This window comes from Sorex fumeus, unplaced genomic scaffold (genome assembly GCF_029834395.1).
Source record: "Sorex fumeus unplaced genomic scaffold, SorFum_2.1 ptg000020l, whole genome shotgun sequence".
Lineage (NCBI taxonomy): Eukaryota > Metazoa > Chordata > Mammalia > Eulipotyphla > Soricidae > Sorex > Sorex fumeus.
The window spans coordinates 14,079,230-14,220,793 of record NW_026606077.1 but is presented as its reverse complement, the minus strand read 5'-3'; the positions used below and the strand labels follow the sequence as shown (position 1 = coordinate 14,220,793).

At 55.1% G+C, this 141,564-nt stretch overlaps 2 protein-coding genes and 1 non-coding gene across 3 annotated transcripts; 1 reads left to right on the top strand and 2 right to left on the bottom strand.

Moving 5' to 3' along the window:
* Positions 1-7,829: 7,829 nt before the first annotated feature.
* Positions 7,830-7,933, bottom strand: LOC130022779 (small nucleolar RNA U13). The gene has a single exon (XR_008792313.1). It is a non-coding gene; the product is annotated as a small nucleolar RNA U13 (small nucleolar RNA).
* A 62,294-nt stretch (positions 7,934-70,227) lies between these two features.
* ZCCHC24 (zinc finger CCHC-type containing 24) lies at positions 70,228-117,998 on the top strand. The gene is made up of 4 exons (XM_056113448.1): positions 70,228-70,602; positions 83,511-83,711; positions 111,367-111,531; positions 117,544-117,998. Exons 1-4 carry the CDS (start codon positions 70,366-70,368, stop codon positions 117,655-117,657), a joined length of 717 nt encoding a protein of 238 aa, XP_055969423.1. The 5' UTR covers positions 70,228-70,365; the 3' UTR covers positions 117,658-117,998.
* Positions 117,999-137,227: 19,229 nt separating this feature from the next.
* PPIF (peptidylprolyl isomerase F) lies at positions 137,228-140,823 on the bottom strand. Its single transcript, XM_056113457.1, has 6 exons — positions 140,579-140,823; positions 140,275-140,305; positions 140,055-140,143; positions 139,165-139,261; positions 138,820-138,895; positions 137,228-137,898 (listed from the first exon to the last, which is right to left on the bottom strand). The coding sequence occupies exons 1-6, from the start codon at positions 140,723-140,725 to the stop codon at positions 137,763-137,765; spliced, it is 576 nt and encodes a 191-aa protein (XP_055969432.1). The 5' UTR covers positions 140,726-140,823; the 3' UTR covers positions 137,228-137,762.
* Between the last annotated feature and the right edge of the window lie 741 nt (positions 140,824-141,564).

The following is a 141,564-nucleotide window of genomic DNA, read 5'->3' as shown; positions in this document are numbered from 1 at the left end:
TCTCTTTTCCTCAGTCCAATAAACTATCAACTATTTCTGAGGTTATGCAGGAAGGACAGAACAGTGTTATCCTACATGGGAGTACTGCTATTTGTTCAGCCATTGATTAAGCTGATTAAATTGGGCATGAGCTCCACATTACTTTTTAATTTTATTGTATCACCATGAGATAGAGTTACAAAGCTTTCATGAGACTCAGCCATACAGTGACGGAACACCCATCCCTCCAGTGCGCATCCTCCACCACTGATGCTCCCAGCATCCCCGCCCCCATCCTAGTCCTCACCTTGCCTCTATGGCAGACAACCCCCAAAACTCCCTCTCTAATTTTGGGCATTATGTTTTGCTCAAATTTTCCCACCACCATTCAAACCTACCTGCTAAGGGCAGACGCTAGATAATTTATTTTCCATTGCTCATTTTAATGTTAGTGGGCCCCACGGGTGACTTATGTGAAGCAGGGAGGAGAGAGACGGTCACTTTCTCCCCAACTGCCTCTGCCACCCGGGACCCAGGGTTACTGGCCATTGGGATTCCATCTGAAGTAGGCAGAGAGACTGCACCTGCTCCATCTGGGTACCCTGGTGAAATCGGCTAGGTATGGGGCCCAGAGAGATCTCTGGCGCTATGGTATCTTCTGGGATGTGCCTCTGTGTCTCTGGGCCAGGGCTATTGGTGTGCTAAGATCCACACTGCAACATTTTCAGCAGATTATATCATGGTGAGGTCCATCCTGAGACAGTGGAGTCAGGCTGGTGGTATGGTGGCGATTTTGGATTGTGGAAACAAGTTGTTGCTGGGGACTCTATTTGGGGGGAGGCACAGGCCAACACTCTCCCCTCCAGTTTACTCCAGTCTGCTCAGCCATGCATGAGTCTGAGCTTAACTGTGGCTTTGGCTTTTGATCTCTTTCGAGATTTATTTAGGGGTTTCTGAAGCAAGCTCTGTAGTAGAGCTTACAGGGTGGGGCTGGAGTTGGTTGTGGGGGTGACTGCCAGTGCTTCCATGTGTATTGGCAGGTGGGGGGAGGTAGCCCATCCCAACCCTGAGAAAGCCTGGACATTTCCATCACAAAACCCACATACCAGAATTTTCAGCAGATTATATCTTGGTGAGGTCCATCCTGAGATGGTGAAGTCAGGCCAGAGGTATGGCGGTGTTTTTGGTTTATGCAAGCAAGAGGCTGCTGGGGGCTCTGCTTGGGCAGGCCATCAGGCCAACCTGCCTCCCTCTGATTTACCCCAGTCTGTTCAGCCATGCACGGGTCCAAGATTTATCTATGGGTCTCTGAAATAAAGCAAATAAATGAGCTTGCATAGCTGAGCCAGAGGTGGTTTGTGGGTGTGGCTCCCACATACCTAACTTTTGGCCGTTTAATTTCTTGGTAAACTTGGTCCCAAGTTGTTGGGTTCTGGCCAAAGGCACAGCGGCAGTTTTGGGGTATCAGGAAGCCTGAAGGCACCATCAGGTTGCTGATGCACTCACCCCGCAGGTACATTGGCCACACCATGCCCCCTAAGGTTCTCTCTTTAGGAGGTTCCAGGAACACCTGGCAGTGCTCAGGGTTTACTACTGACAGTGTTTGGGGGTCCCTATGGGGTGCCTTGGATCGAACCCTGTAGGTAACATGCAAGGCAAGCGCCCTACCCTCTGTACTACCGCTCCAGGCCCTCAAGGTTATTTCTTATCTCTCCATTGCCATCCCCCACTCCTAATTTTACCTCAAGGTCATAGAAACATAGAATTTCCACACTAAAATCACAGCGCCACCTACAGGAAAACCAAAGAAACCCAATCGAGTAAGCAGAAAAATTCTACAGACAATTGTGAAAGTTTTAAGGACAAAGCCTTTTCCTTGAAATTCCTCAAGTGACAAATCTCCATGGGTCAAACTTAAGGATGCAAAATTAGAGGAAGTTCCAGAGAAAGAGTGAGAAAAGCCATGATGATGAACGTAAAGAACCTCAACGGAACACAAAACAAAGCCCTGAGGGGCTACAGAGCACAAGAAGGTCTTGAAGTGGTTAAGGAAGATTTTCAAACAGTGTTAGGACCAACGTAGACAGAGAACTGCCATGACAGGCTTTGTGGCCTTCTGAATGACCTAGGCTTCTTCCAGGAACAAGAAAAGCAGAAAAAAAAAGATGCTTTTGTCAAAGATTACATCTCCGGAATAAGACTAGGCCTCGGGAATGTAACTGTCAGGGCCGGATATTGCAGTTCAAAACAACAACAAAATACAACAAAATGTTGTATAGGTAATAGAAAATTGCTGAGTAATGCTTACTTGCCAAAATGAAAGTATAAGAACTTGCTGAACCTGGTGCTTGGGGTCCTTGTTGAAACCTTCTGCGTTGGGCGGATACTTGGACCCCAGCTAGCTGGAACAAGAAACCTCTCTATGTGTTTTGCATTATTGGCTCTATTTTCTGTCCTTGGGAGGTGGTCGACTCCACACTCTAACAACGGGATTGGAGATAAAATCTCTTTGGGGTCTAGAGAGATAGAAACGTGGATAGGCACTTGCCTGGCATATGGATAGCTAGGGTTTGATTCCTGGAACCCCAGATGGTCCGCCCAAGCACCACCAGGAGTAATCTCTAAGTGTAAAGCAGAGTAAGCAAGGCATAGTCTGGTATGGACCAAAAATCAAAAACAAACAGACAATAAAATCTTTTTTAAAAAATAACTTCAGTGATTCAAGTGGAAGAGGAGAAATCAGAGCTGGAAAAATGACTGAAAACTAAAAGAGAAATATGAAAGTCGTTTTGGCAGGAAAACACCAGAAAGTGAAAACTGAGAGATACCGCAATCAAAGAAACAGTGCTGATCACTTCCAAAGCCTGTGCGAGAGAGACTAGAGCAATGGTAGAGTGAATAGAGCACTTGCCTTGCATGCTGCTGGCCCGGGGTTAATCCCAACACCCCATGCTGAAGTCAGTGACTTAGGAGAGGCAGGGAGGAGAGAGACAGTCACTTTCTCCCAATCCGCTTCTGCCACTCAGGACTAACTGGGAAGCCTAGGACTTAGAAAGTCTGTGTTGAGCCCCTGCATTGCACAGGCCAGAGCCCTGCCAGCCCTACCGGGTGGCCATCCTGACGTCTGCTTGGTCTTCTAGGTACGGACTTGATCCCCACCACCTGATTACTCAGGGGCCACAGACTCAGGTTGGAGCGAGGATTTGCTCTTTGCAGGAAAGGAAAGTCAGTCCCAGGCCTCACCCTGGGTTTCGGGGTTCTTGTCTCACCTCACAGAAAAGAGTTTCAGGACTAGATGAGCAGTGAAGTAAAATAGATTTTATTTGTTTAGGATGGGGAACGAGGGACTGAAAGTAGTGCACTCAAGAGAGAACGTGGGCTTCTCCACAGGTGGAGACAGCCCCTACACATTTCCCAGCATTAGATATGAAGGCATGAAAGTACATCTCTCCATAGGTGCTTGGATAGCACATGTGCTTGGCCACGTGGGCACAAGCAGCACGTGGACTTGGGCAGCATATGTGCCCTTCCTTTGTGCATATATATATGGATATATATTAGATATATATATATATGCACACAAGCCTCAAACATGTTACAAACCTCTTATACAAGGGCTTAATGGTTCCAGAGTAAAATACAACAATCTTCACACACTTTCCTCTAAGGAAAACCTTTGGACCATTTTTGGAGGATTATTCATAACAAGCAATACAAAATTAATTACTCTGGTTCTGTTTTGGGGATATGATTTGGGATTTGGGGGAAAACATTCGAAATATGGTGGTGGGAAGTTGCGATGGTGGTGGGATTGGTGTTCAAATATTAAATGTAATGAATTCTTGTTAACAGCTTTATAAAAATAAAATAAATTTTTTTAAAAAGAAAGGAAGATCATTAAATATAGAGCAAAAAAAAGAAATTGTGATACAGTAACAAACATGACCAAGTTATAGGAGAGCGATAGTTATAAAAGACAAAAGACAAAAGAGGAGGAAGAAAAGAACAAACTTGCCACAGTCAAATGAAGATGAATTGGTATCAGCACAGACACAAAAAGACTAAAGAAAGTGTGATACTTGGGGGCTGGAGCTATAGTACAGTGGGTAGGGCATTTGCCTTGCATGCAGCTGACCTGGGTTCGATCCCCAGCATCCCATATGGTCCCCTGAGCACCGCCAGGAGTATTTCTGAATGCAAAGCCAAGAGTAACACCTGTGCATCACGAGGTGTGACCCAAAAAGCCAAAAATAAAATAAAAAAATGCAACTGTCACTATATCACCATATCACTGTCATCCTGTTGTTCATCGATTTACTCAAGCGGGTGCCAGTAACGTCTCCATTCATCCCAGATCTGAGATTTTAGCAGCCTCTCCTTACTCATCTTTCCCAACGCTGCCGTGTTGGAGGCTCTTTGAGGGTCAGTAGAATGAGACCTGTTATTGTTACTGTTTTTGACATATCGAGTATGCCATGAGTAGCTATGCCACGGGCAGCTTGCTAGGCTCTATCAGAAAAAAAACAAAAGAAAGAAAGAGAGAGAAAGAGAAAGAAAGTGTTATACCAACTCCCTGTAATAAACAAAAACGTGAAGCAGACACAGAAGGTAAAAAGGACAGAAATAGAATCACCAGGAACCAGAGTTATAGAACAGCAGGTAGAGGGCATTTTCATTGCACGTGGCTGACCTGGGTTCTATCCCCATCACCCCATATGGTCCCCAGAGCCTGCCGAGAGTGACACCTAAGCACAGAGCCAAGAGTCACCCTTGAGCACCACCAGGTGTGCCCCCGCCCCTGCCAAAAAAATCACCAGAAAAAACCAGTCACATGAAAAAACAAATGGGATTGAGGGAGACCAGAAATATTTTTTAAAATACAGAAAACAAAGGTTTAGGAGGGATAGTATAATGGTCAGGGACTTGCATGGTTCATGGCCAACCCAAGTTTCATCTCTGGATCTACATACAGTAGAGTAGTAGGGTCTACCTCCAGGATAGATTCCTGAGCACAGAGACAGGAGTAAGATCTGAGCATCAGAACTTAAAAAGAAAGAAGGAAAGAAAGGAAGGAAGGAAGGAAGGAAGGAAGGAAGGAAGGAAGAAAATGTGACTGCAAATTGTTTTAAAACCCCACAGAAAACAAAAGAAAAAATAGTAATGAATAAGCCCCATAGATCAGTAACTACCCTGAACATGAATGGTCTTTACAAGTCGGGACATAGGGTGGAGTTAGGGATGTGTCATACCTGCAAAGCACATGGCCTATAGTGTGAGGCCCGGGGTTCAAGCCCCAACTCCATATGACTGCCTCATCACAGCAGAAAGTGGCCCCACAAAATAAAAATAGATAAATGTCTCACAGATTTGCAGTTTTAAATTTCTACTTTAAAAATTGGGGGAGGGTGGCTGGAGCAATTTTACAGTGGGTAGGGCATTTGCCTTGCAAGTGGCCAACCTGGGTTCGATCCCCAGCACCCCATATGGTCCCCCAAGCACCACCAGGAGTAATTCCTGAGTGCAGAGCCAGGAGTAACCCCTGAGCATCACTGGGTGTGCCCCAAAAAGCAAAAAATTATTAGGGGCGGTAGTTCAAAGGGAGCTGGGTTTATAGTCTCTGGGTCTTGGCCATTGATGGGATTACACAGCGCCGGGGGCAGTTGGTGAGTGTAACACCTATATACTGGAAGATGGGGGATCTGGGTGGAGGAGGCCCAGTCCCAATCCGAGCAGGCTTGGAGATCTACACCTCGGGTCCCGCACACCTGGGTTCCTCTGCTGGTTCCTTCATGCGTGAGGCTCGTCCGAACGTGTGGAAGGTGATCTTAAGCATGGCTGTGGCTGGAACCAGAGGTCTTTAGCTGCTGGGGCTCTGCTCAGGTTGAAACTCAACCCACCCTCCTCCAAGGGGCCCCAGAGAGGACAGCCAGGCACGGAGACTATCTAATTCTTACTCTGGAGAACCTGGCAGGCTACCAAAAGTATCCTGCCCACACAGCAGAGTCTGGCAAACTTCCTGTGTCATATTCAATATACCAAAAACCAGTAACAATGATGGGTCTCATTCTCCTGACCCTGAAAGAGCTTCGAATGTGGCACTTTCTAAAATCTCAGGGCTAGTGAGATAAATACCAGGAGGTTTACTCCATGGCTTGGAGGCCAGCCACACACTCTAGGGGTAAAGACAGCTCAGATAGAGAACAGAGCACCAAATAAAGGGTATTGGGAAGATCCACCCAGGATGGGAAATGCATGCTGAAAGTAGACGATAGACTGAACATGATTGCCACTCAATTCCTCTTTTACAGGTCACATCACGCCGTTTTTGACACTGGAGAACTGTTCCTTGGAACATGGGACAAAAGAGGTGTCGTTGGCGTTGGTGTCCTTGTCAATACAAACTTGGCCATAAACATTGATTCATTAGAATCCCTAACAACCCAAATCAGACTATTACACTTGAATAGATGTGGCTTACTGCCGGCAGTTTCTATCTTCGTTGTCTACGTACCAACATCCAATTATGATGAAGGAGAAATTGAGAAGTTCTACATGAAGCTGGAGAAGTTCAATAAAGACCACATCTTCTACGAGATCATTTTTGCTGATTTTAATGCCAAGATAGGATCGAGAAGATCAGTCGAAGAACTCCACATCAGGACCCATGGCCTAGAATGGAACGAACAGGGTGAGAAAGTGTCTGAGTTCACCATGTTGACCAAGACCATCCATGGTAACTCACAGTTGCAGAAGTCCAAATCTAAATGTTGGACATGGGAGTCTTCCAGTGAACAGTTCCACAATGAAATTGACTACATCATATTCAATTGACAGTTTTGCCTGATTGATGTTGCTGTTGTCCCAAAATTCCAAAGGGATCGACCACTCTCTCCTTCATGCAAAATTCTACTTCACAGAGCAGGGAGAAAGGGCTGCAAAGTTTAAGAAGAGAACTCCCAGAACCACCACCAACTGGGAGCTCTTTGGCACTATTGTGGCAACATGGGAAGATGCCGTCATTGACAACATTGACAAGGAATACGATCCACTGGTTCAGCACCTCCATGACTGTGCGAAGAACGCTGAGAGAGATAGCCACAAAAAGACACCTGTCTTCGAAAACTCTCGAGCCCACTTTCATCAATGGGCAAATAATCTAGACAAAATATTAATAAGGAAAGAATAAACTAATGAAGTAATCAAGGAGATGGACTTAACAGCTATTTAGAGAAACTTCCACCTCCAAGGAAATAAATGCACACATTCTTCTCAAGCATACATGGAATGTTATCAAGGGCAGATCATCTGTTGGAATGCAAAAGAAGTCTCATCATTTCATGAAGATCTACATCATATCAAGCATTGTTCCCAGTTACACAAGAATATGGGACTAGAAACCAACAATAAAAAGACAGGAAAATCCAAATATATGAGAATACACCGTATACTACTCAATAACTCTAGCACAATGAAGAACTTAAAGAAGAGGGAAAAATTTACCTGAAAAACAACAAAAACAAGGAGGGGAGCAGAGGCTGTCCACTGCCATGGGGGGTCTCACCATAAGCAAGAAAAGTCTAAAATAAATACTCTAGTCTTGTGCATGAAAGAACTAGAAAAGGAGAGACAAGAGGGAAAAGGAAGGACATCATCATCATCGTCATCATCATCAAACTTAAATAAGCCAAAAAGAAACACAGAATATCAATGAAGCCAAGAGTCAGTTCTTTACCACGAAACTGACAAACTCCTTGCTGGCTCACTGAGAAAGTGGCTCTCAATGGTACAGAAATAGAACAATACAAAAAGATCAATCAAACACAGAATCCTTTTTTTTCTATTTCTTTTCCCATCACATGGGTGTTGTGTCAAATTTGTAACAAGATTTAAGAGGGGCACATGTCACAGAAGTGTGTGAATACCCGATCATAATACTTAAGAACTGGAAGAGGATCCAGAACCATTTTTTAATAGTAAATAAAATCAATAAACCCTTAGAATAATAAAGGAAACCTCCTCCCTGAAAACTCTCAACAAAACGCATTAGTAATGGAAAGGGACAAATCGTAGCAGATACATCATAAATACAAACCATCACAAGAGATGAGTAGGAGAAAAAGTTCAACCCAAAACTGGACAGTTGAGAAGAGTCGGGTGAAGTTGATCAATCACAAAATATCCTAAGACCGAATAAGAAGAAGTTAGAAAACTTATACAAAACAATTACTAGTAAGAAAACAGTAATAAACAATTTTCCCCCAAATAAAGCCCCAGGAATGGTAGATTGCCACAGTTAGGCCAAGTGGACTGACAGTTTTGACCTCCGCCCAGTGGAGCCAGTCACAAAGGAGACAGACTGGGGGCCCATCCAGGTCACAAGCCTCCAACTGCCCCAGAGGCTCCTCGGCCTGTCACTGGGTTCGACATCCACTTTTCTCCACCCTCTCACGACGGGCACCACTTGCTGTGCGTTATACGTGCACAGAACAAAGGGCAAACTTAGGTCAGCGGGGGTGGCGATGTGGCAGGCAGACATTCACCTTGGAACTGGGGTTTCTCACTCTCCTGGACGGGCCTCTCCCTGCAGGGCTGCCTGGATTATGCCCCATAAGTCTGCTGAAGCCTGTGCTCTCCCCACAGGATGTGTCCTGCATGGACCACACTTTCCCTCTCAGGATGTGTCCTGCTGAGGCCTGTCCCTTAGCACGTTCCCTGCTAAACCTGTGCTGTCCTGACCAGGATGTTTTCTGCTTGGGTGTTTTCTCTTAAGTTTACTTAACCCGGGATACTTGCCCCTATCTTAGGGCCTGCGTTTACAGGACGATTGCCTCACCAGGTCCAAAAGTTCTACTGACTCTTGAACAAGGACCTAGTACCGAGCTGCTCTTTTCAAACTCTCTCAGAGACTCAGAAAAACAGCAATTCTTTGTAATAGCATCTAGAGGTCAACTTCCATTCAGAAACATTCAGACCAATGTTGCTGGGGAACACAGAGGCAAAACTGAACTCAACAGTGCACAGAAAGGGCTCTCCACCCCGTCTAGTAAGAGTCATGCTTCCTGGGTTCTAATAAGGACATCAGAATGAGGCACATAGTGCAGGGGTAGAGTGCAAGCCTGCTCCCGACACCCCATACGGTCCCTGAGCACTGCTGGGAGTGAGCCCTGAGCAGGAGGCTCACCAAATCCTCACTAAAGCTTGTTGCATTTAGTATTTGTATCAGCCACCCTGGAGATTCAGGCACACAGATCATTTCATTTCATAGCAGTAAATGCCCACAGAGCTCGACACAGCTCTCTGCTCTGGGCCTTGACCTCCCGACAGCATAGAACACCCACCAAATAACAGTTAATGGACTTATTGGTTCAAACCTTTAGTAAATGCAAACAAAGGGATGAAGCAGCAACCCAAAGCACCTCTCATGCCCTTTGCTCTCCTGTTACCATCTTCCCATCAAGCCTCACCCACAAGTCTTTTCCATACTGGTTTATTCCAGAATCAGCAGCTTCAGAGAGTGGGAGATGGTTGGGTTGGTTCCTTTGGCAGTGAATCAGGAAACCATAAAACCTAGAAGTATGCAGAGGGACAAGATAATCTCTAAAACGAAGGCATCCTTGAGCTGACGCAGCCAGCTGAAGACAAGGCCGAGCCCCCGCCAGAGATAACTGGGAAGACGGAAAGAATGAAGAGAACAGGGGGCCATAAGACCCTTCTACTTGACAAAGGCCAAGCAAAGATAATTCTCTGCACAGGAGCCCAGGCTGAAGCAACTTTCCAACATTTCCAAAGCAAGTCAGGGCATCCATTTGGAGCTCCCGACAGGCCTCTCCTGCTCTGGGCTCTGCTCTCCCTGGAGAAGCCCGCATTCTCCCTGGGACATGTACAGGCCTGGGGCCGGAGTGATGGTACGGTGGGTCGATGCTTGCCTTGCACAGTGCTGAATCTGGTTCAATCCACAGCATCCTATATGATCTCCCAAGCATCTCCAGGAGCGATCTCTGAGTGCCGCGCCAGAAGCCCTTAGCAACAACCAGAAGGTGTGACCCCTCTTCCGTAAAAAACACCCTGCGTATCAGCCCTTAGTAAAACCCTTGCTTCACTGTTTGTCTTCTCCTGAAATTCTTTTCTGCCACAAAAGACAAGGACCTGGACATCCAATGGAGACTCTCCTTTCCTCACCTGGGCCTGAGAACCTGGGTCCCAGGGATGAATTCATAGGCTGGGCAGTGCAGGTGGAGTGGGTCTTGGGTGCTGTATCATGCAAGAATCACACAAATTTCCCTAGTCCTGATCTCCCCGGACTCACATCAGGAGGCAAGAGCCTCGGCTTTGGAAGCAGATAGCTTTGGGTGCCTGACATTGCACCTATGAGAGTCTTACTTCTGTTCCTTAGTTTTGTTTATTTGTGAGCTATATTGTCAATGGAAGTGCGGGTGTGTAAGGGCTGAGTGTGTCTGGAACATAGTAAGGATACAACAGACCGTAGCGTCTATGGAGCAAGGTAAGAAGAGCAAATAGTGTTCACCTCATGTCCTGTTGGCTGACAGAGCATTTGCTGAAATGCATGATGGGAGCTGAGCTCAGGCAGAGCTCAGAGAACAGGGGTCAACATAGCCCTGGCATATGAGGTCCCTCAGACTCACCGGGAGTGATCCCTGAGCTCATAGCATGGAGCAGACCCTGAGTACAGTCGGGTGTACAAGAAAATGCCTGTGATTTGTTAATAATGTCTGCCAGGGCATGCAAGGAAATGCAGGACAAAGGAGAGTGGCAGGGGAGGCTGCATGCTGGCCCCCTGATCCAGACCCCCCCCCGCCACACACACACACACACACACACACACACACACCTGCTTCTTTGCTTAGTTTGCTTGTTTAAGGCTCCTCTCTTCCCAGAGAGGCTTTTCTGACCTCAGAGTCCTTGTATGGTCCCTCCCTGGTGTCAGGGGCAGCGCGGGGGTTGGAGCACATGCTTTGCCTGTGGGAGCCCAGGGCAGTCCCAGAGCTACTACACCCCAGTCTGGTTCAAAGACACACAAACAGAAGGTGCTTTTTTCCTCCTCTGATCCCTAACATGGTTTTCTCTGTCATTCCTTTATTGCTCAGAATAGAAAAAAATTTGTAACTTTCAAATCTGTCTGCCTGGCTAGGTGAAAATGCATCCAAGGTGGATCTTTGCCTTTCGGAACTAATGCAGTGAAATTAACGTGACAGTGGGGCCCGCAGAGAGGACATTTACCTTACATGCATCCAGCTGGATTCCCTCCCCAGCATAACATACAGTTGCCTGATCCCCTCCAGGATTGATCCCTGAGTGCAGGGCCAGGTCTAAGCCTTGAGAACCACTTGGTGTGCTCCCATCCCCAAACAAAACAGAACAAAAACAAGTAACACGATGCAATGTGTTAGCAGTAAAATAATTTGATCTTGCTGTGTGACTGTGAGCACACCATTTTGCCTCTCTGAGCCTCAGCCACCCCAAGTGAACGCGGGAGTCTCGCTTCCACTGTAGCACAAACCGAAAAGCCAGAATTTTGTGTGTGGAGAGAAAGTTTCAATATTTTGTTGCATGAACCTAATACCCAATACCATGTTAAAAGTGGCAGCTTCTAAAGACATCCAGAATGGTTCTGTTTGTTCATTTGTGTTTTCAGCAAAGGATGAGGATGAGTGCGCATGTGGCAATGGCATTCAGGACACGGTGGCAGAATGTGGAAAAAGGGAAAAATAAACCAGCTTTTTGAGTCATTCATAGAGGCAGGCTGATGGGTGGGAAACAGGGGACACCGGTGGAGGGATTGGTGTGAGAATATTGTATGACCGAGACTCAGCAGTAAATGACTTTGTTATCCACAGTGACTAAATAAAATTAAGGGGAAAAAAAAGCAAAAAAACAACTTTTCTCCCCGCAAACCAACTAAATTAGAAATTAGGGCAACTAAATGCTGCCCTCTGCTGGTTAGTGTACGCACACACGTGTGTGTGTGTGTGTGTGTGTGTGTGTGTGTGTGTGTCTGTGTCTGTGTGTGTCTGTGTATGTATGTGTGAGTATGCACGTGTGTAGGCAGAATCCAAACATTATTTCACAGCTAAGGACATGGAGAGGCCTTAGCAGCAGTGGGCACTCTCTGATTGAAGGAGACTGCCTCTAAGGGAGCTGTGAGTGGGCGCGGATGATTAGACACTCGCCCATCGATCTGTGCCAACCAGAGCTCACGACTCCAGAGGCCACGGTTCCCTCTCCATGGCGACAGCCTCCACATTCTTCCACCTCTCTGAACTGCAGTTTCATCTGGGGACGAACTAGGATGACCCTTGAGAGGGGGGTGTTGCTGGGGGCCATGAGGGAAGAGGGAGGCTGCGGCCAAGGCGGGCAGGGAGGGAAGGTCCACGAGAAGCTCCCACATGCATCCCCTGGTGCCCAAGGCTGGGCTCTGGCTCTCCAGGCGTCTGCCCTCTTCTGGGTCTGCTCATGGTGAACACATGAAGGAAGAATGAAGGCAGCTTTGGGGAGTAGGTCCGGGCGGAGGGCAGCAAGGAGCTGGAAGCTTTCCCCTGTGGGCAGTGCTCCTGGTGCGGTCCACCACTGCGGGCCCAGCACTGCCATGCGCCCCTCGGTCCACAAGACACTGGGTCCACACAGCCCCCCTGGGCCCACACAGTCCCCCTGGGTCCACACAGCATCCCTGGGTGCATTACAGCCTTGGGCCCATATGGCACCCCCTGGTCCACACAACACCCCTGGGTCCACACAGCACCCCTGGGTCTACACAGCACCCCTGGGTCCACACAGCACCCCTGGGTCTACACAGTTCCCCTGCACCTACACAGACCCCTGGGCCCACACAGGCCCCTGGTCCACACAGCACCCTGGGTCCACACAGCACTGTCTCATCAGGCCCTTAGCATCCACACAGGCAGGTTGAGTACTGGTAGGAGGGGTCCTCAGACTCCCTGAGTATTTGGGAGCCCCCAAAGAAGTAAAAGCTATGAATTGTTTCATTATTATTACTGTTACTTCTGGTCTGGGGGCAATATCTGGCAGTGCTCAGGGGTTACTCATGTCTCTGCACTCAGGAATACCTGGTGGTATTCGAGGAACTGGAAATTGAACCTAGGTCAGTCGCTTCGAAGGCAAGTGCCCTCCCCGCTGTACTATTACTCAGGCCCTGCTATTTTATTATCAAATATAATTTATTTACACATTCTATTTTTGACACTTGAATGTTTCCCATTTTGCCTGACTTGGACACCCAAGAATACAGGTTTCTGTCGAGAATTATCCCAGGGCTGAAATTGGACTGTAAACCATGTGCATTGTCAACTTCCAATTTAATTGTAATGTATGTAATACTGTTAGCACTGTTCTCCCATTGTTCATCAATTTGCTCGAGTGGGTACCAGTAACGTCTCCATTGCGAGACTTGCTGTAACTGTTTTTGGCGTATCGAATACACCACAGGAAGCTTGCGAGACTCTGCCATGCAGGCGAGATACTCTCGGTAGCTTGCCGGCCCTCCGAGAGGGACGGAGGAATTGAACCTGGGTTGGCCGCATGCAAGGCAAACGCCTTACCTGCTGTGCTACCGGCTGGAGTGATTGCACAGCTGGTAGGGCAGTTGCCTTGCATGTGGCTGACCCGGCCAACCCAAGTTCGATTCCTCTGCCCCTCTTGGAGAGACCGGCAAGCTGCCGAGAGTATCTCGCCTGCACGGCAAAGCCTGGCAAGCTACCTGTGTTCAATATGCCAAACACAGTAACAACAAGTCTTACAATGCTACTGGGCCTGTTCAAGCAAACGGATGGACAACGGGAGGACAGTGCTACAGTACATGTAAATGCATTGTAATCGTCACATCACGAGGAGACATCCCTGGCATCAGTGCCTGTGTGGTCTCAGCGTACCATTACCAGGTGTGAACCCAGCCCCCACAGCAGCCCAGGGAAGGTGCAGTGTACACTCTGGACATGGACCCTGTGTCGCTGGTGCGTGTGGACCCCAGGACGCCGCCTGCTGCCGCCACGTCTGCACAGTCGGGACGTCTCAGAACAGCCGTCATGAGGAGCTTGTTTTCCTGTGCAGATGAGTTACCTCGACAGTATACTGCAATCTAGTACATGTATGGTCACATGGGTCCTTAAAATGTCACTGTGCGATCTAGTACATGTATGTCACATAGGTCCTTAAAATGTCACTGTCACTGTCACTGTTCTCCCGTTGTTCATCGATTTGCTCGAGCGGGCCCAGTAACGTCTCCGTCATGAGACTTGTTGTTACTGTGTTTGGCATATCAAATACGTCACGGGGAGCTTGCCAGGCTTTGCGGTGCAGGCGAGATACTCTCGGTAGCTTGCCGGGCTCTCCAAGAGGGACGGAGGAATCGAACTCGGGTCGGTCATGTTGGCTGTGTGCAAGGCTAACGCCCTACCCTCTGTGTTATCGCTCCAGTCCCCTTAAAATGTACATATTTAAAATTAAAATATCATTGAAAAGTGCAAAGAATCATCTTGTTTGACTTTGGATTGCCGCAGCTTTTGCTTTGAAAAAAAAAAAAAAGGTGGTTGGAGCCATAGGACAGCAGGTTGGGCGCTGGCCTCGAATGTGATTGACCCAGGTCGGATTCCCCGCACCTTGTATGGTTCCCCAAACCTGCCAGAGTGATCCCGGCTATGCGCACAGCTGAGTGTGCCCCCGAGACAAACAAAACAAAAACATAGAGGCAGGACTGATAGGACAGTGGGTAGGTAGGGCATTTGCTGAGCCAGGTTTGATCCCCCGTATTCCATATGGTCCCTTCGAGCTCCGCCAGGAGTGATCCCTGAGTGCAGAGCCAGAAGTAACCCCTGAGCACAGCTGGGTGTGGCCCCCAAACTAAAACATACATAAATAAATCATGGTATGAGGTAAAGGACTTGCCCTGCACATGGTTGAGTACATCCAATCCCTGGCACAGTAAAGGAGTGAGCCCTGAGCACAGAGCCAAGAGTGGGCCCTGAGCACAGGCCCAGGAGTGATCCCAGAGCACAGAGCTGGTAGTAAGCTCTGAGCCCAGCTGGATGTGGCATAAAACGAAACAAAATTGAAAAATAAAGGAAAAAATAAAGGCTTATAAAGCCCAGCACAATCAAATAAAGTGCCCATATCTTGTAAAGCTTTTGATCTTCTGTAGCTGCCCTTCCACTTTCTTGGGGTCTTTTCTCGGGGAGGGGCCACACTCAGTTGCGCTCAGGACCTGCTCTTGGTCTCTGCTTGGGGGTCACTCCTGACGATGCTAGGGGTCAGACACATGCAAGGAAAGCGCCTTGCCCACTGCTGTCTCACAGTCCCCTCAGACGGAGTCTTTTGAAAGCGGAAACACTAATTCCATGCAGAATTTTCTTGGGTGCCTCTCAGATGCCTCTGGGCCTGTGAGAAAGACCTGAGTGTGGTCGGTGGCCGGTCACTTGGTTACAGCTCGTGCCAAAGAAGTTTCCACATGACTGCACTGGCTCGCTCACTCAGCAACATTACCCAGCGGGGACTGAAGAAGTCACAGGAACTCTTCAGGGCTCGACTAGAAATCAGGGACAGACTGGGAGAGCCAAAGTACAAGAAAGTTGGCAGGCCTCGGGGCCAGGACACTTCCCTGCACGCGCCTGATGGGGTTCCATCTCCAGCACCTCATATGGTCCCCCGAGCACTGCCAGGAGTAAGTCCTGAGCATCACCAGGTGTGGCCCCGGTGCAGACTCTAGCTCGAACCTCTTTTGTGCACCGTCTCTATGTCCTTGGGCTGCTTCTCTGTGTCCTTATTTGCCAACTAGATAAGGGGGAAAATGAAAGGCGGTTAAGGAGAAAATTAGGTGAGCTTCTGGACCAGGAGGCTAGGGAGGCTAGGAGCAGAGGGGCAGTGAGCTGGGGGCTGGAGTTGGCTCTAGTGGCTCAGCACCTGCCTGAGTTGGGGCTCTGGCTCTGCACGGCCTCCTGAGCACTGCTGGGCCTGAGCACTGCTGGACACTCTGAGAGCGAGTGAGCAAGTGAACATGATGGTACGCAGTCAGGGCATTTGTCTTTATGTGGACAGCCTGGGTTCTGCTTTGGCACCCAGATGGTGCCCTGAGCAGTCAAGAGAGACCCTTGGAGCCTTGCAGAGGGGAGGTGGCATTTACAAACCCGCAGAGATGGGCGCTGAACCCGTGGAATTCCACAATATTTTAGGCTGAGGACAAATCACTGATAAATATTCCAAATTTATAAAAAGAAAGAGAGAGACACCGTTGGCGCATTGGTGCCGGTTACTGATCTGTGGCAGGCTGTTAACCCATTTGTCCTCTCTCAACAGTTTCCTCTTAGGGAAAGAACCATCAGTTTTAAATTCTTTTTCTATGTTCATGAAACGTTTTAGTTCTAAGATTATTTTAAAAGGTAAAGGTAAAGGCCCTCCCGTTGATCGTCGATTTGCTCGAGCGGGCCCAGTAACGTCTCCATTGGAGACTTTGTTGTTACTGTGTCTGGCATATCCAATACTCTCGGTAGCTTGCCGGGCTCTCCGAGAGGGGCGGAGGAATCGAACTCGGGTCGGCCATGTTGGCCGCTTGTAAGGCGAACACCCTACCCGCTGTGCTATCGCTCCAGCCCTAAGATTATTTTATTCTTTTTAATTCTTTGAAATGAATTCTTTTCAAAGAATTAAATAATCTTAGAATCTGTTTAGATTCTTTTAAAAATGTCAACTGTAGATTTAACCTAATTTGTCTTTTAGTGCTCAATTTTAGAACTAGAAATTTTTGAGCTACTATATTATCATGAAGATAATAATTAATAGTGATTCCTATTAGACTTCTGGGTAACTGCTCAAATAAAATATGCTGAGTGGATATAACAAAAATTAGAAAGGAGTGATCCTTGGACACAGAGCCAGGAGTAAGTCCTGAGCACCAATGGGTGTGTCCCCCATTAAAAGAGAGAGCGACAGAGACAGAGATAAAGGAGAGAGAGAGAAAGGAGAGAGAAAGGAGAGAAAGGAAAGAGAGAAAGGAGAGAAAGGAAAGAGAGAAAGGAGAGAAAGAGAAAGGAGAGAGAAAGGAGAGAGTTTTGCAAACCACAGCACCCAAAAGGAGAGAGAGAACAAAAGGGAATGCCCTGCCACGGGGTGGGGCGGGATGGGGGGTGGGGGGTGGGAGGGATGCTGGGAGCATTGGGGGTGGGGAATGGGCACTGGTGGAGGGAGGGGTACTCGATCATTGTGTAACTGAAATCCAAGCACAAAAATTTGTAAGGCTACAACTGTACCTCATGGTGTTTCACTAATAAAAATTAGAGAGAGAGAGAGAGAGAGAAAGAGAGAGAGAGAGAGAGAGAGAGAGAGAGAGAGAGAGAGAGAGAGAGCTTCGCACACAACAAACGTGTGTGCCCTCTCAAGAGCTCCTCTGCAAGAGGGCCCTGCACCTGCAGAGGAGTTCGTGTGCACATGCCAGACCTTGGCGCCGCAGAGAAGGTATCCCGGGCTCAGCATCCTGGGAGGCAGCTGGAGAAGCATTTAGGGGTGAACCCAGCAGAGGCTGAGAGGTGACTTGGGAAGCCGAGGAACAAAGGGGTGGGCAGGGCGGATGCGACCCCACACTTCAAAGCTGGGGCCCGGGTTTCTGGCCAAAGGAAGCAAGAGCAGCAGGAGTTGCGACTCCTTGCTGCCCGCGAGGGGCCTCGCGCCCCGCTCCCTGCCACTTCAGAGGCCGGTCGGCTGTGGGAGCCTTCTGGCCTCTGGCCAGGCCTGGGGGGAGGAGAGCTGGCGGTGGGGAGGGAGGAAGCCACGCAGCTGTTCCTGAACCCGCTCAGAAATCTGAGCCGGCGGCCGCCAGGCAGGAGGGGCCTGAACTGCACTTGGAGGCGCTGGCCCAGCCCAGCAGCCGGATTAGCCCACCGCCTTCCCTGGGCTCTGAACATCTGCAGCCTGCAGTCCCCGGCCCTCCCCCACCCCCGGGGCAGCCCCCGGGGATGGGGGCCGGGGGAGCAGACAGCTGCAACCTGAAGGGGGCTGGGAGGGTTGGTGGGGACGGGCCCCGACAGGCCTCGGACTCGGAATCAGACACAGCAGCAGAGACGCCTCATTCCAGAAATGCCTTCGTCCCCCCTCGCCCGTCGGGTGGGCCACAGGGAGGGGAGACTTGAAGGCGAGAAATCCCATCTGCGAGGTCCACGACCCCGGGGCACGCTCCCGGGCCTGCTGGCACGCCTTGTCTGGGCAACCGGGCCCAGGAGTGGCTGCTCCCAACCAGGTCCAAGCCATGCGCGCTCCTGACTGCCAGCCCTAAGCTGGGCGAGGTGGAGCGGCGGCTCCCACGCCAAGCGGAGCCCCAGCAGCACTGAGACCTGCCTGCGACCCCAGCCCCACCAGGTCGGAGGGCTCCGGTTCGGTCAGCAGATGGACGTGTGCCCTGGGGAGACCACCAACAAGAGGGAGGGCATGCCCGGTGTGCACCCCGGTGTGTGTGGATACCCCTGGGTCATCAGAAGCGAGGGGAAAGGTACAGGTGGACCAGGGGGAAGCTAGCCACGGAGAGAGACTTGTGGGAGCACTGGACTCAGAGCACTGGGAGGCACCAACAGATCTAGTTGCCAGAAGCAGGTGGAGTACTTGCCAGGCAGCGTCCGCTGGAGCGGCTGAGAAGCTGGGTGGTGGGTGCGCGTGCGCGTGCGCGTGACCAACCTGCGTTCAATTCCCAGTACCACACAGGGTTTCCCAAGTTCTCCCCAGAAGTGAGCACAGAGCCGGGAGTAAGCCCTGAGCACTGCTGGATGTGGCAGCCAAACCAAGAACCAAACAAAATGGAGCCAGAGCTATGGAGCCTGAAGAAGCTGATTTGGTTTTGCTTGGGGACGACACCGGGCAGTGCTCAGGGACTTCTCCCAGCTTGGTGCTCAGGAGCCACTTGTGATGGTGTTGGGGCTGGGACTGGGCCTCCTTTATGCCAAGTCCAGGCTCAGCCTGTCAGCTGTCCTTGGCTTAACAAGACTTCAGTCCATGGAAGCAGTTAGGTACAGAGATGGGGGTGGGCACTGCAGGAAGTCCCATGGGCCCTAGAACTAGGGGGTCCCTCCCCTGCTTTTTCCCATTGTTCTGGTTTGGGGCCACACCGGGTGCTCAGGGAGAACTACTGGCTTAGCACTCAGGGATCACGCCTCACGGTGCTTCTGGGGACTCTGGGTCGGCCGTGTGCAAGGCAAGCGCCCTGCCCACTGTACTATCTCACCGGCCCTTCGTGGTCCATCCTACTAACACTGTCCTTCATGCCTACCCCCTCCCTCAGGGCCACAGTGACTCAGCGGTCTAAGTGGACGAGCCTGAGGCCATCCTGGCTGCCCACGGGAAGTTCTGATTCCGCCTCCCCATGAGCCTGGGGCCCGGCCCAATCCTCAGCAGCACCCGCCCTGGCTGCTTGCCCCCCCCCTGCCCCCCCGGCATTAGTCAGCAACGGGGCAGAGCTGGGGGAGCTCTGGGCACTCGCCAGGCTGAGCCGGCCTGCCACGGCCACTGGTCTGTGGACGGAGAGTGTCCTCTCTGCTCCCCAATACGTTCCCCCTCCCCCCACCCCGCCTGACCAGTCTCTTCAGCTCAGTCCAGATGTCCCCTGGAAGCCACCAGTGTCATTTATTTATGTCTCGTGATTTTGACTTTTCCACGCAGTCACCAAAGTGGACCCTGTGGAGTGTAGCCTTTCTACTGTCTGTTGGTTTTATTTCTCATTTTCTTTGTCCGGGCCACAGCCAGCTGGCAGGGTATGGGGGACCATCTAAGGGGCTGGGGTCCAACCCAGCCTGCCCTGTGCAGGGCAGATGTGCTATCGCTACCCCGTCTCTTCTGCCGGGGCTGCTGGAGTGAAGCTTGACCAGATGAGAGAGGACATTTATTTCTTACTATTTTTAGTTTTTGGTCTTGGGGCCACACCCAGGGATGCTCAAGGCTTACTCATGACTCTGAACTCAGGAACCACCCTGGAGGCTCAGGGACCATACGGGGTGCTGGGGATAAGCCTGGGTCGGCCTCAGGCAAGAGCCGACCACTGTGCTGTAGCTCCGGCCCCTAATCAGACGTTCCCTATGTCCCAGCCCCTGGGTCACCAGGGCCCGGCTGCATTCGTGTAAGTCTTGGATATTCTAGTTTCTTCAGTAGCAGGCAGAATACCTGGCTCTGCTCGCTGATACTCCCCTGGCCTGCAGTGACATAGGAAAGAGGGTGGCAAGGGGGTGTCAGAAAAGAGAGCTGCAGGGGGCTGGAGAGGAGTCCAGCGGGCAGGGTGCTTGCCTTGCATGCGGCTGACCCAGGTTGGATTCCCGGTACCCCATACTGTCCCCTGAGCTTGCCTGAGTGCAGTCAAGAGTAAGCCCTGAGCATTCTAGGGTGTGGCCCACTAACGACAACAGAGAGCTGCAGGGCGCAGAGTGGAGGGCACAGAGCGGAGGTTGCCTTAGAAGAGAATCTGAGCCATCCAGCCGGGGTCCGGTTCCACCTGCCTTGGGGTCCTGGGGTCCAGATGTGCGCCCGACCTGCAGTACCTATTCCAGACACCAGGGGGAAGACGAGAGGCTCAGCGCTGCCAGTGCCGGGAGGAGCCGGCTCACGGCTCGGCCCCCGCGGTGTGGCCCAGACGCTGGGCCCAGCCGGACACAGCCTTTGTGGTCTGGGGGTCTGCCCTCCTGTTTCTCACCCGCTGGGCCCGTCCGCGCCCCCAGGCGGGGGCCAGCCCAGACCTGTCCGTGTTCCTTACATCGAGCAAACGGGACCCAGGCCCAAGCTTCCCGACTTACCCCGCCAGACCCTTGCCCAAGGGGCCCCTATTTCCCCGTAGCAGTTTCTGGCTGTTTCCAGCCTGGGGGAAACTCCGCGTATTTAAATCCAATTCCTGCAGGTTCCTACCTCGTTGCTCCAAACCCTGTCACAAAACCTTTGCTAGCGTCCCCCCTATTAACAGGGACCCCTTTCCCATGTCGATCACCTATTCAGATGGGGCAGAGTTGGACCACCCCACCTGTGTTCCGGCCTGGCCCCACGGTCTGCCAGGGAGTCTATCAACATGATACCCTGGCCACCCCACAACTCACACAGACAGCTGCAACGGAGCCCCCAAATCCCTACGCGACCCTAATCACACAGAGTTCTGAAACCTGTGTGGGCACCCTAGGGCCGGCTCTGGCCGCAAGGGCAGGGTGACTCCGGTGGGATCACGGAGCAGCTGGGGGCCTCTCTGCAGAAAGGGAACCCCCCTTCTTTTGGGGGGGAGACAACTAGGTGTGCTCAGGACTTACTCCTGGCTCTCTGCTCAGGGCTCTCTCCTGGAGGGATTGGGGGACCATATGGGGAGTGGGGAGTGGAACTACATCTGTGGGCATGGCAAGTGCCTTCCCTGCTGGACTAGTGTTCCCCCAAAAGGACCCAACTTTTAAAAATATTTTAGATTTCTTTCTCCCCCCGCTCCACTTTATTTAAACACCATGGTTTACAGAGTTATTCTGATGATTTTTATTGCAGGAATCCAATATTCCACAACAACCCACACTGCCTCCCTCTTCTCAACCACCGCTCACGCCTGTCCACATTGAAGGCCTATAATACTTTCTATGTTGCTTGTTACTACTAGATGGCTAGTGGAATGGGAAAAAAATACTTCAAAGAAAGAAAATAGGTGAAAGTTGTCTCTCGCCATGGGGATGGACACGAAGCCTTTGTCTGAGGGTTTATAAGCTGCGGTTGCCCGTGAAGCCTTCTGTGTCGATGCTTTCATTAGTGAAGATTAGTCACTTCTACATTACATTCTCACCCAGTCTGGTGTGCTTTTACTGGGGTGTTAGTATTGTAGAATTTGAAGACGTGACTCCAGAAAATACAGAATATTTGACTGGGCAGTCCTTCCGGAGGCAAGATGGCAGCTGTTGGGGTGTGAGTGTGACTGTGGGACTTTGGTAGGGTGGGAACACGGCTCCCCCCAAGATGCCCTGGAGGCCTCCGCCAGGAACAGGTATCCAAGACAGGTTTGCAGCTAGCTGATCTCTTTTGAGGTTGAATTATGAGTCTCTGGAGCAAGATCAGCAGGTGAGTTTACAGCGGGTGGAGGTGGGAAGGGTGAGCCCAGCCTTCGATGCCAGCCCCTGGCCTGCAAATCAGGCCCAGGGAGCAACGAACTGCTGGGCCTCTAAGGAGAAGAGATAAGCCCAATGTCAAGAAATGACACAGGGAGTTTCTGCTTTTACTGGTTACCTGTAAACATGGTCCAAGTTCACAGATGTGACTTAGCTTTTTCGAGGTGAGTTTTCTTCAAAAGGAGTATCAAGTCCATGATGGGGTCACAGCAGTAGTTCAATTCCCTTTCTGTTGGAGTCTGGGGGACACAGCTGAGGTGGCATTTACTCTGGAGAGAAGAGCCCAGCTAGACACTTTGCATTGACGTTGATGAAAACTTCAAACCCTTGAAGCCCACTGTACTGCTGGGCTGGAACCTTGGAAAGGGCTCCTCCCCCGGCTGGACTCAGCCCTGCGCCTGGCCCTGAGATCTAAGCATTGTGTGAGAGCCCTGCTAGGAAGCTGCACCAGGCTGGGACTCCAGCGACATTTCACCTCATAGCTCAAGAGAGCAAACACAATACACAAAACGAGTTGTGGTAGCAAGAATTAAATCACGGCTGGAATGGTAGCAGGGCCAGAGATACTGAAGGCCTTCCTGGAACCAGTAAATGAAAATCTGAACAAGTAGTTTGTAATAACAAATTTGATCTATGGAGCTTCAACAAGGAGGAAAGAGAGCAACATCCAGCTGGGTCCCGCAGAGAGCTCATAGGTGCCGGGATGGTGAAGCGAAAAGACCCACGTCGGACTGCAGAAGCCACATATGGAAGCAACGCACCATGCCTGGTGAGTGAAAATGGTAGCCTGAAGACTGAAGCAGAACAAACAGCTACCTAAACTCTCTCACAAGGACTTTAGAGAGGAAACATTGAGGATGTTTAATGAGTCAAAGAACAATGGAATGAGCAGCCAATAAAACACAAGAGAACACGAGACCAGAAATGCAGGAACGACAGGCGGAAGGAACCAAAGAATTTGGTAGATGAGATGACAAACTCCCTGGAAGGCTTCAGCAGAAGAGTAACAGTAGCCGAGGACAAAAATCAGTGAGCCCCAAGATGAGATACAGACAACCTCCAGGCAACAGCAAAAGATGGGGAAAAGACTCAGGATAAATGAAGAGCCAACAAGAGAACTGTGGGGTGGATTTAAGAGGGACAGAGCAAGCATCGGCAGGCTCCCAGAGGCTTAGCAAGGCAATTTCAATGAAGAAGCCAGAGAAATCATCGCTGAGAAGTTTCCAGAGTTGAAGAGATCCAAGAGACCTCAAAAGGTACCAGTTAATGGGGCTGGAGCGATAGCACAGCGGGGAGGGCGTTTACCTTGCACGCAGCCTACCCAGGTTCGGTTCCCAGCATCCCATATGGTCCCCTGGAACCGCCAGGAGTAATTACTGAGTGAAGAGCCAGGAGTAACCCCTGTGCATCGCTGGGTGTAACCCAAAAAGCAAAAAAAAAAGTACCAGTTAAAAGTGACCCCCCAAAAAACCACCCCAAGACACATTCTAATCAGAATGATGAAAGCCAAAGATAGATACAGAGAACTGAAAGCAGCGAAATCAATGATAGAAATTATACTCAAAGGAGGGTTCTCAAGATTTACAGCATATTTCTCAAATGACACCCTACAGGCCTGAATGAAGACAATAGATAAAACTAAACTAAACTAAACTAAAGACTTCAGTGAATAACTGAAGAATACCTCACTAAGAATACCTTACCCAGTTCAACTTTCATTCAATTTGAAGGAACCATAAAGAACTTAGTGGGTAAACAACAATTCAGGATCTTCATAGACTTGAAATCAACTTTACAAAAAGAACTGAAGGTGCTAATTTAAGACAAGAAAAATCTCAAACTTCTACAGAAAGATGGCACAAAACTCCATGATAATAATCTCACTCAATACAAGTAGCCTAAAAGCACCAATTAAGAGACACAGAGTTGCGGGATGAATTAGAAAATTGAATCCAGCCTTCTGCTGCCTATAAGAAACACATTTGCACAGTCAGGGCAAACACAGACTCAGAGTCAAAGGTTGAAAGACAATATTCCAAGCAAACAGCTGCTCAACCCTAGGGAGGCATACTCATCTCAGAGAACCCTGATTTCAGGTTCAAAAATTTTGTAAGAGACAGAAAGGGTCATTTCTTAGTGATTAAGGGATCTCACACTCCAAAATGTAGATGCACCTAACAAAGGGACCAGCAAAATACATGAAACAACTCCTATGACTTGAAGTAAGACATAGATAGCAACATTGAAGGTAATAATTGGAGAATTCAATGCTACCTTATCGCCTTTTGATAGAGTAATTAGAATAAAAATCACCAAGGAAATACTAGCTTTGAAGGAAGAAATGGAACAGAGGGGCATATATATATATATGCATGTATATATATGTATATATGGTTTTTCATCCCCAAACGGCCAAATACATGTTCTCAATACACATGCTGGGCCACAAAATATACCTGTGTTTGCCCTGACTGTGCAAATGAATCTCAGGTGTTCTCTCTCTGCCTGCCCCAAATGAACCCTGGCAGCCCCAAACCTCCAGAACCCAATCGCCACCACCCTCGCAGCCAATCTTCACAGGCTCATCCTGGGCCCCACATGCAATCTGCTGAAAAACCCAGGTATGTGGGACCAGTGACTGAAAACACCAGGTCTCAAGGAGTCAGGACTGGGCTGCCCCTTCCCATTTCCCTGCCCTTCCAGGGCCCTGGCTGTCACACCAATGAAATGATTCTGGTTGCGATTTAAGCACATTAACGGCCATGATCCAGAGACTCACAAATGAATCTCGGAACTAGGCAGGGATGGCTCCGGACTTCAGTTATTTAAATTTTAGAATTCCAGGAGCAGCTATGCAATATCTCATGCTATTTTTTCTTTTTTTGTTGAATCACTGTGAAATAGACCCTTACAGACATCTTTTACTATTCATAGCAAGCAATACAAAATAAATTATCTTTTGGGGCAGGCTTGAGTGGTGGTGGGAAACTTCAAAATAATGGTGGTGGGAAGATGTAATGGTGGTGGGATTGGTGTTGAAATATTGGATGTAATCAATTGTTGTGAACAACTTTATGAAACTAAAATTAAAAAATTAAAAAATATACATAATACTGGAAGTACTTGCCATAGCAATTAGGCAAGAAAAAGATGTTAAGGGCATCCAGATAGGAAAGGAAGAAGTCAAGCTTTCACTATTTGTGGATGAGAAACTACGTTTAGAAAACTCTAAAAACTTTACAATAAACCTCCTACAAACAACTATATTTGTACAGTCAAGTGATGAAATACAAATTAACATGCAAAGGTTCATTGTTTTCCTATCTGCAAACAATAAAATACAAAATCATTTTTAAAACATTCCATTCACAACTAACTGTGCCTCAGAAAATCAAGTAGCTAGGAATTGGCTTAACTAAAAAGGTGAAATACCTACACAAAGAAAACTACGAAACACACTTAATGAAAGAGAACACAAGAAAATGGGAAAACATTTCTTGCTCATAGATTGAAAAGGCTAACATCATCAAAATGGAAATATTCCCCAAAACATTACAAAGATTTAATACAGTCACTATAAGAATACCCTAGACTTTAAAAAAACATAGATCACATTCCTGAAACTCACATGGAGCAATTATACCCTCCTTCCTCCCCCCTCTCCCACTGGAATAGCCAAACAATCCTCAGGGAAAAAGAATATGGGAAGCATCCCTTTCCTCATCTTCATTTATTTATTTATTTTTTCCTTTTGGGGTCACACCCAGCAATACTCCTGGCAGTGCTCAGGGGACCATATGGGATGCTGGGGATCGAACCCGGGTTGGCCACGTGCAAGGTAAATGCCCTACCTGCTGTGCTATTGCTCCGGCCCCCCTTTCCTCATCTTCAAACTGTACTACAAAGAGGTAGAAATCCACGCAGTGTGGTACTGGAATAAAGATCTAAGACCAAGGAAATAGAACTGAAAATCCAGAGACAGATATATATAATACATATATCTGTCAGATATATATATGCATATATATATCTGACAGATATATGTATTATATATATAATTAAAAAGAACAACAACCAGTGTTGGCATGGATGCAGGACAAAGGGACCCTCATTCACTGCTGGTGGGAACGTCAACTGGGAAGGCAATATGGACATTCCTTTAAAAACTAGGACTTGAGCTTCCATACAACCCAGAAATTCCACTCCTGCGAAATATACCCCAAGAGCCCAGAACACACAGCAGAAATGCCATCAGCACACCTATGGTCACTGCTGCACTATTCACAACAGCTAAAATCTGGTAACAAGCCAAGTGTCCAAGAACGATGGCTGGATAAAGAGGGTATGGTACATCTCCACATGGAATCTTACTCAGCTATTTGAAAAGATGAAACCGTGAAATTTGCTGGTACATGCATGGATCGGAGAGTCTCAGGCTGAGTAGGAGGGAGAGGGACAGATACCGACACAGAATGACCTCTCATATGAGCCATATAAAGAAACTTTGTAGGGGAATAGCAATGTCCTGAGGCAGCAAAAACTGAGAGCTGGTCTCCGTGGAAGCTAACGTGGAAGGGATGGGATGGGGACCGGGACAATGGCGGAAGGGAGTGGGCACTGGGTGAGGGTGTGGTGCAGGGTAGTTTTCTGTTTGTTTTGTTTGGGGGCCACAGCCAGTGATGTTCAAGGGACTAGGATTATTTTATACAAAAAAAAAATCCTACCATTGACAGTATTGTAAACTATGGTGCCTTAAAAAAGAACATTTTAAAAGTTAAACGGGGGGCTGGAGCAATAGCACTGCGGGGAGGCATTTGCCTTGCACACGGCCGACTCAGGTTCGATTCCCAGCGTCCCATATGGTCCCAAGAACAGCCAGGGGTAATTCCTGAGTGCAGAGCAGGGAGTGACCCCTGAGCATGGCCAGGTGTGACCCAAAGAGAAAAAAAAAGTTAAATAGGGGCTGAAGAGATAGTACTGAAGAAGGGCACTTGCCTTACCTCTGACTCTTCCCGGGTTTGGTTCCCGGAGCCACAGATGATGCGGTGAGCCCTGCCAGGAGAGATCCCTGAGTGTACAGCCAGAAGTCAGGGCCCTCAGCATCACTGGGTGTGGTCTCAAGTCAAACAAACAAAATTAAATAAAAATCACTATAACTTTGTGGGGGGGGTGCTTTTTTTGCTCTTTTTTTCTTGTTTGTTTTGGCCTATTTGGGGGCACACTGAGCTGAGGCTCTGTGCTCAGGAATCATTCCCGGTGGAAACAGGGGATCCTCTGAGGTGCCAGGAGTAGAAGCCAGGCCGGCCGTATGGAGGGTAAACGCCCTCCTCACTGTTATTTCCAGCCCCAGAAATTACAGCCATACTTTGACACAGAGGAATGGATGGAGCTTAGAAGACCAGCCTTCTCAACATACGGTCATGGCTCAACTCTCTCGGGCAGCTGTAATATCTGGCGATTCTGCAGATGATGGGTAACCATGCACAACCAAGACTGTGCAAGCACTGCATCAAAGGTGTGCGTCTTTGAACACACAACGGAAACCAGATGGTCAGGAGGGACCACCACAGTGAGTCTGGGGAGCATCACAGCTACACACGGGGGAACCAGCACAGGGCCCATTGCACCCAGTTACCACCACAGCACTGAGAAGGGGAGGGCAGGCAATACATGAATGAGAGGAAAGGCTGGGCCGGAGCCATAGCACAGCGGGGAGGCACTGATCTTGCACACAGCCAACTCAGGTTCGATCCCCGGCCTCCCGTATGGTCCCCTCCCGTATGGTCCCGTATGGTCCCATATGGTCCCCGTATGGTACTGAGCACCACCAGGAGTGATCCCTGAGTGCAGAGCCAGGAGTTAGTCCTGAAATTTTCCAGGTGCTCCACCCCCACACCCTCTGAAAAAAAAAAGGAAAAAAAAAGTAAAGAAAAGACTCAAAGAGTGCCAGAGAGATGGTGGTTAAGGCGCGTGCCTTGAATGTGGAAGCTCCTTGCAGCAGCTTGAGTCATTCTTGAGCACTGAACCAGGAGTAACTCCTGAATACTGCCTGGTGTGGCCTTCCAAGAAGGTTGTGAAATGTGAAATGAAAGATGCCCCTCAAAGAAAATGTTCTTAGTTTATTTTACTTGATACTTAATTGATTGTTTGGATACCAGGAAGTTTTCAAAGAATTTTGAGGCCAGAGAGCTGGAACAGAAGTTAGGATACTTGCCTTGCAAGTGGCCAGTCCTGGTTTGATCTCCAACACTGCATACCATTCCCTGAGCCCCGCTAGGAGAGACCCCCTGAGCACAGAGCCAGGAGTCAGCCCTGAGCACCAGCCGGTCGTGGCCCTAAACCACTGCAATAAAATCATTAAAATAGTACAATCGGTACTATTTAGAACAATCGGTAAAAGTTGCTTTGTCCTGTTTTGAGGGGGCAGTGCTGAGAATGAACCCAGATGGCACCCCACATGGGGTCTATCCCTCAGCCCATCCTGGGCTCCAGAACAAAAGTATTCTCACTTCAAAATGGCACACTGGGAGCACATAACAGTGAACAAGACAGCTCCAAACAAATAGCGTTGCAGAGCTCACGCTTTAGAAATTGAAAATAATGTAGACATACTATGCTTGAGACACTGAAGGGTAAGGGTAAGGTCAAGCGAAACGCTAAAGAAGGCAAATGCCATCGTGGCGAGCCACCCACTCCCCGGCAGGCAGGGCTCAGCATGGTGCTATAAACTCGCTTTTATTGTTTAAAACAACCCACACAGATAAAATGTCAGTGTTAACAATCTCAACAACAGAAAAATAGAGAGTCAATGGAATACTCGACTTGGGGGACGTGGCGGATAAGTAAAACGCAATTCACGGCAGTGAACTGGGGTCCCCTTGACCAGGCCAACCCCAAAACAACTTTATTCTTTGCGAGATCTCAGTCTCATTGGTGTGAGGTGAAATCTCCTTGTTGGTTTGGTTTGTATTTCCCCGATGGTTAGTGACAGGGAGCAGTTTTCCACACACTTACTGGCCATCCGTATGTTTTCTTTGAGGAAGTTTCTGTTCATCTGCTTTTCGGTGGGACTCATTGCTCTTAAGTTTTACAAGCGCTGTATATATACCCTGGATATTAACTCTACATCAATGGAGAGGCAGCACATACTCTCTCCCAGTCTTTTTATTCTGGTAACTGTTTCTTGTATGGTACAGAAGTGTTTTAGTTTGTTGCAGTCCTGTGTGTTTATCTTGATTTCTCATTATCTGGCCAATGGCACTGAATCACTAACGATACCTCTAGATTCAAACTCCTGAGCATTACTAGGTTTGACCCCCCCCCAAAGTAAACTAACAAAAAAAGTATGCTCCCCAAAACAGAATGCAAGAACTGAGCTTCCTGTGGCAGTGAGGTGGAGAGGGGGTGTGAGGGGTTTGGGGATCGACAGGAAGGGAACCCTGAGACAATATTGGGTGAAGGGAAGTGGACCCTTCACCTCTGGGGGAGGCCAGATGCTGGAACATCGGATGCAGAAAACCCCATCATGGACAATGTCGTGAAATTGTCCACCACGGCGACTAATGTTAAGTGTATCAATAAATAAAGAATACACGGTGAGGAAAGAGGAGGGCTTCGGGGCCCAATTCTCATACAGGGTGGGTTTCGAGGGTGCTAAATAGGGCTGATAAAAGTGTAAGTGTGTTGCTTAAATGTTCAAACGTATGAAGTAGAAGGAAGAAATAGATGATAGTTAATGGGTACAGTGATAGGTGGATGACAGAAAGAGACAGAAACAGATAGATAGATAGATAGATTGATACAATAGAGAGGAAGATCAAAAGGAAGGTGTTTATGTCTACTAAATTGCCATGTTTTTTTACAGTATGGAGTCAATAGATTAGCTAAAGTCAGTAAATCTGCCCATGGGTCCCTAAGCATTTTATTTCAAGCTGTAGTGTCTCATGATCCAAAGGAACAAATATGCAAGTGGTTAAAAGAGATTGCTTCAGGGAAATGAGTCAGTCCAGGACCAACAGGACAAAGAGACTTGTTTTTCAACACACACATATATTACATTTCTTTCCTTTTAAAAAAAAAAACAGGCACACAATATATATATATTATTTTCATCATGCCCCAGTACGTAGATGGAGAAATTGAGGCACAGAAAAGTGATGTGACCTGAACACTAGGAAGGGGAGTGGGCAGAAAGGGAGCTGGGTTTGCAGGCTCCTCTGGGTGGTTCCAGAACCTTCTGCCACCTCCCTGGGTCTTGGCAGCCGCGTCCACTGTTCTGAGTCCTGTGTCTCCTCTGCCAGGTCCCTGTTCATGCTCCTCCTGGCTTTTCCCTGTTCATGCTCCCGCCCTGTAACCGGTTCTTCCTGACTGGCCCTCTCTGTCCAGCCCTGTCCCCTGTCCCTGTCTCTCTGTGGCTTGACAATCCCCTGGGCTCATGGAAAACAGCTTCTCCGCTGATCTGCCCATCTTTCTCTCTGCTGCGGGGAGACTTCCTCTCTCTCCGTCTCTGCGAGACTGGGAGTCCTTTCAGGCAGGGGGTGACCCTTCCAGCCCTGCACCCTGCTTCCTGTCCCCACAGTGCTGAGAGATTGGTGAGCGGCTGGAGCTTGCTCTGACCCAAGACTCGGCCCGAGCCCAGACCCAGACCTGGCCACAGGCCTGACAGCTGAGGAGCCCGCTGGTCCCTGGGCGACCCGTTACCTTGCCTGTCTGCCCAGCCCGCCAGGCTCCTTTCTCGCTCTCCTTGCAGCCCGGGGCTTATCTGCGGCTCTCAGCAACACCCCCCCACCACCACCACCACACACACAAACACACACACACACACACACACACACACACACACACACACACACGCCTGATGTAGGAGCCCTGGAGAGGCCATCTGGATGGAATTAAAGCCTGACAGAGTTATGTCCCCGAGGGCACAGCCCTGAGCAGGCGCTGAGGAAGTCTTTGGGGGAAGGGACCAGACCTTTTCTTCTAAGAAACAAACTCAGAAGAAAAAAATCCGGTGCTGGCCAGGCCTGCCCCAAATGGGGGGAGCGGGGAGCTGGAGGGGGCCTCGGGGCCACGGGGCGGTCCTCCCCGGCCTGTTTGCTCAGCTGGATGGGGGGGAGAGTGCAGGGTCCCTGGGGGGGACATTAGTGGGACGAGTAGGACGGAAGGGCCTGGAGGCCACTCAGCCCTGGCTCTGGGCCCTGCGCAGTCCCTGGGGGGCTGTCCTGCCTCTCCCCCGGCCCCTCCCCGCCTCACTCTCACCTTCCCCCACAACCAGCGACTCTCAACTCTTCTGGACACCTGATGAATAGTATTTCCACGTTCTAAACTCGTCGCAGGTATTGATACTTTTTGGCTTTTCAATTTTTTTCCTTTTACTTTCTCTGTCCATGTTGCAGTTGCTGGGACCGTTCACACACACTTGGCTGTGGTGCTCCCGTGCTTGGCTCTGGTGCTCCCCGGGGCCGCAGCCCTCAGCCGCTGAGGGGGGGTCACACTCCTGGCGCAAGTGCATGAACATCTTAGTGGTCGTGGTGCTCCACCCCCCCCTCCACGGCCCCTTTGGTCAGGGAGCTGCGCACATGAGGCTGGGTTTGGTGTGGCTGGAACTGCATGTGGGGTGAGCGAGCACAGACAACAGAGCTGAGGGAGCACTGGGCATGGAGCTCCAGGCACTGGATCCCAGCGAGGAGCCGACCCTGGCCAGGATTTCTTCTTCCGGCTTTCTCGTTAGCTTCCTTCCATGGCAGCTGAGCTCGCCTGTGCCCACCGCACAGACGCCCGGAGACCTCAAGCCCACCCTCTCTTCTTACCTCTCTCCCCCTCTTAACCCTTACCCCCCTCCCACCCTCCCTCTCTCCCTCTCCCCCCTCATCCCCTCATCATCTCTCTTCCCCCTCTTTCTCTCACTGGCCCTCTCTACCTCTTCCCCATCACCTGTCCCCTGTGCTGGCCCCATCCCCCCTACGGTAAGCATAAACTTTGGTATTTATTAAATTTGGCGTATTCTTAGAGCCATTTTCAGGATTCACACTTAAAGATTCTATAAACACCAACCCAGCAAAAGAAGCTCTAGTATGGTTTTTTTTTCCTCTTCTAAACAGTGCGTTTCCCTCGGGATCATTTTGTTTGATTCGTTTGAAAATTACTCCATAGCATTTTGATTTATTTTGTTTTTGGGGTCCTACCTACAGTGCTCAGGGCATACTCCTGGCTCAGTGCTCAGGGGCTACCCTGGGTGGGGCTTAGGGGGGGCCATACAGGATACCAGGGCTCAACCCCAATCAGCCACACATAAAGCAAGTGCTTCAGTACTGTCACTGCATTCCTGGCCTCTGCTCCTCGAGGGTCTCTCAGTATATGTTTCTTTCAACTGAGTTATTTTCTTTTTCAGAAAAAAATGGCACTAAAAAAAAAGAAAGAGAATAAATGAGCTATCCACCAATAATGAAGCAGACTTTTATGAAAACTGAAAAAGGGAACAGAAGGAAGGGAGAAAGGTGAAGATTAGAAGGGCCTGAGCACTCTGTGGTTCTGCCCCAGCAGGCCAGAGACCGTCACAAGATGTTTACCTATAGGGCTCTGAGTCTTCAGGGCTGTTCCCTGGGCCCCGCGGGGCATTTCAAGGACTCAGCTTGAGCTCTGAATTTTAGGAAACCCTCCAGCAGGAACATTAATCTCATAACACATTTTTCAATAAAGCTTTTATTTAATAGACTGTATTTGGAGATTGGGCTGGAGTGATAGCACAGCGGGTAGGACATTGGCCTTGCACACAACCAACCTGGGTTCAATTCCTCCATTCCTCTCAGAGAGCCTGGCAAGCTTCTGAGAGTATCCCACCCATATGGCAGAGCCTGGAAAGCTCCCCTTGGCATATTCGATACGCCAAAAACAGTAACAACAAGTCTCACAATGGAGATGTTACTGGTGCCCGCTCGAGCAAATCAGTGAAAACGGGACAGGACGACAGTGCTACAGTGGGGGAAGAAATTCATAGAAAATTTGAGCAGATGCTACCAAGAGTCTCCCTGGAACCGGCCCCTGTCTCCTACATAAAGTTCTTAAACATTAATCAAACTAAAATTTAAAAATGATAAGAGCCTGGCAAGCTCCCCATGACGTATTCGATATGCCAGACACAGTAACGACAAAGTCTCCAATGGAGACGTTACTGGGCCCGCTCGAGCAATCTACCTTGATAATGTAGATGAGAAGTAACATAAGGACTAAGGGAGGGCCTAGACCACACTGGCCGTGTGGTGCGGGGGAGCTGTCCTGACAGTAACTACCCCTCAGCAGTTCAGGGACACAGAGGCTTAGAAGGAAGATGGAGACAGAGGGGACAGGGCGGGGAGGGACCCTTGGGGTGGGAGGAGGCATCCAGCAACTTTGCACATCAAGACTATAAACTTCAATGTCAGTGTCACCTTATTACCCAAGCTATAACTTTAAGATATAAAGGGACGTGGCACAAATCGCAATGAAGTGGAAACAGGAAACTGCTGTTCACAGCACCATGGCGGGACACGGCGTATCTCACTACAGGGAATGAGTCTCAGAGAAAGAGGTAGAGCCTTCCTCTCCGTATTTGCAGGATAAAGGACCAAAACGATTTAATAATGAAAAATCTCTTAAGCTATAAGGCCAAAGTAGTAATTATTATCGGGCCGGGAGGGATGGTACAGTGGAGAGGGCCCTTGCTTTGCATGCAGCCAAACCAGGTCTGATCCCTGGCACCCCATAAGGCCCCTGAGCACTGAGAGGACTGGGTGTGACCCCAGACCTTAAAAAAATAAACAAAAATAGTGAGTAGCAGAAGGAAGGATGGTGGGGTAATGGACGAAAGGAATCAATCATGTGGTGGTGCGTGGAAACTGGAATTGACAAATGCATCATCACATATACAGATGTTGATTTATGAGGTACTATACATACCTCATGGGGATGGAGCGATAGCACAGCGGGTAGGGTGTTCGCCTTACAAGCGGCCAACATGGCCGACCCGAGTTCGATTCCTCCGCCCCTCTCGGAGAGCCCGGCAAGCTACCGAGAGTATTCGATATGCCAGACACAGTAACAACAAAGTCTCCAATGGAGACGTTACTGGGCCCGCTCGAGCAAATCGACGATCAACGGGAGGGCCTTTACCTTTATACATACCTCATGGGGATGGAGCGATAGCACAATGGTAGGGCGTTTGCCTTGCACGCAGCCAACATGGCCGACCCGAGTTCGATTCCTCTGCCCCTCTCAGAGAGCCCAGCAAGCTACCGAGAGTATCTCGCCCGCACGGCAGAGCCTGGCAAGCCACCCGTGACGTATTCGATATGCCAAACACAGTAACAACAAAGTCTCCAATGGAGACATTACTGGGCCCGCTCGAGCAAATCGATGAACAACGGGAGTACAGGAATTACAGGAATACATACCTCATATGTAGCACTGCAGCACTGCCTTCCCATTGCTCATCAATTTGCTCTAGTGGGCACCAGAAATGTCTCACAACAAATTGTGAGACTTGTTGTTACTGTTTTTTGGCATATGGAATACATCACGGGTAGCTTGCCAGGCTTTGCCATGTGGACGAGATCATCTCGGTAGCTTACTGGGCTCTCCGAGAGGGCAAGCCTATGTAAATGATAAAATAATATCATTTCAATTTAATAACTATCCAGGAACCAGAGAGATAATTGAGTGTGTTTGGGGTAATTCCTGTTTTAAAAATTAGAACTAAAATTTTGTTCTTTATTTACGTATTTGGGGGTTTTATATACCCGTATTATGGTGTACGTGTGAAAGTGAAAGGGGTTGGGGTACAAGACCCTCCCCCCATCTATCTATGGCCCCTGCTCCGTGGGAAGAAGACAGCTGAGATCAAGTAGTTTCTTTTGCCTTGACTGTTGGAGATTATGCTCATTTCTTTTCTGGGTTTTTGGCCACACCCGGTGATGCTCAGAGCTTGTTCCTGGCTCTGAACTTGGAGATCACTCCTGCTGAGATTCAGGAGACCAGATTGAACCCTGGGCAGCCACACGCCAGCCTGGCGCCCTTCCTGCTGTGTCCACACAGCCCTGCCCAGCGTTATTGCTCTGGCCCCAGACTTTGTCATTTCTAAAGTCATTTTGAGCGATACCTTTTCTCCATCCTTTCAGACTCATTCACACGTTTGTCATGCAGTTAGATTGTTTTGTCATTCTCTGTCACGCATCCCAAGATGGTTGAGAAATTGGCTCCTCCTAAATGACTTAACAAGATATTTTTTGCATGTTTCAGACGGTTGGAAGGCATGCTTTGTGTGTGGGATCTCAGGATGGTACAAAATAGTTCAGAGTCCTTGAAAAACATCCATGTTATACACAGTTATAAAACTTTCATGATCAGGTTTCAGTCACACAACACTTACCTAAAATTCACAACATTAATATCAGATAGGTATAGTCGCCTACAAAAAAGTTTTGTAATAGTGTCAAAAGTTGGTTTTCAAAATGTGATTCCTTCTTAAGCATAATAAAGCTGTATATTCTAGGGGGGTCAATTTCACTGTGGACTTGGTCAACATGATAAACTCAGTCTCTCATCCTGTTCGTTCCATTCTAGGCTGTGGGTCCCGATATGGAGTTCTTTGGGTGACCTTCTTGGTCCTATCTTGGTGTTAAAATTACTGACAATGACCTTGTAGAGACCCATCATTGTTACTAGGGTAGGACGAAGGAGACGTTACTGGGGCCTGCTCGAGGCAATCAACCTTGTAGAAGGTGTGATCTTCTTTATAGAACTACTCCAGCTCCATGTAGAACTTCTCAATTTCTTCTTTGTCATAGTTGGATGTTGCTTTATAGACTACGAAGACAGAAACTTCCAGCAATTAACCACATCTATTCAAACGTAAGCGTTCGATTCGGGTTGTTAGGCATTCGAACGAATCAATGCTTATGGCCAAGTTTGTGTTGACGAGGACACCAACACCACTGATGCCTCTACTGTCGTATGTTCCGAAGAACAGTTCTTCTCCAGTGTCAAAAACCATATGATGTGATCGATGCCTTCTCATCTTGGTCAATTCAATGACATCCTACTTGATCTTCTGTGCTTACACCATCAGGTCCTCAATAGATGCTTCTGATGCCAGTGTACGTGCATTAAAAGTGCAGACAGTCATTTTAGTCCATCTTCATTTTGTCAGCCTAGTTCAGCCCTGAGATTTTAGCAGCTTCTCCTTGCTTGTCCTTCTCAATGCTGTCATAGTGGGGTTCTTCCAGGGTCAGGGGAATGAGGCCCGTTTTTGTTACTGTTTTTGGTATATCAAATATGCCACAGGTAGCTTGCCAGGCTCTGCCATGCGGGTGGCATGTTGTAATGATCAGCACACTGACAAACATACCACACAACCTTGTGCATGGATGTGCTGCTCACGTACAGAAAGTACTGGCCGGATCGACACAGTCAATACCAGGAGTCCAGCACTGCACCTGCATGCATCTCTCGGCAGCACCTGTTGGTTCACTCTTTGCCAGTTGGTACCATTGCCACCCCCTCTCCACGATAAGGTGATGAACCATCAAGGTCGGTGAACCTTCCTACTCCTCACTTATCTATACATCATATTCAATGGATGGTTTTACCTGACTGATGGGCTGGAGCGATAGCACAGTGGTAGGGCGTTTGCCTTGCATGCAGCCAATATGGCCGACCTGAGTTCGATTCTTGCGCCCCTCTTGGAGAGCCCGGCAAGCTACCGAGAGTATCTCGCCCGCACAGCAAAGCCCGGCAAGCTACCCATGACGTACTCTATATGCCAAAAAGAGTAACAACAAGTCTTACAATTTGTTGTGATATGTTACTAGTGCCTGCTCGAGCAAATCGATGAACAACGGGACGATGGTGCTACCTGACCGATGTCACTGTTGTTCCAAAATTCCAAGCAGGATCAGACCACCATCTCCTTCATGCAAAATTCTACTTCACAGAGCAGGGAGAAAGGGCTGCAAAGTTTAAGAAGAGAACTCCCAGAACGACCACCAACTGGGAGCTCTTTGGCACTATTGTGGCAATATGGGAAGATGCCATCGTTGACAACATCGATGAGAAATATGATCAACTGGTTCAGCACCTCCATGATTATGGGAAGGATGCCAAGAGTGAGTAAGCCACAAAAAGACGCCTGTCTTCGGAAACTCTCGAGCTCATTCGCCAATGTGGTTTGGTGGGAGCCTTAGGCAATCACAAGCTAATATCCAAACTCGCAAAACTGTGCAGAGAAGCAACAAAGGAAGAACTCAAAGAGAAAAGAGTAGCAGTATTGGCTGATGTGGCCAGGAAAAGTATTCGCAACGTTCACCTGTCCTTTGCCAACTACAAGATGACTGCCCTCTGACGTCCTGATGGATCTATCACATCTTCCAAAAGGGGAATGGGAAAGGTTATCCACAACTTCTACTCGGATCTCTTCGATAGCCACATCCACCTGCCCACTTACCGAATTCCACAGGATCGATATGTCGTTCTCAGCATTCTCCCTTCTGAAATCAGACATGCCATTTCATTGGTAAAGAAGCAAACAGCACCTGGTCCAGAGAAGGTCAGACCCAAACACCTGAAGAATCTGCTGCCAGCACTCTTCAACACACTGGCTCCGCTCTTCACGCATTACCTGTCTGAATGCAAGGTCCCGTCCCAATGGAAAACTGGCAGGACCATTCTGTTGTACAAGAAAGGAGACATCCGTGACATCGGCAACTATCGCCCAATCTGCCTGTTGTCCTTCATCTGCAAGTTATTCACTCGAATCCTCCTGAATAGGATTGGCAGAACACTAAGCAAAGGACAACCATGCGAGCAAGCTGAGTTCCAAAAGGGATTCAGCACGATCAACCAGATCCACATGGTAACCAATCTTGTCGAGGTTTCTCAGGAGTTCAAGATGCCGCTCTGTCTAAAGTTCATCGATTTAAAGAAGGTCTTTGATTCTGTTGAGACTGAAGCGGTCATTGAAGCCCTAGCCAGACAGAACATTCAAACTCAGTACATCAGGATCCTCCTTGAGCGTATTACGGATTCACCACCAGGATCTCACTATTCTACAAGGAAGTGATCATCGACATAAAGAGAGGGGTTTGACAGTCGATGCCATTTCACCAAAACGCTTTAGTTCCTCCTTTGTGAACGTGATGCAATGACTGGAATGGGAAGAAATGGAAGTGAAGATAGATGGTCGGCAACTACGCCACCTCAGCTTCGTTGATGACATCATTCTAATAACACCAAAGATCAACCAAGAGGTACGAATGCTGGCCGACTTCAACTGTGAGTGTGGAAAGGTCGGACTGCAGCTGAATCTCACGAAGACAATGTTTTTAAGAATTGAACTAGTTCCTGATGCTCCCTTTGCTCTCAATGGAACGAACATCTCCAAAAGAAGCAGTTATGTGTACCTGGGTCAAGAACTACACATGACAAATGACTTGGCACCAGAATTGTTCAGGAGGAAGAGAATGGCATGGAATGCCTTCAAGATGGTTGACGAAATTGCTTGGAGGACTAAGAACCTCCAGCTCCGGGCACATCATTTTGACTCCACCATTCTTCCTGCATTAACATATGCCTCAGAGACCTGGGCCCTACAAAAACAGGATAAGAATGCTATTCAGGTATCCCAAAGAGGAATAGAAAGAGCTATGCTCGGAATATCACGATTCACTCAAGTGAGAGAAGGAATCCAGAATTCCGACCTCCATTGATGATCAAGAATCAGGGACGCTGTTTTGTTCGCCAAGGCGTTGAAAATCAGATAGGCCGGACACGTAATGCGATTTAGAGACGACCACTGGACTAGAGCTGTTACCGACTGGATTTCACAGGATGTCAAAAGAACACCTGACTGCCCACCTACGAGATGGTCAGACTTCTTCGTCAAAACCCTGAACGAACGTTTTGAGGTTCTTCGTGTTCCTGGAGCGAGCAGATGCCATTGGGCTACACTAGCCCGCGACACAGATGAATGGAGAGTTACTGGTACCCGCTTGAACAAATTGATGAGCAACTGGATGACTAATGATACAAGTGATACAAGTGATAGAAGTGATTCTAGGGGGAAAATCCACATTTTACCTTGTCCCCCCCGCCCAGTTCCTCATGATCGCTGATCTTTTATTTTCTTCTGGAGAGGGCCACACCTGGCTGTGCTCAGGGCTAACTCCTGGTTTTGTGCTCTGGGATCATTCCTGACAGTGCTCAGGGGACTGCATGTGGTGTTGGGAATAGAACCTGGGTCAGCTGCGTGTAGCCCAAGCACCCCAGCTGCCGAACTGTCTCTCCAGCCCAAATGCGATCTTTTCACTTTCTCGGTGTACTTTGGACTTCCAGAATGTCACACATTTGGACTTTTTAAATATATTTTATTTTCATAAAGTAGTTCAAAATAGTTCATTACAGATAATTCAAACACCAATCCCACCACCATAAGAGGGAAGTGTGTGAAGGTTGTTGCATTTCATTCTGGGGCCATTTAAGCCCATACATAAGAGAATACAAGCTGTCACACATTTGGAATAAGGTAGCCTGTGATCTGTTCTCTCCTTCAGGACTTGGGGGCAGATTGGGAGCACACCTGGCTGTGCCAGGCTTGCTCCTGGCTCTGTGCTCAGGGATCAATCCCGGTGGTGCTGAGGCCACACAGGGCACGCGCCTTGCCTGCGTGGCTGTCTCTCCAGCCTAGTATGGGCCTCTCAATATGGTTGTCTGCACTTAGCCATATGCACGAAGAATCCATTTCTTTCAAAATGTGAAAATGTAAGCTCTTCACAGTCTCAGAGCTTGTGTCTTGTTAACCACTCAATGTGTTTGACAGTGTGGACATGCAGTTTGTCTAACTACTCCCTACTGAAGGGCAACCTGATTGCCTCCAGTGTTGGTCAGTTATTCAAAAAGCTGCTATACCCGGGTATCTCTAAGGCATAAGTTTTTCAATCCACTGTGTAATTAAACCGACTTTTGACCTGTCGTTCTTCTTTCTGGCCCCTCCTTCACACACTTCCAGAGGAAACGGGGTGAGTGTGTGTGTGGCCTGTTCCCAAATCTTTGGGGGATGAACCCGCTGAACCCACTTGCTCCTCTGAGTTTCAGTATGTATTTATGACTCACTCCACCAGCTAAGGCACACTCTAGGTCAGCTTCCCAGCCCAAAGATCATGTGGAATCCCATCTCCTGTTCCCTTCTTTTTTGTGCCTTTTAAAAAAATTTTTTTTTGTTTTTTGGGTCACATCCGGCGATGCACAGGGGTCACTCCTGGCTCTGCACTCAGGAATTATCCCTGGCGGCACTCAGGGAACCATATGGGATGCTGGGACTCGAACCCGGGTCAGCCGCGTGCAAGGCAAACGCCCTACCCACTGTGCGATCACTCCAGCCCCATAGTGCCTTTCCTTGAATGTTCACTTTAGTGAGATATAGTCAAAGGGCTGGAGAGAGCATGTCCAGGTCGACCAGCAGGAAACTGTTTCTTGTCCTAGCCTGGCTTCATCCCACCACCTCACAGAGCGCGCTTGGCCCAGCAGCAGCAGGAGTGAGCCCTGAGCACAGGGCCAGGAGTGAGCCCTAAGCACCTCCTGGTGTGGCCCTAATGCTTTCCCCAGCAAGTTGAACAAAAAAGTCATTGTTAAACTTACTAATGTTCACCAGCAAGGCCCCCTTTCTTTATCAGCAGCTGAGGCATGATCTTCCCTGGGCGGACAGGGCTGCCCAGGGCCCTGGACGGCAAAATCCTGACTGTGGGACCCGGTTACCCGAGGAGACCCTTTACCTGGGGCCTCTGCCGCTGTGTAGCAGCCCCTGTGGGCCGGGATGATTCCTTCTTTAGGCTTCCAAAAGCCAAAGATATTTTCTTTTCTTATTATTTAAAAAAAAATTTTTTTTCCAAAAGAGAACAAAAGGGAATGCCCTGCCACAGAGGAGGGGTGGGGAAGGGGGGATGGGTAGGGGTGGTGGGAGGGCTTCTGGGATCATTGATGGTGGAAAATGGGCACTGGTAGAGGGATGAGTACTCGATCATTGTATAACTGAAACGCATGCACGAAACTTTGTAAGTATGTAATTGTACCTCACAGTGATTCACTAATAAAAAAATAAAAATTAAAAAAAATTTTTTTAAATAAAAAATTAAATTTTTTTTCCAGAAAAGCATTTTTTTCTCCTCCCACCTCTATTTTTATTGAGGTACCAGAATTTACAATGGTGTTAATTATACTTTCTATGCACCATTGTTCCAACGCCTCTCCACCTCCAGGGAGCCCTCCACCCTGACCACAGACCCCATCCAACCCACACCCATGTCATCCCATGGAAACCTGGTTCTATAGACAAAATTTTCAATTCTGGTGACTTCAACCACTTGTTGTCCCCTTACTATGCTTCTTTTTTGTCCTATATTTGGAATCGATCTATTTAGCTTTTGTTTATTTTCGCTTTATATTACTTTTTTTTATGGTGAAGGTGGTGACGCATAGCTGAGCTGAGCTGACCTGGAATTCCACATAATTATAAATCAACAACAAATTGTTAAAGTAAATTTTTTCAAAAACTCTCTTTTTTCACAGATACATAAATTTAAAAAATGGAACACTACGAATGATTCTTTGCTAATAGTATTTTTTGGGTTTTGGTTGCTTTTTTGGATCACACTCAGCTACGCTCAGGGCTTACTCCTGGCTCTGCACTCAGGGATTACTCCTGGCGGTGCTTGGGATACGGGGTGCTGGGATTGAACCCGGGTCTGCTGCATGCAATGAAAACACCTTCCCCGCTGTGCTATCACTCCAGGTCATGTCACTGTCACTGTAACTGTCTTCCCGATGTTCATCGTTTTGCTGGAGCGGGCCCAGTAACATCTCCATTTTTTTGAGACTTGTTACTGTGTTTAGCATATTGAATCGCAGGTAGCTTGCCAGGCTTTGCCGCGTGGGTGAGATACTCTTGGCAGCTTGCCGGGCTCTCCGAGAGGGGCAGAGGAATTGAACCTGGCTCAACGGGGCTGGCTGTGTGCAAGGCAAACGCCCTACTGCTGTGCTATCGCTCCTGGATTTTTAATCTTCACTCCTCTCTTACACTATTAGCTCATCCGCGGTTCAGAATAGCCAGCCAGCTCTCTGCATGCCCTTTTGGAACCGATACTGTAGCTTTTGTTCCCATGGGAAGGAGGGGATGAAACCCTGGTTCCCGGATGACTCCAGAGATATTTAACCAATTACCCGGCGTTTGTGCAATGTTCTCGCTGTTCCGGGCCAGGCCAGTAAACCTTCCCTGCTAGGGAACAGGGCCCAGAGGCCCCGCCTGGGATAAAAAACCACTCAGCAGCTGCAGACTGCCCTTATCTGGGGGTACAAAGAGGCCGAAGTTCCAGTGTGGGCTCCGGGCCAGCTGCTGCCATGGGCCTGGGCAAGTGTGGTCAGCACTGAGAAGCCTGCGGCCGCCGACTCACTCCTCCCTCCCTGCACCCTCTCCCCCCTCCCGGCTCCCAGCTCTGCTCCTCTTCCCAGGCAGGGAGCCAGCCCTCCTCCCATACTCAGCAACAGTCACCATGCTCACTACTGCGTGCTCCCTACTTCAAATATGACTGTTGGAAAACCTCACAGTGGAGGCTGTAGAGGCCCAAAGGGCCGGAGAGCCTGGTGAGTTCCCGAGTTTGATCCCTGTCATCATCTCCCCCTCACCCCTCCCCTCCCCAGCACCATCCACTATGAGGGTACTGTGCTGTCTGACCAGTTGGTCAATGTGACCGAATATTGTCAGGGAGTCCCTGGACCCCCTAAGCACTGCATGGGAGGCAGCTAATCAAAGTAAGTTTTAAAAAGAGATAAATAGGATGGTCAGAGCAATAGCACAGTGGGTAGGGGGGTTTGCCTTGCATATGAGTCCCTGGAACACCATAGGGTCTCCCAAGCCCCATCAGGAGTGATCCCTAGTGCAGAGCCAGGAGTAAGCCCTGAGCACCACCAGATATGCCCCCAAACCCAAAATAAATAAATACAGCTAAGCTTTCAACCGTGGCCCTTGAGTCTCCACGCCTATCGCTCGCCTTGCTGGCTCCTGCTCCCCTCATCTCGCTGGCCCCACTCTCAGATGGACCGTCAGAGCTAGCCGCAGGGCGAGACTCGGCCTTGAGGTAAAGCCACTGACCTCAGACAGACCCAGGGAAACCGAGAGAGGAAAGCGGGAACCTGAGCCAGGGCAGGAAGTGGCCCCACCAAGGGTTAGCTGGAAACTTGCCTTTGGAACCTAGAGTACAGCCCCACTAAAGCATTTAGGGCCAGTGTAGGATCATGTCATCAGAGCTGTGTGGCTCATCAAGTGGCCCCATTCTGTGGCCTGTTCCAGGAGAGGCAGCAGAATCCAAAGCCAGGAAGATGGAAAAAGAGAAGGGGAAGAGGAATATGGGGAGGAGGAAGGAAGGAAGGAAGGAAGGAAGGAAGGAAGGAAGGAAGGAAGGAAGGAAGGGAGGGAGGGAGGGAGGGAGGGAAGGAGGGAGGGAGGGAAAAAGGAAGGAAGGAAGGAAGGAAGGAAGGAAGGAAGGAAAGGAAGGAAGGAAGGAAGGAAGGAAGAGAGGGAGGGAGGGAGGGAGGGAGGGAGGGAGGGAGGGAGGAAGGAAGGAAGGAAGGAAGGAAAGGAGAGAGGGAGGGAGGGAGGGAGGGAGGGAGGAAGGAAGGAAGGAAGGAAGGAAGGAAGGGAGGGAGGGAGGGAGGGAGGGAAAGGGAGGGAGGGACGGAAAGAGGGAGAGAGGGAAAAAGGAAGGAAGGAAGGAAGGAAGGAAGGAAGGAAGGGAGGGAGGGAGGGAGGGAGGGAGGGAGGGAGGGAGGAAGGAAGGAAGGAAGGGAGGGAGGGAGGGAGGAGAGGGAGAGAAGAAGGGAAGGGAGGAAGAGGGAGGAAGGGAAGGCGGGAGGCGCTGAGCTCGTCCTTCACATCCAGGTGCACGTCCTTGTTTATGCCCCCAAGGGTCTCGCTGTTCCTGTGCCCTCTGCGCTCTGCTCTGTCCCCTGAAGTCCCTGCCAGCCCCACAGACCTGTGTCCCCAGGTCCTCAGCCCTGTGGCCATGCTCTTTGGTAGTGAGGCCCTGGCTAGGGAGAGCACTGGGCTGGGAAGCAGATAATGCTGTGCAGCCCAGCAGGCACCCCAGGACACAGGACAAAGGGTGGAGCTGCCCAGGCTCGCTCGGAGTGGGACTGGGCCTCCTCCCCCCAGTTCCCTGGTTTTCCAGCAGCTAGGCAGTCACACCCACAAACTGCCCCCGGTACCATATAATCTCATCAATGGCCAAAATCCAGAGACCCTGAAATAAAGTTCCTGAAAGAGAGGGACAAAGAACGTCCTGACCCTGTGCCAGGTTGTCTTTACGGGGCAACTCAGAGGGGGTGGGTTGAGTCTCCCTCTCTGCCCCAGCAGAACCCCGACAGCCGAAAACCTCCAGAACCCAATTGCACAGCCATGTTCAGGGCTGCTCTCCACAGGCTCAGACGAGCCTCACCTATGAGAGAACCTGCAGAAAAACCCAGGTAGGTGGGAGCTGTGACTGAGATCTCCAAGCTTGCTCAGAGTGGGACTGGGTCTCCTCCCCCCGGATCCCCAGTTTTCCAGCAGCTTGGCAGTCACACCCACAAAATGCCCTTCGTGCCATGTAGTCTCATCAATGGCCAAGATCCAGAGCCCTGAAATAAAGCTCCCGGAATAGAGCGCCATAGATCATCCTGGAGCGTGCAGCCTCTTACAATCCAGCCCACTGATGTACCAAGAGTAGCGCACATGTGTTTGGGGTTGACACACATGCCTGTAATCTCTTATGCAAGGGCTTAAATGGCTCTGGGATGAAACACAACAATCTTCACACACTTTCCTCTTAAGGTCATGGGAAGGTGCACGGTGGTGGGATTGGTGTTCGAATATTAAATGTGATGAACTATCATAAACAACTTTTTTTCTTTTTTTTTGTGTGTGTATTTTTTGTGCGTTTTGGGTCACACCCAGCAATGTACAGGGGTTACTCCTGGCTCTGCACTCACGAATTACTCCTGGAGGTGCTCAGGGGACCATATGGGACACTGGGAATCGATTCCGGGTTGTCTGCATGCAAGGCAAACGCCCTACCCACTGTGCTATTGCTCCAGCCCTGTATTGTGAAAAACTTTTAAAAATAAAATAAAAATAGAAAAAAATGGGTGATGATGCCTTTGAGAGGCCTGAGCACCGGCACTTCCCCTGACCTCCCAGGTGAGGGCCAGGCCAGCTCTACACCTGTGGCCCTGGACACAGTGACTGGGTGTCTCCAGTGCCCCTGCCCGTGTCCAGGGGTCTGGGCGCTGCTCTACCTGCACAGTTTGGGTCACAGGACGTGCGGACACTGGCCACATTTCCCTCAGGGTTCTCTGGGGCTAACCGGCACACTCAGCCTGCCACCTGAGCCGGTGGCAGAGTGGGCCGGGCTCCAGCTCCCTGGCGGCCATGTTCCTCTGGCCTGCAGCAGCTCCCAAGCCACCCCCTCCCCCAGCACATGACCCAGGAGGGATCGGAGCTGAGCCTCAGGGCACCCGGTGACTGCAGCTTCTAGCCTCAGTTTCCCAGATCTGCAGACCCCAAAAGGAACTTCACAGAGGAGCACAGGGAGGTGAAGCACCAGGTATGTGTATGTGTGCATGCAGTGTACATGTGGGCATGTGTGTGAGTGTGAGTGTATATTATACAGTGTACATGTGAGCACATGTGTGAAAAACACCTTATTCGTGTGTGCATGTGTATAACTGTTTATTATACATTGTACATGGGCACACATGTGAGTGTACATTATTCAGTGTACATAGGCACTGTATGCAGTATACATGTGTGTAGTACACAGTACATAATGTACATGTGTGCACTGTATATTTTACACATGTATAATGTACGTGCACACATGTGTATGTATGTAGTGTTGTGTGTACTTGTACAGTATGTGCATGTGTACATATGTGTATGGTATAAATGAGTATACATATAAGCATGTGTGACTATGTGTGACAATGTGTGCTATAGATTCACATGTGTATATGTACAGTGCACATGTGTTTGCGTGTATAGCATATGTGTGCACATACATGTGAGTACTGTGCACATATGTACTGTATACGTGTGTATGCTTGTGATTGTGTGTGCATGTGGGTCATATGATGGCTCCAAATCTCACAATATTGTCAGGTAGGAGCACAGCAAACTGCATGGGACAGTGACATAAAAGCCCACTGAGCTCAGGGAGCAAAAGCAATAGCACAGGAGGCTCAGGAAATCCTCAATGACTTTTGGGAACACCACTGTGAGAGTTACATTGTGATACGCAATACAAAGTAAATTATTTTGTGCTGGGTAGGACAGCAGGCTTGAGGAGTGGGCGGGAAACTGGACAACGGTGGGGGAAAGGTTGCACTGTTGGTGGGATTGGTGTTGGAGCATTGAATTCCTAAACAACTGTATTATGAACAGCTTTGTAAATCAGGTGTTTAAATACAGTTTCAAACATAAGAAAGAGGTTAGCACAGATGGTCATACCACCCAATCTCACGTCTAAGGGTGGGCTCAATAGAATTGAGAACAGGGAACAGGTACCTAGATGCTTATCTACAAATGCTTAAAGCTATACTACACTTCAGTCAAAAGGTAAAAACAGTTCAAGACGTCCACCAGTGAATGAATGGATAGACAAAATGTAAATATGGATGAGCTGCAAAAAGGAATAAAGTCATGCTAGACACGACAATATAAGCTCCCCAATCATCCATCTTAAGAGGGAAAAAACACGTGCCCTAAAACTTTCATTTTATGGTCCCATTTATTTGAAGTGTCTGGAATAGGGAAATTTATTTATCTATTTATCTATCTATCATCTCTGGAGATGCAGAGAGAAAGCAGTTGGGGGGGGGGGAGGGCGGGGGTGGTGTGCCAGAGTGATAATACAGTCGGTAGAGCACTTGTCTTGCAACTGACCCACCCAGGTTCAATTCCTGGCAACCCATATGGTTCCCTAAGCCCACCAGAGTAATTTCTGAATGCAGATCCAGGAGTAAGCCTGGGTGCCTCCCACCAAGAAAGTAGTTTAGGGTTAGGGGAGGGAGAGGAGGGAAGCCCGGGAAGTGAATGCTAGTGGTCTGAGGTTTGGTTCAGTCATGAGAATACTTTGGAATTAGAGCATGGTGCTGGCTCACAGCTCTGGGAATGAGGCAATGACTGCACGGCTCGCTTTGAGAGGACGGGTTTGCATTTGTGAGTTGTACATTTGAGAGGGCCAAGTGTCAGTTCCCAGACCCCATGTCCCTGGGAAGACCAGACTCTGATTTGCTGCTTTCATCTTGGCTATGTTGAAGGAAGAAGACAGAACTGGGGGGGGCGGGTGTCACAGAGCAGACACCTCAAAGTAACTGGGCTCAGTGGAAAAAGCTGGTGCACAAATGGATGAGGGTCACTCCGAGCAGACACCGGGCTTCAGATGAGTGCCAGTGGGAAGCCAGCCCTCTCCCCTGCTTTCCAACCCCTCCCCTGGCTGCTGGGCTATGCCCGTCTCAGAGCTCTCCCCGAGGCTCGTCTGTTCCTGCCACAGCCCAACCCTGCCCCTGGCACTCACTGCCCCAGGGCTGGAACCAACCTGACTGAACCCATCTGGACACACCAGCTGAGCCGCAGAGGAGACCGGGAGAGGGGAAGGGTCCCTTTCTCATCTATGTCTGGAGTCCTTCGCCAGGCTGAGTGTCCGTGACAGAAACCCGTCGGGGGTCCTGGAACAGTTTGAAGGATTGCTTGAACAAGGGCAGCCTGAGTGCCACCTTGATAGATTGTATTCAGAGAAAGTTTTGACAGTAAGCAACACACACATGCATACACATGTGTGCATATATATGTACAGTGTACACGCGCACATGTGTGTATATACACCGTATATATATGCACACATGTGATCTACACGTAACACATGTGCATGCTGTGTGCATGCTCCAGGAGTCGTGGAACTGGGATGTTTTGGCTGCTTGGCATCTCTTCAAGATTAATCGTGGGCTGTGGATCTGGGCTGTTTGTATGTCCAGGGATGCAGGGTGAGGGTGGGGTTGGGGTGCTCGACCCAGCCTGCTCGCATGCCGAGAAGGCCCCAGAGAGCTCGGCCCAGAGATCGGGCTTACCTGTGACGCGGCAGTGGCAAGAACACTCTTCTGCTTACCTTTTTTGAGGAACTGTTTCAGCAACTTTCTTTCGGAGGGGAGCATTCAGCAATACTCAGGGGTTAGTCCTGGCTCAGGAATCACTTCTGTTGGGGTTCAGGGGCCCAGTGGGGTGCCGGATATGAAACCCTGGCCAGCCCTACCTGCTGTACTCTTGCTTGCCTCAGTCCTCAACAAGTTCTTGTAGCGGATGTACCATTGTAACCGACTCCCACCGAGACTCGGGTTCCACTTTCCATTCACTGCTCTACTACCTCCACTACCTAGCAGCCACCACGCTCCAGCTGCTTCCCGGATGCTTGGGCTGAGATTCACGCAAGAGTGAAGCCCCACAGAAGCAGGGAAGCAGAACTTTGTGACCTTGGACTCCAGACTCAACGGGACCCAGAGAGATCCTCTGCCTACTCCCACCAATCTCCGATGACTCAGGGATCAAACCCAGAAGCCCCACCCTACGCTGCCCTGCCTGCTTCCACCAATCTCCATTGTAAGACATTTAATATCCATCTTCCAAGATTACTGACCATATTTGATATTTCAAATATGGTTTGAACCATGGGAACACATGCAAGGGCGATTAGAGGCCACCCTAAAAGCCTCTATCCCTCTCAGAGAGCCTGGCAAACTATGGAAGGAATCCCGTCTGCACAGCAGAGCCTGGCAAGCTATCTGTGGTGTATTCGATATGCCAAAAACAGTAAATACAATGGATCCCATTACCCTGACCCCAAAAGAGCTACCAATATGGCAGCAATTAAGAGAGATGAGAAAGGAGAGGCTGATAAAATCTCAAGGCCAAACTAGGCTGCCAAAACGAAGAAGGACTAAAATGACTGTCTGTACTTTCAATGTACGTACACTGGCATCGAATGCATCCATCAAGGATCTGATGATGCAAGCATGGAAGATAAGTATGACATCATTGGTCTGACTGAGACGAGAAGGCATCAACCACATCATGCCATTTTTGACACTGGAGAAGAACTGTTCCTAGGAACATGCGACAAAAGAGGTGTCAGTGCTGTCGGTGTCCTTGTCAACATGAACTTGGCCATGAGTATTGATTCATTTGACTGCCTTGATCACTTGATCACTGACTTCCTGTTAATCATCAGTTTGCTCGAGCGGGTGCCAGTAACGTCTCTATTCATCCTTGTCGCGTGCTAGTGTAGCCCAATGTGTCTGTTCGTTCTAAGAACACGAAGAGCCTCAAACCAATCATTCAGGGTCTTGACGAAGAAGTCTGACCATCTCGTAGATGGGCAGCCATGCGGTCTTTTGATGTCCTGTGGAATCCAGTCAGAAATGGCTCTAGTCCAGCGGTCATCTCCAAATTGCATTATATGCCCATCTGATTTTTGATGCCTTGGCAAACAAGACAGCGTCCCCTGATTCTTGACCATCAACGGAGGTCAGAACTCCAGATTCTTTCTCTCATTTGAGTGAAACATGATACTCCAAGCATAGCTCTTTCAATTCCTCTTTGGGAGACTCAAATAGCATTCTCATCCTGTTTCTGTAGGGTCCAGGACTCTGAGGCGTATGTTAATAAGGGAAGAACAGTGGAATCAAAGAGATGTGCCCAGAGCCAGAGGATCTTCGTCTTCTTAGCTATTTCTTCAATGCTCTTGAAGGCGTTCCAAGCCGCTCTCTTCCTCCTGCACAACTCATTTTTCATGTTGACTTCTTGACCTAGGTACACATAACTGTTGCATTCGGAGATGGTCACTCCGTTGAGAGTGAATGGAATGTCAGGAGCAAGACTGTTTCTCATAAACATTGTCTTCGTTTGAATTCTCCACTACCTTTGAATGACTAACAACCCAAATTAGACAATTATACTTGAATAGATGTGGCTCACTGCCGGCATTTTCTATCTTTGTCATCTATGCACCAACATCCAATTATGATGAAGAAGAAGTTGAGAAGTTCTACAGAGCTGGAGAAGTTCTGTAAAGAAGACCCCACCTTCTACAAGAAATTGTCGGTGATTTTAATGCCAAGATAGGACCGAGAAGATCAGTCGAAGAACTCCACATCGGGACCCATGGCCTAGAGTGGAACGAACAGGGTGAGAGACTGTCTGAATTCATCATGTCGACCAAGACCATCCATGGTAACTCACAGTTCCAGAAGGTCGAATCTAAACGTTGGACATGGGAGTCTCCCAGTGGACAGTTCCACAACGAAATTGACCACATCATATTCAGTCAACGGTTTTGCCTGACCGATGTCGCTGTTGTCCCAAAATTCCAAATGGGATCGGACCACCATCTCCTTCGTGCAAAATTCTACTTCACAGAGCGGGGAGAAAGGGCTGCAAAGTTTAAGAAAAGAACTCTCAGAACGACCACCAACTGGGAGCTCTTTGGCACTATTGCTGCAACATGGGAAGATGCTGTCCTTGACAACATTGACATGGAATACGATCCACTGGTTCAGCACCTCCATGATTGTGCAAGGAATGCCGGGAGAGAGAGATAGCCACAAAAAGACGCCAATCTTCGAAAACTCTCGAGCTCATTCACCAACGTGGCTTGGTATGAGCCTCAGGCAACCACAAGCAAACGTCTGAGCTCACAAAGCAGTGCAGAGAAGCGATAAAGGAAGACCTCAAAGAGAGAAGAGCAGCAGTGCTGGCAGATGCGGCAGAAGTCGGGAAAAGCATTCGCAATGCCCACCTGTCCTTCGCCAACTACAAGACCAAGATGACTGCTCTCTAATGTCCTAATGGATCTATCACATTTTCCAGAAGGGCAATGGAGAAGATTATCCATGACTTCTACTTGGATCACTTCGATAGCCACATCCACCTGACCACAACCAAATTCCGCAGGATGGATATGTCGTTTCCAACATTCTCCCTTCCGAAATTCGACACACAATTTCGTCAGTGAAGAAGCATACAGCACCCGGCCCAGACAAGGTCAAACCTGACCTGAACACCTGAAGAACCTGCCGTCCAGTACTTATCAATATACTGGCTCGGCTCTTCACACACTACCTGTCTGAGTGCAAGTTTCCGTTCCAATGAAAACCAGCAGGATCGTTCTACTGTACAAGAAGGGAGACATCCACAACATTGGCAACTCTCGCCCGATCTGCCTGTTGTCTGTCGTCTACAAGCTGTTCGCTCGAGTCATCCTGAATAGGATTGTCAGAACACTAGATGAAGGACAACCATGCGAGCAAGCCAGGTTCTGAAAGGATTCAGCACAATCGACCATATCTACACGGTAACCAAGCTCATTGAGGTTTCTCGGGAGTTCAAGATGCCATTCTGTCTAACATTCATTGATATAAAGAAGGCCTTTGATTCTGTTGAGACTGAAGCAGTCACTGAAGCCCTAGCCAAACAGGGCATTCAAACTCAATACATCAGGATCCTCCGTGAGCTGTATTATGAATTCACTACCAGGATCTCACCTTTCTACAAGGAAGTGATCATCCATGTCAAGAGAGGGGTTCGGCAGGGTGATACCATTTCATCAAAACTCTTCAGTGCACCCTCGTGAACATCATGCAACTACTGGAATGGGAAGGAATGGGAGTAAAGATAGACGGTTGGCAACTATACCACCTCCACTTCATTGATGATATCATTCTAATAACACCAAACATTAGCCAAGCAGCACAAATGCTGGCCTACATTGATCGTGAGTGTGGAAAGGTCGGATTACAGCTGAATTTCACTAAGACAATGTTTATGAGAAACAGTTTCATTCCTGACATTCCATTTGCTCTCAATGGAATGAACATCTCTGAATGCAACATTTACGTGTACCTAGGTTGAGAAGTCAACATGACAAATGACCTGGCACCTGAGTTGTGTAGGAGGAAGAGAATGGCTTGGAACGCCTTCAAGAGCATTGAAGAAATAGCTAAGAGGATGAAGAACCTCCGGCTTTGGGTACATCTCTTCGATTCCACTGTTCTTCCCTTATTAACATACACCTCAGAGACCTGGGCCCTACGAAAACAGGATGAGGACGCTATTCGGATCTCCCAAAGAGGAACTGAAAGAGCTATTTCTCTCAATTGAGTGAGAGAAAGAATCCAGAGTTCCGACCTCTGTCAACGATCGAGAATCAGGGATACTGTCTTGTTTGCCAAGGCATCGAAAATCAGATGGGCTGGACACATAATGCGATTTGAAGACAACTGCTGGACTAGAGCCATTACTGACTGGATTCCATGGGCCGTCAAAAGATTGCATGGCCGCCCACCTACGAGATGGTCAGACTTCTTCATCAAGACCCTGAATGATCGGTTTGAGGCTCTTCGTGTTCCTGGATTGAGCAGATGCCATTGGGCTACACTAGCACACGACAGGGACGAATGGAGATGTTACTGGCGCCCACTCGAGCAAATTGATGATTAACGGGATGTCAAGTGATCAAGTGATGCTTCTTATCCAACCCCCACACTCTTGTATCTGAAAGCCACCCCAACCAGGGGGAAGTGGAGTTTGTGGCTTTGATATGCATTTCCCTAGTGTCTAGTGATGGCTGAGTATCCTCTCCCATGCTAAGAGTCATTTATAGATCTTCTTAGGAGAAATACTTCTTCCGATCCTTTGGGCATTCAAAAAAGTGGATCTTTCATTTTTATCAATGATTTGTAATAGCTCTTTTTATGTTCTGATATCAAATTCCTCATCAGGTACATGGGTTGCTAATATTTTCTCTCCTTCCACCAGCTGCTCTTCCCTTTAAAGCAGAAAGTTTTGCATTTGGAAGAACTTCAATGCAAGCATTTCACCCCCTTTCATTGCTAGTGCCTTGATCTTGTATCTAAGATGTATGTGTTCACATTAAATCCGAATTCCTTTCATCTGTGGAGTTGGGAATTCTGTCTGATGTTGGCAACTGTCTTTTCTATTACTCACCTCTTGAACAAGATTGTCTGCCTCATGATACAAATTCCCAGTGGCTGTGCCCAGTTCTGGAAGAGAAGTTCATAGTGTGCAACTTGTTCATGTTCTAAGGACGATCGTAATGACCCAGGGCTCAGTGTGTCTTCCCACAGGTCTAACCTGCTGCAGAACAAATCTATCTCTGGTTCTAGAAAGGGCTCTGATGTGAAATCACAGAGAGGAAAGATCTCGGGCTCAGTGGAGATGTGGGGCGGCACTCCCACAATCGAGGCATCCTCTGGGCCATGGACTGGGGGCAGGTTGGGATAAGGGTGAGGCAGCAACTCACCTGTGCTTAAGGGATCTTCTCTGGGAGGCTGAGGGACCCTATGAGGTGCTGAGGATCGAACCCAGGTTGGCGAGTGCAAGGCGAGTGCCCTCCCAGCCTGATTTCATCTTGTCTTTCGTTGCCTGCAGCAGCCTCTCCGCCCAAACCATCCCACCAGGCTCAGGCCCGCCGACTCCCCTGAGGAACTCTTGGTCTCCCCGAAAGCCTCTTCTCTTCTGATGGCCACAGTTTCTGAGAGATCCAACTCTCCACCTGCACTTCATTTTTCATTGTGTCTGTTCTGGAGTCACATCCAGCGATGCTCAGGGTTTCTGCTGGTTCTTCATGCAGTAACCACTCCTGGCAGTGCTTGGGGGACATTACAGAACGTCAGGAATTGAACCCGGGTCAGCAACCTGCAAGTCAAGCACCCAACTTGCTGGATTGTTGCTCCAGTCCTGAGACCTGCACCTTTCTGCTGTCTCCTGGGGCACTCCCTCTCTGTGCCTCACATCCACCCCACCATGCACAGTGAGCCTGAGCACCCCCTTGAGGTCTGCCTGCTTCTCTCTTGCACAGCTCCAGCGGGCGTCTGCCTCCCTCCCTTTTTCACCAAGGATTCTGTGTGTGAAACCCACCCTAGCCTGGCACTGGGTCCTGCCTGCCCGCTTTTCTGAGAGTCCAGCCCACTCTGCCCCCTGTGCACTCCCATTTCTCCCGGCCTGCAGCTTCCTTCTTCAGAGTCTCTTTTGCCAGAGGCTATCATCAAAGTCACACTGACCAGGTTGACTGGTTACCATCAGGTAAGCACCAGGTTGGCTCAGCCCTGCCCTCCCAACTGTGTTCCCTGTGAGATTTGCTAACACCACTTTGGCCAACTCTGTAGTGATGGTGGCAGGCCCAGGGCTAGTCAAGGATGACCAATGATGGCTAAGCCTGCTATTTCCCAGGCAGGGGAGATGCCAGGCCACTGGGGCCAGCGTGATGCTGATGTGTAGACAGGCATGTGGTCCCCAGACCTGTCTCCACACAAGTAGATAGGGAGGAAGGGAAACAGGAGAAGCTGTGTGGTAGAGTTAAAAGGAGCCTGTTGATAATCCATAGAGATGTTTGTGTTTTCTGTGTCTGAAGACATAGCCCAGCATTTGGCCAGTGCAAAGGAGAGGCTCTGGGGGTCCCCAGAGAGGAAGCAAGGAAAGGAACTGCAGGGTGGTTATTATTGTCCACTTTTTGTTTTATTTTTGTTTTGCTCTGGGGCCACACCAGGCAGTGATCAACACTTACTCCTGGCTCTGTGCTCAGAGATCACTCCTGACAGTGCTCAGGGGACCATATGAGGTATTGGAATGAACCCGGGTCTGCCATGTGCAAGGCAAGTGCCATGACCACTGAACTATCTTGCTGGACAACTTTCTACCTTTGAAAGCAAAAGGAGACATTGTGGCAATCTACACAAGAGTGGCAAGCAGGGCCTGGACATCCTGAGTCCATAGACATTTCCCTGCAGTCCCTTGAGCCACTGGCAAGCCCTTCTGTTGGGTCAGTGGTCAGCAGGAATCCTGAGGGTGCAGTCACCAGGCGGACAAGACGTGTGGCAGCTCCTGGGAGGGGAAGGGTGTCTGTCCCTCCACCTGGCCCCCCTTGTGGTGGCGGCAGGTGGCCTGCATCTTTCAGAGCCTAATGAACAGCCAGGTATGAGACTGCATTGACGAGGCACATGGGGCCTCATGGGATGGAGGGTAGAATCTGCCCTGCTCCCCGCCATGACAATGCTCCGGGTTGCCACCCTCAAACGCCTCCTCCGACTTCTGAACAACCATGATCCCAGAGGTACACAGACCAATCTCAGAACCCAGGAGCTTCTGGCAGTAATCCCTCTAGGTTTATTACTGAAATAAAAGAAATCCAAATTTGTGTGGCTGCTATTGTGGCCACATGACATCATATGCCCTTCATAATCAGCAATAGAAAAGAAATTATCTAATGATGGCCTTGTGGCAGGTCTGAATGTTAGGAAAAACTCCAAATAATAATGTTGGGTCTTTTGTCGTAAGATTGAATGTGATCAACGTAGAGAGAGAGAGAGTAAAGTGGAAATCTGCTACACAGGCAGGGGATGGGTAGGAAGGGGGTATACGGGGTTCTTGGTGGTGGAAAATGTGCACTGGTGAAGGGACGGGTGTTTGATCATTGTATGACCAACCAAGACTTGAACTGAAAGGCTTTGTGACTGTTCTCACGGTGATTCAATTAAAAATAATATGTGTGGCAGCTGAGCACTGAGCAGGGGGCAGTGGTGTGGCCTAGTCCCATTGAGAGCCAAGGGGAGATGGAGGGCGCGGGGGTGGGGTTTCTAACTGGAGAATGGGGTTCATTCAGCCTCACTCTGGAGCAGGCATTTTAGCACTTTCTGGATCATTTAATCTCCAGTCTCATACTTCTGTCTTAGGCTTCCACCTTTCAGGAAGTGAAACGGAAGCAGAGTAGGATTTGCCAGTGATTGACCCACTGCAAAGAGAGGAAACAAGGAAATATCTGCAGTAGGGTTTCCAGGCAAGATGCAGGAGGTCTAGTTAAACTTGAATCTGAGATTTCAGAGAAACCATAAGGTTTTTTGGATTATTTTGTTGGTGGTGGGTTGCTGGGTTTTTTGGTTTTGTTGTTTTTGTTTGGTTGGGTTTGTTTTTTTTTTTGCGTAGTCATGTCCTCAATATTGCATCACACTCCTCAAAAGTATTGTTTGTCTGAAATTCAGCTTTGTGCAGGGATTCTTGCTCTAGCCTGGGGTTTGGTTTTTGTTCTGGTTTGCTGAATCTAGAGGAAGGGGCGTGGCCAGAGGCCTGGTGGATCAGGGGCAGGGCAGGACCTGGGCTCCCGGGCAGGCGGAGAAAAGGCAGCTAGAGGTGGGGAGTGTGGGAAAGGTTTGAGTTGTCCAAGGAGGAAGGCTGGAGGCTGGCAGCCAGACAGGCCGGCTGCAGCCCGCGGGCGAGTCAGACTGCCCTCTGCCTTCGAGGACACTGGCTCAAGGGCAAGCTGAGCCTCGCAGGCCAGAGGTCCACTCTGTCCCTGGGCCCTGGGAAACAGGCACAGCACAGAGCCAGGGCAAAGACTGAGGAAACTGAGGAAGCATAGCAGGGAGCTCTGCCGTAGTCAAATCTGACACCTCCCAGACAGCCCTGGGGGTCCTGGTGCCTTGATGGACCCCCCAGAACCCACCCCCTCTACACGTACACACACACACACATACACACACACACACTCACACACAATACACAGGGTGAGGAGAAGGTCTGTGGGAGCCAGCCAGCCCCTGGGAGGGAGGTGGGAAGGAGGGAGGGAGAGGGGAGGAAGGGAGAGAGGGAGGAAGGAGGGAGAGGGGAGGAAGGGAGGGAGGGAGGAGGGAGGGAGAGGGGAGGAAGGGAGGGAGGGAGGAAGGAGGGAGAGGGGAGGAAGGGAGGGAGGGAGGAGGGAGGGAGAGGGGAGGAAGGGAGGGAGGGAGGAGGGAGGGAGAGGGGAGGAAGGGAGGGAGGGAGGAGGGAGGGAGAGGGGAGGAAGGGAGGGAGGGAGGAGGGAGGGAGAGGGGAGGAAGGGAGGGAGGGAGGAGGGAGGGAGAGGGGAGGAAGGGAGGGAGGAGGGAGGGAGAGGGGAGGAAGGGAGGGAGGAGGGAGGGAGAGGGGAGGAAGGGAGGGAGGGAGGAGGGAGGGAGAGGGGAGGAAGGAAGGGAGGGAGGAGGGAGGGAGAGGGGAGGAAGGGAGGGAGGGAGGGAGGAGGGAGGGAGAGGGGAGGAAGGGAGAGAGGGAGGAAGGAGGGAGAGGGGAGGAAGGGAGGGAGGGAGGAAGGAGGGAGAGGGGAGGAAGGGAGGGAGGGAGGAGGGAGGGAGAGGGGAGGAAGGGAGGGAGGGAGGAGGGAGGGAGAGGGGAGGAAGGGAGAGAGGGAGGAGGGAGGGAGAGGGGAGGAAGGGAGGGAGGGAGGAGGGAGGGAGGAGGGAGGGAGGGGCATTGGGAAGGCAGTGGCCAAAGCTCAGATTCCGCTTGTAAATCATTAGTCTTCACCAGTACCCAGGACCCAGAACCTGTCAATTGTGATGATCAAACGGCGAAGTGAGAAACGGCAAAAGCGTAAAATGCAATAAAGCAAAAAGCAGCAAGAGAACAAATGGCAAAGGATGGGATCGCAGCTCAGGGGTGCGCCTGAGGCAGCTCAAGGCTGAGCCTCGGGCTACAGTTGGACACTCGGTTGTGGGAGGAGGAGGGAAGGACAGTGGCCGTGGGTCACCCTCGCCCAGTGTCCTGTCTTTGTCCTGGGCCATGCCTGCCTGCTCGAGGGGCTCTCCGGCTGGGCTCTGCAGACAGGCTCAGGAGGACGGCAGGGAGTTTCCGAGCACTGACACTGAGCACTGGGACCCCGGTGTGGGTACTGCTGCTCCCACAGACACGGCCCAGGCATGCTGGGAGAGATCAGCCTGCCAGGCCCCCGTCTTCTAGAGGCTTCTCCTGGTACGTGCACAGGCTCAGACAGGGAATCAAGGGATCAGTGAACCGTCCGTGTGGAGAGTGAATGTTGGCACTGAGCCCGTGGGGCTGCACAGAGACCCTCGGGGCAGGCAAATAGGGTTTTCCAGGAGCAAAAAGAAGGTCAGCGGCTACACAAGAGTGGGCACAAGGAACCCCCCAAGTGAGGGTGGGCTCTGGAGGGTTCACTTCCTGTCAAGGCACCTGAGAGGCATCGCTCTCCAGCGCGGCCGTCCCCGAGTGGCGCTCTGGCGGGAGGCGTGGCGTGGCGTGCCCCTAAAACACGCCAAGGCTTACACTCTTCCAAACCGAAGCCGTATCGATTCGAAACAAAACAAAAGGATAAAAGGGTGGCTTCAGAAATACATGTTGAAAAGATTATGCTTCATGAAGCAAGCCAGGTTCGGAGGGACCAAGAGCACATTTCCCCTTCCATCTGGGTCTAATCGGCAGGCCAGGGCATCAGCGTGGAAAGATGGTTGCAAGGACAAGGTGTCAGTTACATAAATTGAAACCTACAGGTCAAAGTGTGTCCGTAGTTAAGTAACATTGTGTTATATACTTCACAATGTATCACTGGAGCGATAGCACAGTGGTAGGGCGATTGCCTTGCGCAACCAGCCTGGCTGAGCCAGGTTCGATTCCTCCGCCCCTCTGGGAGAGCCCAGCAAGCCACCAAGAGTATCTCACCCGCATGGCAGAGCCTGGCAAGCTCCCCGTGACGTATTCGATATGCCAAACACAGTAACATAAGTCTCAAAATGGAGATATTACTGGGCCCGCTAGAGCAAATCGATGAACAACGGGAGGGTAGTGTGTTTGTATACTTCAAGTTTTGTTTAGAGGGTAAATCTCTTGTTTTGGACCACACGTGGCTGTGCTCAAGGGTCACCTCTGGTGGCCGGCCGAGGAATATATGTGATGCCAGGGATCAGGCAGCAAGGTAAACACATCACCTGCTATACTATCATCACTCTGGCCTGTAAATCTTACGTGAAATATCCCTCCCTCTTACACGCACACACACACACACACACACACAGGCACACGTTCACAATCACACAAGAAACACATGTTATAATATGTGTCATATCAAGACTAAGTACAGGAATCATATCTACATCTATCTACATGACTGTGAGTTTTGCTTTTGTTTTGGGTCACACCCATCGATACTCAGGGGTTACTCCTGACTCTTGCACTCAGGACTCACTCCTGGTCGGCTGGTGAGACCAGATGGGATGCTTTCGAGGATCGGACCCAGGGCAAGCATCCTCCCAGCTATACTCTCTCAAGCCCCAAATGTGTTTGCATTTTTTTCAAACACTGAAGCAAAAGTATCACACAAAAGATATTCTGTCATGTATTCTGATAGTGCCAATTCTCCTACTTCATTCAAACCAAAAACCAAGCCATGACTCGTTGGTTTCACAATTCTTGCTCTAGTCCAGTGTACGGAAAATACACAATAAGGGGCTGGAGCGATAGTGCGGCGGGGAGGGCGTTTGTCTTGCGTGCGACCAGCCCTGTTTCCAGCCCCATCCCATATAGTTCCCCAAGCAACATTGGGGTGATTTCTGAGTGCAGAGCCAGGAGTAAACCCTCACCATTGCTGAGTATGGCCCCCAAATAAAAACAAAAACAAAAGAGGTCTTAAGGGTGTTGGCACTGCCAGTAGCCCGGGCTCTTGGTGGCCGCTTCCTTGTTGTCCATCCTGGTGGAGCTTAGGAAAGGGACCGGGAGTCCTGATGTCCTGGCCAACACTGAACAATAAGCTTCCCAAAACACAAAACCAAAACACTGTTGCTCATTGCATTCACAGATTTCCAGGGTTGCACTTATGTGACAACTACAGATTGGGAAGAGAGACCCAGCCACAGATGGCCACGGAGCTCACTTGCTACCCTGAGCCCAGAAGCAGAGAGGAGCCCCACGAGAGCCGCACCGCAATGCTTCCGTCACGAAAGCTGCCTTTCTGTCTTTACACCGCCTGAGAGTCAGCAAAGCCCCTGACTGACTGGGACTCCCGAGCGACCAGGGTGTGGGCCAACTCGGCAGGTGCAGAGACCCCAGAGAGAGCAGTTGCCTGTTCCTCAGGGAAGAGCTAGCAGAAGCAAGGTTGGGATTTCTGGGCCCAGTGTCCTTTGTCCTGCATGAACACCGCCGTCTACCCCAGGAGCCATGGGGCTATGAGTACCATCTCCCTCCAGCAGATTTGGACACTGGGGTCCTGGTTGATGAAGGCAGCTGGTGGGCTGACTGCACACACATTTATTTGTTTGTGTGTGAGGTTTGGGCCACACCTGGTGACGCTCAGGTGTTACTCCTGGCTCTGTGCTCAGGGATCACTCCTGCTGGGTTCACGAGACCATAAGGGGTGCTGGGATCAAACTTGGGGTGGCCATGTACAAGACAAGATATCTCTCTCTCTCTCTCTCTCTCTCTCTCTCTCTCTCTCTGGTTTGGGTCACACCTGGCTATGCTCAGGACTCACTTCTGGCTCTGTGCTCAGAGGACCAGAAGTGTCGGGAATCGAACCTGGCTGGTCCACATGTAAGGCAAGTGCCCTTTCTGTTGAACTATTTCTCTACCCCCAACATGATCTCCTCTGCTGGAGGACGTTTAGCAGTGTCTTACGAAGGAGAATATCTAGGTGTCCTGCAATGCAGCAAGTGCACATGCTCCAGAGACCCCGGGCCGATTTCTGTCGGGGAAGAGGCCTCTCGGAGCTGTGGAGAGTGACTGGCTGACCCACACTGCATCATGGCATGGAACAGAGACCACAGCACTGAGGCGAGCAATCCTGTGGCCTCTCACACTGTGGATCAACTTCAGTGGTGCTATCCTCAGAGAGATAACGCAGACATGTTTCACACAGACAATTCTCTTAATAAAGCTAACCAGCAATCGAAGGTGTGTGATTTTAGAGATGGTGAGAGACTTCAAGAGCAGCTAAGCACGGGACAATCTCCTGAATGGCCTCTGGCCCTCTCACCCCACTAAGGTGATTCCTATTTTAAAAGGCTTACTTTTAGAGTGGGCTGGAGTCATAGCACAGCGGGTAGGGCGTTTGCCTTGCACGCAGCCAACATGGCCGACCCAAGTTCGATTCCTCCGCCCCTCTCGGAGAGCCCGGCAAGCTACTGAGAGTTTCTCGCCCGCACGGCAGAGACTGGCAAGCTACCCATGATGTATTCGAAATGCCAAACACAGTAACAACAAAGTCTCCAATGGAGACGCTACTTGGCCCGCTCGAGAAAATCGATGAACAACGAGAGGACAATGACAGTGACAGTGACTTTTAGAGTGTCTATACATGTACGCATGTCATATCCATCATATGGCCGCCTGGTTTTGAACTGGCAATAGCCCTGACCTTCTGCTTCCAAACCCGACCTCTCCTTTCTCTTCTCTCAGAAGCACAGAAACATAGTCCTCCCTTCATGATGTTTTAATGTAATGGTTTAGTAATTCCTATAGTTACTACGTGTATTTATCACATATCTATTATAACACTATGAATTAAAAAGGAAGGAAATGGTTGCAGGTGTGTTTAATCTCAGGTTAAGGAAACCTATGGGATTGGGTTCATTGTTTCAGTTGGCTGGTTGGTTGGTTGTGGGCCGGCTGGCTTTTGGCTCACATGTGGCTGTGCTCTTGGCTCTGTATTCAGGTATCATTTCTGGCTGGGCTCAGAGGACCATACGCAGGATCAGAGACCAACCCGAGCCAGCCACGTTCCAGGTAAGTACCTTGACTCCCAGATTCTGTGCTTTACTGAATCACGACAGCACAGCGAGTAGGGCGTTTGCCTTGCATGGTGCCAACCCCGGTTTGATTCCTCCGCCCCTCTCAGAGAGCCCAACAAGCTACCGAGAGTATCTCGCCCGCACGGCAGAGCCTGGCAAGCTCCCCGTGACGTATTCGATATGCCAAAAACAGTAACAACAAGTCTCACAATGGAGACGTTACTGGTGCCCGCTCGAGCAAATCGATGAACAACGGGAGGATGGTGCTACAGTGCTACTGAATCGCCGGTTGCGGGACTGGGTAGAGGCCTCATGGGTAAGTTATCATCAAGGCCCCAGGTTTACGCTGCCTGGTTTGTTCATAGGAACTTATGTTAATAAAAATGATTAAACAAGAATTTTGCTCGAGCGGGCCCAGTAACGTCTCCATTGGAGACTTTGTTGTTACTGTGTCTGGCATATCGAATACTCTCGGTAGCTTGCCGGGCTCTCCGAGAGGGGCGGAGGAATCGAACTCGGGCCGGCCGTGTTGGCCGCTTGTAAGGCGAACGCCCTACCGCTGTGTTATGTTTCAGTGTTTCTGACTGGGGAGAAAGAAGGAGGTTGGCTCTGGAAAGCAGAAGGTCGGGTATGCCACCAGCTCAAAATCACGGAACCAGCATCCATGCAATTTTTCTGCTTTGGGCCTACATGTTCTGTAGCACTGTAGCACTGTCCTCCTGTGGTTCATCGATTTGCTCGAGCGGGCATCAGTAACGTCTCCATTGTGAGACTTGTTGTTACTTTGTTTGGCATATCGAATACGTCACGGATAGCTTGCCAGTCTTTGCCGTGCGGGAGAGATACTCTCGGTAGCTTTCCCAGCTCTCCGAGAGGGGCCGAGGAATCGAACCTGTGTAGGCCGGACCGGCTGTGTGATGTTCATGTAGGTCAAATGAGGCTGTGAGTGCAAGACACCCTGCACCCTCCACGCAGCTTCTCCAGAGCAGGCTCTGCTGCGTGACAGAGAGGCGTAGTCAGTGCTCCTGGCCCCACGCTGCCCAGGGAGCTGGTCTCTTGGGCCTTGAGTTTTCGCTCGCCGCCTCAAGGACGGGCAGGAGAAAGTGCTGAGGACACACCAGAGGCAGTTGCGTCTCCCGCCTGCCTCTCGTGGCCCAGCTTGGCTGCAGGGAGGTTGGGAAGCGAGGGAGGCCCGGATACTCTGAGGACAGGCCTCTCTGGGCAGAGCTTCTGAGCCGTTCCAGACCCGAGCTGACAGCCTCCTGTCTCTAGTCTACAAACCACAAAGGCATTCGGAGTTTATGCCTTCGCTGCTTAAGTAAACAGAGCCCCTGCCTGCCTTAGCCCTGGGTCAGACAAAGGCCCTCGGGCCCAGAGCCTGTGCTGGCTGGGAAGCCGCCGGGAAGGGAGGGCCGAGGCCCTCCTCGGACCGCGCAAGCCCAGAGAGAAGAATGAAAGGGAACGTCGAATGCAAGGGTGGGAGTTGGGTGATGCTTACAAAAGATGTCTTTGAAAAAAGTCATTTTTTTTTTCCCAGCTGGATCTTAGCGGGGGGAGGAGACTGCCAGGAAGTCTGAAAGAGGCTCTTCCTGGCAGGAGAACAAGTGCAGAGCACAGGGCAAGGACGCCTGGTCTGAGGGGACAGCCCTGTGCCTTTGCTGGAAGAGAAGTTGGAGGGCGGGTTGTACCTGCCAGTAGGGTCATTGGCAGTCAGGAAGCAGGTTGAAAAGCACTGGGAGCGCGTGGACACTTTTGTGGCCGCGTGACACTCCATTCTATTCACGGGCAAGCAATACTAATAAATTATTTAGCGTCTGCCTCAGGGGCAGAGGTGTGGTAGGAAGATTCAAAATAATGGCGGTGGGCAGGTGCAGTGGTGGTGGGATTGGTGTTGAAATATTGAACAATTGTCAACAACTTTATGAAAATTCTTTTTTAATTTTAAAAATTAAAAAGAAGTAATGTGGAGTTTATGCCTGCTTCAATAAGCTTAATCAGCGGCTGAATGAGTAGCAGTACTCGTGCGTAAAAATAGACAAAAAAAGAAAAGAAAAGCCCTGGTGACGCTCAGGGGGTGTTTGGTGTTTGGAGTCAGTGGAGAGCCAAGGATAAATCCTGAAATGACTGGGGCGAGTACGGGGAGCAGAGGCAGTTTCAGCCCCTCCCAAAGACCCTATTGGTCAGCTTCCCTTCTGTTCTTTAAAGAAGACAAGACTGAAGCTGGAGAGACAGTACAGTGCATAAGGCACTTGCTTTGCTCACGGCCGACTCAGGTTCGATTCTCAACACCCCATGTGTTCTTGAGTCCAGGATTGATTCCTGAACAGAGTGAGGAGTGGTCCCCAAGCGCAGAGCTGGGAGTGACCTCTGAGCACAGAGCTGGGAGTCAGCCCTGAACACAGAGCCTGGAGCACAGAGTTGAGAGTGTGCTTAGCATGCAGAAAGTCTGGATTCAACCCCCAGCATCACGTGGTCCCCAGAACCTTTCCAGGAGCAACACCACCCCCCCAGCACTGAGCCAGAAGCAGCACTGGAACATGCCCAGGTATAGCCCCCTCCTCGCCCCCAAGAAAACTGAGTCAGCAGCTTCATGCAGACACTGTGTCAGACACTGAGGTGTGAAAATGGCCTGGGCCTTTGGAGACTGTTCCCTCCCAGCCTGTGGCCAGTAAGTGGCATCTGTCTCTTCCATCCCCCTCCCGCTGCACCCCATTTCTTCCCTAGGTACTTAATTCCAGAGTGGAGGAAGGCATCCGCCTCATGGGTCGGGCTCTAGAAGCCTTCTGGGCTGCATACTTGGTTTCTAAACTGGGGTAGGCTGTGGAGCCTGGAACAGCCCTGGGGAGCACTGGCTGCAGCTGGGGGCCAGGACATTCACCTAAAGTACGTCTGCAAAACTTTTTCTGTTGTTGTTTGCTTTTCCTTTTTTCTCTTTTCTTTCTTTCTTTCTTTCTTTCTTTCTTTCTTTCTTTCTTTCGTTCTTTCTGTCTTCTTTTCTTTCTTTCTTTCTGTCTGTCTTTCTTTGTCTTTCTTTCTTTCTTTCTTTCTTTCTTTCTTTCTTTCTTTCTTTCTTTCTTTCTTTCTTTCTTTCTGTTTTTGGGCCCCACCTGCTGTAAGTCCTAGCTCTATAATCGCTCCTGGCAGGGCTTGGGGAACAGGAGGCATACAGGGTGCTGGAATCAAACCCAGATCTGCCGCATGCAAGCTAAGTTCCTTGCCTGCTTTACTATCCCTCCGGCCCTTTAATCTGTTCTTTTGGCGGGACCATACCTAGTCACCACTCAGGGCTACTCCTGGCTCTGAGTACTTAACAAGCTGCTTGGGGGGGGGGGGGGTCATTTCTAGCAGTGTTCAGGGACCAACCATGTGTGGCAGACAGGATCACACTCAGAACTCCTGCATGCAAACAAAGCGTGAGGCTCATTACTATGGCCTGCCATAGTACTTTTAAATCAACTAACTGTCTCACAAATGAAATCCCACTGTTTTATAACTTCTTTATTATATATACACATATATATGTATGCCTTTCCATTGCATTCTTTCTTATTTGTTACTGAGCCATACGAGGCCGTGCTAAGGGCCTTGGGGACCATAAAATCCTGTGTGACCTGCATGTAAGGCATTACCCACTGTACTATCACTCCAGCCCCCCACCTTTTTTTTTGGCTTTTTGGGTCACACCTGGAATTGCACAGGGGTTACTCCTGGCTCTGCACTCAGGAATTACCCCTGGCGGTGCTCAGGGGACCATATGGGATGCTGGGAATCGAACCCAGGTTGGCCATGTGCAAGGCAAACGCCCTACCCGCTGTGCTATCGCTCCAGCCCCTCCATCTTATTTTTTATCAGTCTCCTTTTATTGAGTAACATTGTGTTAAAACACTGGTGTATTTGTTTTGGGGATGCCAAGTCACCACGGCACAGGCAGCCCCAGACCACCAACATCCTTCCACCACGGTCCCTAGGACTCTTCCCACCTAGTCTTCCCCAGTTGCAGCTCTGTCCCTCAAAAATTTCTGTCCCTGTGCAGGGTGTGACAGGAGTTATTTGCCATTTTGTCATCCCTGCTGTAAACGGACACCTGCCGTCAACGCAGCCCAGAGTGAGGCACCTCCACCCTCCCCATGGGCACTTTCTGTTTGTTCGCAACGTGGGTGTGGGGGCAGCATGAGGAGGGCAGGGGGCTGCACTGTAATCACCAGGGGAGCTTGTGGGGTGGAAGTCGTGTCCGTGTGCAAGGATCCTCGTGTTCCTCTATTCACTTCTGCTTGCTCGCAGGACCAAGTGGAAGGCCGACCCTGCCAGCAACACCTCTGCTGGCTCTTTCCAAAATTTCTCCTGCTTGAGTTCAAGCTCTTGGTCCGAATTCCACCAAATGCCTGAGTCTCGATGCCAGGGGAACTTTAGGGCACAGACCTAGTTCCCTACCTGACCCCCACCCCTAAGCGCCACTCCCAGTGCTTATGCAGGGTTCTTCTTGATATTGGAAGGACCACACCCCCAACGTGACTGGTTCAGGAAGAACGCTTTCATGTGTGGGCCTGTATCTGCACTGCACCCCGACATTCACTCACTGGGAAAAACGGAAGCCTTCAGAGGGCACCGACCTGCCCAAGCTTCCTCAGTCATGTCTCTTTACTTTCTAAAAATTATTGTGTGGGGGAGGGAATTATATACATCCAGAGGTGCTCAGGGATTTTGGGAGGGGGGACCAGGGCCACACTTGGCTGTGTCCAAGGGAACGGAGCACAGAGGATCAAACCCCAGGACCTTGCTCCTTGCAAGACGTTTGAACCACAGGCCTTTTGCCAGATTTATTTCTGTGGTTCTATGGAGCCCAGAGAGGCATCAGAGCAGGAGAGGGCAGTCCCCAACCTCAGGTCCTGTGGGCCAGGGCTGCCCCCTTGGGACACGCCAGACCAAGCACCAGAGAAGAGAGAGGGAGGGTGTGGTCGTAGAGAAATGGGGAGATATGCAGTCCCCCGCAGCTTCCTGGCTCACAGCAAACCCACTGGGCCGGGCCTCCTCCTTGCTGGGAAGCCTCACCAGGCCGCATGACGCTTTCTCGGAGAGGCGCTTTCTGTGTCCAGAGCAGGGGAAGGGAGGCCAAGGCCCCAGCACCTCGCAGCCAGGCCTGGGACACCCCTTCCCATCCCACAGGAAGTGTTCTCTCGAGAGGCTGGCTGACCTCAGGCCAATCCCCTCCAGTGGTGGCAAGCTACCCCCAGTTGCTCAAGAGTATTGATCGCCTACTGCATGCATGGCCCCATGCTGAGCGGGTGTACTGGGTCAGAGGAGGGAGAGAACACACAAGAGAAACCGTTCAGGCTTCCAAAGGGAGCGCGAGCCTTCAACTGCTCTCCATCCCTCAGACATGCAGGACTGTCTGCTACCATGCACTAGTGTTCTGGGCACAGGGGGCAGTTGTGGGGTCCACCTAGGCCTGCAGGTATCTCAAGCTCTCCGCCCTCACTCCACCAAAGAAAACATCCAGGGGTGCCAAAGTGATAGGACAGCAGGGAGGGCATTAGCCTTGCATGAGGTTGACCCAGGTTTGAGCCCCAGCATCCCATGTGGTCCCCTGAGCCCACCAGGAGTGATCCCCGATCCCTGAGCACAGAGCCAGGAGTAAGCCTGGGACACCATTGAGTATGACCCCCAAAACAGAGAACAACAACAAAACAAAACAAAAACTAAAAAAAACAAAAGGAACTCAGAGCCAGGGAATGTCAGGCAAGCCATGTCTTTGAGCTGGGGTTTCACTCCCGGCACAGGCAGAATCCCTCCTGGTTGTCTCCTACCTGTTCTAAGGACTTGCCTGGCCCTTAAAGTAACTTGAATTTGCAATGCAAACTTAGGGGAAGGTCAGGATGATATAGGGGATAGCAGGATGCAGAGGCTGAACCCTGGGCTCAAAATTTCGCCCCTCCCCCACTCCCCCTCTCCCCGCTCCTCAATTTCTTGCTGGGAGATGTTCCCCTGTAGAACAGCTCCTTTCTCTAAAAAATTTAGGGAAAATCCAGAGAAGAGGTTCCAAATCCTAGCTCATTTCCTAGGTTGAGAGAGTCTCAACTGCAGAGTTCTAGAGATGAACCCCCAAAAGTTCCAGGAGTAAATTTATTATGTCTTTTGTGCTATTGCCCCAGCCCCTAGATTTACTATTTTTAAAGGGTCTATAGAGAAGTGCACAAATACTAAGATGCTATTGGCATAGAGAACCTTTATTTTTTTTTTTTGTTTTGGTTTTGGGTCACACCCAACGATAAAGGTAAAGGTAAAGGCCCTCCCGTTGATCGTCGATTTGCTCGAGCGGGCCCAGTAACGTCTCCATTGGAGACTTTGTTGTTACTGTGTCTGGCATATCGAATACTCTCGGTAGCTTGCCGGGCTCTCCGAGAGGGGCGGAGGAATCGAACTCGGGTCGGCCGCTTGTAAGGCGAACGCCCTACCCGCTGTGCTATCGCTCCAGCCCCAACGATGCTCAGGGGTTATTTCTGCACTTAGGAATTACTCCTGGTGTTGCTTGGGGGCCCATATGGGATGCCAGGAATCGAATCCAGGTCGGCCGTGTATAAGGCAAACACCCTACTCGCTGTACTATTATTCTGGCCTGGCATCCTTTATATCAATACACACAGGTTGGCATTTGTCAAAGACATGGCTCTGAAGCAAAATACACAGAAAGGGCTCTCGGGCAGCAGCCGGGGAGGGAGGCAGATCCAGGGTTGCACTGGGTCCTCGGGACCTCAGTCTCTTAGATGTGCATCTGGGTGGTAATAGAAGTTCTGAGGAAGGGGGCAAGGACATCCTGTGTTGGAAGGGGGCAAGGGCGTCCTGTTGAAACAGGCTCCCTGGCAGAGGTAAGGCAGCTGGATGGCCACATGGGTACCTGAAGGCCCGCAGAAAGGCTTCACGCCAGAATTGAAGTGGAAGGGGCGACCTGGCCCCTTCCCAAGCTTCCTGGAGCTCGTAGCCAAGACCGCAGCCAGGGAGGGAGAAAGCAATGTGTGTGTGTGTGTGTGTGTGTGTGTGTGTAGCGGGGAGCCTGAGGTCTCCCCCAGCCCCCCTTGGAAGCTGAGTTGTCCTGGGGACGGCAGTTGTCTTTTCTACCCGCCCAGGCCCCTTCTGGGCTCTTAGACTCCTGCCAGAGCACCCCAAGTGGGCTGGGCCCAGGAGTCCCTGCGGAGGAAAGGGGCGAGAAGTGAGGTGCTCAGAGAGCAGAAATAGGAGAAGGAAGAAGGAGGGGACAGGAATGGGGGGTTGGAGGAACTGCCCCAAAAGTGATTCTGCAGATGGAAGGAATTAAGTGAGAGGGGGAGGGCTCCTACCATGATAGGGAGGGAGAAAGGGCTGTGTGTGTGTGTGTGTGTGTGTGCGCGAGTGTGTAGGACAGTGTGAGTGTGTGTGAAGGTGCGAGTGTGTCTGTAAGGTAGTGAGAGTGTGAATGTGTGAGTACATGACTGTGTATGTGTGAGAGTGTAGAAGACTGTGTGACTGTGTCAGTGTATGAGTGTGCGAGCATGTGAGTGTGTGCATGCAAGCGTGTGAGTACAGGAAATGTGTGCGTAGGAGTGGAAGGTGTTAGTGTGTGTGCATGTGAGCGTGTGAGTACAGGAGTGTGTGTGCGTGAGTAGAAGAGTGTGAGCGTGTGTGTGCATGTGAGCAGAGGAGTGTGCGTGGGTGTGGAAGAGCATGCAAGCGTGTGTGTGCATGTGAGTGTGTGAGTACAGGAGTGTGTGCGCGGGAGTGGAAGAGTGTGAGCGTGTGTGTGCATGCGATCGTGAGTACAGGAGTGTGTGCGTGGGTGTGGAAGAGCGTGCGAGCGCGTGTGAGTGTGTGCATGCGAGTGTGTAAGTACAGGAGCGTGTGCGTGGAGTGGAAGAGCGCGCGAGCGCATGTGGACGCGCGAGTGAGCATGACCCGTGTGTGAGCGTGTGTGTGCGTGTGTGTGTGTGTGTGTGTGTGTGCTGAAGGGAAGCAGAAGGCAGACAGGCGCTAACGGCGGAGAGAGGGAGGACGCGAGGAGGCCGAGCCGGAGGAGACTCCGCGGGCAGGAGTGACACCGCGGGCGGGCGGGGCGAGCGCGAGGGCTGGAGCCGAGCGGGGCCGGCCGGCGGGCGAGCGGGCGCGAGCGGGGGCCGCCCCGCGCCCGCTCGCCCCGCCCCGCGCCCGCTCGCCCCGCCCCGCGCCGCGCCACCGGCGAGGAGACAGCCAATGGGGGGCGGGAGAGGCGCCGGGAGGCGGGACCCGGGCGGAGCCGCCGCGGAGCGCCCCCGGGGTCAGCGGCGAGGCAGATAGCGGGCCGCGGGGGGCGGGGCCGGGGCGGGGCCGGGCCGCGGGGGCGGGGCGGGGCGGGGCGGGGCCTGCGCCGGGGGCGGGGCCTAAAGTTTCCTGCCCAACTTTCGCCGGCCGCTCCCTCGGCGGCGCGCGGGGCCGCGGCAGTCCGGGGGCGGCGGCGGCGGCGGCGGGCGGAGCGCGGCGGGCGGCGGGCGGCGGGCGCGGGGCTCCGGGCGGCGGGCGTGCTGGTGGGCGCAGGCTCCCCGGGGCCCGCCCCTCCCGGAGCGGGGGCACGGCCGGGCGGCCGGGGAGGGGCCGGCCCCGCCGCGGCAAGATGAGCCTGCTGTCGGCCATCGACACGAGCGCCGCGTCCGTGTACCAGCCGGCCCAGCTGCTCAACTGGGTCTACCTGTCGCTGCAGGACACGCACCAGCCCAGCGCCTTCGACGCCTTTCGGCCCGACGGCGCCGCGCCCCCGGAGCTGGCCTTCGGCAAGGGCCGCCCGGAGCAGCTGGGCTCGCCGCTGCATTCCAGCTATCTCAACAGCTTCTTCCAGCTGCAGCGCGGAGAGGTAGGTGCCCCGCGCGCCCCCGCGCCGGGCCGGCTCCGAGCCCCCCGCGCCCCGCGCCCGGCCTTCTCCTGCACCGCCCGCGCGCCCCTCCCTCTGCGCCCCGCGCCCCGCGCCCCGCGCCGGGCCTTCTCCTGCGCCCCCAGCGCGCCCCGCGCGCCCCGCACGCCCCGCGCCCCCGCGCCGGGCCTTCTCCTGCGCCCCCCGCGCCCCCCGCGCGCCCCGCGCCGGGCCTTGTGCGGGCCCCGAGCTCCCCGGCTGGCCCGGCCCTCCTTGGCCGCGCTGCGCTCGGCGGTGCCAAACTCGCCGCCCCAAGTCCCCGGGGCGCCGGGAGCGCGTCACCTCCCGGCCCGGCCGGCCCCTCCCGGTCCGGGGCTCCGCGCCCCGCGGGGACTGGGTGGGGGCGCCGGGTGCGGAGGGGGCGCTCGGGATCGGCTCCAGAATGCGGGGGCGCGGCCAGGGCGGGGAGCCCCTAACGAATGTCCTTCCCACGCCCAGCCCTGGCCACCGCGGGCGGGGACGCGGCCGCGCGAGTCTGCCCCGGCCTCTGCGAGTGGCCTACAAACTCCCCGCGCCTCTCGCGCCACCGAGGGCCACCCGGGAGCCCTGGACTCGCCCCCTCACCGGGGGACCCCCCCCCAGCCCATCCTCCAGCTGCTGGTCGGGCCCAATCTCATAGGAAGTGGTTTTGAGGGCTTGACCCCACGGTCCGCGCAGCCTGGACGGAAATGAAAGGGAAATCCTCCGAGCGCGGGCAGGGGGCCCGGGCGCTGGCCGCCCCGTCTGCCCGGACACCGGCTCTGCGTGTGGCGGCGCCCCGCCGCGGAAGGGGCCGCTTCCTCCGATTGCCGCGCCCCCCACTCACCTCGGAGGGGGCCTCTCCAGAGCCTTCCCTGATGCCCCGTGCAGACCCCACGACGCCCTCCTGTTGCCTTCTTGGGGCAGTTGCAGTCCCTCTCCGGGGTCCTTTCCTGTTCCGTGCCCGCCGCCCTGGGCAGAAGCACAGGAGGGTCTTCTGGGCGCCCGGGTTATTTCTAGGAGGGGAGGGGCCCGTGTGTGTGCGTGATTGTGGGGGAGGGTCCCCTGAGGTCCAGCCAAAGCAAAGGAAGGGACGATCATTGGGAGGGTCAGGAAGAGGTGGCCTTGGTGTGGGCCCAGGAGTCCACAAGGCTCTCCCCTCTGGAATCTCCCATTTTCCGGACCTGCGGGCCTAGGACCTGCCTCCTGCAGCGGTTCATCCTCCTGTCGTCTGCACCCATCTCTTCTGGAGTTGGCTCTTTCCCCTGACGCTTGTTGAGCGCACATGGGGGCCTCTCAGCTACCACCATGGCCTCTGGGGCCAGGATCAGCACAGGAGCACTGACAGTGGCAATGACAGGGGTGACTTGATGTGGGAACCCCAAGGGGTGGTCACTGCCTTCCCAGGGGGGGGATCATCGAGCCTCCCTGGCCTTCCTCTGCCCCACTTGGCAGCCCGGCGGCCCACAGTGTGGGTGTCCCATGAGGGGCTGCAGAGTCTGAGAGTCCCCATGGGTCAGGAGGTTGCCTCCTTGGGGACATTCCGGTCCCAGAATCTCTGCCCATCCGCGAGGCCTGCCGCCTCCAGTCACCCTCCTGCTTCTTCCCTCAGTTTCTCCCAGGGAAGGTGTGGAAGAGCCCCACGCAGTGGCAGAGAACTCACTGTCCCTGGGCCTCAGTTTACCTGTTCTCTAAATGTGTAGTCTCTGGGCCAGAGTGACAGCACAGCAGGGAGGGCACTTGCTTTGCGCATGGCTGCCCCAGGTCCCTGTATGCTCCCCCAAGTCACACCAGGGTCACTCCCGAGCATAGAGCCAGGGGTGACCCCTGAGCACCACCAGGTACAGCTCTCCCTCCCCCCCCCGAGTTAGTCTCTGCTCTCCCCCATACCCTGACAGTCTGAGTGAGGGGAGAGAGGGGACCTTAAGCACAGACCTGGCGGTCTCAGGGGGCAGCGGGTGGCGCCCTGCCCTCCCAGAGGCTCATAGGCTCTCCACCTGCTCAGCTGCCCGGCCCCTCTGAGAGGCTCGGTCTGCTTCTGGGGACGGACCTTTCCTCTGTCCAGGGCTTAGCCGGTGACCTAATACGGCCCCAAAAATAGCAACTGGCTGAGAAGGCAAGAAAAAAACTCCCCCCACCTGAAGGCTCCCAGGGGGCGGTGGGGAGGGTGAGAGCCGTGCAGGGCCCCGGGCGCGGGAGCGTCACGTTCTGTGTGCGGCTGGCAGGCCCATGGCAGTGCCTGAGGATGTGACTTGCATGCTGACCGCTGACCACGGCCTGTTGGAGCCAGCCCGCCCCCTCCCACCACAATAGCAAAGCCCATGAATGCAGCTGGGATTTGGGCGGAGGGCTGAGACGGGGCACAGAAGCGCATTGTGCCCGGGCCCTCGTGTGTGCAGAGCAGGGGAGGACCACGCTCTTTGGGGTGCAGTGGCGAGCACCAGCAGGCTGCCCGTGGGGATTGGGGGCTGCGGTGCCCAGTCCCTCAGTTGGAGGTCGGTGCCAGGCCACTGCAGGTTTTGTGCAATTTCTACAGAGGCCTCAGGGGTCTGGGGGCCCCCCAGGAGCTGCTGGGGCTGGCTCCACGAGGGTGTTGTGCCCTGAGGGGCACTCCCCCGGCCACACACTGAGCCCCTTCCCTCTTCGGGGGGAGGGGGCGGCTTCCCTGTCGTGGTTGTCGGGATCAAATTCATCCCCTCTGCCCTTGTTGGGTGCGTTAGTTCTTGGGCCCCTGCCGATGGCATGCCCCAAGGCCATCTTCAGGATGGTCTGTGATGGGACATCGGGTGCTCTGTGGGGGTGGGCAGAGGACAGGGGCCTTGGGGTCACCTGAGTCTGGACAGCAGAGCATCGACATTGCCTTGGAGTCGCACACGGCCTGTGACTGCACTCCAACCCTGAGGTGCATGCCTGGCAGTGCCCGCTGTCCACTGTGCATTCGCACGCAGGACACCTGCCGGCCCTTGTGAGCATCTCAGTGTGAGCGGCGCTCACCTTGGCGCTCACCTCTCACTGCTGGGGTCATTCTGGCCACACCCGGGACCCTGCATTCATACCTTCAGCACCCGTTTGTCCCCCACTGGAGACTTGACAAAGTATCCCAAGACACCTCCTAGGGACTGCTGGGAGGTTCTGCTTTTAGGGACATTCAGGAGAGACAGTACAGCATGTAGGGGCTTGACTTGCACACAGCCAACTCCGTATGGTCCCCCCGAGCTCAGAGCCAGGAATGGCCAAGAGTAGCACTGTTAATCGATTTTTCTCGAGTGGGCCCAGTAACGTCTCCATTGTGAGACTTGTTGTTACTGCGTTTGGCATATCGAATATGCCAGGCTCTCCGAGAGGGGCGGAGGAATCGAACCCGGCTCGGCAGGGCCCTCCACGTGCAAGGCAGAAGCCCTACTGCTGTGCTACCGCTCCAGCCCAGAGCCAGACCAGGAGTAATCCTTGTGTAATCCCTGCTGGGCATGGCCCCCAAACAGAAAACTAACCAAACTCAAACACAAATTAAAATGCTTCTAGGGTCTGAGGCTAGGACATGAGTGTTGGGAACCCTGCTTAGCATGATCAAGGCCCAAGTTCGGTCCCCGAAGCCTCCTGGTGCTCTCCCGACCTCTAGTGTGCCCTGAGCTGTCGGCCCACACTGCCACTCGCTCCCGGAGAGTCTCAGCCTCCCTGCACACACCCCTGAGTGCGACTCTGCAAAGAAATTCAAAGCTCCCAAGGCTGACAATTGCAAGGTGTTTTGTTTTGTTTTTGGCCGAACCCGGTGATGCTCAGGGCTTCCTCCTGGCTCTGTGCTCAGGGATCACTCCTGGTGGGCCTGGAGAACCATGTGGGGTGCTGGGCATCAAACCCGGGCCAGCCATGTGCAAAGGAAACCCTCCCCACTGTACTAATGGTCCGGCACAACAGTCGGAAGGTTCTCCTGTTCTTTGGTGCCCCTGTGCCGTGGGGTCCTGACACTCACGAGTCTGAAGAGTGATGTAGGGTGGGGGTGTCTCGGAGAGGGCAGATGCTCACCCAAAGTCTCTGTGGCCCCCTCCCGGGATGGGTGGTCGCCCACCTGGCCCTTAGTGCAGTGAATTCAGATCCAGACACGGAGGCCTCGTCCAGGCCCCTCACTCAGTGGATCTCAGTCCAGCCTCAGTGGCTGGGCCCGTGCGTGTCCCCTTCTGGAGAGGAGCAGTCACGTAGTGACCACTGTCGGTAGTGGGGGCAGGTGCTTAGAGGAGCTCCGAGCCACTGGGGTGGTGTCTTCACCTCCCCTGAACCCCCAGCAGCTAGGGAGATGGTGCCGCCGCAGGGCCCAGGAGTCTGACTGGAGTGCTCCCAGCCCCTCGTCCTGAAGCTCACACACGTCAGACTCAGCACCAGGGACCTGACCCACACCCTTATGCGTGCAAAGCAGGCCCAGAGCTACTGATACACTCCCCCGGGATCAAAGTGGGCATCTTGCTTACAAGGAACGGAAGCCGGCAGCTTGCCCCACAGAGCCGCAGCGGAGCCGAGTGTACACTTACGTATTTTCGGTGGTTTTATTTTTATTATTATTTTTGTTTGTTTGGGGGCCATAGCCAGCGATGCTCAGGGGTCACTCCTGGCTCTGCACTCAGGAATCTCTCCTAGCGGTGCTTGAGGACTATGTGGGATGCTGGGGGTTGAACCTGTGTTGGCTGCATGCAAGGCCGGCGCCCTCCCCACTGTCCTATGACTCCGGCCCCCCGATTTCCGTCTTCTATCTAGGAGGGTCCCTGTGGTGAGTTCTGCTGGGCTCCAGGTTGTCTGGGTCATTCCAGTGCAGGCGGGAACCCAGGGCTAGGTCAAGCCTCGCACCCCTGCTGCATGGTCCTCACCCCACTCCCTGGAAGAGGGGCAGCCACTGGCCTGCACCCGGGGTTTCTTCCCAGGCCCAGCCCCTCCCCAGAGACCAGCCCAGAGCTCCTTGAGAGGTGAGTCCCCAGCCACAGGCGTGGAGCACCTCCTCGTCCTTCTTTCTCTGTCTTGGGGCCGCACAGGGCTGCGTAGGTGCTCGGAGGACCCTCTGCAGTGCTGGCGATCCAAGGAGCCGACGCCCCACCCACTGCACCTCTATCTGCTACTTTTGTTTCTTGTCAGGTGCTGTGTGACATCCCTGATGTCCAAATGGGGAAACCGAGGCTCTTAGAGGATGAGCTAGCCGGGGGAGAGCTGAGGCTGCAGTGCGTGATCGAATGCCTCAGGGGTGTGTGTGTGGGGGAAGTGGGGGGGACAGAGAGAGGGAGAGAGGGAGGGAGGGGGAGAGGGAGGGAGGGGGAGAGAGAGGGAGGGAGGGAGGGAGGGAGAAAGGGAGGGAAAGAGAGGGAGGGAGGGAGAGAGAAAGAGGGAGGGAGGGAGGGAGGGACGGAGCTGTATGCTCTTCTGTTTGCCCTGACCACCCGTTCCCTTAAAGTTTTTGAGAACTGAGCAGTGGCTGTTGTATCCATGGCCCCTGTGCCTGTCCCCCAAAGTGTGTAACTCCTTCTGCACGCCCTGTGCCCCGACCCTCTGGTGGCCGGCTGGCCGCCCAGCTTCGGGCACTGACAGGCGGGCTCTCCTGGCTTCCGACCCTGGGCATTGACTCCGGGCTCCCCGGCCTCCCAGCTCACTGCAGCTGCATAGTGGCGCTGCCTGTCTGCTGTCCGCCCAGATCTCGGGGGTTGCGCCCAGTGGGCACCCAGCCCTTAGCCACACCTTGGTCCCATGCCTGATGACAGTCCAGTTGGTGTTGACGAGATGGGGTCATGCAGGTCCCCTCCCCCCGGCCTGCGACGTCTCGCAGGAGCCAGGAGTGTGCGAGGTTCTTGGCCCCCCGAGGATGTGGAGGTGGCCAGTCTGTCTGCTCAGCGCAGGACCAGAGACCAGAGAGACCGTGTCTGTGTGTCGTTCCTGGGGCCGTGGCACCCTCGTGCACAGTGTTTGTGTTTTGGGCCACACCTGGTGGTGCTCAGGGCTTATTCCCTGTTCTGCACTCAGCAATCACTCCTGGCCATGCTCCAGGGGCCAGTTGGGATGCCAGGGATTGAACCTGCATCAGCCGTGTGCAAGCCCAGCGCCCTCCCCGCTGTGCTGTCCCTCCATCCCACCTGGTGTTCACGGTGGTGTCCTTAAGGCCAGCTCAGAGTGGCTGTTGCAGTGACTGTGGGACTCCTTCCAGTGCTGCTTCTGGTCCCTGAGTCCTTCCCCGTGAGCCCCAGGAAGGTGATGGCAGTGGGGGTGCAGGATGGGGGGGGCAGAGAGGATGCCCCTGTCTCTGCTTGGTACCACAGTGGCCACATCTGCTCCGCACCGCCCCCCCCCCCCCCGCACCCGAATCAGAATCTTCCATCCAGCACGGACACACCGGAACTGTGCCTCCCATGGCCCTGGGGAGTGGACCCAGGACATGGCGCTGGGAGGGGCTGGATGGGCATGACCTCGCAGCCGCCCTGCCCTCTCCCGACCCACCAGCTTGGGGCCTCACTTCCCTGTTGGCCTGTCCTTGTGTGCCTGTTTTTGTGCCACCCCAGCAGTGTTCAGAACTTACTCTTGGCTCTGCACTCAGGGATCACTCCTGGTGATGCTCTGGGGACCCTTTGGGGTCCTGGGGCTCGAACCCGGGTCGGCCACATGCCAGGAAAACACCCTCCCTGCGGGGCTGTCTCTCGGCTCCTTGACCTGCGTTTGAACCAGCTGCGCTGGTCCATTTCACCTACCCTCACCCGCACACCTGCCTTTGTGTGTGTGTTTGCACACGTGTGTGTGCACATGCATGTGTATGTCTACATGTGTGTGCCTGTGCACACCTGTGCCTGTGTGTGTGTGCGTGCGCAGGATAGCATGTGTGAAGCCCAGATGCCCCAGAGTGAGTCTCTGTGGTGCCGAGTGCACGGACGCATCTGTGCTGTGGAGCAGAAACGGTGAAGCACTTTGCGATTGTTGTTCTGTTTTGTTGTGGGGCCAAGCTTGGTGGAGGTCAGGCCTCGCTCCTGCCTCTGTGCTCAGGGCTCACGGGGCCGCAGGAGTCATGGGGTCCTGGGGATTGAATCTGGTCGCGTGCCAGGCAGGTGCTTCCCCGAGGTGCTATCCAGGCGCAGGGGCCGTGATGCTGAGCGGTGTGGGTGGGAGCTTGTGGATGGGCACGGCCTTGCCCACCTGGCTCTGTGCGCTTGGCCCGACCTCACCAGCCCAAGCTTGCTGGAGTGCCCTGCTGGGCTTCCTGCCTCTTCCTGCCGTGGGCTAGGTCCCCACTTTCCCTCCCCAAATCTCTTCTCAGAACCCCACCCCTGGGCCAAACCCCCTCTCACCCCCAGGGCCAGCAGAGGCCAGTGGTAGCTCAGGGCTGGGTGGCCTGGACGGTCCACCAGCCATCTCCCTGCTCCCTGCCTTCGTGTCTCGGTCCCCGTCCAGTGTGCAGTCCTCAGCCTGTGCTGCCTGCCTGCCCCTTGGGCAAGTTCTGAGCTTCTCAGGGCCTCAGTTTCCAGCTCTGTAAAATGGGCCCACCAAGGCCCAGCCACGGTGTGTCCTTGCCAGGCGTAAGAGGACTGAGATCCTGACCTGCTGACGGGAGGGGAATAAATTTCCATCTCCCCTGGCCAGCCTCCGACACAGAGTCCGCTTTCTCTCTGGAGTCCGAGGGCCTCCGGCTGAGGACAGGCAGGGCAGCTCAAAGACCAGGACCGGGTGCTCTGGGCCTGGGGGCCTCGTGGGGACCGCAGTGCTGTGGGCTCGGCGGAGCTGGGGCTGGCCGGGCGCCCGGGTAAGATCCTGGTGCGCCCCGGGTCAGCGCTGGCCTCCCTCAGGGTCTGGGCGCCTTGGGGTAAGTGGGAGCCCTGGAGTGTGGGTCTGCATCCCGCTGCTGTGCCTCCTCCGTGGAAGCCCAGGAGGCCCGAGGGTGGCACTGGGCATGGCTGGCCATGTTGGCGTGGACGGGCACTCGCCTTTCACCCCCATGGCCCGAGCTCCTCTGCTCAGAGAGGAAGCGACTGTGGAGGCTGGCCAGGGGCCCGCGCGGGCCCGGGAGCCGGCCTGGTGCCTGATCTGCCCTTCCGAAAGGGGCATCGTGTGGAGGACAGTGCCAGGACAGGCCAGCCCGCGGGGGTGGGGAGCAAGTGACAGGAGCTCGGGCGTGCTTGGCCGTGGTCCTGCCCGGCTGTGGACGCCCCACACCACCGCAGGGCCACAGAGCAGGGAGGCGGCAGTTCCCAGGGTGCAATCAGTACCCTTTCTGGCACCCACAGACTTCCCCTTCCTCGGGCTGTTTGTTGCCAAAACAGTGCTGATTCCTGTGGATTTGCTGAAGTTTTACCCAGAAAGAAAGAAAGGAGGGGGGAGGTGGAGAGAAAAGGAAAAGAGAAAAGGGCGGGGGGGGGGGCAGGGAATGGAGGGCTGTTATTTGGAAATAGAGCTTCCCAGTCATGAGGGTGAGTCACGCCGTTCGGAACTTCAAGTTTCTTGTCGGAGTGAATGTCTCTGGGTTCCGAGTGAGGGGTCCGCGCGGCCCACCACCACGCGAGTCTGGGGGCTTGGCCAGGATGCAGCCTGCTTGCTCAGGATCCGGCCCGGCGTGCGGCTGAGGCATCGCAGGGAGACCCTAGCCCTGTGGCCCCCCTCCCCCACTGCACCACAACACGGTTGATCCTGTGGTTGATCCTGGCTGGGGCGGGGGTGTTCCTCATGGGGACAGTCCACCGTGAAGGACAAGGGCTGGCCACAGCAACGGGGGGGGGGGGGGACAGTGAATACCCCGAATACCTCACCCTTGCCGTGGGCCAAGGTGGCAGGTCCTTCCCTGCCTGCTCTCCTCCCGCCGTGCCCGGCCCTGCCTTGCCCCGTGGCTGCGTCAGTCTGTCTGTCTGCAGTGGGACCCAGCAAAGTGTATCAGGTGACTCTTTCCCTCGTGGACCAGCTACTTTTTTTCTTTTTGGTCATACCCAGTGGTGAAACCCAGGTGCTTACTCCTGGCTCTGCACTCCGGGCTCTGTGCTCAGGGCACTATGTTGGGTGCCAGGAACCAAACCCAGGTTGGCCACCTGCAAAGCAAGTTCCCTACCCACTGTGTTATCTCTCTGGCCCCACACCACCATTTTGGACTCATTGGTTCTCCTCTGTGAAATGGGACAGCGGCTCAGTTGTGGAGAGGAGCGCTGGCTCCACCTGAGGGTTTGCTGGCTTGTGCCTGCTGCGGGTTCAGGTCTGCCCCGTGTTCACAGAGCGCTCCTCTGAGTGACTGCAGTGCTTGCAAAGTGGCAGAGACCTATGAAGTATGCAGAAGCATTCTGTCTTTTTTAAAAAGACGTACTTGAATTAAAAAATACCCGGTCCCTGCTGGGGGGAGGGGAGCACTTGCCTTGCATGTGACTAACCCGGGTTCAATCTCCATATCCCTGAGCCCCACCAGGAATGCTCCATGAGCACAGAGCCAGGAGTCAGCCCTCAGCACCATCAGGCAGGTCCAAAAACAAAAACAAAAAAATGATGTCTGGGGCTGGAGCGATTGCACAGCAGGTAGGGCATTTGCCTTGCACGCGGCTGACCCGGGTTCCATCCCCAGCATTCTCTGTGGTCCCCTGAGCACTGCCAAGAGTAATTCCTGAGTGCAGAGCCCAGAGTAACCCCTGAGCATCGCTAGATGTGACCCAAAAAGAAAAAAAAAAAGTCTAAATATTGGACACACATTAAAAATACCCTATTTCAAAGAAAAGTTGAGCATCATCTGAGCTGCCAGGAAAATGATCCCTGCATAGTCTTGTCTCATGAGCCAGCCTTCGAGGGCTAAGAGCACAGGAACTCTGCGGGGTGTCTGCGTGCTGCTGCACCCGCCCTGGCTGTGGGCGGTGTCCTGCGGACAGCTCCCTGCGTGTCCCCCCCCCCCCCCCCGGGCTCCTGACCGTGCTGGGCAGGAGAGCAGAGGGAGTCACAGGGGCCTTCAGCTTCCAACCCAGTGCCAGCCGCTCTCTGCCGGCCACGTGCGGTTCTGGGCTGCCCTGGAGCTGAGCCTTGTGTCTGCTCCACATTGCAGACCCCAGCAGCCAGGGGCCCGGGGGGTACAGGCCCAGCCCGGGTTGCCAGGAAAGGAGGCCCCTTGCTGGGAGGCTGTGTCATCGGGAAGAAGTAGGGACTTTCCCGGGCCGCATCCCCGGGACCCGGGTCTCAGCTCACCTCCCCAGCCCTGGAGGGTAGGCAGGCTGAGAAGGTCCGCTGTGAGCCTCTGTCCGCCCTCCATTGTAGGGGCCCGGGGCCACCGCCATGGCACAGTGAGGAAGGCACTTGCCTCGCCCCGGCCAACCTGGGCTCGATCCCCGGCACCCGGCATGGTGATCTGGCGTCCCGTGATTCCTAACAGAGCCAGGAGTAACCCCTGAGCACCGCTGGGTGTGGCCCAGGAAAAGGGGGACTCCCAGAGCAACTCCCTCTAAGGGGCTGCGCTCCCCACTTTGGAGCAAAGGAAGTTCGGGGCTTCTCGGGTGCTCCCCGGCTCAGCAGTGAGCATTCCTGGGGCTCAGAGGCCTGCAAGTGCTCAACACCAGGCCCAGGCTGACCACCGACCATACTTGGGACCAGCCTTGGTTGTACACCAGGACGGGGCCACCAATGTTCTCGGCCAGCCTGGGTGCGGGCCCCACCATCCCTGAATTCCAGCGTGTCTGGTGTCCCGCAGCCCGTGACTCCTATAAATAGAGGCCGTATCTGCCAGGGGGCCTCAGCCGCCCCTGCTTGACGGCGGGCGAGGCATCTGGTTCCTGTCAAATGCAGTGGGAGAGCTGGGCCATTTCCTCCCGGCCGCAGGGGACAGAGCTGGGACTCACACAGCTCTTCGGCCTGTCCGTGGTGGGGCTTCCACCCGATATGCTATCTCCCACTGCATCCTGGTGACCACGAAGCACCGTGCGCTGGCTGCTGCCTGCGTGCCAGGGTGAGGGGATGGGAGTTCACGCTTCATGGTGGCCCTTAGAATACCAGGGATGAACTGGGCCTGCCCCTGGACACACCAAAGGGGGACTCCAGGAGGAGCCAGTGGGCAGCCAGCACCTTTCCCCAAGTCTACGTCTGTGCACACGTGTGTCTGTGTAAATGTGTAAATGTCTGTGTGAGTCTGTGTGTCTGGGTGAGTCTGCGTGTCCATGACTCTGTGAGTCTGCATGTCTATGACTATGTGTGAATCTGTGTCTGTGACTGCATGTGAGTCTGCGTGTTCATGACTGTGTGCACATGAGTCTGCATGTCTGTGACTGCACGTTGAGTCTGCATATCCATGACTGTAGGTGTATGTTTGCATGTCAGTAACTGTATGTGTGAGTCTGTGTGTCCGTGACTATGTGAGTCTGCGTGTTCGTGACTGTGAATCTGCGTGTTTGTGACTGTGTGAGTCTGCTTGTCTGATTATGTGAGTCTGCATGTCTGACTGTGTGAGTCTGTGTGTCTGACTGTGCAAGTCTGCGTGTCTGGCTATGCGAGTCTGCATGTTTGTGAACTGTGTGAGTCTGCGTGTCTGATTGTGTGAGTCTGTGTGTCTGACTGCAAGTCTGCGTGTTCGTGACAGTGTGAGTCTGTGTGTCTGTGTGAGTCTGCGTGTCTGACTGTGAGTCTCCTGTCTGACTGTGTGAGTCTGCGTGTCCATGACCGTGTGAGTCTATATGTCCATGACTGTGAGTCTGCGTGTCTGACTGTGCGAGTCTGTGTGTCAGACTTTGCGAGTCTGCATGTTTGTGACTGTGTGAGTCTGCTTTTTTGTGACTGTGAGTCTACGTGTCCATGACTGTGTGAGTTTGCATGTCCATAACTGTGTGAGTCTATATGTCCGTGACTGTGAGTCTGCTTGTCTGACTGTGCGAGTCTGTGTGTCTGACTGTGCAAGTCTGCGTGTCCGTGACTGTGTGAATCTGCATGTCTGACTTTGTGAGTCTGCATGTTCGTGACTGTGTGAGTCTGCATGTCCGTGACTGTGTGAGTCTGCGTGTCTGACTGTGTGAGTCTGTCTGTCTGACTGTGTGAGTCTGTGTGTCTGTGACTGTGTAAATCTGCGTGTCTGACTGTGTGAGTCTGCATGTCCGTGACTGTGTGAGTCTGCGTGTCTGACTGTGTGAGTCTGTGTGTCTGTGCAAGTCTGCGTGTTTGTGAACTGTGTGAGTCTGTATGTCTGACTGTGTGAGTCTGTGTGTCTGTGTGAGTCTGCGTGTCTGACTGTGAGTCTGCGTGTCCGTGACTGTGTGAGTCTTCTTTTTTGTGACTGTGAGTCTACATGTCCATGACTGTGTGAGTCTGTATGTCCCTGACTGTGTGAGTCTGCTTGTCTGACTGTGCGAGTCTGTGTGTCTGACTGTGCAAGTCTGTGTGTTTGTGACTGTGTGAGTCTGCGTGTCCGTGACTGTGTGAGTCTGCATGTCTGACTTTGTGAGTCTGTGTGTTCGTGACTGTGTGAGTCTGCATGTCTGACTGTGAGTCTGTGTGTCTGACTGTGAGTCTGCATGTCCATGACTGTGGGAGTCTGCGTGTCCGACTGTGTGAGTCTGTCTGTCTGACTTTGTGAGTCTGTGTGTCCGTGACTGTGTAAATCTGCGTGTCTGACTGTGTGAGTCTGCATGTCCGTGACTGTGTGAGTCTGTGTGTCTGAGTGTGAGTCTGCGTGTCCATGACTGTGTGAGTCTGCGTGTCTGACTGTGTGAGTCTGTGTGTCTGACTGTGTGAGTCTGTGTGTCTGTGCAAGTCTGCGTGTTCGTGAACTGTGTGAGTCTGTATGTCTGTGTGAGTCTGTGTGTCTGACTGTGTGAGTCTGCATGTCCGTCTGTGAGTCTGCGTGTCCGTGACTGTGTGAGTCTGCGTGTCCGACTGTGAGTCTCGTGTCTGACTGTGTGTTGTCGGGCCGTGGCCCTCCCGCTCACGGCTGTCTCTCGCAGGCGCTGGGCAGCAGCGTGTACAAGAGCACCTCGCCCTACGGCTCCCTCCACAACATCGCCGACGGCCTCAGCTCCCTCACTGAGCACTTCTCGGACCTGACGCTCACCGCCGAGAGCCGCAAGCCCAGCAAGAGGCCCCCGCCCAACTACCTGTGCCACCTGTGCTTCAGCAAGGGCCACTACATCAAGGACTGCCCGCAGGTGAGGCCCCGACCTCGGTCTGTGCGTCTGTCCCCTCTGCTGTGCCTCCAGACTCCAGAGCTCCAGGCCCCCATTCTTGTGCGGGACGGGGGCCAGCACCCCCTCGCAGCTCTCCGGAGAGCAGGCTCCTTACACGCACAGGAAGGAATGCGGGCCCCGGGCCAGGAATCCACATGTGCGCCCTCCCGGCCGCGCCGGGTCCTCGCCCTGCTGCCTTGGGGGGAGCATCCTGCCTGCCGGGGCCCTGGGCCGTGAAGGGGAGGCCTGAGGCCTGGCTCTCTCCAGAGGATGGAGGCCGCCCCGTCTCCCACCCGGTGCTTGCTGGGACAGGGCAGCCTTGGCCAGGGACGGGTCCCACAGACATGATGGTCATGACTCAGCTGGACGCGGCCCGGGAACCCTGGGCAGGGGAGGGTCATGGGCTTTGGGGACCTGGCATCAGGCAATCAGTGATTTTTTTTTAATCTCTGCTTATTATTATTTTTTTGAGGGTCACACTCAGCAGTGCTCAGGGCTCTGCACTCAGGAATCCCTCCTGGTGATGCTGGGGGATCTCTATGGGGTGCTGGGGATTGAACCCAGGTCAGCTATGTGCGAGGCCGGGACCCTCCCGGCTGTGCTCTCGCTCCGCCCGCACTTTCCTTCCTGAACATTCCCACTGTTTCTCCAGGCAGCCCTCTGTTGGCTACGTGTCATGGATATGGGATCCCGACACTGGTGAGCCCACATCCCCCACCCCGGCACGGGGGGGTGGGGCCGGTCCTCCCAGGATGGGAAGACCGGGAGGCACCAGGTGCCCAATGTGGACGTGGCAAGGCCACGCGGTAACGCTGTAGGTGCCTGCCTCTTGGGGTCTGTCAGGGGCACAGTCAGAAGTGCCCAATGGGCCCCTGGGAGCCTGTGGGAAATGCAGAGTCTCAGGCATCCCCCAGACCTGCCTTTCAGTGAAACGCTTCCCATGACGCATGGACACCAGTGGACAGGCCCACACAGACAGGGACTGGTGACAGCTGGTATCCTGGCATGGTTCGCACTGTGCACAAAGTCAGAGCCCCTGGCATGAGCCTCCCACCCCTCGGGGTTCTGTGGGCCAGATGGGAGGCGCCTTGGCTCCCTGGATCTGTTTGGCTCTTCCCCGGCTCTGTCCACCCCATGCTTTCCCCACCTGACCCCCAGCCAAAGGGGCTCCGTCCTCTTCCCCACAGAACCTCTGAGGGGGCAGGGCAGCGCCAGCCCTGCCCCGTGGAAGGAGACAGGTACTGCCCAGGCACTCTCTGGCCTGGTTTCCTTCCACTTGAAGAGCTTGGGACCCCATCGGTGTCATTTTAGGTAACACCTTGTGTGGCCAAGACTCGGCACCCAGGGGCTAGAGTGATGGGATCATGGGTAAGGTGCGCCCTGCAAGTGTTTACACCCAGTTTGATCCCCAGCCCTGCACCCGGACACCCAGGGCTAGGTTTCACCCTGAGCACAGAGCCAGGAATAGCCCTGGAGCACCCCTGGGTGTGACCTCCGAGCAAACAGCTGTAGACTTTACAGGGGATCATTTAACGGGCCCAGGAGGCCCTGGTGAGCAGGGCCAGTCCCACATACAGGGGGACACTGAGCTGGCCCTGCAGGGGCTTCCCGGGAAGGAGAGCCTGAGAGCGGTTGGAGGCCCATGGGGGAAGGGCGGCCGGGCCTGGAGGTGGGGGTGGGGGGTGACTGTGGCCGCCTGTGGCCCTGCCTGCATCCAGTCCCACACAGGGTGACCCACTCTTCCTTCCTGTGGGGCTCCTGCACCAGCGAGCGAGGGTCGGGCAGTGTGAGGCTGTGTTGTCCCAGATCCGCCCTGGCCTGTGCCGCCCCGTTTGCAAGGTGGGAGCCGAGAGACTGAGCTGCTTCAACTCTGTCAGACGGTGCTGATTGGCACGTGGCCTTAGGGGCTCGGGAAGGCTCGAGTCTGCCCCCGGCCCCATCTGGAGGCTTCAGGTGTCTGCACCAGCTGCTCATCGCCTGAGGGACAGGCCCCGGCTCTCAGTCTCTGTCCGCCCTCCCGTCTGGTCCCTGTCTCTGCCACCGCAGCACCCATGGCAAGTATTAAGAATGAGCAAGTTGGAGCTGGAGTGATAGCACAGCGGGTAGGGCGTTTGCCTTGCACGCAACCGAACCCAGGTTCAATTCCCAGCATCCCATATGGTCCCCCGAACATGGCCAGGAGTAATTCTTGAGTGCATGAGCCAGGAGTAACCCCTGAGCATCGCCAAATATGACCCACCCACAAAGAAAAAAAAAAAAGAAAGAGCAGGTTGATGAGCCTTTCTCAAAGCCATGGAAACGTCAGGTTCCAGTGAAATCCTCAGTGAGTGAGCGCTCAGCCACGATGTATGCGTGGAATGTGCGTCTCGGTAACGGCGCTCAGAACTGTGATTCCCACAACATGTGACTCACCCATTTGACGTGCACCTTGCGGAGCTTCCAGACTCTGGCCGGGCTGTCTAGCTGTCACCGCCGTTAATTATGAGGCATTCCTAGCATCTCAGAAAAACACCTTGTCTCCCGGACCCTCCTGCCTAGTAATCACTCATCTGCTTTCTCTCTCTGTAAGTTCATCCATTCTGGACACTTTAGACATGTGGAAGCCAATTCTTTTACTTCACGTATTATTTTCAGGGGTCATTCATGGAGTGGCATTTACTAGTTCTCTGGGTTTGGGAGATGTTCCATTCTGTTCCGTTCTGTTTTAGAGCTTTAAAGAATTGATGTTGCTTGTCTTTAAAGGTTTTGCAGTGTGTGAAGCTCTCTGAGCTTGCACTTTCTTTTGTGGGTAGAGTTTGGCCGGGGGATAGTGTGGGGCAGGGTTTGGCCAAACCGCGCGATGCTTAATCCTAGCTCTGCTCTCAGGAAACTTTTTCTAATTGCCTGGTGGGGACCATATGGGATGCCAGGATCAAACCTGGGTTGGCCACCCGCGAGGCAAGTGCCCTCCGAGCTGTTAACTCCAGCTCTTGACATTTCTTAATTCTTGTAGTTGGAATCTCTCCTCTCTCTAGCTCAAGTTTTGTCTGTTTTGTTGAACTTAAAAAAATTTTTTTAATCTGATTTCCTCTGTTTTTTTTCCATAAATTTCACTTTATTATTTCCTCCTTCCTGTCCCTCTGCTGTTGTTACAGTGAATATCCCTCCCCGTCCTTCCTTTTAGCTCGTGACTCTAATCTTTATTATTTTCTTCCTTGCTTTAGACTCAGTTCTTTTCTCCATTTCTTGAGGTGGGTTTTCTGTGATGGATTCCTCTTTATTCCGCTTCGTAATGTTTTGTAATGTTGGTACTTAAGTTGTACATTTCTCACTGAACTGTATCCTATTTGTTTTGAATTGTTACATCTTCATTTTTATTTATTGTAGGGTATAATCTGATTTCCTTTGGGATTTATTTTCTCCGCTCTATTTAGTTACTTAAGAATGTTCATAATATTCACATATTTGTGAGTTTCCCAAATATGTATTTTAATTATTATTTCTAATTTAATTCATATTTGTATTATTTCAGTGCATATGTGTCTTTGGTGGGAAGGTCAGAGGGAGTTGACCACAGCTGACAGTGTTCAGGGTTTGCTCCTGAATCTGTGCTCAGGGACCCAGTCTGCCCGTCTCTTTGAATCTAGTTTGTCTCCTCCAGACAGGGTATTGTTGGATCTTGGTTTGTTTTTAACCCAGACTGATATTTCTTGCCTTTTGTTGATATTGTTTAATCTATTCATTCGCCTTACTGATTATTATCAATCCTGTTTTGATGTAAGCTGTCGATAAAGTTGGAATGAAGTCTGTAGGCTTATTTTTCTTTTGTAAATTACTCATATATTCCAGGGGAGGGGCCGCTTGGTGCTTGGGAGGTGATTCTCAGGCGGGGAGGCACTTTGGCACATAGCCCCAGCCTCCAGAACGGTGTCCACCCTGACCACTGCCCTGTCTCCTGGTCCCTTGGGTCTGTGCTCCTCTCTGGTTGTTTCCTCTTAGATTAAGTAGTACTTTCTAATCAAACACTTTAAGTCCTTCAGGACTTCTTCACACACTATATATGTGAGTGTGTATTTTTTGTTGTTTTTTTGTTTGTTTGTTTGTTTGGGGATATTTCCAGTCTCAGACCTTCCCAAGGGACATGGGATAGAGCGATAGCACAGCGGGTAGGGCGTTCGCCTTACAAGCGGCCAACATGGCCGGCCCGAGTTCGATTCCTCCGCCCCTCTCGGAGAGCCCGGCAAGCTACCGAGAGTATCTCGCCCGCACGGCAGAGCCTGGCAAGCTCCCCGTGACGTATTCGATATGCCAGACACAGTAACAACAAAGTCTCCAATGGAGACGTTACTGGGCCCGCTCGAGCAAATCGACGATCAACGGGAGGGCCTTTACCTTTACCTTTACCTATTTCCAGTAGTGCTTAGGACTTACTCCTGGCTCTGTGCTCAGGGATCACCCCTGGCAGGGTTCAGGGATGGGGTGCCAGGAATTGAACCTGGGTTGGTCCCATGCAAGGCAAGCACCTACCTGCTGCTCCAGCCCTCACACTATAGCACTGTAGCACTGTCCTCCCGTTGTTCATCAATTTGCTCGAGCGGGCAACAGTAACGTCTCCATTGCGAGACTTGTCACGGTTTTTGGCATATTGAATACGCCATGGAGAGCTTCCCAGGCTCTGCCATGTGGACGGGATACTCTCGGGAGCTTGTCGGGCTCTTTGAGAGGGGCAGAGGAATCAAACTGGGGTCGGCCGCGTGCAAGGCAAACACCCTACCCTCTGTGCTATCGCTGCAGCCCCCTCACACTATATTTTATTTTATTTATTTTTAAATTATTTTAAATGTTATTTTCATAAAGTTGTCCACAATGGTTGTGTACATTCAATATTTCAACACACCGGTCCCACCTCCATTACGCCCTCCCACCACCATTATTTTGAATTTTCTCACCACCACTCAAACCTGCCCCACAGGCAAATGCTAGAACATTTATTTTGTATTGCTTGTTATGTATAGTATGGGATGTCTTTAAGGGTCTATCTCACAGTGATTCAACAACAAAGTGAAGAAAAAGAAAGTATGAAAGTATGAGATGTCACGCAGCTGCTTTTGCAGTCACGCGCTCCTGGAATTCCAAACTTTAAAAAATTGGGGTCCAGAGATATCCCTGCAGTGAGTTGCTGGGTTCCTAGATCCATCTGTGAGTCTCTGGATCATGGCCGTTAATGTGCTTCAATGGCACCCGAAGGCAGTTCATGGGTGTGACAGCCAGGGCCCTGGAAGGTGGGGAGATGGGGAAGGGCGGCCCGGTCCTGACCCCTTGAGGCCTGGCGCTTCGAGCCACTGGCCCAGCACACCTGAGTTTTTCAGCAGATTTAGTCTCTTTGTGTGGGGGCGCAGGACAAGCCTGTGAAGATCGGCCGTGAGGGTGGCTGCGATTGGGTTCTGGAGGTTTGCAGCTGTCAGCGTTCATTTGGGGCAGGGGAGGACGCCTACTCCTGTCTGAGGCGCCCTGGTAAAATCAGACTGGTGCGATGTCCAGAAACATCTCTGCAGCGAGCTGCTCAGTTCTGAGAGTCATTTGTGAGTCTCTGGATCATGGTCGTCAATGCATTTAAATGGCACCCAGAGGCAGTTTGTGGGCGACTCACACTGTATTTTAAAGCTGTTTCCTTACTTGGCTTATTTTGCACTCAGTTTTCCAGTTTATGCTAGTTTGACTCCAGTAAGATGTATTAGCCTTCTATTGTATAATATATATATATAATATAGTATAGTATACACACACACACGTATATATATATATGGTTTTGTGGCTATATTTGGCAGTGCTCAGGGCTTACTCCTGGCTCTGTGCTCAGGGATCACTCCTGGTAGGGTTCAGGGGATGATATGGGGATCAAGGGATTGAACCCCAGTCAGCTGCATGCAAGGCAAGTGCCCTGCGGGATTCTAGCTCTCTGGCTCCATGTTTCATCTATATATGCTGCAGATGAAACACTGTAATTTTTACCTTAGGGCTGGAGCGACAGCACAGCGGGTAGGGCGTTTGCCTTGCACGCGGCCAACATGGCCGACCCGAGTTCGATTCCTCCGCCCCTCTCGGAGAGCCCGGCAAGCTACCGAGAGTATCTCGCCCGCACGGCAGAGCCTGACAAGCTCCCCGTGACGTATTCGATATGCCAGACACAGTAACAACAAAGTCTCCAATGGAGACGTTACTGGGCCCGCTCGAGCAAATCGACGATCAACGGGAGGGCCTTTACCTTTACCTTTACCTTATATGATTTGTTTTTTTTTTTTTTTTTTTAGCTTTTTGGGTCACACCCAGCTATGCTCAGGGGTTACTCCTGGCTCTGCGCTCAGGAATCACTCCTGGAGGTGCTCAGGGGATAATATGGGATGCTGGGGATTGAACCCGGGTCAACCGCGTGCAAAGCAAACGCCCTACCCGCTGCACTATCGCTCCAGCCCCCCCTTATGTGATTTTCTATGTTTTCAGAAGCTCCAGGAATAAGGGAGGGCGGTTGTATAGCCACAGTGTTCCTAGTACTCAGCGTCCTGCTCTCGTTCCCCGACGCTTCCTTTGCTCTTGTGAAGTCAGATCGTCATGTAGAGCCGTTTCCTTCGCTCAGAACACGGTTGCTTTCCCCGCCTTTTAGCCTCTCTTCTTCCTATCTCTACAGGACAAATTCTGTCTTGTGAGTAGCTTGTGTGGGTGGCTGGGGCCACGTGCTTTCGGCTTGAAGACCTTCTTTTAGCATTTCTAAATGTCGATCTACAGATAAGTCTTTCTGGGAAGGTGGCGGTCTTCACGCTCATTCTTTCAAGGCGGCCGTGCTGGGTCTGGGCATCTGCGCTGGCCGTTTCTCCCTTTTGAGAACCTTCACTGGCTCTTCCTTCTCCCTCCCCACCACAATCCTGAAAGCCAGCTGCTAATAGTACTGGATTCCGTCCTAAAGAGCGTGTCAGGCTTCTCTTGCTCGCAGATCTTGGATGAGCAAACAGGGGTGGGATGTACAGAACCTGGGATGGCCTCGCTTCCCTCAGCTGCCCGGGGACTGCAGCCTCTGGTGGGCAGCGCTGAGAGTCCAGATGAAACGTCCTCCTGAGGGCTTGAGGGTGGAGGCTGTGGGGTGCTCTCTCTCTTGTGGGAGCGGGGGCTCCCAGCAGAGTTCAGGAGGTGAAGGGCCCTTCCGTCGTTCTTGAGCATCCTGGCTGGCAGTTCCACATGAGGTCCAAGGACATGGTGCTTCTCCAGCCAATCGGCGTCTGAGATGCCTGAGCAACCTGGGCCGTACTCGGGGCTCGGGGCTGTACCAACGATGCGTGGGGGCTACGTGGCCCTGGGAACTGACGCCTGCAGCAGGCACCCAGCATGCTGAGCTATATTCCGGCCCTTATGGATTCTGTTTTTCATTTTGTTTTTGTTTGGGGGCTGCACACAGTGGGGCTCAGGACTTACTCCTGTCTTCGTGCTCAAGAATCACTCCGCTGGCATTCAGGGTCAGCCACTTCAGCCCCGATTATCTTCGAAACTTCCGAGCTGACAGATGTTGCAGTTAGCTATTCAGACAAATGGGGCTTCTCCCGGTCCCCAGGGCCGTGACAGGGCAGTGGCACTGCCAGAAGACAGGGACTGATTCTCTCCAGAGCCCCATCAGCTTGGTGCCAGGAGAGGAAATGAGGTCCAGAGATGTGACAAGACCTGCGCTCCTGCAGGCAGTGGGCATGAGTGACCTGCAGCTACGGCGAAGGCCAGGATCGAGTCTCGGGTCTCCTTGCTCCAGAGTCATGCTCTTCAGTTCTGCTGCCGGGATCCAGCTCAGGGTGGGGCGCTGGCCCGCCCCCCATGGAGGAGGCCCTGAGTTTGGTCCCCACAAAGCTAGACTCTGTTCTGCTTTATGTTTTTTTTCAACTTTTTTGGGGGGGCCATACCAGTGGTTCTCAGGGGTCTGTCACTGTGGTGCAGGGACAGAACCAGGACCCCTGCTTGCAGACCCTCCGCGGCTCTCCCTGGCCACCCCCATCTGCTCGAGCATTCCGATTTCGAGTTCTACTACCCGGCTCAAAAAATCAGGCTGAGGGCCAGAGGGATGGCACCGTGGGTGAGTAGGCACCTGCCCTGCATGCAGCCAATCTGGGTTCAGTTCCCAGCCCCCATTTGGTCCTCTGAGCGCCCCCAGGAGTGATTCCCGAGTGCAGAGCCAACAGTTCCGAGGGTGTAATTCTAAGAAACAACAATAAAATCAAGTTGCGTCCTCCTTTCTCAAAGAGATGGTTTCGTGGTGGTAGAGAGAGAAGGACCAAGTGGCCTGAGTAGGCAGGGTCAGGTGTTTGGTAGATGCCCATCTCACCCCTGGGGTCAGCTGGCCCAGGGCAGTCGGAGGCCAGGGCTAGGCTGGGGCTCCCCCCTCAGAGGTTGGGAGTGCCCACCGAGGGCCCCCGTCTGTCTGGGAGGCAACACGTGGGCCTCCCCAGCCTCCTGTACTCTGCATCCAGGCTGCACTTGATAGCCACCCCCCGGCCTTGGTCGCCACCGCTGGCCGTTCAGAGTGGCCTCGGTAGTCTTGTGGCATGTGGGGGGATGCTGGCTCCCCTGGGGTTGACAGGAGCCCCCAACAGGGTGGGGGGTCGGCCTAGGGGTGGGGAGGCCCCAGGCCCCCAAACAAATAATGGGAGGCCGCTCTCGCTCTCGGGAGGCCAGGAAGTATGAGCCAGCCACCGAGGCATGGCCGTGCTGGTTGCTGGGGAGGAGGGGGGAAGGGGGAGAGCAGTGGGGGAGGGGGAGGGAGGGTGTGGCCCAGCAGGTGGTGGAGGCCACGTGCCAGCCCCACCCACTGGGCTCTGTCTGGACAGCAGGAAGAGGCCCCCCAAGAGTTGTAGGGGGTGCGCAGAGCAGGCACTTAGGGAACTCCCTGGGAACGTGGTGGCCAGGACGCCCAGGCCAGGCGCGGAGTGGAGGTGTGAGAGCGGGGACCCCCCGCCCTCGGGCTCAGAGGCTCCCTCGTCCGCTGCCCCGGCCAGCCTCGGCTCTCTGCCTTCCCCACGTGCCACGCGCCTGAGCTCACGGGCTCGGGATAGGTCGCTGCCCCCGGGCGGGTGCCCATGCTTGTGTCCCCAGGGCCACCCTGGAACAGCCCGGGTCACTCTCACAGGCTGAGCCCTGAGAAGCTCCCAGGTCTGCTGGACCTCACAGGACAGAGCATGAGGATCTGGGTGGTCCCGTGCCTCAGCCTAGAGGTCTGAGCTGCCTGGACCTGGGTGTGAGTGGCGGCTGCTGCTCCTCTGTGACCCCAGGAGCAGAGTCCTCGCTCCAGCTCTGCTGTGTGGCTGCTTTGCAACCTTGGACAAACGGCTTAACCTCTCTGAGCCAGCTTGACTCCATAACATAGGAACCGTTGGGGCTTGTTGCAGGGCACCCGACCTTAATGACCCCCTTAGCACCTCTAGGGGCAGACTCCGGACCCTCACCCTTCCCGGTCACCCCCAGTCGACATTCTCAGATCTCAGCCACCACCACTCCCGGACGTCCTGGGGTGGGGGGCTGTGGGGGGCTGCTGTTCTGAGGGAGCCTGCGGGGGGCACCTTTGCCTCTGCTCTGGTGTCCGGCGGGGACCTGACACCTGGAGGGGCCTACATGCCCGCCGCTAACAGAATCCAGATGTCAGACAGAAAGCAGGGCCACCCCCCCCCCCCCAGCTGGCAGCTCCGGTTTCTTGGAGCTTGAAAAAGAAGAAGAAAAATAGAGTTGGGGAGAATCAATCCTAGAGCGTCTGAAACCTTAGAGGCAGGATGTGAATCAGTTCGGGGTGTGGGGGAGGGGCCGGAGACCAGGGGAGACCAGGCGGGCCAGGCCTCCGCCACCCTGCACCCCTCCACAGCCAGCCAGAGGGCAGGTCCCCTCCTATCTGGAGGGGCAGGAGCCTGTGGCTGCCAGCTCTGCGCCGACCTCGGCCTGGGGGCTTCCAGCCGGGATCTCCTCCCCGCCTGGCCGAGTGGCTGAGCTGGGAAGCCACAGCAGAGCTGCCAAGAGGGGCCGGCCCAGGGCAGGAGTGAAGCTGCCCCCCAGCCCGGCTGGGCTCCTGCTTCCGGAGCTCCCTGGAGTTAGGAAGGAGCAGAGGGGCTCCAGGGAAGTAGGCGGCTGCCCAGAACCCAAAGGTGTCCAGAGCCTGGGGAATGGCGACGGGACAGGCGGTCACCTGCTGTTTGGACTGGTGCTGGCCAGGGCTCAGGGCTGTGGCTCCCACGGTGGACACCGCAAGTCCCCCATCCCTGCAGTAGCCCCTCCCGGCTCCTTCCCCCACACTCCCCCGGCTGGGCCTTCTGGGAGGCTTTTCTCTGCCTCCAGCCTCTGACCCGGGGGGAAATGAATGTCTGTCTCCGGGAAGGTAGGAGACACGATTCCGTTAGTTTTCACTTATTTATTTTGATTTGGGGGTTTATGCCCAGTGGTGCTCAGGGCTGACTCTTCGCTCTGCGCTCAGGGGCCTCTCCTGTCCTGGCTGTGCTTGGGGCACCATATGGGGTGCTAAGGAACTCGGGTTGGCGTGTGCTGATGCCACTCTAATCAGTCTGATGGGAAACAGTCCCTTTATCACCGGCTCCTGGGGCCCGTGGCACGGTGCTCACTGCCCTGATGGCCGGGACTGCAGCACCTCCCTGCAGCTTCCCAAACCGTGGAGAGAAAGTTCCAGAGCCTAAGAAAGAATATCAGGGCTGGGGGCTAGAGCCCGTGAGCACAGTGGTTAGGGCATTTGCCTTGCACGTGGCCGACCCAGGTTCGATTCCCAGCATCCCATATGGTCCCCTGAGCACCGCCAGGAGTAATTCCTGAGTGCAGAGCCGGGAGTAACCCTGTGCATCGCCAGGTGGGACCCAAAAAGCAAAAATAAAAAAGAATATCAGGGCTGTCCTGGGCTCTGCAGAGCGACCATGGCAGGTGAGCTCGGCGTCTCCGGGCGACGGCAGGGAACAGAGGAGGAAGTAGACCCCGGAGTGGAGTGGCTGGGGTGTGTTGGTACCTGGCTCTGCGTTCTGCTCCCTCCTGGCTCTAATATTCGGGGCAGCTGTGGGGTGTGGACAGCTCGTGGACAGTCCCTTCGACATCCTTCCTGCTGCCCTGGGCCTGGCGGGAAAGAGTCGGGGACGGCAGGTTTCACATCCTCTGGGCCAGTTCTCCTTTCAAAGGAGCCCAGAGCCCCGAGCCCGGGCTCAGCCTGCGAGCTGCCTCACCTTTCGGGTCCTCTGCCCCAGACCTCAGGGCAGGCCTCACCACCTTCAGGGCTTCGTGGAAGGCGCGTGAGAGGGATATCTGCTCTCTCCAGAAGGCCTCGGCTGTCCTTGTCCACCAGGTACCCGCCAGTGCTGGAAGGACTCCACCCACCCACTCACGTCCATTCCCACTCACTCTTCCTCAGGCTCACCCTCATTCACTCACTCACGCTCACTCTCACACACTGTCACTACACCCACTCGCCGTCTCCTACACTGTCACTCTGTCTCGCCTTGTCACCTCACTGGTCCCCTCACACTCTCGCACGCAACGCAATCTCTGCCTGGTCTCCCGCTCTCACTCTCTGTCGCTCCCTCTCAGAGGACAGGCAGGTGTGGGCCGGGTTGCCGTGAGCTGTGGCCTGCGCCTCCTTCTGCCCTTTCTGGTCTGTGTCCACCCCCCGGCACGGTTCGTCAGGTCTCATGGGCTTCATGGGGTGTCTGGGGGGACCGTGTGGGCATGGGGACGATGCAGTTCTCAGTGTCCGCATGCCCACAGTTTGGTACACCAGAGGCCGGGGGTCGCCTGGGCCTCCTCTCTCCTCTCTGCCTTCTGCGCAGTGCACACAGACACACTCCGGGCCGCCTGGCCCGGCCTGCAGGGCCTTTCTCTAAGGACTCCCACCTCCCTCACCGCTCTCATGCCACGCTCACCTCCTGATCCCTCCCTTTTGCCATCAGGCCCCAGCACGGGGCTCTGACCCATCCGTGGCCTCTCATCTGCCTCTGTCTGGGGGACAAAGGCAGCTGCTCGTGGAAGGGCCCTGCCATGACCCCCCTGGGCTCTGGTTGCGGCTCAGGCCCGTAGCTTGGCCTGTGCGGTGTCCTGGGCCACACGCCTCCTCTGCTCCCCGCCGCTCCCCTGCAGCCAAGCCAGCTGAGGCTGGTCCTGTGCCCTCCCGTGCTCAGGCCCTGGCGCCGCTGTCTCCTGCTTCCCAGGGTCTGTCCCAGGACGGCTGCACTTGCTTGGCCGGCAGCCAGGAGAGGGGCCCAAGCTCGGAGCCTGCCAGCTTAGTAATCACTCAACTTCTCTTTGGTCCATCCATTCGTCCATTCGTAATGTAGGGTCTGAGATTCCCCCCAGAGTCGCATCCGGGCCCCAGTTCTGGCCAACCTTTGGCCAAGTTAGCCCTGTCTTGAACCCTCTCTGATCGGGCGGGTGGTCGCCCTCCTGCTTGGGGCCTTGCTGGGAGTAGGACGCTGAGACACGTGTCCCCATCTCTTAACTGCGCTGAGCTACCTCACCCCATGTGGGGCTCCCAAGGGAGCCGCACACATCAGCTTTGAGTTTTCATAGCATCTTGGCTAGGATTGTGGTAGGGGCAGTGGACCGGAAGTCCACAGAACCATTGGCACAGCCTCAGCACCACCTGCAGTGAGGTGTGGCCGCTGCGTTCCGGCCCAGGTGTGGCCCAGACCAGAACTTCCCCGGACAGGCTCTAGCCGATGCCCTAACTCTGCCCACACCACCCCCGCTCCCCCCCCGACTCCCACTGTGGCCTCCGTGTGACCTTCTGCAGAGGAGAAACTGAGGCCCAGGATGGGCCCGGGCAGAAGCCAGCCTGCAGTCAGTCCCCAGGGGGGACAGCGCAGCTCAGTGGGGTATGGCGGCGAGCAGGAAGGGTGCTCACCTGTCAGCGTGCCCCTGGCCGTGGCCTGCCACCACAACCTCTCAGTGTGAGGGTCACCTGGGGGCACCTCCAGGTAGCCTCTTCCGTAGCCCCCTGCCCCGCTGGCTCAGTGCCTAGGAGCAGGTCAGTCACAGGCCGGTTCAGCCAGAGCCCCTGGACACTGCCTGGAGGCCCGTAGAGTGCCCGGCCCGTGGAGCCTGGCGCTGGGACACTGGGGGCGGTCGGTGGGCCGAGGCGTAAGGGACCCCCTTCCCAGCTCTGGAGTAGCCAGGCCCCTCGCCCGCCCGACACAGGCCCTGGTGCCTCGGAGACCCTGTCTCAGCTTCTCTGGAGGCGGCCGTCGGCCCCTGTTGACAATCTGCACAGGTGGCCCTGGTGCCCTGTGTCCCTAAGGACCCTCTGGGCTCCTGCTTCTCTCTCTGGAGGGGGTGAGGGGAAGCCCCGCCTCCTGGGGCGGGTGCAGGCGTTGGTTTGGGATGGGGGGTTAACGCCGAAGGTCCTGAAGCCGCCAGCCACACCTCCTCAAGAGCGGGGACCGGGCCTCTTTTGGGGTGCAGACAGGAGGGGGTTTTCTTAAGCAAGTCCAGGGTCCTCTTCCTGGTCCGGGCTGAGGGACCGCGGAAGGAGTTCAGGTCAGACCTGAGCAAGGGCTCTGTGACTGGCTGGAACCAGCTGGTGGAGGGTGCTGGAGGCTTCCGGCCCCTCAACCCTGCGTGTGCCTGAAGGGGTCCCGGGACCCCCGTCCTCTGCCGTGAGCCCTTCAGGGTGAGGAGGTGCTGGGCAACTTACCTGAGACTCCCTGTACCCCAGGAGTGGGGCCCCAGCATCTGACCACACCCCACAGCATCCTGGGACTGGGGAACTTGGGGTCTCTGTAGCCCCAAGACATCTCCGTGTGTTCCCCGTCCCCACTGGAAAACACCTGAGGAACCCAGAGGGCCCAGGCAGCGGAAGCATGTTGGGGGCTGAGTGCAGTGAGATCCAGTGCTGGCCATCCTGGGTCAGTTTCTGGGGTCCATTGCCCACCTGTCAGATGGATGGGGAGGTAGCCAGGTCCAGGTGCCCGCTGGGGCACCCGCCAGCTCTCCAGGCAAGACATGGCACGGCTCTCCTGTGCAGGGGAGTGTGAACTGCCTGTGCGAGTGTGTGTGCTGCTGTGGGTGTAGCAGGTGAGTGTGTGTGAGTGTGTGTGTGTTTCACGGAACGTAGCCATGAGTGAGTGTGGCAGGGCCCGAGGGGTGCTGGCGGCCAGAGTCCCCAGCCCCCCGGCTGACCCGGACCCGGGCAGCTGAATTTGGGGTTTTGAGTGCCTGGTCCTGGGTCCCCCGGCACACAGAGAGGTTGTGATTGCTTCAGCGTTTCTGGGGGTTGCATCGCCACAGCTTGGTGTTGTGCGACGCATCGTCCTGATGAATCTTAACTGTTGGGGACGAGTGTTTTTGGAACTTCTCAATGCAGCATCCCCGGGGTCTGTCTCTGCGTGCGGGCAGTTGGCCGCCAGCGCTGGACGCTGGCCTTTGTTTCCCCCAGACAAGGTGGTGATTGTGTGAGCTTGGACGCACGCCCTCGCCGCTTCTCGGCCCAGGACCGGAGGGCCAGGGACAGCACAGACCCACCAACCTCCCTGCTCTGGCTTTTGCTGTCGCTGGTAGTCAAGGGCGCAAGGCTGAGCCAGTGTGAGGGGCCTGTGGAACCCCGCAGCGGGCGGGGTGGGTAAGTTTGCTCTTTGCCCAGGGCCCACCTCCCGGGAGAGCTGCCTGTGTCCAGCTGTCAGGGGGAGCTTGAGCGTTAGGACTCAACATATACCCACTCATGGAAGCTCACTGCGTCCAAAAGAATGCACACACACACACACGCGCACACACACACGGTCTACTATATCCACAGCAACACACATACACACTCTCTCAGACACACGAGTCTGCTATTTCCACAGCAACACGCACACTCTCTCTCTCACATACACACACTCTCACTCTCCGCGCACACACACATACTCTGTCTTTCACACAACACTCTCTCACACTCTCTCTCACACACACTCACACACACTCACACACACACTCTCACACTCACACACTCACACACACAGTCTCTCACACTCACACACACACAGTCTCTCACACACACATACTCTCACACACATTCTCACACACTCTTCCACATACACATTTACACACACACACTCTCACACACTCTCTCACACACATTCTCACACACTCTATCTCTCTCACACACACACAAACACACACGCACATACAGATGGGCAGGTGGACTGAAGGAGCAGCCTGTCCAGAGGCATCCTGTGTATCTGCACCTGCCCAGGGGTCCAGCCACTGTCCTCAGCAGTGGGTTTGGCAGGGTCCTGTCAGGTCCGAGAGCGCCTGCCTCTGCCCGTGCAGCCTGGAGCCAGGACCCAGAGCATCCCTTGCTGCCCCCACGTGACATCCCGGCAATTTCCTGCCTCCCACCACATAGACTCCATTTCACTCTTCCAGGGCCAGGGTGCAGCTGCTTCCGAGGGTGGGCGGGAGAGTGGGCCAGGCAGTGGGCATGGTGCGCACCCACCAGCCCCGTGCCCTTGAGAAAGCCTCCCCCAGCCTTTCCAGGCTGCAGCTGGCGGAGCAGAACGCACGCATCTGTGGGGCTTTGGGAAGCCTCACAGGCCCTGAGGGGCAGTGGCGGGCGGCGGGGCTGCATGCCACTGCCTCAGTTTCCTGTGCGGCCCTCGCTGTCAGAGGAGGAGAGTACGCTGACTTAGTCACTCAGAGGGTGAGATTTGGGGTTCCGGAGACTTGCCAGGGTTTTCAGCAGGACGACAGGATAGAAGAGAAGGCGCCTTGGGCCTTGGACGAGGAGAATGTGGGCGCGGCTCCCTGCACCAGGCTGGCCTGGGCTCCCGTCCTAGCTGGCAGCTGTGCACACTTGCTCCAGACCGCCTCTCACTGAGGCCGAACACTGGCTCCGAGGTGCCCTGGTGGCCAGGAATGGCAGAGCTGGGACTCGAACCCCAGTCTCGGAGGCACAGAGCCAGGGCTCCGTCTCTCTCCGCAGGCACGGCCTGGCCAGAAGTCAGACTCAGCCTCAGCAGCAGCAGTAGATGCTCGCCACATCGAGCAGCCGGACTGACTATTCTTCCTTTACGTGAACCCCCGGCTTTTGGTTACTTTGATCATTTTGAGGAATTGAGCTGTGCCTTGGCTGGCGGCCTGGATCCACACACGACCCACGGAGGCCTATGGGAAGAGGGAGTGCAGTCACACACACAGGGCATGTCCGGGACACGCAGTGTGTGCACATGTGCATGCACAAGCGACACCTTCACCAGTGTGTGCACACACAGTACACGCACCCTCACCAGTGTGTGCACACACTCACATACAGTACACACACCCTCACCAGTGTGTGCACACACAGTACACGCACCCTCACCGGTGTGTTCACACACAGTACACACACCCTCACCAGTGTGTGCACACACAGTACACGCACCCTCACCAGTGTGTGCACACACAGTACACGCACCCTCACCAGTGTGTGCACACATTCACGTACAATACACGTACCCTCACCAGTGTGCACACACGTACAGTACATACTCCCTCACCAGTGTGTGCACACACGTAGTACACGCACCCTCACCAGTGTGTGCACACACTCACAGTACACACACCCTCACCAGTGTGTGCACACAGTACACACACCCTCACCAGTGTGTGCACACACAGTACACGCACCCTCACCGGTGTGTGCACACATTCACGTACAATACACGCACCCTCACCAGTGTGCACACACGTACAGTACATGCTCCCTCACCAGTGTGTGCACACACGTAGTACACGCACCCTCACCAGTATGTGCACACACAGTACACGCACCCTCACCAGTGTGTGCACACATGTACAGTACACGCACCCTCACCAGTGTGTGCACACACAGTACACGCACCCTCACCGGTGTGTTCACACAATATACACACTCACCAGTGTGTGCACACTCATATACAGCACATACACCCTCACCAGTGTGTGCACACACACACAGTGCATGCACACTCACCAGTGTGTGCACACACAGTACACGCACCCCCACCAGTATGTGCACACACACAGCACATGCACCCTCACCGGTGTGTGCACAGACAGTACACTCACCCTCACCAGTGTGTGCACACACAGTACATGCACCCTCACCAGTGTGTGCACACACTCATGTATGGTACACACACCCTCACCAGTGTGTGCAGAGACATACAGTATGTGTGCCCTCACCAGTGTGTGCTCACATGTGAATATACAGGATACATGCTCACTAGTGCATTTGCATGCACATGTCTTTATCAGCTTTTGCTACACACACACAGATCGTGTCCTCACTGGAGCTTCTGCCGTGCCCCCGTGGAGCTAGAGTCGAATAGAAGCTGGTGTCGCCGTCTTTTGGGGGGTTCCCAGGTGGGTTTATATGCCTCCTGGGCCTAACTTGAGCTCGGGGTCACCGTTTTGTGGCTTGGGGTGCAAGCCAGGGCTGGCCCCTCTCTGGCTGTTCCGCAGAAGCTTGAGCCCCCGGTGCTGTGGCGTGAGGCCTTTCCTGAGCCGTCTTTCCTGCTGCGATGGGCTGCCGAGGGCTTGTGCCAAGAGTGGCAAGGTGACTGTGTGTGGGACTCGAGGAACAGCCCCGCTGCCCAACGGGGCACACGCAGGCTCTGTGCTGACTCTGGCCCATCCGTGCAGGGCAGGGAGGGGGTTCTGTGAAGACGGTCACGCCCACCCACTGCCCTCTCTGTGGCTTGGGGCTTAGTGTGGGAAGGACGCACTGCTCTCGGGAAGTGCATGTGTGCGCATTAAGTGTGAGTGTGGGCATTACACTTAATGTGTGTAATCAGTACACACATTAAGTGTGTACAGATGTGTGGTTGTGTGCATGTGTGTCTGATATCAGGCCCCTTGTCCACGTGAGCTCTGGTGTGGGACTACGTGCACAGGTGACAGGTGGGTGACAGGTGGCAGATTCCCGGACAGAGTCCTCTCAAGGCTGCGCCCTTTCTCGACTTCCCCAAGTCACACCCAGCTAGTCCTCCCCTAAAAGGGACCCCATGGCCCGACCCCACAGCTTCCCTGGATGGTGGGGCCAAGCCCCTCGAAAGGTCTCTGTCCCTCTGAGGTTACCCAGTCCTGTCCCTGTGGCTCCTGTCTTGCCTGGGGTCCTTCCTTCTGCCCTCTGCCACCCCTTCCCACAGTACAGCACCTCTCCCCAACCACATGACAACCCCTTGCCACTGTGCTCTTCCAGTCCCTCCCACACTCATCCCTGCACCCATGGGCCATCCAGCCCCTCCCACACTCACCCCTGCACCCATAGGCCATCCAGCCCCTCCACACTCACCCCCGCACCACGGGCCATCCAGTCCCTCCCACACTCACCCCTGCACCCATGGGCCATCCAGCCCCTCCCACACTCACCCCCGCACCATGGGCCATCCAGTCCCTCCCACACTCACCCCTGCACCACGGGCCAGCCAGCCCCTCCACACTCACCCCCGCACCACGAGCCATCCAGTCCCTCCCACACTCACCCCTGCACCATGGGCCAGCCAGCCCCTCCACACTCACCCCCGCACCACGGGCCATCCAGCCCCTCCCACACTCACCCCTGCACCCATAGGCCATCCAGCCCCTCCACACTCACCCCCGCACCACGAGCCATCCAGTCCCTCCCACACTCACCCCTGCACCATGGGCCAGCCAGCCCCTCCACACTCACCCCCGCACCACGGGCCATCCAGCCCCTCCCACACTCACCCCTGCACCCATAGGCCATCCAGCCCCTCCACACTCACCCCCACACCACGGGCCATCCAGCCCCTCCCACACTCACCCCTGCACCCATGGGCCATCCAGTCCCTCCCACACTCACCCCTGCACCACGGGCCAGCCAGCCCCTCCACACTCACCCCCGCACCACGAGCCATCCAGTCCCTCCCACACTCACCCCTGCACCCATAGGCCATCCAGCCCCTCCACACTCACCCCCACACCACGGGCCATCCAGCCCCTCCCACACTCACCCCTGCACCCATAGGCCATCCAGCCCCTCCACACTCACCCCCGCACCACGGGCCATCCAGTCCCTCCCACACTCACCCCTGCACCACGAACCGTCTAGAGACCCTGGAAGCCCTCAAACCCCCCCCCCCCCCGTATAAGCCTGGCTCCCCTGCGGGCTGCAGCCCAGCTCGGCGTTGTGGAAGGACCCTGTGCTCCCCCTTTCCCTTTGCTCCTCTCCGGCACCCTCTTCCCGCCGCCCCTTGTGGCCCCAGAGCCCTGCTCACGTGGCCTAGGCACATGGTGAGGGAGTGTGCTATGCCCGTTGGTGGAGCATCAGGAGTGGGCGACAGGACAGGACACGTGAGGACGGGCATGCGGGGGCCGTGCTCCTGGATGGCTCTCAGGAGGCGACACCCCGAGCGGAGCAACTGGGACCTGGTAGAGAGGCCCCAGGGCAGGGGTGCAGAGAGCAGGTCTCAGCCTGGCGGTCACACGGGCTCCGACAGGGGCGTGGGGGAGGGGCCGGCGCACCCGTGTCCTTAGCACCGCTGTCCTCGCCTCCTGCCCCAGCTGGGCCACCCTCGTCGGAGGGACATAGATGAGCACTTGTCTCAGGGTCCCCGGTGCTCTGCCTGCCCCCCAGGCCCGCACAGTGGGACAGGAAGTGTGGGCGTCCCTCTCCCAGCTGCCCAGGCGGGACGCAGTGAGCCAGGCCAGCCTGCCCGGGAGGGACAGAGGGCCCATTGACAGCGCGCCTTGGCCCCGGGGGACAATAGCCGCCCTGAGGAGCTTGTGCAGGAAGTCTCTGTGCCGCCCCACCCCCGCCAGCCTCTCGCCAGCCTCATTTGTAAGCCGGGGGGACCCACGTGCTCCGCCTCTCCTCTCATCCTCTCACCCCCTCCTTGCTGGGTCCAGAGACCAAGAGGGCCCATCCGTGGTCTGTCCCACGAAGCGCCCATCCGTGGTCTGCTCCCACAGGGACACACAGCGCCAGGAGCTCTTGGGGAAGGCCAACCTCTCCTGGAGGGCTTCCTGGAGGAGTGGTGGTTCTGAACGTCCCTCAGCTGGGGGGGTGGAAGCCGCAGCAGTCCTGTGACATGTCCCGGGACCAGCGGAACCCAGGGTGCACACACGGGGACACACGTTTGTTCATGGAGCCTGGTAGCATAGAACCCTTGTGCCAGACAGGCCGCTCCAAGGTGTGGCTGTGGCCTCCACTGGGCTGCGCCTCCCGCAGAGCCCGGCCCTGCTCCCGCTGCTCTCCTGGTGCTGTGTGCCCCTGCACAGGCGCGTGTGCACAGCCGTAGACACGTGCACACACCTGCACAAACCCACGTATGTGCACACCCATTCCTGCTCACGCCCGTCCTGCTGCCTCCGATTGCTCCAGCAGCAACACTGGGCTGGTGCGAAAGGGGTGTTTGATGCCTGGACTAGCCTGAGCCTCTGAAGTTCAGCCACAGCCCTTGGGCCTCCCTCGGCAAGGAGGGAACTGGACAGTGCCGGTGAGACTGTGCCGAGGGGCCGCCACCCACTTGCTATGTGACCCCGGCCAGGTTCCTTGGCCTCTCTGAGCCCGTTTGCTCATCTGGGGACAGTTGGAATGAGAGTCGGGTGGCGATGGCGGTGACACTCAGCTCTGTGCTCGGAAGGACAGACAGAGGTGCGGAGGTCCATGTGACGCCTCAGCCAGGCTCAAGAGTGGCCCCAGACTGCTGACTCAGTGGGCCTTTGCGGGCAGCTCGGATTCCTCATCTGGCGCTCGGCCGCCCTCCACACCCTCCCGGGCGCTATTTTGAGCCGAGGTCCGTCGCCTGCTCCCGGGGCGGTGGCCCCGGCCCCCAGCTTCCCCCCAGCTGAGCCAGCACCTGCCCCCTCCCCCCCACCCCACCCCCCGCCCCCGGCACGGCCCCGGGGCCTGTGGGGCCCAGGCCTCAAGTGGGTGAGCAGGCAGGGCTGGTGACCGTGGCCACCCGGGCCCGCTCCTCCTGCTCGGCCCCGAGGCCGCCCAGACCGTGTCCCCCGCTGCCCAGACTGTGTGTGTTCCCCCCCACCCCCCGGCAGCCACTGCAGCAGAACCCCCCGCCCTGGCCTAATGTCCCGCGTTTCGGGCAGAGGAAGCTTAGGGAGTCCTCTGAGTTGGGGCTGCCGGGACCAGGGAACAGCGGGGGGGGGGGGGGGCAGAGGGTCGTGGAGAGCTCTGAGGGGGGCAGGGTCCTGTCCAGCAGGGCCTGAAGGGAACATGGACCCCTGGGGAGAGGCAGGGTTCAAGAAGTGAGGGCTGGGGCTGGCACAGCAGTGGAGTGAAGCTGCTCCCGCAGTGGCCGGCGTGGTCTGGGCACCTCTGGCCGGGTGGGTGGCGGGGATCCTGGAAGTGCCCGGCCCACAGGCAGCTTCTGTCTGTTCCTCGCGGCCTCCACCGGGAAGCTGGGACTTTTGCAATCGCTGGGATTTGGATGTTTTCCGCCCCCGGGCTGGCCCCCCTTCCCTCCCTCTCCCGCCCGCCCCGGCCCTGCCCGTGCTGCTGGCTGTGGAGGAAGCCAGTAGAGGAAGCAGATAACTCGGGGAGCGGCTGTGCATGTGATTTAAAGCCTTTGCTTTCCAGAAAGTTCTGGAGATTTCTTCAAATCTGCCGAGAGCCTTCGGGTGGGACTTGGTGCGGGAGGTGGGGGCTCTGGGCTGCAGAGGTGAGTGTGGGGGCTGCTCCCCACTCAGACGCCTGGAGGGGAACCCTTCTCACACCCCGTCACCCCTCCCCAGCTCGTTCTTACCCTCCCCTGCATCCCTCTCCTGGTTTCCTTCCCCGTGACTGCACACCCCCCGCCCACCCCCCCAGCCCTCACTGGGCTTTTCCTGAGCCCTTGCCGGCTCCCTGCGAGCGCCCATTGTTCCGGCCGCTGCAGTGGCAAGGCCCGAGCTGGGGCAGGCCGGAGGGTGGCCGCTGGCCCGGCTCTCCAGGCCCAGCTGGGCTGCAGCCAGAGCCTAGCAGAGGGGCGGGGCTGGGGAGGAGGCGGGTGCTGGCCGTGGGCTGCGGCCTGTCCTCCCAGCCCAACCCCCGGCCCACCCGTCCTTCCAGCTCGGCCCCCCAGCATGCCCTCCCATGCCCCCTCCCCCGGCCTTGATGGCAGTGCAAGACCCCCCACCCCCGCCCCCGCCCCGACTGTCCTGCTGAGGCCACTTCCTGGGACCCCTGGAGCAGGCAGCTGCCTGGACCAGACTGCAGCGCCGGGCAGTCCTGTGAGCTTCAGGCACCGCGTGTGTCCACCTGGCTGTCGGGCTTCGCAGGTTCTGCGAGAAGTGGCCAAGGACGCGGGAGAAACCGTCTGGAACACTTGAGAGAATGGTGTCCCTCGTTTTCTCTCTGTGGCTTTGGTTCGATGGGCCCCACCTGCCCCACCCCCATCTCGCAGTGTGTCTCTGTCGGGGTCAACCTGCTGAGGGCTGTGGACGCCGAAACTTTCCACAGACGCAGTTCTCAGTGGGTCTGAGCCTGGGAGCCGGTGCCGAGGGGGTCTGTGCCGGGGGGTGCTCCTGCCCCTGGGCCCGGCTGTGAGAACATGCCTCGTGCGTCCTGTGTGTTTGCATAATCCAGGACGACTGCACAGAGCTGGGGCCGAGGGCAGAGGGCAGAGGGTGGCGGGCAGCCACTCGGGTTCCTCCAGCCTGCGGCTGCACTGGCCAGGGGGCAGGTCTTGTCTGTGGCTCTGGGCGCTCGGGCCTCTTGGCCTCAGCTGGGTCTTTAGGAGGGGCTGGGGGCATGTGGGAGGGGGTCCCAGCCCCCCCACCCTAGGCGAGGCGTGGCGAGCAGGGGCCCTTTCTGGCCCTTCTCCGGGCCTGGCTCTGGGCAGTAGGTGGAGGCTTCCAGGGGAAAAGGTGCCTGGCCCCCCGGCCAGTGGCCCCCAGGGCTGTCTGGGAAGACCAGGAAGGCTGGGGCCTTTGGGAGCAGCTGGCCTGCTGCATCCTCAACTCAGGCCCAGGCCCACCACTGAGAGCCACTGTCCTCTCTCCCCTGGGCGGCCGGCATCGCCTCACAGCGGACGTGTACGGTGCCACATGCATGGCCGAGTGGGTGAGCGGGTGTGAGCAGGGCCCCAGGGCATGCGGGGGAGCACTGTCCAGGCAGGGTGGGAGCACCTTCAGGCCGGGGCGGGGAGGACTGTTGGGGGAGGACGGGGAGGACCATCGGGGGAGGGCTGGGAGGACAGTCAGGGCAGGGTGGGGAAGATCAGTCCAGGCAGGGTCAAGGGAGGACCGCCAGGGGAGGGTGAGGAGGACCATCCAGTCCCCTTCCTGCCTGCACCCCACAATGGCAGCTGTTCCTGGCTTCTGCCCCCTGCTGGGCCCTGGGTGCTCGGGTGGGCACAGACAGAGCCGGCCCGAGTCAGGCAGGTGGGGTCAGCAAGGCCCTCGGCAAGTCGCCTGACCTCTGGTGCCTCTGACCCCTGGATGGACGAACCATCCTTGGCGCGTAGGAGGGACGCGGAGAGGACGGGGCTGGCCAGGCGGGGGTGTTGCCTGCAGCTGGCCCTCCTGAGCCCTGGATCCGGGCACCAGAGGCTTCCTGGGCAGAACCCAGCTGGAGTCTCAACAGGAGGCACTGCCCCGGCCCTCCGCCCCCCGCGTGGCCGTCACCTGCCCCCAAAGGGGCACAGAGTCCAAAAGCTCACCCTGGACGGACAGGGAGGCCGCTGGGCAGTGGCCACTTAGCTGTGGCTCTTCTGCTTCCCTCTAAATCAAAGGAGCAGTTGTGTCCGTGGGCAGCGCCGGGCAGCTCTGTGGACAGTGAGTGCGGGGAGCAGACCAAGCAGTGGACGCTGGGCCTGCCAGACCCCCACCGCCACTGCAGGCGGGGCTGGCGTGGACACACTCCCGGCACTGCGGGAAGGCACACAGCGCCCCCGTGTGGTCAGGAGGGCCAGCGGCAGGGCCTGGACATCCCAGCTCTGGGGTTTCCCCTGACCTCTCCTGATGGTTGGTTTTGGTTTTGGTTTTAGTTTTTTTCTTTTTAAGTTTTCCTCTAAATTCACTAGAGCGTTTCCCCCAAAACTTTAAGAATAGAAAATCCCATATAAACACATGAATTTCTTCTTTGCCACCTTCCGTGACCACCACCCCACAGCCAGGCGTGTACTGAGTGTGGCTTGGTGAGTGTTAGCTGATGTTCTGCCCCAACTGAGCGCTGCCTTCAGCACAGGGCAGACCCCTGCTCATTCCTCAGGACAGTCCCCAGAACTAGGACACCCGGAATTGCTAGGGGGGCGGAAGGGGTATTTGTATTTACTTTTTCATTTATCTGGAGCGATAGCACAGTGGGTAGGGCGTTTGCCTTGCATGCAGTCGACCCGGGTTCGATTCCTCCGCCCCTCTCAGAGAGCCCAGCAAGCAACCGAGAGTGTCCCGCCCGCACAGGAGAGCCTGGCAAGCTCCCCGTGACGTATTCGATATGCCAAACACAGTAGCAACAAAGGCTCACAATGGAGACGTTACTGGGCCCGCTTGAGCAAATCGATGAACAACGGGAGGACAGTGCTACAGTGCTTTTTGTTTATTTATTTATGGTTTTGGTTTGGGGGCCACGCCCAGTGATACTCGGGGCTTACTGTTGGCTCTGGCAGGCCTTGGGGGGCCCTGTGGGGTGCCGGGGATCAAACCCGTGCCAGGAAGGCACCCTGCCCACTGTACTGTCGCTCTAGCCCCAGGAAGCAGGTTTGTAAAGGTGGGACCGCCTCTGGCCCAGTTTAAGTAGAGAAACAGAGCAGGAAACGCGCTCCCTCCCGTGGTCGCCCCTTCACTCGGCAAGTGTCCAGGACACAGATTAGCAGGGAAACCGTCTCTCGCCAGCATCGCGGACAGTGGCTGACCCCATCTGTGCTCATGGCCACCCGACGGGACTCATGCGCCAGCAGCAAGTCTCACGGGCCCTTGTGAGGGGTGCCTGGCCATGCTGCCGCCGTCCCCCTCAGTGCTCACCACCCTCGGCCCTCAGGCCATCATGCTCCATGGCCGTCCTCACCTGGTCTGGAGTCCCACCCAGCTCACGGGCCCAAGCCCACAGGTCCCCCAGCCTCTCACACACGAGTGGGTCTGAGCCTGTCGCCCAGAGGGGGCAGCAGGCCTGGCCGTGCTGGCCCCTGCTTGGGCCAGGACCCTCTCTCGGCATCAGTCTGGGGTCTGCAGAGAGACCCCAGCTATGCCCGAGACGAAAGCTGCTCCTCTCTGGCTCAGCCTTGTATGTCAGCGTGAACCGTGGCTTCCCCCAGCCCACCTGCCAAAGCATGACCTGGGCTGGGACCCTGGCTGGGAGGGACACAGGGCAGGGCTCAGCGCTCAGTCTCCCTGGCACCCCTCAGAGCCCTGGAGGGACACCTGGGAGCTGTCTGTTCAGCCAAGCGGCTGCGTCCCTGGGACAGGTCTCATCCCTGCCCCAGAGGGGACACAGAGGACATTGGCAATGGCTCCAAGCTCACAGTGGCCAAAGGCCCAGCTCGGTGCTTCCTCAGTGTGGACACAGCCCGCTAATGCCAGCCCTCACGAGAGTTGCCCAGAGTGGTCTGTCACCCCACAGGCTGGACCCTGCCCTGGCTCCCACGGGTCTCCTCTCTCCCCATTTCCGAAGCAGACGTGCAGCACTGCCTGCAGCCTCCCCTGACCCCGGGCACCCCGAGAACCTAGCCATTGCCCTGGCTAGCGAGTCACACCCAGTGAGCCCAGCCTTGTCTTCTCTCGGGCTCTGTGGGACCACCGCTGGTCGTGCTGGGCCCGGGCTGAGGCAGCTGTGCTGTAATCTCCAGCCAGGCGACACCCCTTGGTGTCAGGGGCCAAGTCCACCCTGCAACTCATTTCAGAATCCCAGAGACAGAGGCTGACAGGGGCCCACTGGGACCCTCTAGGGCAGGGAGCGTCAGAGGGGCGAGGGGCTGACTGGGCTGAACCCGGTCCAGCTCCCGGCCTGATGGTGCTGTGGGAGCAGGAACAGGGGTGAGGTAGGCAGTGTCTCCTCCACCCCACTGACCCATCACCAGCCCGTGCTCCATTCCCGGTTCCGAATACTGGGCCGGCGTCAAGACACCTTCCAGCCTGCTTGGAACTGTTCCATTCACGAGAGCGGAGATGAGGGACTCGAAGGCCGATGCGTGAGGGAGGCAGTGAAATGGGGCACTTCCAGCAGTGGTGGGCGGGCGAGCTGGAGCAGGCCCTGGTGACAGAAGCAGGAGGAGCGACCCCTGATGGACCCTCTCAGGAAATGCAGGGACAGAAGGGAGTCGGGGGCCGGGGCGGGGTACGGGCCCAAGACCAGGGCTGGGAGCAAGCGGACAGGCTGGCACGGGAGTGACCAACGCTGGAGACTCGGTTCCAGGGAAGGCCGCTGCGAGCTGGTCCTGAAGGGTGCAGAGCCCACAGGGACCCACACACCTGGCAGAGTGGCCAAGTGACTGGGTGGACGGCAGGTGCTGGTGGGCAGGGGGTGGAGAGTCACCCCTGCTCGCTATCGGTAAGGGTGCAGACTGGCAGTTTCGGAGGGAAACCGTGTGCGGTTCTTCAGTAGCGCAGGGCGCAGCAACCCATAACCCAGCACCGCTCTGCCGGGCAGCCCAGGACACTCCCGCCCTCATCCGGGGGACGTGTCACCGCACAGCCTGGAGGCCCATCAGCAGAGGCGGGCTAGAGGCGTGGGAACTCCCAGGCGCTGCTCTGCCCTTGGAAAAGATCAGCCCGGTGTAGGCTGGAGTTAGCACCGCGGGGAGGCACCTGCCTCGTCCCAGGCATCTCCCAGGGCTCCCCACGTCCTGCCAGAAGTGACTCAAGGGCAAGACCAATACAAGATGACCTTGGGCCTTCGGGAACGAAGTGGATGGAAATGTGAGGGGGTTGTGCTCTGTGAAATCAGGGTCACTGTCACTGTCACTCTCCTCCCGTTGTTCATCAGTTTTCTCGAGCGGGCCCAGTAACGTCTCCAGCGTGAGACTTGTTGTTACTGTGTTTGGCATATCGAAGACATCACGGGGAGTTTCCCAGGCTTTGCCGTGCAGGCGAGATACTCTGGGTAGCTTGCCGGGCACTCCGAGAGGGGCGGAGGAGGAAATCAGGATATGAAAAATAATTGCTGGACAGTGGGTGTGGACTAGAAATAGTGAAAGCAGACAGACTGGCACAAAACGGCAAAGGGACCGTCTGGAATTGCAGAGACAGTGCAGGGGCAAACGTGGGTTGCCTGATAGACAGCCAGTCCAGGTGTGGTCCCCGGCACCACACAGGGTTTCCCGAGCCCCATCAGAAGTGATCCTGAGCACAGAGCCAGGAGTCAGCCCTGAGCACCACCCGGTGTGGCCTCCCCCAAACAAACAAAAACCAGAACAGAAGAAAACACACATGCTGGTGACCCAGCAGTTTCACCTCAGGAACCGAGTCTACAGTCCCAGGTACAAAATCACAGACATCCCGCGTCCCTCGCCTGTCGTACGAGATATTCAACAGTGAAAGTGGAAACTGCATTCTGCAAGGCTGTGGTCAGCGAACCGTGCCGCGGTCCACACGTCCAGATGCTCAGTTGTGACTTGGTGGCCCTGAGAGACTTTGTTTTGTCTTGAGGGGAGGGAGGGAGAGAGAGAAGTTGCCTCACCGGGAGCACGGGCCGTGAATGCCGGAGGGGCTGGGGGCCTGGGCGATGCCCTTTGGCCAACCCCTGTGCTTGCTTCTTGTTCTTCAGGCGCGGCCCAAGGGCGAGGGGCTGACCCCCTACCAGGGCAAGAAGCGCTGCTTTGGCGAGTACAAGTGCCCCAAGTGCAAGAGGAAGTGGATGAGTGGCAACTCCTGGGCCAACATGGGGCAGGAGTGTATCAAGTGCCACATCAACGTGTACCCCCACAAGCAGGTGAGCCCCCGTCTGTCTGCATGGGCGGGGGAGGCTGTTCCCAGGTGGAGGAGGATGCGGGGACCCCATCTGGGCTAGTGAAGGGCGGGGGCGACTGGAGCAGCTTTGGTGCCTCCCGTGTAGCAGCCCTGCCGGTCCCGGAGGGCCTGAGAGAGTCACGGGCAGCACTTGCTCTGGGAGGGGCGGGAGAGATCGTACTGGGGTGGGGCGCTTGCCCTGCACGCGGCCCACTCGGGTTTGATCCCCGGCATCCCAACTGGTCTCCCCAGTGATTCCTGAGCACAGAGCCACAGCCCCTGAGATCTCTGACCTCAAAACCTAAAAAAGGGGGAGAAGCTTGACGTGTCCCAATGGGAGGAAGATATCCTAGAAAGACAGTAGAGTAGGTGCAAATGCCCTGGGGGCCCGGAGTGCTCATGGAGTGCTCCAGGTCCAAAGCTCTTAGAGCAAGAGAAATGGGTCAGGAGGTGAAGGAGACCTGGGACATCGGGAGCAGTCGGCCAGTGAGAAGGATCTGGAGGAAGCAGAAAGTTCTGGAGCGGTGGGGGCTGGGGTGTCTCTGATGCTCGAAGGCAGAGGTGGGACGTGTGAGGCGGGACAGGACTTGGGCCCTTGGGAAACCTCACTGCTTGCCGTGTCTGGCTCTGGGAGCTGAGGTGACACGTGGCTCTGCGGCCACCGGCTTGGGGGTGTCTGAGCGTGCAGTGGGCCCGGGAGTAGGGCCACAGGGAAAGAGTGGGAGGTGGTGACCCCATGGGGCCAGCAGGGTGGCCCTGAGGGAGACGGAGGGGGCGAGAGAACAGCCATGCAGGATGGGGTGCGCCGGGGGACGCCGTGTGGCTGAGTGGACCAGCAGGTTGCGGTGGCAGGCTGGGCGGCCAGGGGCTGGCAGGGGCCTGGACAGGGTCTCATGCTGTGGCAGTGGTTTTTACAGATGCCACAAGAGGTCATTTTCTGACCCCCACACTGGCTGGGTGTGTGCGCACCCACACCTCACACCCACCCATACCACTCACAGTCTCTCCCACACACTCTCATACACGTCACGGCACCTCAGACAACTCACACACACCCTCACACAATTCACACAGTCTCACTCTCACACCCTCACACCCCCTCACATTCCCTCACACACACACTCTCACACCCCCTCACACACACACCCTCACACACCCTCACACACACCCTCACACACTCTCGTACACCTCACCACACCTCAGACAACTCACACACACCTTCACGATCCCTCACACAAACCCTCACACAATACACACACTCTCAGACACCCTCACACCCTCACACATCCTCACACCCCCTCGCACACACCTTCACAGCCCCTCGCACACCCCCTCACACCCCCTCACACACACCCCCTCACACCCCCTCACACACCCCCTCACACCCCCTCACAACCCCTCACAAACACCCTCACACACATCCTCACACACATCCTCATACACCCTCACACACACCCTCTCACACACTCTTGTACACCTCACAGCACCTTAGACAACTCACACACACCTTCACAACCCCTCACACACACTCACACAATTCACACACTCTCACTCTCACACCCTCACACAAACATCCTCACACCCCCTCGCACACACCCTCACACACACCCTCACACCCCCTCACACACCCCCTCACACACACCCTCACATCCCCTCACACATCCTCACACACCCTCACACACATCCTCATACACCCTCACACACACCCTCTCATACACTCTCATACACCTCACAGCACCTCAGACAACTCACACATACCTTCACAATCCCTCACACACACCCTCACACAATTCACACACTCTCACTCTCACACCCTCACACCCTCACATACATACCCTCACACCCCCCACACACATCCTCACACCCCCTCACACACCCCCTCACACACACCCTCACATCCCCTCACACATCCTCACACACCCTCACACACATCCTCATACACCCTCACACACACCCTCTCATACACTCTCATACACCTCACAGCACCTCAGACAACTCACACATACCTTCACAATCCCTCACACACACCCTCACACAATTCACACACTCTCACTCTCACACCCTCACACCCTCACATACATACCCTCACACCCCCCACACACATCCTCACACACCCTCGCACACACCCTCACACCCCCCTCACACACACCCTCACACACACCCTCACATCCCCTCACACATCCTCACACACCCTCACACACATCCTCATACACCCTCACACACACCCTCTCATACACTCTCATACACCTCACAGCACCTCAGACAACTCACACATACCTTCACAATCCCTCACACACACCCTCACACAATTCACACACTCTCAGACACTCTCACACCCTCACACCCTCACACACATACCCTCACACACCTCACATCCCCTCACAAACCACACACTCCCGGACACTCATCCACACCCTCAGCACTCACACACACCCTCACACACCCTCATCTACCATCCACACACCCTCACTCACAGCTTTCCACACGCACCTCCTCACACACCCTCCACCACCCTCCCACACACCCTTCACAACCCCGTCCCATGCACTGCCCACCCTCTGTTTACCGGTACACGCCCCCCCCCCCCCCCCCCCCGCCAGTCTGACACAGGCCCCGCCCACTGGGGCCGTGAGAGGGGACCTGGGGGAGGCCCGGCATTGCAGGCACCGGGGTTCACCTGCGCCCCGGGTGGGGGTGCCCGTTCCCAGCAGGGGCCCCGCCCACACACAGGTGCCCTTCAGGCGCCCCTGCTGAGCTGCGTCTGCTGGGCTTCGCCTCCAGCCCAGGTTCTGCGCAGCCTGTTTCACAGTGGATCACAGCAGAGCCGCATGCCTGGGAGTGAACCGGGGACCGCCGGGGACCGCCTGTGAAGCTGTGGGCAAGGGGCCTCCGGCGGGGCCATCTCTGCCGCCCAGCACTGGCGGGGGTCCGTGGCGGGAGAGGCGGGACTGAGCGGCCCAGGGCCTGCAGTGCCGTCCCCAGGGGAGGGGGAGGACACGCGGTGCTGGTGCCGGGCGGGGCGTTTCGCGGCCCGAGGAGCGCCTTGGAGCCTGGAGCAGGGCTGGGGTGTCCTGCTGGAGGACAGCAGGGCAGGCTGGGGCTTGGGGTCAGGAGAGGCCACTTCCTGCAAGGAGAGGACACAGCAGGCGTGGACCCTGCAGGGGCTGACCCTCTGTGGCCAGCCAGGTCCCGGCAGAAGGCCGCTGAGATCCCACGCCCCGCGGTGCCCCCGGGGCCTCCTTCCCCCTCCCAAGCCCCCCAGACCCTGTCACCCTGAGGTATCCTGAGTGCCAGGGACCCCTGCTGGAGCCCGTCCGTCTGTCTGTCCTGCTCAGCCCGGGCCACACGCAGCAACCTCCGGACCGCGCCATGCTGGTGCCCATCCATGCTGGGGGCAGGGGGGAAGCACCCCTGGGAATGTCTGAGGCAGGGAGGGGTGCAGCGGGCGGGAGTAGGGCCAGAGGGAAGGAGTGGGAGGGGATGACCCCATGGGACCGGCAAGGGGGCAAAGTCACTTGGCCTGGGACCCGGCCTCTGCACACCCAAGCCAGGTCGCCCCAGCAGCCTTTGATGAGCCAAGGAGGTGGGGTGCCCGCTCCCCGGGGTGCTGGGGGCTGTAGTTTCCGGCCCCCAGCTCTGACCTGAGAACCCTCCCGGCCCCAAGAGCCACATCTGTTTCCCGTCAACCTCTGCCCCCTCCACCCTGCCCCCCAGGAAAAGAAAACAGTGAAAGGCCCCGCCTCCCCGCTGGCCGTGGGGATGGCCAGGTCATCGGTCCCAGCTGCTCAGTGTTTGCCCTGGGCGAGGGGAGGCCGGGCTCAGCCTCCCCAGCTGCACCCCGCGGGGTTTCTCCAGGAACCAACTGGGAAGGGCTGGGCCAGGCGGGGGCCACCTGGAGGGAGGGGCCTGGAGGGGCGGGGCCAGGGCGCTACCTGGAGGGGCGGGGCCGTGGCACTATGGCGGGGCGGGGCTGAAGGGGGCAGGGCCTGGAGGGGCAGCCCGAAGAGGTGAGGGCTGCTGAGGGGGATGCAGGGGTTCCCACTGGGCCTCTGCAGGTTGCCTGGCTCCCAGCCCACCCCCCAGCCCTACCTAAGGTTGTGTGTGATGGTAACGCCAGCCAACAGTGATAGTCCATGTGGGGCACTGTTCCAGTGACTGCACCTATTAACCGATTCACTTTTGTTTTTTTTTTGCTTTTTGGGTCACATCCGGCTTTGCACAGGGGTTACTCCTGGCTCATGCACTCAGGAATTACTCCTGGCAGTGCTCCGGGAACCATATGGGATGCTGGGAATTGAACCCGGGTCGGCCGCGTGCAAGGCCCTACGCGCTGTGCTATCGCTCCAGCCCCTAACTGATTCACTTTTCACAACTGCCGTATCACATCCTTACTCTGGGTGGCGCCAGTTTCAAGAGGTGGAGAGCTGTGGAGTATGAGTCTGAGGCCAGAGGGACCCCGAGCCTAGCGCTACCAAGGCCAGGGAGCCCTTCTTACAGCCCTCCGCAGGCCTTCCCAGGTGACGCCAGTGGCGCCCACAAGCCCGGATGTTTCCACTTTCAGTGCTGCTCTGTCAGCCACTGCCCCTTCCCTTGCCGTCACCAATCTCAAGTCATGGCCGGGAATGTGACGACAGTGGCTCTCATCCATCACAGTTTTATCTCGGCACTGATTCCCAATGCCGTCAGTGACCAGGGCCCATGTCCACACCCTCCACCAGTGTCCATTTCCTCTGCCCTGTCTCAGTTCTTTAGACCCAGTTCTCAGGGCCCTTGACCGTCCCCGACCGTCTCCTATGTCCACGTCCCAGTGAGATGGTTCTGTGTCTCCCTCTCCGGGTCATCCGCCTCGCAGCGATTGCATGATTTCATCTTCGCTGGTGCCCTGGCTTCTTTGTCCACTCTTCTGTTCTTGGGCACTCGGGCTGTCTCCAGATCCTGGCTGTTGGGACCAGCGCTGCCAGGGCCATGGGGGTGCAAGTTGCTTTTCTGAAGAGGGTTTGGAGCCCTCTGAGTGGGTTCCCAGAACAGAATTCTCGGTCATGTGGAAGCCGAGTCTCTAGTTGTTTGGATGTGTCCATGTTTTCCAGAAAGGCTGGACCGTCACTCCCAGCAGCAGTGGACGAGGGCCTCTGTTCTGCCACACTGGCCGTGTTTGTGCTCGTGCCGTGTGGGTGTCTGCTGTGTGACGATTTCCCTTGCTGTTTTGCTCTGCATTTCCCTGGTGATGAGGGCGTGCAGCACTTTCTCGTAGACCTGTCGGCCGTCTGTGCCTCTTCTCAAGAAAGTGTCTGTCCATCTGTCCTCCCACCTTACATGTCATCGTCCCCTTTCCTGGGAGGAACAGAGGTCAAGTTCCGGGCCAGGTTCACGCCATGGGCAGCAGAGAGGCCCCACTTGCGCTGCCCTGCCAAAGGGCCTTAAGAGAAGATGGGGCTCCTGGGACATCCCTGCCTGCCCCAGGGCTCTGTCCCTGCCCTTCCCAAGCAGCAGACAGGGCCCTGGGACCTCACATGTGACAGCAGGGAAGCGTCACTGAGTGGCCACAGTGTCCAGGGGCAGTGTGGAGCCCTTCCCATGGCCTGTGACCCCACCACCTCCTGCTCCTCCCACTGACCCCTGAGGACACACGGTGCCCTACAGGCAGGAAGAGGTCAGTCCTGCAGAGGGTGCAGGGCTGAAGGGTGACCCCAAGCCCACAGTGCTGTGACTCAGGGCATCAGGCTGCTGGAACTGTGTCAGAGGAGAGAAGTCCCTGGTCCCACAGCCGGACTCAGACGGTCCCTCAGCTGAAGTGTCTGTGTGCCCTGTTCTGCCCCAGTCCTAGGTTTGGGGGGCTTCCAAGAGAGGTCTAGCTGTCCATACAGGGGCATCGAGCCTCTGGGTCCCCAGGCTGTGCCCACACCCGTCCCCAACCCCCAGCCAGCCTCCAGAGCGCCTGGACAGTGCCCCCCTCTGCCGCTCTCCCCACCCCACACCTCCTCCCCCCTCTCCGCAGAGACCCCTGGAGAAGCCCGATGGCCTGGACGTCTCGGACCAGAGCAAGGAGCACCCACAGCATCTCTGTGAGAAGTGCAAAGTCCTGGGCTACTACTGCCGCCGCGTCCAGTGACCGCCGCCGCCCTCCACAGGGGCACAGGCACACTGCCCGTGCCGTCGGGGGACACTTCATTTCTGGGTCATGTGGGCTGACAAGCAGTGTTATGGACACAAATGCCCCCATAAGCCAGACCCCAGCCACACTTCCCTGGTGGACCTGGGCCGGGCTCGGGGTGGGGTGAGCAAGCTTCAGTGCTCAGGGCCCCGCAGAGCCCTTGTCGGGGGCTGCAGGCCCCCTGCAGTGTCCCCTCCCTGGGACCCTCTTGGGGTCAGCAGCGTTGTATTGGCTACAAAGTGCACTAAATTTACTGTGAATCCCAAAGCCTGTCCCCAAGGGACTGTCCCCTGAGACTAGCCAGGCACCCTCCAGAAACTTCCCCAGTCAGCAGCACTCTCTGGGGCCGCCCTGTTCCCTGCCCCATGGGCTCTCCAGCCACTGCCAGCCTGGCATCTGCTGCCCACCCGCATGAGCCCCTAGCCCCACCGAGCTGCCCGGCCCCATTTGGGTCTGGGATGGGGAGGCGCTAAGGAGGACCTGGCCAGGGTCCGGGCTGCTCCCCCCTGGGGGCCCCACGGCAAGAGGAGGCTGCTCTGCAGAATTCCAGGGGTTCCAGGTGCCTGAGCCCACCCCACACGGCTCTGCTGCTCCAGGCAGGACTCAGCCTGGCGGGGTGCCCGCACTCCCAGGGACCCCAGGCCCGGCACCCCACTGTGCAGTGGGGACTGTGATTCCTACCTCCCGAGGGGCCTCTGGGCTGCATGAAGCTGGTCTGGGAGGAGGCGTCCCCGCCCCCAGGAGAGACCTGAGTCACTGCCCTGGAGGGGCGGGGCCCTGTCTGCTCAGAGGCCCCCCGCCACAGATCGTCACCCCAGTGTGTCTGTGGAGAAGACTCGGCCCTCACCGCGGCTGCTGGAGCCCCACACACGCTCCCTACGGCCACAGCAGGCGCCTGGCCAGACAGCGAGTAGGTTCAAGGCCACAGATCTGGGGGTCCCTGTCCTGAGAGCGTTTGTTCCAGTCTGAGCCCTGCCAGCTCGTTCTGCCCATGGGGACCGAGTGGCAGCAGGTGGCTGTGAACAACCCCCTCCCCCAGGGCTGCCCCGAGGACCCCCGCTGGTGGTGCCAGCATCGGCATCGGGGCAAGCTGGAGCCACTGAGCAAGTCTGCCTCGCGGCTCCCAGCAAGGGCCGTGTGCAGGCTGCCGGTTGGGGGGCAAGTGCAGGCTCTCGGGGTGTGTGCAGGCTCGGTGGGGGGTGGGGTGGGGTGCGTACGGCTCGGTGGGTGTATGCAGGCCCAGATGGCGTGTGCAGGCTCAGGGGCCGTGTGCAGGCTCTCGGGGTGTGTGCCATGGGCCCCGCCCTTGCAGGGACATGGCCCCACGGGGAAGGCATAGGGCATCCCAGGATACCTGTGTCGTGGAAACAGAAGAGCCCAGCCCTACAAACAGCCCAAGCGCCAGGTCCAGCAGAGCTCTAGACTGATGGTGTCGGTGCGTCTGTCCGGCTGCAGGAGCCGGCCACGCGGGGTCTCCCACCCTGTTCTCCGTGGCACAGGGGCACCGTGTGGTGAGCAAAGCCAGGCCGTCCAGGCCACGTGCTGGGGGAAGTAAGTGCTAGAGGGTCGTGTGAGTCGTTGGAAGGGACAGTGGTTGGCAGGTGGTAGGTCCCAGCCGGCTGGGGGAAGATGGAAGAGTGTTTACCCCATATGAAGTATTCAATAGTTCTACTTGTGAATTTGTATTTATTTTGAGTTATACTTGACACGGAATTCCTTTTTTTTTAAAAAAAAAACTTACTGTGTGTGTATTTTGAAAATTACGTAGATGTTAAAATTTCTGCATGGTTGCCAATTTTTCTCACAACACTGAATTTGTTACCTTCTCCCCCAAAAATCTTCACCATGATTTTTGTCTGTATATATTTGAGGGCCTTTAAAAAAAAAGGAAAGGGAAAGCATATAATTGCTTGGTCTTTGGGAAGAAACGAACAAAACGAAGCATTTTAAGAGCTTCAGAGCTTTCAGGAGGCCGATCAAATCTCAACAAAGATTTCTGAAAGTGTTTTTCCACCTTCTGGTCAAGCTGCAAGGAACTATTTATGGTGAGAAAGTTTCCCTTATGCCCGTTGTTGGAGTTTTGTTTGATTTTCCCCCCTTTTCTACTATGCTTTGGTCTGTAAAAAGTATGCAAAGTGAACTGCAATAAGAAGGAAATATTGTCGACAAACATTGTATGGAGTTGGTGCCTGGCCCTGGTTGGGGCAGCCTTTTGCAATCCCTGAAGCCATATCGTTGTTACTCGTATTTTTTTCTTTGGACAGAAATATCAGTATTAAGTAGCCAGCCTGTCCTTCAAGTGCTGAGATGCATTCCTGTGCTCCTTGTTTAGACGTTTGTGTACCAGGGCAGTGTGACCTTTCTGGTGGAAGCTGTTCGAGGGGACAGTGGGAAGGAACCTCTGCCGAGAGGCTAACCTAGCATCTAATCCATTTCTCTCGCACCTTATTATTACCTTGTTATTGTTATTAATTTGGGGGTTGCAGGGACCGGCCCTGGCCGGGCTCGGCTCCCAGCCGCAGGGCTGACAGGATGACAGGAGCGTGAGGCCGCGTGGACCCAGGCTCTTCGCCCTTGGATTTGTCGCCCAGAGCCCTTCCATCTGCCCCACGTCATATAATCGACTTGAATCTACCCTGAAGTAACCCGTCATCACTGCATCATAGCTGATGGCACTAACCCTGACGTTCAGCCTCGCGGGGCAGCCGTGTTCCTGACGGGCTGCAGCGCCAGCCTCCCGCCATGCCGGGCCGTGTGTCTGTCTGTGAATGTGTGTGTGTGTGTGTGTGTGTGTGTGTGTGTGTGTGTGTGTCCAGCTAAAAAGACAAACCGAGCCCGAGGGCCCAGCTCGCGGCCAGTGGAGAAGGCTCCAGCCTCGGCCCCGGAGCCGCCCTCGGGATGGCATTCCGCTGTGTGCCTTATTCCTGGAGATCTGTACAGCTCGCGTCCAGACAAGCAGCCCTTCGTGCTGTATTAAAGGACTTTGAAAGCAAGAGGTTCTCGCGTCCTCGTTTCCTGAGCGCAGGCGGGAGGGCCGGCCACTCCCCTCCTCCCTGCCGCTCTGCCCTCAGCAGACACGGCAGCGCTGTCCGGCTCCGCCCTCAGTGCTCCCGGACTGGGCGTCGGGAGAGGGAACAGAACCACAGGCTGTGACGGTGGCCACAGCCGGGGAGCCCCGATCCTGGGAGCCAGCTGTGTCTCCACCAGGATGGGACCCTCCCCACGGCTTTCCTGCGGTGCTGGGGCCTCTGGGCGAGACTGTGGTTCCAGGGACAGGGATGCAACTGGGGTTGCCTGCACTGAGTCGCCAGCCCTGTGTCTGAGAATTGCCAGAAGCCCCGTACCTCTGACCAGGTCAGTGAGCTTGTCTTGTCCCGGTCACACCATGGGCTGCAGCCACCCCTGGCTCTCCAAACACCTCCCCTGAGCTGGAGCAGAGAAGACAAAGTGGGCCTTCTCAGGGCTGTGGATGGGGTGGCAGGCGGCAGAAGAGGGGTCTTGGGTTTTCTCTGAGGCCGTCTCTGCTGTGGAGGAGACCCTGTGTGCAGTGTGGCCTGTGACCCTTGAGGTGGCGCCGCTGAGGACGCAGGCCCAGAGCCACTGTGGGGCTTTGGGCTCAGACGGGACAGGGGAGCTGTACGGAGGCTCAGGCCTGTGCACGTCTGCCCGGAGAGGAAACAGATCCAGCACAAACAGCATGTCCACACCTGCCGCTCCCCGGACAGAAAGGATTTCCGGCTGGACTTGGTGTCCATTTCCAGAGGCCACTGGGGGCTGGGAGAGGGCAGAGTCCATCCTGAGGCCTTAGAGGACCATGAGGATGCCTGGGCCGGCCCTGCTTCCCTCAGAGCAACCCCTGGACCCCCCCCACATCTGTCTGAGCCAGAGTGAGGCCCCCAAGGGTCAGTGCCCTCAGAGGTCAGCTGCAGGAGTTGGCCGGGGCGGGTGACAGAGTGGACACAGTGCCCAGGTTACACTTCACGAGGGGCTGGTGACCCGCAGAACCTGCTTCACTCAGCACGCGAGGGGCCAAGGGGAAGCCCAGTGTCCCCCAGCCCAGAGCCCTGGTACTCAGGTCCTGGGGTGACCCACCAGGGCTCAGAGCCACCCGCCTCTTAGAACAAGTGCCCTGGGACCCCAGTGTCCCCGCGACTCTCTTCCCCACGGCTGCTGGCCCAGAGGCTGGCACCAGGCACCTCTGCTGGGCTCAGCCACAGACTCCAGGCACTGAGACCTCACCCCCGGGGCAGGCGGGAGGGTGACTGGAGGGCCAGGAGACGTGCCCCCCCCCCCCCCCCGCCTGCTCCTCTGACCCTGACAGGAGGTCCCAGGGGTGTCTCCTGACTCATGCAGACCTTCCTCCAGGCTAGATGGGGCACCTGACCCCGGCTCCCCTCTGCCTGGGAACCCAGACCCCACAGCCCACCCCCTGCTCTCTGCACCTCATTTCCTGGGCAGGAAAGGGTGGAGGGTGGAGCGTGCCCCTGAGCAAGGCCGGCTTGTCCCTGGAGTTCTGACAGGAGCTGGGACAGCCTGTCCTCAGACACAAAGGCCCCTCTCAGCAGCTCCGGAGCTGCTGCTCATCCAGGGGTGTGAGGGGGCCTGTGCCTCCACCTACCCAACACAGTCACACAGGCACTCTCTCTCTCTCTCTCTCTCTCTCTCTCTCTCTCTCTCTCTCTCTCTCTCTCTCTCTCTCACACACACACACACACACACACACACACAGAGTCACTCTCAAACACACAGCAGAAACATACTCACACAAGTCACTCTCTCCCCCTCTCTCACACACATACTCAGATTCACACACCCACACAGAGTCACTCACACATTCACACAAATTCACACACACAGTCACACTCACATTCACACACATTTTCATTCATCTTCACACACATTCACACAATCATACACATGTTCATACACACACTTACACCTTGGCCAGACCTTTGCACACAAGCACACTGCAACATGGCACCTGACAAGTACAACAGCACACACTCAGACACACCTGAGCCAGACCGACTCACAGGCAGTTCCTGGGGAGTCCCGGGGAGCCGAGGCCTGGGCTGTCAGTTAGGAGGCATGGAGCTATTACAGGCAGCCTGGGTCCCAAAGCCCCTCAGCCCCTCAGCCCCTGAAATCCTGAGCCCCTCAGCCCCTGAACCCCTGAGCTCATCAGCCCCTCAGCCCCTGAACCCCTCAGCCCATCAGGCCCTCAGCCCCTGAGCCCCCGAGCCCCTCAGCCCTCAGCCCCTGAACCCCTCAGCCCCTCAGGCCCCGAGCCCCTCAGCCCCTGAACCCCTGAGCCCCTCAGCCCTGAGCCCCTGAGCCTGGAGCCCCTCAGTCCCCGAGACCCTCAGCCCCTCAGCCCATCAGCCCTCAGCCCTTGAACCCCTGAGTCCATCAGCCCCTCAGTCCCCGAACCTCTCAGCCCCTGAACCCCTCAGCCCCAAGCCCCTCAGCCCCTCAGCCCCCGAGCTCCTCAGCCCCTCAGCTCCTGAACCCCTGAGCCCATCAGCCCCTCAGCCCCTGAGCGCCTCAGTCTCCGAACCCCTCAGCCCCTCAGCCCCCAAGCCCCTCAGGCCCTGAACCACTCAGCCCCTGAGCACCTCAGCCCCTAAACCCATCAGCCCCCAAGCCCTCAGCCCCTGAACCCCTCAGCCCCTCAGCCCCAAGCCCCTCAGCCCCCAAGCTCCTCAGCCCCTGAGCCCCTCAGTCCCCGAACCCCTCAGCCCCTGAACCCCTCAGCCCCTCAGCCCCCCAGCCCCTAAGGCCCTGAACCGCTCAGCCCCTGAGTGCCTCAGTCCCTAAACCCCTCAGCCCCTCAGCCCTCAGCCCCTCAGCCACTGAGCCCCTCAGCCCCTGAGCCTCTCAGTCCCCGAGCCCCTCAGCCCCTAAACCCCTCAGCCCCTCAGCCCCTGAACCCCTCAGCCCCTCAGCCCTGAGCCCCTGAGCCTCTGAGCACCTCAGCCCCTCAGTCCCTCAGCCCCTGAGCGCCTCAACCCCTGAACCCCTCAACCCCTCAGCCCCTGAACCCCTTAGCCCATCAGCCCCTCAGCCCCTCAGCCCTCAGCCCCTGAACCCCTGAGCCTCTGAGCTCCTGAACCCCTGAGCCCCTCGGCCCCTCAGCCCCTGAACCCCTGGGCCCCTCAGCCCCTGAACCCCTGAGCCCCTCAGTCCCTCAGCCTCAGAACCCCTGAGCCCCAGAGCCCCTGAGGCCCTCCCTTACCCCAGCTGAGCCTTCGCAGAGGAGCAACTGCCTGTATTGTCACCTTCACCAGACCCTGGGGTGCTCCTCAGAATGAGACAGTGCCCTTCTGTGCCCACTCACCCAGACGGGCTGGGATTGCGCAGGAGGGCAGAGGGGGAGCGGGGGCAGATCTTCTGCCTCACCAACCTGGTTCCCTGCACCCTGCCCTTGCCCCAGGGTCCCCCGCCCCCCTCATACCAGGACAGCCGTGACTCAGGCCCAGAGAGGCCTGGCAGGGCTGCAGCTAGCGCAGAGTAAGGAGACGGCCTTGGCCGACACGGGCGCCTCCGCTCTGCCCTGTGGGGTCACTTTCCCATGTGCAGGGGTCATTCCCACCCACGCTGGGCATGGCCTCCAGCCCTTCACACCCTCTCATGTCTGACCCTCAGAGATGTGCCCGGGTGTGAGAGCTCAGCTCCTGCTGAGCCTCTGCCCAGCACTGTGGCCTGTCCAGGGTGCAACATCCCCTCCACTCTGCAGGCCTCTCAGCCCTGGGCCGCGGGGCCTGTGAGGGCACCAGAACCCCGGCCGGCCCCCCCTGCCACCTATCCCGGCCCCCAGCGCTGCCCCCCCGGGATACCCAGTAGCTCTCCCTTCCAGGCCTGTCCTCAGCCAGAGCCTCCCACCTCTATGTCCAGGTCCTGAGCCTGTGGGGCCCAGCGCAGCCCCACCCAGCCGTACCCACTCTCCACTCCCGCCCTGCAGGGACCCTGACGGGTCAGCTCTGCCGCATGGGTGTCTGTTATGGTGCCCACTGACTCCCTGAGTGTCAGGATGAGACGGTCCCAGGTATGCACGGGCACCGCAGCCCTGTTTGCTGTTTGCACTGCGTTTCTGCCCCAGTTTCCCCATTGTGCTGAGGCCAGGGACCTTCCCCTGCACTGGAACTGGTCCTGGATGTCCGGGCATTTCTTCCCATCCGAAGGCTCAGAACCCCCAGTGGCTCCTGCCAGCATAGACTGCTCTTTGCTGCCCCCTGGTGGCTCCAGCGGAGAACTGCACCTTCCTCGGAGCGGCCTAGGTTTGTTTTGATTCGATTTTTTCTTCTAGATCCCAGGCGAGCTCTGATTTCCCGGCAGTGTCTAGCCGAATGCACCTGTGTGTGAGTCAACTGGAGTAGCTACCCCCTCCCTTCCTTACGACAAGAATTCATGGGGCTGGAGCAATCGAACAGCATGGCCGACCAGGGTCAGCATCCCATCTGGGCCCCTGAGCACCAGCAGGAGTGAGCCTGAGCAACGTGGGCGAGCACCCCCCCCCCCAAAAAAAAAAAGAAATGGGAAGTAGAAACAACACAGAAAAAAAGGGCGTAAAAGAAAGCAGGGTGAAAAAATTAAACAGGGTGTAAAACAGTAGGGCAAAAAGATTCCCAGCTACCCCATGGCCTGCCCAGAGTTTGGATGCATCTGACTGTGGTCGCTGCTCAGATATGTACCACACACACATGCACACACACAGGGACACATACACGCACACACATGCATGCACACATGCGTGCACATGCACACACATGCACACATGTGAATAGAACACCGACTACTGTTCTGTGACCCTCTCTACCTTCATGACTGTTCCCTGTGAACCCAGAGACCCTTGTCAGTCTGGTTGCATCCCTTTGTTCAGTGACATAATGTGTTTATCAGTTCCCTCTTGAAGGATTGAAAGCATTATGTTACTATTATTTTTATTTTTTCGACACACCCAGCTCTACTTCGGGGTCACTCATGGCTCTGTGCTCAGGGATCACTCCTGGTGGGGCTGCAGGAACTTCATGGGTGCTGGGATTGAACCTGAATCAGCCGTGTGCAAGGCAAGTACCCGCCTGCTGTGCTCTCTCTCTCTCTGGCCCCTAAAGCATCATTATTTTAAATCTTTTTTCCCCCTCCACTTGCCCCCCAACAGAAAGGCCTGGGGTCCGCAGAGCCAGGGTCTGGCTTGGTACGTCTCAAGCCACTGTCTTTGATCACATTCCTAGGGCCTCACCCCTGCAACAGCACACCTGCCAGAGGGGCCTCAAATAAGACCTCAAATAGAACAGATCGACTAAGGATGTGCAGGTCATCTTTGATTTCACAAAGAAGCCTCAAAAAAAGAAAATCTCTCGGGTATTTCTTGTGCACCCCAGAATAAAGGTGTCCACTCTCATCACTATTATTCTCCAGTGCTGGAGCCCCGGCTACAGCAAACAGGCAAGAGTGAGGGATTGAGTTAAAGAAGTCAAACCATCACTGTTTGCACATGATATAAGCCAGAGCTAGAAATCCTCAGGGACTACCAAAATTCTACTAGAAAGGACAGACCAACATAGTAAAATGGCAAGCCCCCCTGTGGTGTAGTAGCTCCTTAGCTCCGGAAAAAGCGTTGTTAAGATGACCGTCCTACCCAAAGTCGTACACAGATTCAGTGCAATCCCTGTCAAAATTCCAACAGCATTCATCAAGGGCACAGAACAAAAACACTACCAAGGTTTGTACAGAAACATAGAACTCACCAACTTGTGGGAGATTTTGCATTCCCTAAGCTTAAAATTTACACTAAAGCTATGGTATTCAAGACACTGTGATATCAGAATGAACTCAGACTGTTCAACCAATGGAACAGAGTTCAGAGCTGTGAAGTAAGCCCCCCGTGTACAGATAGTTTATCTATGGCCACGGAGCCATGCGTGTGGAGTGGAGTGAAGGAAAAATCTTCAACAAATGCTTCTGGGAAATTGGTTGTTCACATTTTTTTTTTTTTTTTTTTTTTTTTTGCTTTTTGGGTCACACCCGGCAATGCACAGGGGTTACTCCTGGCTCTGCGCTCAGGAATTACCCCTGGCGGTGCTCAGGGGACCAGATGCTGGGAATCGAACCCAGGTTGGCCGCGTGCAAGGCAAACGCCCTACCCACTGTGCTATTGCTCCAGCCCCAGGTTGTTCACATTTAAAAAAAAATAAAACTGGACCAACTATCTCGTATCAGTAAAGGTCCTTATATTAGACTTTATATAAGTCCTTATATTAGAACTGAAGCTGTATGGGGGGAAATGTTGATGAAACTCCTTTTAATGGGCTCAGAGCTGCCTTCAATGGTTTGATTCTGTTGGCAAAGAAAAGAAAAGCTGGATCGAATGGGGCCCGAGGAGGGCGCTGGCCTTGCACACGGCCGACCAGGATTCCATCCCCGGCACCCCGAATGGTTCCCGAGACCCCCAGGAATGATCCCTGAGTGCAGAGCCAGGAGGACGCCCTGAGCATCATGGGGTGTGACCCTCCCACCCCCGAAAAAGTAGGGACTGGAGAGGTCCTGTCCTGAGGGGAAGGCGCTGGCTCAATCCCTGCACTGCTTCTGGCCCCCAAACACTGCCAGGAGTGAACCCTGAGCACAGAACCAGGAACAGGCTCTGAGCACAGCCAGGTGTGACCTCAAAGCGAGACCAAACAAATAAAACAGGAAAAAGAAAAGCAAAAATAAATGGGCTGGGCCGGAGTGAAAATACAATGGACAGGGCATTTGCCTTGCACACAGCCACTCCGAGTTCGATCTCTGGCATTCCATATGGTTCCTTTAACACTTCCAGGAATAATTCCTGAGTACAGAGTAAGGAATAAGCCCTGAGCATCACCAATTGTGGCCCCCAAGACAAAACAAAATAAAAAAAAAAAACGGATTACGTAAAATAAGTGGGACTACACCACATTTAGAAGTTTCTGCATTGTGAAAGAAATTACAGCTATTGCAAACACGCCACTGGATGGGAGAACAGATCAAAGAGCTAATATCCACGATATAGAAAGCACTCAATTAAAAATGAATAAATAACAACAAATCACTGTAAAATGGAGAGGAGCTGAACTCAAGCCCCTCAACAAAAACACACAAGTGACCAACAGGGATATGAAAAAGTGTATATCATCACTGATTGTCAGGGGGATGCAAAGCAAAAGGACAGAAGCCGTCAATGTGAGGGGTGGTGAAAAGGAACCTCCCATTCATTGTCCCTGTGAAAAACAGGAGACATTTCAAAGACTTAGACACGGAACTCCTGCGTGACCCACTGATTCCAACCGCTGGCATCACCCACAAGAAGCCAAAAACAGAAATTCCAAAAGATATACGCACACCAAGTCCATATTACAACTAAAAATAACCCACAGGTCCAAGAACAGATGGATGAGTCAAGAGAGAAGGGGATGCCAGGGAGGTAGACGAGACCCTGGCTTTTTTTTTTTTTAATATTTAAAAAAAATTTTTACTAGTGAAACACCATGAGGTACAGTTGTAGACTTACAAATTTTTGTGCTTGGGTTTCAGTTATACAATGATCAAGTACCCATCCCTCCACCAGTGCCCATTTTCCCCCACCGCGGGTCCCAGTATCCCTCCCACCCACCCCCCATCTCCCCCATTCCACCCTGCCTCTGTGTCAGGGCGTTCCCTTTTGCTTTTTCTCTCCTTTTGGGTGTTGTGGTTTGCAAAAGAGGCATTGAGTGGCAATCATGTTTGGAGACCCTGAGTTTCGCTACAACTCAAACGTGGTGTTGCAAGGCAGAGGCAGAGATTAACAAACACCAGCTGACCCTTGGACCGTGGTGGCAGGGCTGGGCTTAAAAACGCGGGGCACTCGAGAGCTGAGGTGACTGAAGCTGGTCGGGGGAGACGGGGCAGGCAACGTTAACACTATCGTAAAAGATTTAGGTGTCAAAAATACATATTGGGAGCTGGGGCCATAGCACAGCAGGTAGGGCGTTTGCCTTGCACGCGGCCAACCCGATTCCCAGCATCCCATGTGGTCCCCCGAGCACCGCCAGGAGTAATTCCTGAGTGCAGAGCCAGGAGTAAACCCTGTGCATTGCCGGGTGTGACCCAAAAAGAAAAAAAAAATTAAATTTAAAAATTAAAAAATATATTGCAAAACAAGACAGAAAACCCAACGAAACACACGACTACAAAAAAGGCAAAAAAGCAAATTAAAGGACGTGAGTATATGGTAGGACAATTCTTACAGGTTTAATACAGAGAAGTGATGCGGCAGGCTCCCACGGGACTTGCGTGAAGCAGGGGGGAAGAGAGGCCACTTCCTCCTGACCCGCCTCCGCCACCCTGGGACCGGCCGCGAAGGCGAGGGCTGATCAAGTCTGCATGAGCCCTGAGTGGCCCGGGCCTCAGGTCCCGCCAGCCCCACCAGGTGGCCATCAAGCCACTGCTGATGTCCACTTGTTCTGTCCAGCACGGGAGTTGATCCCCAGCACCCAACCTCTTGGGGGGCCATGGACTCGGACTGGAGCAAGAACTGCTCTTTGCAGGAAAGGGAATACAGTCCTAGGCCTTCCCCGGGCCTTCTGGTTCCTTGTCTCTCACAGAAAAGAATTTCAGGAAAAAAGGAGCAGTGAAGTAGTGCTGCACTGTCGCACTGTCCTCCCGTTGTTCATCGATTTGCTCGAGCGGGCCCAGTAACGTCTCCATCATGAGACTTGTTACTGTGTTTGGCGTATTGAATACGTCACAGGGAGTTTGCCAGGCTTTGCCATGCGGGTGAGATACCCTGGGTAGCTTGCTGGGCTCTCTGAGAGGGGCAGAAAATCGGACCCAGGTCTGCCAGGTCGGCCGCGTGCACGACAAACGCCCTACCTGCTGTGCTATCGCTCCCGCCCCGCAGTGAGGTAAAATCATTTTATTTGGAGGTTTTGAGGAAGGGAAGCGGGGAGAGCAAAGGGAGAGCGCAACGTGCTCACAAGAGAGCACAGGCTTCTCCAAAGGCGGAGGGAAGGGAGATGCGGCCGCACATGTGCTCAGTCACGTGGACACCAGCAGCACATGGGCTCCGGCTGCACGTGCTTACTCGGTTCAAGGTGGCTTTTATTTGTTATTTTTTATTTTATTTTATTATTATTATTTTTTGCTTTTTGGGTCACACCTGGCGATGCACAGGGGTTACTCCTGGTTCTGCACTCAGGAGTCACCCCTGGCGGTGCTCAGGGGACCATATGGGATGCTGGGAATCGAACCCGGGTCGGCCGCGTGCAAGGCAAACACCCTACCCACTGTGCTATTGCTCCAGCCCCTCAAGGTGGCTTTTAGAGGCTTTCTCCAAGCTGCCACGCGCGAGGCGTCGGCCGACATGAGAGTCCATTGCTGCGAGGTTGCTTGGGCCCTGGGGAGTGGCTGGAGAGTGGGGAGTGGTTGCGGCCCTCTTGGAAGCTCCTTTCCTGGCCTTTGTTCCCAGTGCAGCTTCTCAGAGGGGGTCCAACCTCCTCTGGGTCTGCTGGCACCAGGGAAAGTCTTACCAGCCCTTAGTCCCTGTGTCCAGAAGGTTTTTGGCAGCCTTGGAGCTGGGGGTTTACCACTTCCCACGAGTTCCATTGCCAGGGGCCCTCCCCTGTCTCCCAGCCCACATCATAAGGAATCCCCAAAAGTCAAATCAGAGAGAGGAAAGGACTAAAAGGCGCTGAACTCACTGACAACTTGTTCGAATTTGATGGAAAGCATAAACCCCAGTATTCTGTGTGAACCTGGGTTCATGCAAGAAATATAAAAAGAGAATCTTATGATGTCAGATCACAATCCAACAATCCAACTGTTTGGGGCCCATACCCAGTGGTGCTCGGCAGGGTGGGTACGACCCATATGCAGAGCACACACTCCGGTGTTTTGAGCTATCTCATCAGCCCTTAAATAGGAAATCTTGAAAAAATATCCTGTTTTTTTTTTAATCACAAGGTAGTCGAATAAAGAGTAAAATGGTCACACATTTCTCCTCAGAACAAAAATCCAAGTCAGCTGACGGCAAAGCAACATCAAAGAACACATAAACCCAGAATTCTAATTCATCCAGAGGCCCTTGTAGAGCAGCAGACTGAAAGACTTTCAGACAAGAGACATAAGAATGAATCACAGGGGCTGGAGTGATAGCACAGCGGGTAGGGCGTTTGCCTTGCACGCAGCCGACCCAGGTTCGATTCCCAGCAGTCCATATGGTCCCCCGAATGCTGCCAGGAGTGATTCCTGAGTGTAAAGCCAGGAGTAACCCCTGAGCATCGCCAGGTGTCACCTAAAGAAGCAAAAATTAAAAAAAAAAAAAACTTTAAATAAAAAAAAATTTTTAAAAAATGAATCACAGCAGACATGCGCAACAAGAAACACTAGAGGAAGTGCTTTGGTCAGAAGAGAAATGTCCCAGAGAGAAATCACGACCCCGCAGATGAAGGGTTAGAGGGCACTGCAGGAGGAGGCACAATGGACTTTATAAATTAAGGCTGAAAGTGATCTACAAGAGAAACGCAGGTTAAACAAGAGCTGTCACATAAAATGAGTTTGTAAAATACATCAGAATAAAATACAGGGTCAGAGTAGCAAGGACATGTGAGAGAGAAGGATGTTACGGAAAGGTCCAACTCTATGCGGAGAGGAGAAAGTCATCCCAGGCAGAGCGTGTTACGGCAGAAATACAAATCTACGGGAACCCGACAAAGAATTTTCCACCAGAGGAGACAAAAATGGAATAATAACACCATAGTAATGGTGGACAGAGTGTTAGTAGAGCGGGTAGGGCGTCTGCCTTGCATGTGGCCGACCCTGGCCTATATGTTGCCCTGAGCACCACCAGGGGTGAGCACAGAGCACTGCCGGCTGTGGTCCCAAAATAAACAAGTCCAAAAATGTAAGTTAAAAACATATTCCAAAAGGAGGGGAAAAAGAAGAAAAAGGAAGGAGAAAACTGTGGAGTGAAAGAAAACAAATCTCGAGATGGCCAATATATAAACACAACCGTCTCGAACACAAACCAGCAGTGGCGCCCACGACCCCGTGGAAGCAGAGCCCGTGACGCGGCGGCGGTGGCGGCAGCTTGTCCCGTACTGGCCGACCCGCGTTGGAGTTTTGGCATCACATCTGCATTTCACATGACCGGTGACGGGGAGTCTAGTCATGTGAGATACAGGCAACTGGGATGCTGAATGCAGATGAGGGTGGCCCCGGCTGGCGGGGTGTGGGTGGAGAGGGATCCCTCACGCTGACGAGAATGCCTGACGAGGACGGAGGTGCCCTGCCCTGCCCGTTCTGAGGGCGAGTGTTTCCCAGCTGAGCTGTGCCTGACCAGGTGGAGTGTGTGCCAAGGGAGGGCAGCTCAGTGAATCTGTTTAAGATATGTATTATAGGGGGCCGGAGCGATAGCACAGCGGGTAGGGCGTTGGCCTTGCACGCGGCCGACCCAGGTTTGATCCCCGGCATCCCATCTGGTCCCCTGAGCACCACCAGGAGTAATTCCTGAGTGCTGTTCCAGGAGGAACCCCTGAGCATTGCTGGGTGTGACCCAAAAAGCAAAACGAAAATTTTTTTAAATAATAAAATAGCTCCCCCACCTTCCAGTAGCTAGACAGTTACACCCACCAACTGCCATGTAACCCCATCAATGGCCAGGATCCAGAGACTAAAACCAAGCTCCTGGAAGAGAACAAGGCAAAGTCTCCTGCCCCCGCACCTGGCTGTCCTCACCAGGGCCCCTTGGAGGAGGGCAGGCTGAGTTTCCCTCTCTGCCCCGAGCAGAGCCCCAACAGTTGAAGACCTCCAGGACCCAGCCAAAGCCATGCTGAGATCACTCTCCACATGCTTGGACAAGGAACTGGCAGAAGAACCCAGGTGTGAGGGACCCGGGGCTGAGATCTCCAAGCCTGCTCGATTCGGGACTGGGCCTCCTCCACCCAGCTCCCCCACCTTCCAGTAGCTAGACAGTTACACCCACCAACTGCCCTGTAACCCCATCAACGGCCAAGATCAGAGACTATAACACCAAGCTCCCGGATGGACCTCTTATTTTTTTAGTTCTCACTCTCAGAGAACCCAGCAGGCTACTGAGAGTCTCCTGTCCACATATATGCCTAACTGGGAACACCTGTAAAGGTGATTAGAGGCTGCCCCAAAGCTTCCATCCCTCTCAGAGAGCCCGGCAAGCTACGGAGAGTATCCCGCCCTCACGGAAGAGCCTGACAAGCTAACTGTGGCGTACTCAATATGTCAGAAACAGTAACAATGAATGGTCCTCATTCCCCTGACCCTGAAGGAGACCCCAGTATGTCATCGGGCTACACTAGCACGTGACAGGGATGAATGGAGACGTTACTGGGCCCGCTCGAGCGAACTGATGAACAACGGGGTGATAGTGATGGTGGTAGAATAAAATATGTATTATAAAGTGTCCCCATTTCCCCTCTAGAGTCTTCTACTACTCTGGACAGTGAGGCTGTGAGCTAGTTACAGATGCGTAGGTACAGCCCTGGGCACACCTCCCAGTGTCGGGACCACACCCAGTGGTGCTCAGGGCTGACTCCTGACTCTGCGCTCAGGACTCACTCCTGGTGGGGCTCAGGGGCCCAGACGTGGTGCTTAGGAATGCAATCCAGGCTGACTGCAAAGATCAAACACCCCACCCGCTATACTCAGTCATTTTGGTTAAGTTTGTTTCGGTTGGCGGATTTTCCTGAATAAATGTCTCTTTACTGCTCTCTCCTCAGGACAATTCCTAAAAGTCTTAAATGGGCTTAAAAAAAAAAAGTTGCTGGGGCTGTAGTGATAGCACAGCGGGTAGGATGTTTGCCTTGTACGCGGCCGACCTGGGTTCGATTCCCACCATCCTATATGGTCCCCTGAGCACCGCTGAGGGTAATTCCTGAGTGCAGAGCCAGGAGTAACCCCTGTGCATTGCCAGGTGTGACCCAAAAAGCAAAAAACAAAATAAGTCCAGAAAATGAACTCACAGCATTTAAAAAAACAAAGTTGTCAAGGATTTTGCTTATTCGGAACTTTGTTTGTTTGCAGGCCAAACTTGGCAGTGCTCAGGGCCTTCTCCTGCTCTGTGCTCAGGGACCACACTGGGCAGGCACGGGGTCCACACGGGGTTGGGGGATCAAACTCAGGTGGGCTGCCTGAAAGGCAGGTGCCCTGTCCACTCCAGCTCCTGGGTTGTCTTTCTTACTGGGCTTTTTTGGAGCACCCACGTTGAAAACGTTAATTTTGGTGAGGTCTAGTTTAGGTATAATTTTTCACTGATCCTCTCGGGGAGGTTGTCTTATTCCTTTGGGGGGGGGGGGCGGAGGGGACACACCTGGCGATGCTCAGCAGTTACCCCTGGCTCTGCACTCAGGAATCCCTCCCGATGGTGCCCCGTGCAAGGCCAGTGCCCTTCCCTGCTGTGCTATCACTCCAACGCCTCTAATCAGTTCTCTGCTCAAATCCCCCCATCTATTCGTGTCCGCTGTTCCCCCTCCCCAGCGGTCCCTTGAGGGTCACAACTGTCACTGTCGTCCAGTCCCGTGTGCCTCTTCCTCCCTTCTCCCGCTTCCTAGCCCAGAAGCGAGAGGCACTGCCAGCCGCGGGAGTCCGCGTGCAATCACTCGTCTCTGCTTCGCTCAAGGCTTGAGTCTGTCTTGTCAGCAGCTAAGCTGGGTTTTGTCTGTGCTGCCTTTCCGTCCCGTCCCGCAGAACTCCCGGGAGCTGATTCCCGAGCCAGCCCCTGCAGAAGCGGAGCCAGAATTCCCACATCTCTGGGCCATGCTCCACTTCCTGCCTAGCAGTGCCCCCAGGGGCCAGGGGCTTCCTGTCCTCCCACTCTGCTCTCACCTCTGTCCTTCCCAGCTGGTCTCTGCAGAGCACCGGGACCTGCCGGGTTCCTGTACCCCCTCCTCTGGTGGTTGCTTACTCGCTCTTGCCCCAGCCACGGTGAGGCTCGATTTCCCGGAGCCGAAGGGTGCATTCCCCACGCCCCGCTGGACTAATTTTGCTTCTTGGGCCAGAGCAACAGCACAGTGGGGAGAGTGTTTGTTTTGCACACAGCTGGCCCGGGTTACATCCCCGGCCTCCCATAAGGCCCCCAGAGCACCTCCGGGAGTGACTCCTGAGCACCACTGGGTGTGCCCCCCCCACCAAAAAGGGAAAAAATTATTTTTGCTCCTGGCACTTTCCTTTTACCCAGTGGACCCATGATCAAGCCCCGGTACCTTATATGCCCCCAAAGCCCAGCCAGGAGTGCTCTGAGCACAGAGCCAGGAGTCAGCCCTGACCTGCTGGTGTGCTCCCCACCCTCCCAAAAGTCAACACTGTTATCAGCAGTGTTATGAACAACAACGACTGAATTAAAATTAAAGTTTCTGGGGCTGGAGCAATAGCACAGCGGGTAGGGTGTTTGCCTTGCACGCAGCCAACCCAGGTTCGAGTCCCAGCATCCCATATGGGCCCCCGAGCACCGCCAGGAGTAATTCCTGAGTGCATGAATCAGGAGTAACTCCTGTGCATCGCCAGGTGTGACCCAAAAAGCAAAAAAAAAAAAAAAAAGTTTCTTCCAGGGGAGGAGGTGGAGAGGCAGGCCTGACGGGGGCCCTCTGGAGTGCCCCCTCCAGCCTTGTGGGGAGGGGGGGTGGAGTCTGACCATGTTCCCACCCACCTGGCTCACACTCAGATTCTCAGATCCCCGGTCCCACAGCTCACCCTGAGGCACTCCGCAGGCCGCAGGGGTCGCCTTGTAGCCAGTGGACCCATGGTCCTGGCTCTGTACTCAGAGCACTCCTGGCTGGGCTTTGGGGCCCATGTAAGGTGCCAGGGGTTGAGTATGGGTCCACTGGGTACAAGGCTTCTGCACGCCCCCCCCCAGCTCCCCCACCCCAGCCCCGGACCCCAAAGGCACTGCTGTGGCACATCCCGACCCTGCCCTTCTCTGGCTCTCCTCCCCACCCCCACCCCACTATGACGCTCCCCTTCCTTCCTTCTTTCCCCTTCCTTTCATTTTCCATTCTTTTCTCCTTATTTTTTTTCCTATTTTGGGGGGTTTGGGGCCACACCTGCAGTGCTCAGGGCTTACTCCTGGCTCTGTGCTCCAGGATCACTCCAGGTGGTGCTCAGGGGACCCTGTGTGGTGCCGGGACGAAGCCCAGGACACAGGTGCCAAGGCCAGTGCCGTCCCGCCATCTGGTCACCTGCTCCGGCCCCACACATGCCTTTCCCCCAAAGAAAATGCCCTGGAGCTCCGAGGGAGTTAAAATTCTCCCAAGCTTTCTCCCACTTCACTGAAGAAGCCAGAGACCTCAAGTTCCCCAGTGTGATTAAAATTTAAATGCAAACAAGACCCCACAGGCCTCGTAATTCTATTGTGACAGAATCCAGCGGCTGCCTGGAAGGGCTGGGAGCCACTTTCCCCAGGTGGAGACGGTCAGGGACATGGCTGTTTCAGAGAGCCGAGCCCGCCGGAACAAGGGCCCCTTCGCTGCGCAGCAGCTGTGGAGGGCTGCAGAGTCCAGAGGAAGCTATGAGGCTGAAGGTCACGTTCCGGCCCCTGCGAATGGGCAGGGGTCCTGCTCTACTTGCTGACTCACACGCCCCCTTTGGGCCAGCAGGACCCCAGGGTTTACCCATCTATAAAACGGACTTACTTGGCGAACAGTAATTAATTCTTTCCATCACTGACTCAGCTCAGGTCTCCCAACACTGTCCCTTGCGAGCCCCTCGGGGAAAACGCGGCAACGGGGGGAGTCGGGCAGCACGGACCCCAGCTGCTGAGCCAAGAGGCCGGCGGTCTGCACCGCTCGACTCAGGCTTCTGTGAGCACGCTCGCTGGGGCAGCAGAAGACCAGTCACCTGATCGGGGACTCTGACAGATGCAGATGTCCTAACTGCCGGCCCGGTCCGTCTGCTTAGAGGGTCTTTTTTCTTTTTGGGTCATACCCGGCGTTGCACAGGGGTTACTCCTGGCTCATGCACTCAGGAATCACCCCTGGCGGTGCTCGGGGGACCATATGGCATGCTGGGAATCGAACCCGGGTCGGCTGCATGCAACGCCCTACCCGCTGTGTTATAGCTCCAGCCCCTGCTTATCCCCCACCCCAAACCTGCCGATTCACACACCTAAAAATGAACTGCCAATTTCAATGGCACATCTGGAACCGCCAAGTCCACCCCTCGCCACAGGCTGCAGACCTTCCTCTAAAACCAATGACTGTCTGGCCCGGCCCTCACGCCCACTGAATACAGCCTTCAGCAGCTCGCCAGAAGGTTCCAGAGCTCTGTCTGTAGTCAGCCCAGTGCTACCAGGATACAGGAAGGAAAACAGACTTGGGGCCACCAAGGGGCGTGGACAGCACACGACACTCTAAGGTGTGGGCCAGCCGCCTCTGGGGTTGAAGGACAGCGACCCCCTCACAGAAATGACAGGCCTCGTCAAAGTGACCCTGGACAGGTAAAGGGTGGGCTCACACCGTCACGGCTGGCTCCAAACCCCCAACTACAGATCTTCAAAGCAGGGTTTGTCACAGAAAATAGATTTATTTCACATTGTAGGCGGGCAGTTACTGCTCCACAGGGCAGCATATACACATAGGTATGGGTGTACATACGTACGGATATATGTGTAATCAGTGAATCAATTTTATCAAAACAAAAACAATGCCAGCATGCCAGGAAATGCACAGCAGCCCTGGGCTCACAGCGACAGATTCACAGTCGGGGCCTCAGCTCCTGGCTGCATGGACCCTGCCACGGAAACTGCCGTGAAGGCAGCCCGGGCCACACCGGCTTCCCCTTGCAGCCACAGAAAAGGCCGAGCCCGCCCCAGCCAGCGCCCGCGCACAGCTGAGCGCGCACTGCCCGCAGCTCTGCCCGCTAAGCAGGTGACCAGTCGGCCACGACTGACCGCTGGAGCCCAGCCACGGGCCAAGCAGGGGCGTGTTCCTGTGGGCGCTTCTGGGCACACTGAGGAGGTGCCCAGGATGCCGGGATGGGCGGCCGGGACAGTCACCAGGTGAGTCACTCGCGTGTGCCGTGTGGCCTGCAGCGCTGGGCCACGGTCAGCTCAGCTCGCCACAGTCTGTGATGACGATCTTCTTGGACGGCTTCCCACTCTTGGAGCCCAGAGCCTCTATCTTCCGCACGACCTCCATCCCCTCCTTGACATGCCCGAACACGACGTGCTTGCCGTCCAGCCTGCGGGGACGGGCGGAGACAGTCGGCACTACCCCCCAGTGCCCTGGCGCTGGGGCCATGGAAGCCCCAAGGCCAGCGAATCGGAAAGGCACTCCCTTGGGGACCAGGACCGGCCTCCCCCGCCCCCACACCCAGTCCCCAAACTCTGCGTTTCTGGGCACCCACTGGGCCAGCTCAGACGCGGTGAGCCCTGCCAAGCAGGGTTCCGGACAGATTTCAGGCAGGGGCAAGTCAGAGGACAGAATGGCCCCCGGCCTGTCCGAAACCAACGGCCACATGCCACGCAGTGGCACGCGCACTTCTCCCAAGCAGACAAGGTCTCTAGACCTTAGGGCGGCAGCAAGCCCAGGTCGAATCCCAGCACCACCAGCCTGAGCCTGAGCAGAGCAGAGCCAGGAGTGAGACTCCCCCCAAGAAAAAAGGGAGGGGGACCCAAGCGATATACAGCGGGGAGGGCGTTTGCCTTGCATACAGCCGACCTAGGCTCAATTCCCAGCACCCCACATGGACCCCAAGCACCGCAAAGAGTGATTCCTGAGTGCAGAGCCAGGAGTGACCCCTGAGCACCACTGGGTGTGATCCAAAAAACAAACAAACAAAGTGGGGCTGGATCGATAGTACAGCGGGGAGGGCGTTTGCCTTGCACGCGGCCAACCCGGGTTTGATTCCCAGCATCCCAGAAGGTCCCCCAAGCACCGCCAGGAGTAATTCCTGAGTGCAGAGCCAGAAGTAACCCCCGTGCATCGCCAGATGTGACCCAAAAAGTAAAAAGAAAGAAAGGAAAAAGGGAGGAAGAGCCAGAGAGGGACAGGAGAACAGAAACCCAGAGCCAGCGTCACGGCCAGCTGCACACCCCACTCTCACGGAGCCCCGCCCAGGAGAGGGCACCCCCTCTCTCCCCCACTGCGACGAGGGGCTCACCAGTCTGTCTTGATGGTGCAGATGAAGAACTGGGAGCCGTTGGTGTTGGGGCCCGCGTTTGCCATGGACAGGACACCTGCCGAGGAGGTGGGGAGTCAGGTCCCCCAGCCCAGCCCAGCCCTGCCTCGGGTGCCCCCCACGGGCTCTGAAGAGGACAGAATGTGGGGCTTTCCCTCGAGGTCCTCCCCCAAATTCCCAGGTGAGCATGTGTCGGGTGTCTGTTCATCTGGGATGCTCCCAGCAGTGCTCAGGGTCACCAGGGCGCACACACGAGGCTGGAGCCAGTCGGGCCCAGGCGCCCAGGGGCTGTTCCTGGGACCCAGGGGCCACCCCTGCCCCACGCACCTGGGCCCTCGTGCTTGAGCTTGAAGTTCTCATCGGGGAAGCGGCTTCCGTAGATGGACTTGCCCCCAGTGCCGTTGTGGTTGGTGAAGTCTCCGGCCTGTGAGAGCAGAAGCCCTGAGCCCTGGCCCTGGGGCTGGCCCCCACAGGGTCAGACACCCCCCCCCCCCGCCCCCAACCTAAGGAAGATCAGCAGTGTCACGCCTGCTTTGTCTCTGCAGGTGACATCTGGTTTAACTATAGGTCACAACTATTTACAACAGTTGGGGGTGGGGGCTAGGCGCCACCCACGAGTGCCCAGGGAACACTCCTGCTGGTGCTGAGTCTTGGTCTGGGGTCTCAGCAAGGTGAGTACTCAGTCCTGTCTCAGGCCCAGTGGTCCTGCGGTCACAGTGCCCGCCACTGTCCTGTAACTCTCGCTGTCCCCATCTCTCCCTGCCCCAAGTCCTCTCAGTTTTGTGACCCTCAGCCAAGACTTGTCGTCATGGATACTGTCTCAATACTGTCCTGGTTTCTCTGGGCCTGTGTCCTTCATCCCATCACTGTCCATCCCGTCCATGTGCCCAAACGATTCTGAAGGCCCTTCAAGGATAACTCTGCGCGTCCCAAGCAAGCACGACCGGGGCGCCTGCCCCCCACGCTAGTCCCGGGGTGCTTCCGACCAGCGCAGAGGCTGTGCTCAGAGCTGCCCATGCCAGCACCCAGGTCTGGCACCCCCAGATGCCCTAGGGAACTGGAGAAGCCAAGGGCCCACTGACGCCCCAGGTGGCCTGAGGGCAGCCCCAGCCCCCGGCTCAGCTGGGCTCAGCTGGGCTAAGCGTCCGTCCTTGCACACCCCCCGCCGGGTTCCAGACCAGCCGGCCCGCGCCCTGTCCGCCCGCCCGCGCGCCTACCTGGCACATGAAGGACGGGATGACCCGGTGGAAGGTGGAGCCCTTGTAGCCGAAGCCCTTCTCGCCCGTGCACAGGGCTCGGAAGTTCTCTGCAGGGACGGGGGGTCAGTGCGGGCTTCCTCCAGGCCCCTCCAGCCCGGGGGTCCGCGAGCGACCCCAACCCCTGCGGCCCGACCTCCCCCCGCCCCCCCGTGTGGACGCGGGGCCCGGGCGGTCTCACCTGCCGTCTTCGGGACCACATCGGCCTTCAGCTGCGGGGAGAGCAGAGGGGGCGGTCAGTCCTGGGCGGTCAGTCCTGGGGCTCTCACCACCCCCCCAGCCCCACTTCCTCTCGCTTCCCGGGCCCGGGGCGGGCGGCCGCCGGTCTCGGCTCCGGATCTGTCGGAGACCCGGGCCGGGGCCGTGCCAGGCCGGCAGCCGCAGACGGGAAACTGAGGCCCGGGCGGCCGCCCCCCGCCTACCCGGCGCCCCCAGGAGGAGGAGCCCCGCTCGGCGGACCCGGCGGGCCGTGACCTTGGGCTCACCTCCAGCACCACGCGGCCGAGCGGCTGCCCGTCGGCGCCCACGTCCAGGTAGACCAGCGGGTTCCCGGGCGCCGAGGCCGCGCGGGCGCCGCAGGTGCGGGCCGGGAGCAGGCGCAGCAGGCGGGGGGCGCGGCGCAGGGCCAGCATCGCGGGGGGCGCGGGGGGCGCGGCGGGCGGACGGGCGGGCGGCTACCGCAGCAGCAGCGGCAACTCGTGACGGACGGGCGCACGCGCACGCGCACGGGCACGAGCACAAGGTCCGCGGCCGCCGCGCGCTGCCGCCTTTATAGACGCATCGGCCCCGCCCCGCGGCCAGGCCCCGCCCTTGGACAGGCCCCGCCCCCTCTGCCGGCCCGCGGGCGGACCCTGGTGGCCACCGAGAGCAATGCAGCCAGACTCGCAGCTCCCGAAACGCCGCCCCCACCGCCCCTGCGGAGACCCGCCGGACCCCAGCCAGGCGGGTCCACGGACCCGCACAGCAAAAGGAGGTGGCTCCGTTCGGTGAGGGTCCGAGTGGGTGAAAGAAACGGGGAAAACGCAAAACTGTGCTTAACTACAAATTATGAAGTCGTATTTGTGTGTGTGTGTGTGTAAGTGTGAATGTGGGTGTGAGAGTGTGTGTGTGTGAGTTTGTGTGTGTATGAGTGTGTGTGAGAGTGTGAGTGTGTGTTTGTGAAGAGTGTGTGTATGTGTGTGTTTGTGAGTGTGTGAGTGTGAGTTTGTGTGTATGAGTGTGTGTGTATGAGTGTGTGAGTATGTGTGAGTGTGTGTTTGTGAAGTGTGTGTGTGTGAATGTGAGTGTATGTGTGACTGTGTGCGAATGTGTAAATGTGAGTGTGTGTGTGTGTGAGTGTGTGCGTGAGTGTGTGTGTGTGTGTGTGTGTGTGTGTGTGTGTTCTGGCTGGGGGCATCCCAGGCTGAGTTCAGGGCTTGCTCCTGCCTCTGCGCATAGGGATCACTCTGGCCATCTGCGCACAAAGAACCGT

Coding starts and splice junctions, on each gene's coding strand:
- PPIF (XM_056113457.1), bottom strand. CDS start 140,725: ATGCTGGCCCTGCGCCGCGCCCCCCGCCTGCTGCGCCTGCTCCCGGCC. Junction 139,262..140,054: donor TCCCGTCCTTCATGTGCCAG/GTAGGCGCGCGG, acceptor CTGCTCTCACAG/GCCGGAGACTTCACCAACCA. Junction 138,896..139,164: donor GCTCAAGCACGAGGGCCCAG/GTGCGTGGGGCA, acceptor CCTCCTCGGCAG/GTGTCCTGTCCATGGCAAAC.
- ZCCHC24 (XM_056113448.1), top strand. CDS start 70,366: ATGAGCCTGCTGTCGGCCATCGACACGAGCGCCGCGTCCGTGTACCAG. Junction 70,603..83,510: donor TCCAGCTGCAGCGCGGAGAG/GTAGGTGCCCCG, acceptor TGTCTCTCGCAG/GCGCTGGGCAGCAGCGTGTA. Junction 83,712..111,366: donor ACATCAAGGACTGCCCGCAG/GTGAGGCCCCGA, acceptor CTTGTTCTTCAG/GCGCGGCCCAAGGGCGAGGG.